This window comes from Drosophila rhopaloa, unplaced genomic scaffold (genome assembly GCF_018152115.1).
Source record: "Drosophila rhopaloa isolate 14029-0021.01 unplaced genomic scaffold, ASM1815211v1 contig_2, whole genome shotgun sequence".
NCBI lineage: Eukaryota > Metazoa > Arthropoda > Insecta > Diptera > Drosophilidae > Drosophila > Drosophila rhopaloa.
The window spans coordinates 4552307-4693015 of record NW_025335083.1 but is presented as its reverse complement, the minus strand read 5'-3'; the positions used below and the strand labels follow the sequence as shown (position 1 = coordinate 4693015).

The 140709-nt window shown below is 39.0% G+C and overlaps 16 protein-coding genes across 33 annotated transcripts; 7 read left to right on the top strand and 9 right to left on the bottom strand.

Annotated features, from left to right (window-relative positions):
* Positions 1-25360: 25360 nt before the first annotated feature.
* LOC108050616 (POU domain protein 2) lies at positions 25361-59913 on the top strand. 2 transcript variants are annotated; one of them, XM_017132382.2, is made up of 5 exons: positions 25361-25587; positions 28099-28761; positions 45035-45874; positions 53973-54029; positions 58172-59913. In XM_017132382.2, exons 2-5 carry the CDS (start codon positions 28311-28313, stop codon positions 59479-59481), a joined length of 2658 nt encoding a protein of 885 aa, XP_016987871.1. In that variant the 5' UTR covers positions 25361-25587; positions 28099-28310; the 3' UTR covers positions 59482-59913. The 2 variants fall into 2 exon arrangements, with proteins under 2 accessions (XP_016987871.1, XP_016987873.1); XM_017132384.2 differs by lacking the exons at positions 25361-25587; positions 28099-28761; positions 45035-45874 and adding an exon at positions 51583-51926 and having other exon boundaries at positions 58172-59906.
* LOC108050617 (neprilysin) lies at positions 38123-40306 on the bottom strand. Its single transcript, XM_017132385.1, has one exon. The coding sequence runs from the start codon at positions 40130-40132 to the stop codon at positions 38123-38125; it is 2010 nt and encodes a 669-aa protein (XP_016987874.1). The 5' UTR covers positions 40133-40306.
* Positions 59914-66529: 6616 nt separating the features above from the next.
* Positions 66530-69697, bottom strand: LOC108050599 (T-complex protein 1 subunit delta). The gene is made up of 5 exons (XM_017132361.2): positions 69457-69697; positions 67798-68450; positions 67588-67727; positions 66845-67529; positions 66530-66777 (listed from the first exon to the last, which is right to left on the bottom strand). Exons 1-5 carry the CDS (start codon positions 69560-69562, stop codon positions 66760-66762), a joined length of 1602 nt encoding a protein of 533 aa, XP_016987850.1. The 5' UTR covers positions 69563-69697; the 3' UTR covers positions 66530-66759.
* Positions 69698-69749: 52 nt separating this feature from the next.
* On the top strand, positions 69750-71200 carry LOC108050603 (PITH domain-containing protein CG6153). Its single transcript, XM_017132365.2, has 3 exons — positions 69750-70157; positions 70713-70903; positions 70963-71200. The coding sequence occupies exons 1-3, from the start codon at positions 69838-69840 to the stop codon at positions 71085-71087; spliced, it is 636 nt and encodes a 211-aa protein (XP_016987854.1). The 5' UTR covers positions 69750-69837; the 3' UTR covers positions 71088-71200.
* On the bottom strand, positions 71104-72523 carry LOC108050601 (intraflagellar transport protein 43 homolog). The gene is made up of 5 exons (XM_017132363.1): positions 72393-72523; positions 72092-72333; positions 72013-72036; positions 71563-71685; positions 71104-71506 (listed from the first exon to the last, which is right to left on the bottom strand). The coding sequence occupies exons 1-5, from the start codon at positions 72480-72482 to the stop codon at positions 71245-71247; spliced, it is 741 nt and encodes a 246-aa protein (XP_016987852.1). The 5' UTR covers positions 72483-72523; the 3' UTR covers positions 71104-71244.
* Positions 72524-72545: 22 nt separating this feature from the next.
* Positions 72546-77196, top strand: LOC108050598 (PRKCA-binding protein). Of its 2 annotated transcripts, XM_017132359.1 has the most exons (4): positions 72546-72680; positions 72818-73006; positions 73947-74058; positions 75775-77196. In XM_017132359.1, exons 1-4 carry the CDS (start codon positions 72634-72636, stop codon positions 77125-77127), a joined length of 1701 nt encoding a protein of 566 aa, XP_016987848.1. In that variant the 5' UTR covers positions 72546-72633; the 3' UTR covers positions 77128-77196. The 2 variants fall into 2 exon arrangements, with proteins under 2 accessions (XP_016987848.1, XP_016987849.1); XM_017132360.1 differs by lacking the exon at positions 72818-73006.
* Positions 74498-75747, bottom strand: LOC108050600. The gene has a single exon (XM_017132362.1). It carries the CDS (start codon positions 75457-75459, stop codon positions 74674-74676), a length of 786 nt encoding a protein of 261 aa, XP_016987851.1. The 5' UTR covers positions 75460-75747; the 3' UTR covers positions 74498-74673.
* An 80-nt stretch (positions 77197-77276) lies between the features above and the next one.
* LOC108050602 (thiamine transporter 1) lies at positions 77277-79306 on the bottom strand. Its single transcript, XM_017132364.2, has 2 exons — positions 78551-79306; positions 77277-78148 (listed from the first exon to the last, which is right to left on the bottom strand). The coding sequence occupies exons 1-2, from the start codon at positions 79289-79291 to the stop codon at positions 77594-77596; spliced, it is 1296 nt and encodes a 431-aa protein (XP_016987853.1). The 5' UTR covers positions 79292-79306; the 3' UTR covers positions 77277-77593.
* A 1211-nt stretch (positions 79307-80517) lies between these two features.
* Positions 80518-83287, bottom strand: LOC108050618 (ATPase family protein 2 homolog). The gene is made up of 3 exons (XM_017132386.1): positions 82852-83287; positions 82293-82784; positions 80518-82242 (listed from the first exon to the last, which is right to left on the bottom strand). Exons 1-3 carry the CDS (start codon positions 83255-83257, stop codon positions 80741-80743), a joined length of 2400 nt encoding a protein of 799 aa, XP_016987875.1. The 5' UTR covers positions 83258-83287; the 3' UTR covers positions 80518-80740.
* Positions 83288-83916: 629 nt separating this feature from the next.
* LOC108050595 (magnesium transporter NIPA2) lies at positions 83917-86098 on the top strand. The gene is made up of 2 exons (XM_017132355.2): positions 83917-84294; positions 85019-86098. Exons 1-2 carry the CDS (start codon positions 84000-84002, stop codon positions 85873-85875), a joined length of 1152 nt encoding a protein of 383 aa, XP_016987844.1. The 5' UTR covers positions 83917-83999; the 3' UTR covers positions 85876-86098.
* A 9-nt stretch (positions 86099-86107) lies between these two features.
* On the bottom strand, positions 86108-87460 carry LOC108050597. Its single transcript, XM_017132358.1, has one exon. It carries the CDS (start codon positions 87392-87394, stop codon positions 86621-86623), a length of 774 nt encoding a protein of 257 aa, XP_016987847.1. The 5' UTR covers positions 87395-87460; the 3' UTR covers positions 86108-86620.
* Positions 87461-87533: 73 nt separating this feature from the next.
* Positions 87534-88585, top strand: LOC108050596 (protein D3). Its single transcript, XM_017132357.1, has one exon. It carries the CDS (start codon positions 87637-87639, stop codon positions 88414-88416), a length of 780 nt encoding a protein of 259 aa, XP_016987846.1. The 5' UTR covers positions 87534-87636; the 3' UTR covers positions 88417-88585.
* A 451-nt stretch (positions 88586-89036) lies between these two features.
* LOC108050594 (homeobox protein 5) lies at positions 89037-92585 on the bottom strand. Its single transcript, XM_017132354.1, has 3 exons — positions 90774-92585; positions 89597-90447; positions 89037-89510 (listed from the first exon to the last, which is right to left on the bottom strand). The coding sequence occupies exons 1-3, from the start codon at positions 92431-92433 to the stop codon at positions 89454-89456; spliced, it is 2568 nt and encodes an 855-aa protein (XP_016987843.1). The 5' UTR covers positions 92434-92585; the 3' UTR covers positions 89037-89453.
* Positions 92586-93649: 1064 nt separating this feature from the next.
* LOC108050591 (PIH1 domain-containing protein 1) lies at positions 93650-102797 on the bottom strand. Of its 3 annotated transcripts, XM_017132345.2 has the most exons (6): positions 102589-102797; positions 102414-102522; positions 98362-99048; positions 96523-98325; positions 95204-96078; positions 94728-94976 (listed from the first exon to the last, which is right to left on the bottom strand). In XM_017132345.2, the coding sequence occupies exons 1-6, from the start codon at positions 102655-102657 to the stop codon at positions 94917-94919; spliced, it is 3603 nt and encodes a 1200-aa protein (XP_016987834.1). In that variant the 5' UTR covers positions 102658-102797; the 3' UTR covers positions 94728-94916. The 3 variants fall into 3 exon arrangements, with proteins under 3 accessions (XP_016987837.1, XP_016987834.1, XP_016987833.1); XM_017132348.2 differs by lacking the exons at positions 94728-94976; positions 95204-96078; positions 96523-98325; positions 98362-99048 and adding exons at positions 93650-93780; positions 93849-93992; positions 94071-94711 and having other exon boundaries at positions 102589-102787; XM_017132344.1 differs by having other exon boundaries at positions 94729-94976; positions 96523-99048; positions 102589-102796.
* On the top strand, positions 99116-116522 carry LOC108050589 (multidrug resistance-associated protein 1). Of its 14 annotated transcripts, none has more exons than XM_017132331.2 (13): positions 99120-100239; positions 103380-103508; positions 103575-105092; positions 105305-105442; positions 105571-105717; positions 106921-107005; positions 107065-107884; positions 107950-108320; positions 112107-112330; positions 114413-114630; positions 114691-115197; positions 115255-115636; positions 115710-116522. In XM_017132331.2, exons 2-13 carry the CDS (start codon positions 103455-103457, stop codon positions 115899-115901), a joined length of 4656 nt encoding a protein of 1551 aa, XP_016987820.1. In that variant the 5' UTR covers positions 99120-100239; positions 103380-103454; the 3' UTR covers positions 115902-116522. The 14 variants fall into 14 exon arrangements, with proteins under 14 accessions (XP_016987830.1, XP_016987831.1, XP_016987820.1 ...); XM_017132339.2 differs by lacking the exon at positions 112107-112330 and adding an exon at positions 113862-114082 and having other exon boundaries at positions 99121-100239; XM_017132340.2 differs by lacking the exon at positions 112107-112330 and adding an exon at positions 110425-110645 and having other exon boundaries at positions 99121-100239.
* Positions 116523-136930: 20408 nt separating this feature from the next.
* On the top strand, positions 136931-137586 carry LOC108050575. The gene is made up of 3 exons (XM_017132299.1): positions 136931-136996; positions 137055-137372; positions 137422-137586. The coding sequence occupies exons 1-3, from the start codon at positions 136931-136933 to the stop codon at positions 137584-137586; spliced, it is 549 nt and encodes a 182-aa protein (XP_016987788.1).
* The last annotated feature ends 3123 nt before the right edge of the window (positions 137587-140709 follow it).

Genomic DNA, 140709 nt, shown 5'->3' with positions numbered 1-140709 from the left:
TGAAATGTCTGAAACTAAAGTTAATAATCAAGTTTTTCTGATTTTCTTAATATGAGTTTTTTCTTAACAGCCTTTGGTAGTAACTTGCTTAAAATGTCTCCTATATTTTTTAAATTCAAAATATATATATCTTAATAGCCATTTGTTGAAAAATTTTTTTAAAGAACAAATTACAATTTCTTTACTTTTTTATATATAATATATACATGTTGTTATGAAATCTTGATTTTAGATTTTCATATTTTATTTTAAAAATACAAATTCCAAATTACATAAAAATCATAAATAATTTTGTTAATTTAAAATGATTGTTTTTAAATAGTTTTTATATCGTTATTTCTGGGCATCTTAAAAACACTTCACATTTTATAAAAAGTTTTGTAGCTTGGCAACTCTGCCAACTACCGCTAGCTGGGAGCCGTTGTCGGTCCAAAGAAGATCCAAAGATACATCAAAGGCAGATCGATGCTAATGCTGGCTGTATTCTATTGCTACTGTATTCCGCACCGGATTTCGACCCCACCTTCCCCCTCGCCGGCGAAAGGACTTTCGGAACCGCTTTGAAGGCCGATCGTTGTTGGTGTTCACAATGCCATCAAAATTTAAATAGTGAACAATGAAGGAGGGGCGGAAAAAACACTGCATTCCCCTATGTCTGCGACATTTTTTTGACGCTGCCCGAAAGTTGTTCTCCTTTTTTCGAGGCCTTGCTTTCTTGTGGAATTTTTGGCGAATGCTTTTGTTTTGCAATTAGTTTTTGTGGCATACAGCGCCTAACGGTACACCAAATGCTTAGCTTGCGATTTAATTATAATAAACTGCAAACGGCTCCGAATGTCAAGGTCAGGCGGTGAGGAGGAGGAGGAGGCTGCGAGGAACCAAAGACTGTTGACTCCCCATTTTGATTTATGCGACTGTGAAAACATCGGAGACCCACAATTACAGAGCCCCAGAATGACAAAGATGAAAAACGAGCTCGATCCGCGGCTATGGAAATGTGATAAGCTATAATTAAGCGGCCGAAAAGGATGCGGAACGCTGCGAGCCTCACGGGGGGCGTGGCATATGCTAAACAACATGCAAGGGGCGTGGACAGTGTAAGCAAATTTAATTTATACAATATCATGCCAATATGCAAAGAATTAATTTCGTATTGCGGATAAGACGAGCCTGGGGGCGAAAAGGGGGTTGGGGGGTTGGAGTCCCTGCTGGATGCTGGGGGCGTGGCACTCGTTTGGCATTTCAATTGGATAAAGTGGCGCCCCGAACTGGTTTTCGAATTACCAATTGGCATTTGGTTAATCCTCGGCGGAGAACAGGAAAAATGGTTATGATTAACCCGTTGTGGTAGGGAAAGCTCAGGATCAGCATTTACTTTAAGACTTATAAAATTATAATATTAAGGAAACCAATTTAACCTTTTGGTAGGATTATAATAATTTGGTACCTTAATTTAATCCTTGACAATTCTTATGATGTGTAAATGATAAATAAAATCCTAATATGATAAGCTAAGAGCTTACAATTGCTAAAAAAATAAATTTTCCGTGTCTGTGAAATGTAATACTTTTTTTATGGGTTTCGACATTAAATATTTACGTAAGGTTTCCCAAAACTTACCATTGATTTATCAGATAGGCTTAGCTTAATGTTAAGAAATCCTTATCACTTTCAGTGATATAAAAAAAAAGCCCCAAAGGATCTCTTAGTAGATATGGGTTAATCATGCAATGGTTGTCTTTCGGGTTCGCCCCTTGGTGACCACAGAAATTATGTGCAAACATGCAATATGTCATAATATTTATTGTTTTTTGATCGGAACTCCCCCTCGCCTTAGAGTAAGACCCCTAACCGACGACAACAGACGTAATCGATCAGGTGTAGAACCCCCGGCAATTGAGTAATAATTCATAAACATATTTCCACTCGAAAGAAATTAATTTGCCGGCCAAGTTCCGTCTGGTGGTCGGTTCAATGGGGTTCGCTGGTCATTACTGGACGTGTTGACGTTTGAAATGACAACAGCTAGCACACACAACTGTCAATCAATTTCGGGTGTTCCAGTAACTACTCTTATTGGCTATGCCCAATTATTCATATTGTTCCAATGAATCGAAACAAAAAGCCGTCAGCTGTCGCGGTCGGAGGGTGGTCGTAATGGGAAACTTTTTCCTTCTCGATTTCCCTCTAATCGTCAGCGGAAATATCCGTTACTTAGAGTCACGCAAAGTGCTGTGAAAATTTGTTGAAAATTGTTTTAGTAGAATTGTGAATAATTTACAAATGTGAGAGGATTTTCAAGAATAGTATACGATTAAAGAACCATTGATTGATTCCCAATAATACTCAAAAAAAAAGAATAAATAGCATTTTCGTTTCTGACACGTTTGGAGCGAAATTTGGTTTACTTATTTAAGTCCATGAAATGATTTCCACATTTCGTTTCACAGCCGTATCCTATTTTTGGTATATTCCCCCAAGGAACTTGTTCCTCCTTTATTTACGTCCAAAACTGCAACTCATTTCCCATACTCCCCAACGTTTCCGTATTATCTACTATTAAATGGCCAATTGAATTCCCAATTTCAGCATTTAAATGTCCGCTTTCGAATACACAAATTTCTATTTGATTAATTGCATGTATGATGGAAGAGAAGTGAAAATATTTGAGAGTCATGCTGAAGTGTTTATTTTTTGGTGGGTTGGGAGACGACGAATTCAACTGTCTGTGTCTAACGAGATTCACAATTGGGTGACTTTCTTTAGGGCCTTTTGTCATTTGAATATGAACCACTCTAACGTTGATTATATTAAATGTAAGTAGGGCTCATAACAAGCATTTTTTCAGTTTTGCTAATTTGAATACACATGCTTGGAGAGGTTTGTAATGAGGGTTTCGTTAGTAAAAGTGGAAATAGTAAATAGTAACTAAAATAATACTTATTCACAATAAGTATTTTTGTAGTTGGTAAAAATTAAATAACTTGTAATCCAAGAAAATCAGGGCATTGAAATACAGTCTATATCTGATATAGAAATTTTAAAATTGTTTAGAAACTTATTCCATAAGTAACCTAAATTTTATTGAAAAATACTTAAAATCAAGTTTTAACCTTATGTCCTACGTACTTATTCTAGTGTCTAGTAGATTACTGAACCATTATTTTTGTTTTCAGCTTTGCGTCTCTACAACGATACCTTTTGTTAATATTTGTCCTTTCATTGGTCAATAAACTCTATAAACTGCCAGTTCTTTAGCTGCCCGTGTCATTCAATCATCAATATCGAACACACCCAGATGACACATATCACCTACGAGTTATACAACCTATGCATTCGTACCCACATATTTACTTAGCAAATTAACTAAAAAGCAAATGGAATAAACGAGTTCTGGGCCCTGGAGTGGGAGAGCTGAAATTGAAATTCAATATGATGAGCGAAGCAAATACAGTTCGAATACAAATAAATTGGAATGCGATAAACGTTGCAATCAAAGGTGGAACAGAAAGGAAATCCACACCCCTGGAGAGCCTTGGCCAGTATTTTGACCAGCAGGTCCTGGCCATGCGATACTTTGTGACAATTAATACGCTAAACGATGGATGAAACGCCGGCCAGGACGGCAGTTCTCACCGGACTGGTTGGGATATAGTTAAAAAATAATGGCCGGGGAAGGAGCACGCCTAGCAGGCTGAAAATTGCCACATGACACGCGCCGTGCTCGTTTGCGCAACTAAACTGAAATTAGTTGGTAAATGATGCGACTCCACCCTCTGATAAAAAACAGATAAAACTGAAACTTAACGCGGGCCAACCAAAAAGAAAGGAAAGGGGGTGGTCGAAAGCAACCGCACGACGACCACAAGAACGCATCGATAATGACTGTAATAAGGATTCAATGATTGTCGTGGATTTTGTTTTATTCTATTTTTTATCGACTTGCGCCACCCTTTTTTTGATAGGGCGCCCAGCCAGGGTTGTTTCAGTCCGAAACCGAATCGAGTTGGCTTGGTGGCAGGGTCAACCCTGATCGGCTGGAATAAATATGCATTTTGCATGAAAGTTTCACAACGATGACGAAATTTGTCAAGGAATGGTTCCCCCACTTGGGAATATTTTTTTTTCGGCTACGCATGTTCAAAATGCAAATCATATTTTGCTTTATTTTTATGGCCAGTCATAGTTATTATTATGCGAAATTAATTCTATGGGAAAACTACAAAAAAATCGGAAAAAAACAAATAAAAGAGAGTTTTCTGTTATTGCAAGGGAATCACGCTTAGTAATAAATAATACAAAAAATAAATAGAAAAAGACAAATGCTTTAAGAGACATAAAAATCAAAATGGTTTTAAATCTTACAATCTTTATATGTAAGTGGCTCCAGCATTATCTTATAAATCTATATTAATTAATTATTAATTTTCATGTTCCCATGTCGAAGGCTCTTATCAATCTGCACACAATATTATAATTATGGCATTTTAAATGCAATTTATGTAATTATTTGTCTTTCATTAAGTTCGACAAACATTACAAGATAACCAGAGACAAGCGAGCGGCAAACAAGCGACCAAGGACCAAACAGGAATATAACAAGGGGAATGGGAAAAGGCCCATCGACAAACCACAAGACGCGTCATTAGAAGCCATCGCAGGCAGCAGAGGCAAAATTGCATATCGAACGCTCGAAACGCATAAATTAAGATCCGACCAGTCCCCAGTCGAGCAAAAAGTGGCAAGCCCAGCAGAATGCAGATACCAGATACAGGAGCTGGAGTCGACGACGTCCATCGTCATTCGCGGCGGATGGGTCTCCACTTCTGGTCGCGGGATGGGACCCAAGGATGGACTGCTGGATGACTGCGCCCAGAGAGCAGTTTGTCATTGTGACTTCGACTACACGACGTCCATTTACCAGTAACAAAAGTATATTAGCTACTCGGAAAAGTCTATTAAAATGCATTAGAAATCAGAGTTTAATCGTTTGGATGTCCTAAACATACCATATAGTATTAGGTGTTTCATGTTTTAATCTAATCAAATATCTGAAAATTATATAAATTTAGTATCGGTTAATTAAGAATCAAAAATCAATATTGCAAAACTAATAAGCCAAATATCTCATAAAACAAGTTATTAAAATTAGTGCTTGACAAATATTTAAAATGATAATTTATAAATAATATACTTTTATAATAAATACTTTTATAGGTCATTTAATACATTTTTTAAAGTCTTAACGGTATAGTTTTCAAGCTCGTGTTTGTTGTTATATATATTTTTATTGATTTATATTATAATTTTAAAAAAATAAAAACTTTTATAGGCCATCTAATAAATTTTTTAATTTTCAAATGCAAAAGTATGGTTTTATACTCCTGTTCGTTGTTATATACCCTTTTACGGATTTAGACCCATATTAACCTTCTATAAAAATAGATAAAGAACGCTTTTTAGGTTTGGCGACATGTATTTTAAAAAATTATAAAGTTTATTTGCTTGCTAATTCCTATAACGGTTTTAAAGAGTATTCAAACACAGCTTATTTAGTTCCTATTGGCTACCACCTGCAATGTAAATTTGCCCTCGGGTGTATGTGTGCACCTCTGGAAGTTAAGTTCTTTTTTCTGGCACCACGAGGGCCTTGCATATTTATGTGTTCTCCGATGGAGCGGTTGCATCCGATGGATGGAGGAGGCCTTAACCCGACTCCATCTTGGATCTTGGCGGTGCATGCAAAAGGCGACGAGACAAAAAACTTGATTGATTGGCCTGCCAACGGCACAAGATTGGGGTTGGGGTTAAAGGGAGACAAAAAAGAGAATGCAAAAATCTTGGGAAACCATTTAAAATGGCTGACGCAAGTCTGAAGTGCAAACTCGAACTGGGACTTTCCGAAGGCATTTCCGCCTGCAACCAGTATCAATATGCACTTCGACTTTGACTTGCCTTGCTCTAGCACATGTAATGTGTATTCCTATTGATTCTCAATTTTCTACGGGAAATCGTAGCTGCATTTCCAGGAATTTCAATATTTGTTATTTATATCAGTCGCAAAGAACGAGATAAGCGGTCGCCGCATCGTCACCTGTGGAAAGGTGCTCAGCGTAAATATCATAAACAAATAAGAAAGAATGAATTTAACAGCAACAACAACACCGAAATTTGTTTATACATCGATAGCAATTACAATCGCTCCGTTCCACTCGGTTCCGGATATTTATTAATTGCTTGTTCCCTCACCTCCCCCCTCCGATACGATTTGAATTGAATTACGCGCCCGATTATTGTGTGCATTATCAGTTCGCCTGATATTCAATGTATTTATTTAGGCCATGACAGGTTTGTCCACCTCTTTTCCGACGTTCTTTAATGAAATCATGTCCCGCGTCCAAAGATATTCCCTGCCATATCAATCTTTCACACGTCGTTCACAAATAATCGGTCATTCCTTATTGTCTACCCCATATATCTCCCTGAGCTCGAAATTTAAATTCTTAAAATTTTAATTTCCTTCCAGATAAGCAATATCATACATCGCACAACCCATTTGCGTTTATTGACTTTTAAAAATGGTTAATATCTATTGCTTATCGTATTGGGTTTTCCATATTTTCCGAATATTTATCATTGATTACCATTGATAGGAAAAAACCATAAAACGATCACTTGTTCATAAACTTTTACGAACACTGTTTTTAATAATTTTATCAGGTTATAATAGTAGTATTATTTATATATTATTTATATAATTTTATTCTGAAGCTAGTTTTTCTTCTGATAATTTTTGCCAAGCCTGTAACTAATAATAAGACAAATGAAATATATATTGAAAAAAACAAATTTTAATACGAAATTGCATTGTTTTACCTAAGTGTGTTTTGACTAAGTCTTGCTTTAATCATATATTACTTTAATAAAGCTCCTACCCTAAAAGCTTATAGTTTAAAGCCAATACAAAATACAACCTTTATTATAATTTTTTTTCAACATTATGTTATTCTTTTGTATTTTCACCCTCAAAGACTTTGATGGTATACAATTTTATTTAAATGACCCTCATAACAATTATGCATTCAATTGCGGGCCGAGGCAAGTATCCGAAGCCAATTAATTAATTAAACCGTTGATCAGCCCACGCAGCTCAGATCTGCCCCTCGCAACATTGAGTGGTTAGTTTTTTTACATAAAACAAAGTGCAATGAGAATTTATGGCCCCTGAGAAGTCGGTGATGTCAACGAAATTTGTCAAAGCAAATCAATAGGCACAAGGCGACCCCGCTTCAAATACTTATGTATAGTTCTCAGGCAGACCGAAATGGTTAATTGTAACTGACGCCCAAAGGAGGTCCACGATTGTTATTCCAGGGGAAAGGGAGCCAGCTCACTCGAAATCGATACGGAACTACGCGGCTGTTGTTTTGCTAATTATTCAATTGAAGAACGTTTAATTTATTTCAATATAATCGAATTGAAAGATCGCTGCGAACAAGTCGAGCCAGTTGGACAAAAGGAGGAGCAGTGACGATGAGGGAAGGAGTTAAGCTAGAGAACAGAAGGCCAGATGAGGCTCCCACGAAAGTCAAGCAAATTAATTTAAGGTTTAATTGGTGGAATAGAGAGCGAAAGGGGAGTACAAAAGTGCATAAAAGGGGACCAAACAAAACGTTTTCTTCCGAACTTTGATATCTGAAAAAATATGTTTAAACACAATTAATATTAAAATTAAAAAAAATCTTGAACATTTATTTATAAAAAATTTAACTACAAAAGCTTTGCTATTTTAGGATAAAAATCGTTTTGTAGGACTAAGAATAACAGATTTAGGGGATTTTAATTACATTTTTAAAATCAAATTTTTGTTTAATAATTTATTTTTGAATAAAATAAAATAGTTTAACCCCTTATCCTACACCACTGCCCGGCGCCTCGAAAATTGTCGCCCTTACATTGACAGAAAGAAGCCGCCCACTTGAAGCGCAATAATTAAAGACAGTGAATTTAAATTTGATTAAAACCAAGCGGAAAATTTAATTGCGAAAACTGGAGTTTAATTAAATTGTCTTCGATTTGATGGGAAAAGTTTTGAAACTTTACGACTCTGCAATGGTTGGGGTCAAGAATGAATAGAGCAGATGATTTCTTGTTGTATATGTGTTGAATTTACTAGTGCAAATTCTTGTTATAGCTTCCACATCCTTTTTACTTATTCTCCAATATGGCTTTTATTCTAGAAATTACTAGTTCTAAAAATGAATTTCATTAAGATGGAAATATTAAATAGACGTCGATAAAACATGTTTTACATCTCATGTCAAGGCAAATGACCGTAAGGTTAGGCACTCGATTGCTATGGCTAATGGCAATTAACGAATCATTTTAATGAGCGTCAACATTACGCATAAATTAATTAAATGCCCGCTCCCATTCGCAGTGACAATGAAAGCCGGAGTCAAATCGTAAATGTTTTCGTTATTAATACGTTATTGGTCGGTCAGTCAGTCCACGACAATTAAGCATATATGCACTTGTCGCTATGTGTTACTACTATGTATTACTAATGTATTTACGATCAGCACAAATGTGTCAGCAATGACAACCGCCATCCAGTCGATTGGCAATGGGGCAAAACCGTAACACGGCCACACAACATGACACAAAATTTAATAACAGAAACGATTTCATTGTATCTTAAGTGTCTCGTATAGACCCCCCTACACCGCCATCCACATGTGTCGGTTTGAGGTGAAGTCATTAAATTTACAATAATGCGTACAATAACTAAAAGCGTATTAAAAGCCAACGAAAATAGACTAAAGCTGGCCAAAGAGATATCGTCGTCACCCGCCGAAAACGGAACGATATGAGCAAATGAAAAAGATGTCAGCACTGAATGATAACACGAGAATAGAATTTTGGGAGTGAATTTGGTTGTTAGAGGTGGCAATGTTATAATTAATAGATATTTTTAACGTTGGTAAAAATACCTTAAAACATCTTTCTTAACTAAGAAGCTGCAGGTCTTTTAATCTAAATTTATTAATATAATTAAAGATAAGCTCAATCTGCTAATCAGATCTTAAGATACAAAAGAGTTACAAAATTGAAATTCATTCATCATTACATTATACCTTTTAATAACCTATTACGAATAATTTTCATTTAAACGGCGGTTTAGTAACTTCTGGAATGACATACATTTTTGTTTCAAATCTTTTCCAATATGTATATATTTTATTAAATAAATCTATTTTTTAAGCAATACCGTCACTTACTCATCTCTAACTCAATACAACGACTGATAAGCATTGTGAAAAGGAGCCATAATTATTTCCTTTTAATTCAATTACGTGGTACAACATTTTTGGTAAATGATTTGATTTTGTGAAAATTAGAATTGTTAAAATTGTAGGCAAACAATGATTGGTAAATACAGTCAACGATCAAAGAACATAAATTCATTAATAACCAGCAAGTCAGAAAGTTCTTTCTGCGGCTGGCTGAAGGTTATCAGTAAATTAAACGGTGATAAAGCGAAATGGAATGCGGTTAATTTGTTAAAGGCTTCTTACGCATGTTAATTCTGGCTAATCAGAAAAGAGTAAAACAGAAGAGACCACTCCGCAAGTGCAAAAAGTGAGTAGAAAAAATCATTTCCGATACGTGATCGTCGCATATTTATCGCCAGCATCTTTTTGCACTGGTCTAGGCCATTAACAGGCCCAACTTGGCCGTAATGAGGCCAGAGATAGCAGAGATACAAGATCTGATCGGAGTGGGAGTGCGACTGGAGGCGGAGATGGAGGAGGAGGTGGAGGTGAAGGTGGAAGTGGGACCAGGAGCCATTCGAGATGGGCCCCTCGATATGGTAAGCACTCAAAACTGAGCTGCACTTGCGCGTCTATGCAGAGCAGGATCCGATGGCTCCGCTTCCTCTGGAGCTCATCTCGGGCTCCTCCATCGCATCGGAGATCGCTATCTGGAGGAGTACGCGAAACGCGTGCACGAGCTGTCAAATGGTTAGCTCGATCCCAAACTTTTTCACCATCGTGCACTCATTATGATTATGACTCGCTCATTGTGTTTTCGCTGCCCGGGTGTAAAAAGTTGTGCAAGGAATGCGGCTGTTCGGATGGAGGCGAAATTTGTATACCGAAGTTAAGACTTTAGGAAGTTCCAGGGTAGCTGTTGATTATTCGTCGTGGTTATACAAGGCAATTTCATAAAAGCAAATTCAAAGCTTTGCTTTAAAGCAAAACAATCGTTAAGATATACAAATATTTTTCTTTTACAGGTCTGTTTAATTAAATTCAAACCAAAACTTTAAGAGTAATTAAATTTAAGAGTGGTGGGCAATGTATTTAATTTTAGGCAAATAAATTAGAGTTCTAAAAAAACAATTAAAATACATTTTTCTTTTCACATCGTGTCATTTAAGGTTAAAAACCTAGTCGTTTTGAATTAGATTCTAGGATACAAACATTTTCTACTATTTAATCTTCAATTTAAGAGAAAAGTCACAATAAATAGTAACCATTTTTTGTCTATTTCAAATAACACATTTTAGTATTTTAAAATGAATTCAATATAATTGGGCTGTCTATTGCATTTATTTTAAAGCAACAAAACTTTTATACAATTTTATCTTAAGCCACAATAAATAGCAATCACTAATTACATTTACTTGTACTCCTTTAGCTTAGCTTATTAGGCTTAAACTCTTAAACGTTCCACAAGGAATCCCTTAAAGCAAAGCTATGAACATAACTTTTAGTTAATTATCCCAAATAATTCACTGCATATCTCTGATAATTTTCATAAATTCTATGGCAATCGTCTAGCATTTTGAGTTGACAACTAATTGGCCCAGTTCCCCCTCTCGCCGCCCAAATAATGCAATCCAGGCACTAAGGATTCTTTCCTGGACCAGAATTTCAACCGAAAAGAGAAGGCGCAGACAAAGTACGAGTATAAAAATGCTTTACAAGTACACAAAAGTGTCATTCCATCACTCACTTAAAGTATTCATCCATTAATTGCCCGAAAGCCATTGCCCAGGAACTCAGGGGAGGGATGGGGGCTGTGGCGGAGGGGCGGAGGATCCGAGGACATGTCGATGTCGCCACCAACTGACGCCAGACGAGGACGGCCAAGTCGGTGCGACTTTCAAGTCACAGGCGGCATCGCTGGCAGCCATAATGCAAAGAGGAGCTCTAGAGGCAATTACCATGAGTCGGAGTTGCAGTTGCCGGGATGGAGATGGAGATGGACCTGAAGATGGAGTCTGGGTTGGGGCAGAGCTGGAGATTTAAATCAGACTTACGACTGCTTTTTGCAGACCCATCAGATGGTGATGGGTGCGTGATTGAGGGTGTTGAAAAAATCAAGGAATGGCACTTTGTATAAGGCAACATTTCAAAGACGTTTTTAAAATTTTAAAAACTTAGGTTAAAGCTGAATACAAATATTATTAAATACATTATTGAAAAGCTTTTTATCTATTAAAATAAAATGAAAAATTACAAATAGCTTTGTTTATTGAAATACTTTCCTTAATAAATTTATTTAAGAAAAAAATTTATTTAAGAAACAAGGTTAAGCTTAATAACCTCTTTAATCAAAAACGAAATGATAACTTAACTCTTAATAATTTAAGAAATAATTTATTTTAAACGAGCATAAAATGTATATCATTTTCTAAGTTCAAGGGCGACAAGCTCAAAGCATGTGACATATTTTTTAAGCCCTGATATGCGTATAACACATCTAAAACTTTGTATTACCATTAAATTGGACAAAAATATCGGCTTTCCCGAACCGATAGCCGTGGTCACGATGTCCTCCCTAAATTGAACACCGACAGCCAGCGACGTTGACATCCCGACTGGACTTGGATCGTCTCCCTCTATCCTCCGACTGACTGGTGATATTCAAAGTAATTGCTTGAAAAATGCAATAAAAATGTACAAGCAACAACAAGCTGGCAAAAAAGAGGAGCAAAGGACGTCGGATAGAAGCGCAAAAGGCCGAAAGAAGAAGATGGTGGAATCTGGCTGGGAACGCCTGAGTATGTGAAAAAGTACAATTGTTATGGTGGCATAAAACTCTATATAAGTGGACGCCAGACCACTGGACACTGGAGAGCCTCGGCAGCAAGATGCCGACGATCCCCATACGATGACGACCAGACAGCTGAAGACTTTGACAGGCCCAACTCTGGATCTCTGGACCTCGGGACACTGGGACATCAGGACATCGGGGCAAATGGCGCGCAGTGATTGGATGCATATCAAAGTAGACAGCGCGGAACAATGAAAGGCGGCAATCGTCGATGGAGTCAGGCGAAACAGCGAAACTCCACTCCTCAACTCCTTTTGGATCCCCTACGCCCCTTCCTTGTCTATCCCCATCATCATCCTTTGTACATCCCGAGCTCTGTTTTCGGTTTATTTGGGTAACGCCTCTGACTGACGGTGATGAATGCTGCAGCTCTGATTCGTCCAGGGAATGAGAGGCATTCGGCTCGGAATAGCCAAAGAAAAGTGTTTCTGTCACCAATGGAGGATATAAGCCCTTTCAGTAAAATTTGAGACTAGAATTAACTGACTTAAAAATAAAACAGTCCGAAATAAAACAGATTTTAAGGAATAAGCCAGAAAAAATATAAGGAAAGCACATAATCTTTCGGTTCTCGATTTAGTTATCTTATTGTTATAAAACTCAAGTTGTTCTTTAAAGATTAAACAACTTTATACTAATGTATTTCTGAACGTTTATTCTAGAACCTTAATTTTTTTTTTTTTAAGTATGTTTTATAATTTGGTAATACTTTCTCATATTTCAGTTACAATTAAATAGCATGTTATTAGATTTAATTGCATTTAACCGTAATATTTAACGTAATCCTCCGATTATTTCACTATGGAAACTTTGCAGCATAAGTCGTTTTTATTTCATCAGGATGTAACCCATTATGAAACGATCTAAGCGTTAAACTCCTCTTCTCCGAAACAATTACCAACTTGGTGCCATAAGAGTTGCATTGCTGGAAATTGACATATAACCAGACGGTTTACATAATTTAATGTATTACAGTCGATTAACACTAAGGTAGAGCAAACAACCGTAAAACATAATTCTGTATTTTAATAAATTGTCATTCAATTGGGCAACAATTGACTCAAACCTTTTCGCATATAGAAGAACACATTATTAGCCTTACCAATTAACCTTAGACTTAACCTTTTACCTTATCCTCCCACAAGTTCACTGTGGAAATCTGATACAGCTAGGTATATTAATCACATCTGTATACAGATATTATAGAAAGTCCTAATCGTTTGGCACCTCTTCTCCAAAAAGAGACTTGAGCTTGACCCAGGCTGACCCACCGAAAAAACCGGGGCGTTTTAACCAGACGGTTTACATAACCCAGGACATTTGCCAAATCGAGTGCAGTCGATGAACCCCAAGGAATGGATGCCCAGATACAAAGATACAGATACAGAGATACAAGTTACAGCTGCGGAGAGAGTGGGAAAGTGCCCACTGCTAAATACTCGTACTTGCAGTTTTATGAGCCAGCGGAAAAAGTGAAAACTGGCTGCGAAGAAGGAAACACAATACAATTGGACACAGTCGGTGGCCAAGACGCAGGAGTCAAGGACATGCCACAAATCCGGGCAAACAGCGGGGTGGGGAGGGGCAGGCAGAGCCAGAGGGCCGGCGAAGGTCAATGGAAGAAGCCAGAGTGCAAGTGAAAAATTCGCGCGAAAAAATAATCAAGTTTTGCAGCGAAAGTGAGATAAATAAGAGGTGGATGAGAGGTCGGGGGTAAAAGGGGTGGGAAAGGTCACTGAAAGGGGGCGGCACGTTATCGAAGTCAACAGCTCGCACTTGTTTTGGCAAATATCTTTAGCTTTTTGGTAGATTTTCTTCAGGCCTAAAGCAAGTTGCCGACGGCGTTTCCCGAAATTCTTGAAAGAGTTTCTTTTTAAATCGGAAACTACTGATAAATGGTAAAAATAAATTAAACTTTACAACTTGGAGATCAAATACTTCAAAAAACGGAAATAATAAAACATAAAAAAAAGTGCATAAAATAAAACCAGGGCCCTTGACGAATTACAATTACATTATTAAGCTAAGATACAAACAATAATTTATGCTGTGTCAGAATCTTTTTATATTTCCGCTACTGTTTTTATCAGCTTTTTTAAACTAAACAAATGGTAAGGCACAATTAAATACAATACTCTGGACTTAAAAATGACTTTAATAATATTTAATTACTTGTTTGTTCTGCTTTTATGATCAATAAACATGATTTTGTTTTGCCCTGGCTTTTTACTAAGTTCAGTTTTAATTAATCCACCCCGACCAAACTCAATCCGAGACGCATTCTAATCAAAAACTATTGGGTGCGTGTCCAGAGAAAGACCATGAATGAATGAGTATGAGTGAAAAAGGCAGAAACACAGATACTGCACACACGCAAAGGAGTTGGGGAGATTCGATGTGGAGTCGGGGGAGGCGAACCGTTTTCGCGTCTTGAAGGCGACGGTCGCGCGCATGACTCGTAAATAAAATTGTAGCCACTAGAAAACTCAGTACTTATCTTCTGGGACACACGGTAAATATTTTTTTATTTTTTGTAAAAATATATTAGGTAGCATTTTAGTTCAGTCACAGTTTATTTTAAAAATTATCACATAAAATATTGACGATTTATTTGGCACTTCGATTAAAAAATTCACAGAAATGTGAGGATAATTTAAAATATTTAAAGGAAAAAATATTTTTGTTCCTTATAATTTTAAAATGAAAACATCGGACACCGGTCGTACAAATAAGTCAGTAGTCAAAGTAATTTTAATAACGAATTCACTATTAGACTTTTTATTGTCCTTTAAACCGTATTTATTTACAGCTCAAATCAAATGTCACAGGAATGTCTTATACAAAAAATTGCAATTCACATTCCATTTAAAGTGTAGAAAAAGTAAGCTATAGAAAGCAGAAAGCTTGATTCGTAATAAAATGAATAAAAATAGCATTGAGAAGCTTTAGTAACATTAATTAATTTAATTATTAATTAATTAATTAATGCATTTTATGACTATATCGTTATTTTCGGAAAATGTGAGTAAAGTTTGATTTTTTAGTCTCAAGTATTAATTTTTTGTTTCAGTGCATGCTCTGGAACAGAGGAGACTGAACTCTGCAAGCGGAAGCCAGCCAAGATCGGACCGCACAGCACCCAGCGGATTGGGCAAGGTTAGGATCAGCTCCATCTCTTCGGCCGGTAAATTGCTGGACTCGGTTCGGTTTTGGGGTCTTATCAGATCGCTGTGAGGCTGCCCGAATCGAGCCCAGATGTGCTGGCAAGTGCTCCCGATCCGAGGGGCGGCGGGGTCCTGGATCTCGATGTGTGGGAGCTGCTTCGAGCCATTTACACGTGTGCATCCTCAACCTCATCCTCCGATTTCTTCGCTGGTGCGTGTTCCGTAATATTTAAAAATCGCAAAAAGTTAATTGCGAAAAACTCTTTCATTTGGTTCGGTTTCCCTTTCTTGTTGCGTGTGCAAAGGATAAATGATAGTGATAAGAATGGCAGCCGGAGAAAAGGCTATGCGGATAGCAGCCTTAAACTGTTTATACTTGTTGGATATAATTTTAAAAACAAATTCGATAAAGGCAAATTATATTCATGCTAAAAATTATTTCACAATAGCCGAATATAACTGTAATTAATAACACGTTGGATGCCATTTAAATGGTTTTTAATGCAACCCATGCATGATTAAATAAACATTTATATAAACATTTATATAAAGGTCTGAAATTAATTTTTATTTTCTGATAAATTAAAATGTCTAGCCTTTTTAATAAAAAACTGTAATTTATATCGAATTAAAAAAACAAGTTCAAAGCTAAAATTAGTTATATAATTAACTGTTTTAATATTGCAGAATTGCTTTTAATCTTTATATTGGCCTATACAAAAATATATTTTAATTTAACAAGCACTTTTTTTATAATCCGGGTTCATCATCATCTTTTAATGGTGTTATAAAAAATATTAAATATATAATTATTAAAAATAAAATATCAAATACAGTTTTGAATTTCAAGGAGCCAGTTTTATAAGTTCTATCTTCAAAGTTAATAAGGAAAATAAAGTTTTGAGCTCAATTCAAATCGTTACCTTCTGATTACCATCAAAACATATCTTAAACTATTGATACCGCTGGTCCCAATGCATTATGTCTAGTTAAACTAAAGCGACCTACAGCACTTGGCCCTAAGCAGCGCAAAAAAAAAACGATAACAACCCAACAAAAACGAAGCAAATATAAAAATAAATAAAGTAAAGTGAAGTGAACTTAAAGGAGGGACTTGGCGGCGGAGGAGGACTAGGAGGAAGACCTCCCTCCGGCGGAGGTTACTGCCACACCACGGATAGTGGTAAGTGCCGGGCTAAATGGCTCCCCCATTAAGGCTCATTTGAAATCAGACACGTCCGATTAAAATCTCATTTCTCACCTTGTGGTCCGTTTCGACTGCAGCTCAAATTGGAGTTGGGCTCAAGCTCAAGCTGGAGCTAAAGCTGAAACTGCGACTTCCATTTCGAGGTGGTGCACTCAAAAAAATATTGGTCTAACATATAAAGAAGAACAATCTTCTGTTTTCCTTTTTTCTTTTTCTTTGAAATAGCTAAAGAACATAATTATCTTAAATTTATTTACAGTTATAAATTAATCGTTGTTAAATTTGTACACTGTGCTACTTCAGTAAAATAATTTATAATTTTTTAACTTTTAAATCGCACAACAAGTATACCTAAAGTATTTATATACACTTAAATTATATTTAAGCGAAAACATTATATTTTATAATGTAACAAAAACCATGTAAAGTGTTTTAAATATCATATTCATAAAGCTCTGAAAAAAGGAAATCTTATTTTGTATTCTTAATAAATAGTTAGTAAGTAAATTATTTTTCGATGACTGTACTATTGGTAGTCTGGCAGTCAGGAATGGGGAAAGGTAGAGACAAAAAACAGCTGCAGAAAAAAATAATATTTAGCAGGCGAGCAAGGCAACAACTTTAACTTCCAGTTCAGCCACCAAGGTGGCCAATGCAGCAGCTCTTGCCATTGATAGGCTGCGATAGAGCCCGCCGAAGGTATTTCCCAAACATCCCGAAGGCAGTCACTATTTCACGCCTTTTTGCCACTTATTAAAATAGGCAAAATGTCTATTAGTCCTCCAGTGAGCATCCAACGAGCAAAACAAACCAGACTCAGCTCCATGTGGGTGGGTAAAAAGACCTGGATGCGGGGATGGGGCAAGTACTCCAGCTACCTTGGATTCTCGTAATCATTTGGCTGGCCAAACTCTGGGTGTCTTTCTTCCAGATGGCGATCACTGTGAGCTTGATTTTATATATCATTGATTAAATATCATGGGCAAGTGAAGAGTCTGATGGGGAATTTATATTTCGGATTAGAAAAGTTTTAAAAAGGCCTAAGGATTATTTTAACAAGAAAATTAAAAAGAGTTTAAAGACTTTAGGGTAACCAACTACTGATTCAAACTACCACATCCAAAAATTAAAATAGTAATTAAAATGTAATTTCAAAGCTAATCAAAATTAAAATCTTACTATATTAAATATTACATTTTTAAATTTCGATAGCATTATCATCGCAAACTTATAAGTCTTGGTTAGTTTCGAGTTGTTGCTAAAACCACAAGCAGTATTCTTTTTAAATTAAAATTATTTTTATGAGCCTGGCAAAACACTTCAAATCTTAATTTAAAAGATAATATAACCTTTTAAAATCACCCCAACATCCCCGTCATCCGCCATTCCCCCCACTCCTTTGAACCATTAAAACCTTAATAATTTTCTTTGGTTTGTGCATCGCGATAAACACGCAAAATCCACTCCACACACTCGACACCTTTTTGTTCTTGTTTCTGGTCCTTTTCCGAATGGCCGAAGGAGATTTGCGCCAAGCCACCCATATTCCGCAATGAATCGGATCGGCCGTTGTCCCCTTTGGGCTATTTAAGCAAATGATCAGCGGCCACAGAGCACAAGCTGCCGACACGCAACGCGGCGGTCCTCTTTCCCCCCTCGCCCCGCGAGTCCTCGGCCAAGTGTGAATTGTTTCGTGCCCAGAGCAGAGTTGGCCAGATAAGTTGCAGGTAAGGCCAAAGAAAAACCTCTCTGGATAGGCACAATTTTGAATACCCTTACAAATATCCCTTTTCTGATTGAGCTAAGCCTTTAAACAATTAAAAATCGTCCTTAAATTAAACAGCCTTGCATTTACACTTAAATCAATTAAAATTTAGAAGGTATTTAGTTTGATTGCGTTAAAGGGGAAGCAAGGGAAGAACTTATGGGTAGGACTTTAATGTATAACATTTTTTACTTTCTGATTTTTGGTTGACATAAAGAATTTGTAGTACTTCATAATCTAACAACAATTTTTTCCAACAATTTTCAAGAGCACATCTTAACCTAGCAATGAAAATAAATAAAATTAAATGTTATCTACCAATAAAAGTAAGACTGACTTGCAAAACCTTTCAACATGTTATAAAAAACTAAAATGATGGATTCCTCAGTATGATATTATAAAGTAAACGTATTCAAAAATATATCAAAACCGCTTGGAAGGGTATAAAGATTTGGTTTAAGTTGCAGCTGCCTCACTGCAGGCTTTTTGCATATGCAGAAACTGGGGCAGAAGAGATGAGGAACCGAGGGAAGTTGGCGAATTCTGTTGTGGTTCCTGGGCTGCCGTGCAAATTCTTGACGTTTTTTCCCACATTAAGTGCATTGTTTCGGGGCTACCGGGCTTGAATGTTGTGGTTCAGTGGTTCGGTGGTTCGTAGGGCACCTGAGATCTGGCTCCATGCAAAACAGCTTGTTAAGCACTTGTGCCTCCAACAACAGCAAAGGCACCAACAAGGTCTCACATTGTGTGCCCGACTTTTGGCTTGTGGATCTCTTTAGGGGCCGGGGCCTTAGACCTCAGCTCCTCGGCCTTATTAAGCGAACCATACAAACAGAGCCAAGAGAATGGCTTATAAAAAGGTAGCAATTTCCGCGCTTAACTCGATCACGCATTATTATCATAATCAGTTTATACAAGGCGGAGTTGCACTCGGGGCATCATTATCGCTATCAAACTATCACACGAAAAAGATTTTCATGCTAAGATTAGGGGAATGAACTCTAAAACGAAAGAAATATAAGTATAAGAACAATTATACTTGTTAACAGCTTAAATTTAATATAATGAATAAATGAAATACAAAATAATTAATAAATGAATTACATCAAATTTTAGTTCGTACCTATCTTATATTAGTTCTAAAGTTTATCATTTTATTTTTAAGTGCTATTCATTTACTAGTTACAGACTAAGAAAATAACTTATGAATAATAATAAAAAGTAAGGACATTTTTAGTGTTATTATTGTTTGAGCTAAATTGTTTCTTAAAGATATATTTATAGTATAAAATGATTTTTAATTGTGAGTATTGAGAGAAGAGTGTTCTAACTTGTTAAACACAAATTACATTTGAATTTCTTATACATATGCCTTGAGGTATTTTTCCTAGGAAGTAAAGATTATTTTCTTGTTAAATTCAAGTCCACTTATCCCCTGCAATAGCCCACTTATATTTTCAGTAGCTTGCCAACCTAAAACACGAAAAGCACATTACTCATACGCCCTGTGGCGGCCTTCTGTTTAGCGAAATGAAATTTCTCTCTCATATTTCATGGAATGAAACGAGAAGCAACTACAAAATGAACTCGAGCACACACTTCATTTGAAAATTCAATAAAAAACCAAGAAATTTATCAAAATTGAAAATGGGCAATTGCCCAACCTCCTCCAAAATTCCCTCCTCCAAATTCAGCCTGTCTGTTAGCCCCTCTCTTACCAACGTAAACAAATATAGAAAAGTTTTTGCTGTTGGAGCTGCCTTTGGTACAGTTGGGCTTGGGCTCATAAATATTTAAAAATTAATTCCACAATATGTTGAGGGGTGAGTGTGTACCGGTCTGTGAGCGATTTTTCAATTTCATACTTAATTTTATGGCATAAATGCCAAAGTTTCAGTGGCGTAGCAAAAGAAAGAGAGAACATATTTGGCTTATATAAGCTGGCTCATATTTTATAGTTCCATATGAGTTCGTATGTGTGTGGCATGCTGCTCTAAGGTGCAACACTGAGTGCCAACGTAATTATATACGACCTCCCACTTCAGGACAAGGAAACGCCTTTTATATTCTAAAAACTTGCACACAGGCATGGCCGATAGATTGTGTATGTAGAGTGACTTTATGGGGGTGAAAGGGGGCGGAGAAGGGAAAGTTGCGATGGGGGACTCCCAAGAAATACCTTTCATATGTAGCACTTTGCTCCACAGTTATCGTATTTTATGTGCTAGTGCTTCGTTGTCCTGGAGCCAGGACCTCTTTTTTCGGGTTGCCATGCACACGTCTTCCCTTCTTACAACCTCCTTCCTTGCCACCCCCTCAGGTCATGTAGTTTTGCAACATTTTCTGCACATTTGTGCAGTTTTTCATGTTCCATACTCTCATGTGCACCAGCACCAGCCAGGATATGAAAATTTTCCAAGCGCAATGAACGAGTCCTGCACACTGGCTGTGTGTGTGTGTGTGTGGGACCGTGTGCGAAAGAGAGGCACTGGGAACGGGAAAGAGACAGACTGAGTGCATCTGTGTGCGCATTCAAGTTGGGAAAATTGTGCACTTATATTATCATAATGGAAATGCTTTTGACTTGAGTGACCAGGGTTGTCAAAGTTAAATTTAATAAAATACATTTAAGATATATTTTTTAAACAGAATTAAGAAAGTGACAGCTTAAATTTTTAAATTCGTAAGCGGCATTAAACTCGAAAGAATAAAAAATTGGGAAGTTAGAAAAGATGATTTTTAAATCAAAATCAAAAAATGATTTTTTAAGTCACAATCAAAAAATTAATTTTTAAAAGATATTTTAATATAACATACAAAACCTTATTTCAGATAAGGCAACAAAAAGTGGGTATTAGTAATAAAGAAGTCTACAAAAACTATATTGAAATGTCTTTAATCTCAAAGATTTGAAATTGTTATAAGTTTTTAAATTGGTATTGATGTCTGTAATACAATATGAATTATTAATTATTTTGTATGGTCCCACGGTAATTCAACCACCAAAATGGTGGCCACCCTGTTTTAAGCACCTCTATTCTGCAACTCTGTACGTAAATGCAAGCGGAGCCAACTGTGCCACACTGCCCCTCGCCACTCCCTACACGTACATTTACACAACGCCGCCCACCACCCACCACCCCCTTTGGAAGCCCTAGGCAGCCATTGTATTCTGATTGTGCGCCTTACGGCCCAGGACTCCTTCAGGGCTTCTATATATTTGGGTGTGTGTGTGTGTGCGAGCATAGAGAGATGGAAAAATATTATTTTTCATAAATTTTAAAATATACCAGGGGCAGAACTGTGCGAGTGAGAGAGGGAGGACCGAGCGAAACTTGTGTGAGCTTCTTTTGTCCTGCTCCCTCTGCGTATAACGGTAAATGGTAGCTATACATGGACATATATGTATATATACATCGAAGGCAAAGTAGAGGAAAATGTATGCAACATTTTACAATGCAAAAGCCATTTACTTGGGTAACGAAGAAAAGCAAGGGAGATGGAAAATGAAGAACCTAAGAAAGAAAGAGAAAATGGACCTTTTCCGTGTGAGAGTGTGTGTGTGAGGCAGTCAGCATATGAAAAATGAAAAGTCAGAACTGCGAAACGGAAAATAAGAAACGAATACCGTTGAAATACAGCCTTAGGAAAGAAAAAAATTATTTCTCCTCTTTGTTCCCCTATATACTACGTATTCCACCCGCAAACACTTATATACACATAAACATTATGGGAAACTTTCAACTTTTATGTCGCCTCGTCCACGGTGGGTAATGTAAATAAAAAGAGACAGGAAATGTTTGCGATATGTATGAGCACACAAAAAAAGGAAAAGTGCAAAATTCTAAAAAGTTTCCTCAGAATGTGGGTAGAGTGGATGATCTGGCAAGAACCATAACTTAAGGAGCCGTCAGCTTAGCTTTGTTGGTTGGTCCTTAGGTGCTCGCCCTTCAATATGAAAAATGAGTCAAGGGAGGTTGGTGCAGTAGGAATGGGCGACATTTTCAAGTTTTATGGGGCGTATACGGAATGTTAGCAGTGGAAAATTTGTCGGCAGAATTCAAGGGGGAGGCGCTATTTGCAAGGCTTGGGCGGTACGCTCTGCATATGGAAAAAAAAAGAATAGCAAAACATTTAATTTATTTTGCAGTAAAATACCGCTCTTTTAACAGGGTTTCTTACCACATTTGAAATGTAGGCAGTTGTTCCCTTTTTGGCATTTATCGATAAGAAAATTTCAATAGTTTTTAATTAACAAAAGTGAACAATCAAATCAACCCATGTCCAATTATGAGAATAATACTTTGTGAATACTTTTTTATACACTTCAGTTGAAGCAAGCAATCTTTTTAATTGTCATTAAAATTATTTTCCTTTATAAATAAAATGAACAATAATGTTTATGATTTCTTTTAGAATAGTTTCATTTTTTCTAAATGCAAATTGCATTAAAGGTAGAAATTATAAAAACGCCCAAATTTAACTGCTTTAATGTTAATGTTTATTGTTCCTCCCAACTCCTTTATCTCACAACTATCTTAAGATTACTAAATGGCTATTCCATGAATAGTTGCGCACACTTCCCAGAACCTACCCCCACAAACTATTTTATTTTCAGGCCAAAAACCCATCGTTTAGTTGGTCTTAACCATCGCAAAACAGCGACATCTTAAATGCTTACAAAACAGAAAATACAAAAAAGATAGTGGAGAAGGGGGAGAGGAAGGGAGCCGTTAAGGAAACCAAAACACAAGCAGACAGGCAGACAAGTGAATAGAAGTGACAAACCAAAAATAAAAGGGCCAAGGAGGGAATTTCCTCGGCGCTAATCAATGAAATTAAAGTTGCGGCCGAGGCGAAATAACTTTAAGGACTACGGAGGGGGCGGGACACAAGGGGGTGTGGCACATATAGAATAGTGAGCGAGACGCTGCCAACTTTAATGAACGGAAATTAGCAGCCGCTGCTTCCAAAGGCAAAGTCAAAAGGTAAAGGGCCTCGCTCGTTCTCTCTTTTTCACAGCATCTGTACGCTGCGGCGAATTCGCACACAAACTCAAGAAAGCGGCGAAAGAGAGAGCGAGCATGCGCCGCGGAGAGCGCCAAAGCTCCAAGACGATTGGCTGCCGGCTGCCCACTTTGCGTGTGTGTGGGTGAATGGGAGAGAGCGGGCTTGTGGATATGGATATTTCCCCAGCCAAGATATTTACCTCTTCCTCCTCTCACTCTCTCTGTTCAGGCATAAACAAACCATTTTGAATAAAATCAACAGCAGCGCAACAACAACATTGTTGCAACAATGTGGATCCCAAGTTGCCGAATGAGAAAAATCTGCTGATGCTGGTTCTACACTCAGAGATTATTTGATACTAGGGAAAAATTAGCTTAAAATAATGGTAAAAAGGTATTTGTTTAAGATAGGGCATTATATGTTTGACAAACTTAAAAAAATATTAAATTATAAACAAAATTTATTTGACCAACATTTATTTAATAAAAACCAATTACTACATAAATGTATATAGAAACAGATTTCAAAGTTTTTCTTGCAGTCCATAGTTACAAGCTGCTGCTGCTTCTTCTTTCTTTTATTCAGCTAGTACTGCTCTTCTTCTAGCTGCTGTGGCCTGGTCAAGTTGCATTCAATTGCAGTTTTTCAGTTGCCACTCCGTTGGTCGATTGTCGCTGGTCGTTCTCGCAACTTTTCTTGTTTTTTTCTCGTCTTTTTAACTAGCCGTGTGTGCGTGACAGCAACAACAACCATCTAAGGACGCCTCTTGTAATTATTTTAATTTATGCGTTTATCGCTTTTTGCCTTTTGCCGCCGTTTTGTGGTCGCTTCATCGGTTTCTGTTGGATTTCTTACTTCATTTGCTTTTTTTTGCCTTGACATACGCATTTTGACAGCGCAGCGAATAATTCTCGGTTCTGCCATCATTGCAATGCCAACTTTTTTTTTACTTTGCAGATTTTTCGAGTCGCTTAACGGGGCGTATGCGTAACGCAAGCTATGCTGTGGCGACATTTCTGACAAGTGCAATGCCGTCGGAAGGTTTTTTTTTAAAAGGAATATATCGAACTTTGAGTCGTCTCTACAACGAGTTTTAAGGTTAATATAACACAAATAGAAAAGTGATTTCGAGTTTTAAGAAGACAGTTTTTTAGTTGCGAATAAAAAGTAATTTAATTAAAATATGCAGGAAACTAAACAAGGAAATAATTTAAAGCAAATGTTCTACATACGTTGCTTTTATATAAATTACAAATATTTATAATCAATAATTCTTAGCACTTTTATTATAATTGTAATAATATTAACTCATTATATTTTTTTAACTCTTACAAAATTAAGTAGGTCATTTGTCTTTTTTACTTTCTTTACTTGACACTTGAAAGCCTTAAAAATTTGAGTTTGCTTAATTTATAAAAATATATTCACATACTTACATACATTATTTAAATTTATATATGATTTTAAGACCCTATATACATACAAAGATTTTTATGCTTTTGAATTCTCAGTCACTCGTAATTCCCTCTTCTTTTCCCATTTTCCATCCCATTCAAAGGAATTTTTCAAATCAACTTAGGAGCCCCCATATTATTTCTCCCCTGAGCGCACAGAAGCAGCGGCAGTCAATACATACATAATTCGAAATCCGATAAGAGCCACCCACCCGTATATACGTATATAAAACCCGCACACACAGACAGCCATATCCCACCCACACAATACACGCTTTTGATTTTAAAACCTCCTGCAAAAAAAGCAGCGAGAGAAAGAAGAAAGAAAAACGAAGTCAAACGCCCCAAAACACCCACGCACCACCCCCTCCACCTGTTTTATAGTCCCCCTTCCACCCCCTCACACACACAATCGCAGGCAACCCAACACACTCACTCACTCTCTCCAACATCTTCTATAAAAAAAAAGTATTTTTTTGTACTCGCTTGACATTTTGTGGATACGTCGGACGTCGTCGGAAGTCGTCGCGAACTTGGCTTCTTTTTGCTCTTTCTCTTTTTTTACTCTTTTTTTTTTTTTACTTTTTGCCCATATCTCCTTGCGCGTTTTTTTAAGTCAGTCGTTTGTCGGAAGTCAATCAAAAAGCGTGTCTCGGAGAATTGTCCCAAAAGGCAGAGATCACCTCACCTCACCTGGCCACAGAAAATCAAGAAAGGGCGTGAAGCTGTCGCGATTCTCGTTGGCAATTACAATTTATAAAAGTGTGGCAAAATAAACAATTAAATTATAATTCGAGACAGAAAGAACTAAACATAAAAAAGTGAAAAACCACGAAGGAGGTGCGCCATCATCCAGCCCAAGTAAGTTTACCTCTTTTTGAGACCGTATGAGTGTGTCAAGGAGCTTGTCTTGTAACGCCCACACTCAATTGGATCGATGGATCAGCTAAATCCAGCTGCAGGAGAATCGAGGGGCATAGTTTCTTCTGGCTTGTCAGATTCTTAATGAGGTCGTCCCCAGTGTGTGCCTGTATTTCTGCGTCCTTAATTGGCCATATGTGTTTGAGGGCCAACAAGTGTCCCGATATGGCTGACAGTCGCAGCTAGACAGCCGAACTAAATCCATCAGAGATCTTAGCCAGACTTTCGCTAGCCCTAACCCGATTTTGACAACTTTAAGGCAAACCTTAAAAGGAAAAGTTCGAGTCCCTCTACTTAAGATTAATAATAATTTTAATCATATTTAATCCTTAATTTCTTAATACCAGAAAAAGTAGTTGTCTTGAAGTTATTTCCGATGAAATGATTTCAAATTCGAGTTTTTCAATTTTCTAATATAAATTATAAAAATATTTGTCTGCTCTTTTGGTAGCTTACAAAACATTTGTCATATAGAAATCTAAAAAATTATATTTTATTTTAGTAATCAATTCATCATTTCATGAGTATTAATTCTAAAATATTCCTAAGCATTTTAATATTTATTTTGTAAACCGCCTCAATTAAAACCGAATTTTCATTACATTAATGAATACTATCTAAAGTTTGTCAATAACGAATAATAAACTAGTAATGACTAAATTATTATTAAACAATTTGAACAATACCTTTTACTAAATTACATTGTTGTCTATTTCTAAATACATATAACTATTTTTAAATTGATTGTGTGTTATGGTAACACTATCTCGTATTTTTATGAGCTGTTAAACTGTTCCACTCCTGGCAATGATTCGATAATCACGACAAACAATTTCTCAACCAAAAGTCGACAAATCACATCATCAACTTAGTTGCCCCGTATCTTTACAACCAAACTGTGTACACCCAATGGGAAATTATAAAAACACACATTTCAAATTGGAGACAAACAATCGCAATGTTCGGTATTATACGATAGGCGATACGATCCCAACTGGAGTAAGCAATTGTGTTTAATTTTAAAACAAGATAAAGTTAAACAAAAATAGCGAAAACCCCGATATCGGGCCAATAAGAAATTACCGGCTCGATTGGGAATTATTGAAAGTAGCAGTGGGGAAAAAGCGACTGCATTTAGTCGGCGGCCACTTTGATGTGGCCGGTATATCGACTCCTGGCAATTGGTTGCTGACATGCAAAGAACATAATTTACCGACTGGCAAAATTGATAAACAATCTTCGTGTGGCACTTTGGCTGTGGCCAATTTGCCGTCGATACTGACAACTCAATTGATTTGTTTACAAGTGCCATTAATGTTAGTTGCCCCGTCCCGCCTCTATAAATGGTTAAGGTTATGTATGTAAATGCCCCCTCCTCACCATTTCCATAAACTCGATGCACTTTTCAGCGCCATATCTTATCTGCGAGGTGACTTGTTGTTCGGGGCATTTGATCGTCATCGCAGTTCGTTCTCCTCCTCGATGTAGTTTAATTTTCCATTTATATTTCCTTTGATTTCATCGCCTTTAGCTGTGATTTTTCGACTCCCACCCAGTTCTTCCTCGGGCCCTTATCACATTTGACTTCAATTTGTTTTCAATTTACAACAATTTCGTTTCAAGCCACAATTGGTAAATATGCCCGTCAGTTTGCCCATTTTCTTTCCATTTTTGTTTGCATAATAATACAAAGTTGAGGTTTTAGTGCCTTATATGATATTTACTGCTGTAAAATTTTATACAACCACTTTAGAGCTGTGGGAGCTGATTTGATAGGCCATGGGAAATTTTAAAGAAATTGTTTGGACTGGTCATAAGCAATTTGGAGAAGGAAAGTATGTTATCTTTTTACATTTTGATAGCGATTTTAATATCCTGTATTCTACATTATCTTAATTTATATAGTTCCAAAATCAGCACACTCTTAATAAAAGAAAATTTGTAGATAATTTCGATTGCTTCTACAAGAATTAGTGGCTGACCGTTGAGTCATATCAGTTTTTAAGAAATCTTTGTAGTAGGATATAGATATTAATAAACCTTTTTGAAGAATTTGATAGTTTTGGCCTACGTTTGTAAGAACAATTCCAACCTTTTCAGACCTACCCTCTCACAAAGTCCTATCGAAATACAAACTTGTTAATCGCGAAAGGCGTAGACAGACCGACTTACTCATGAACCATCTATTAAATGAAACTGAGTAATCTAGGCAATAAATTCGTATGCAAACATCAGTTCAAAATCAAACCATGTCACTGTTTTCAGCTGCAACGTGATCCACAGTCCTAAGTCAGGTGGAAATGGGGAATGTTAAGGGAAAATCAATTACTTCCGCTATCGAGTAACAAAGATCACTGCGTTATATGTTTAATAACAGCTTTTTAAAATGCACTTAACAGCAAATTAAGCTTTCAGCAGAAGAAGACATTTTTAATTATCGACCGTTTGCAGGCAGGAGGCAGGAATATATATCGCCAGCGGTCCATGGGTCAATATCATAATCTGAGACAGCAACCGGAGCGGCAAACAAGTCGCCACAGGCAGCAAGGAGCAGCAGAGGTTCCCATAAATCAAAGCGACGCAATTTGCTGCTGACGAACTGCAACGCAACGGCAGCAACAGCAGCAACAAGAGCAACTGCAACATCGGCGGCAGCAACAACTATGCCATTACTGCTGGCAACAACACTCGCCGACAATTCCCATCATCAACGCTTGAGCTCGACAGCAGCAACAGCAGCAACAGCAACAGCAGCAACTGCAACAGCCATGTTGCTGACGTCGCCGACAGCAGCAACTCATTGCCTGGCAGCAGCAACATCGGCGGCAGGTGTTAATGTTCAAATTACTGGCCAAGGCGTTTCAGCAACTCTAGTCGACGATCAACTGCAACTGCCGGCAATGGCAGCATCAGCGGCTAATTATGCCGCTAACGTTGGCCATTTGAATGGCTTTAACCCTAAAGACAACTGCCCACCAGTTCCACCCACCAAGGAGTCTTTTGAGGGATCGCTGCGCCTCCCGCAGATTCAAGTCAAGCAGGAATTCATGGAGTCGCCGCCAGAGAGAGTCACCTGCAATCCCATGAACCACCAGCAGACAGCATCAGCACCAGGTGAGTTGCCCCTCTCATGGGAATGGGAATATGTTGCAAGCTTAATAAGCCATACATGGGCAGGGGGCTCAAACGCTGGGAATATGTTATTAAATATGTTTAATTAAATATTATGAGTTGCAAACTGGGTTTTGGAAAGTGATAGTGGGTAGAATATTTTATTTAAATAATAAATTAATACAAAAATCAATAAAATACTACATGTTTCAAGAAATTTAATTGTAAACATTTTTACTTTGTCAGAAACTCCCAATTGTGTTAGCTCATTATCGAAACTTCGAATATCAAGGTTCTATTTTTGGGTTAAACAACCAATTTTCGGCAAGCCGTAGAATTTATACCCTTGCAGTTGCTACAAATATGTAATATTTCGATTTATATACTCAAAAACAATTAAGTTAGGTTGACTTTCTGATATAATATAGTCCTCCGATTTTTTAAATGTTAAACCGAAATTCTGAAATCGATAAATAAGATAATTTTCATCCAAATCGGCTTAAGCTTTTTAAATTAAATTTGTTTAATGTAAATACATAGAATCCAAAAATGTTCGCTTATTCTTAACTTATTGATCCCTTTTTGTTTTCCTTTTTTAATAATATATATTAGGGTTTCATGACAACAACATTAACAAGAAAGGAAAGCTAACTTCGGGCGGAGCCGAAGTTGATATACCCTTGCAGAATACTCTGTAAATTATATTCTCCAAAATTATTCATATGATGCGTTCTTAATACTCATAAAAAATCCCAACTTCCTAACTTTAAAAACACCAAAGTTATAGCATTTCCAATCGTTCAGTTATATGGCAGCTATAGGATATAGTCGGCCGATCCTTATGAAATTTAGGTAGGTCGGATTGATTGGCCAAATATAAAACCCATAGAAAATTCCCACCTCCCAACTTTACAAACACCAAAGTTATGGCATTTCCGATCAATCAGTTATATGGAAGCTATAGGATATAGTCGGCCGATCCCGGCCGTTCCGACATATATACTGCGTGCAAAGGAAAGAAGGGTGTGTGCAAAGTTTGAACTCGATAGCTTTAAAACTGCGAAGAAACAGACAGACGGACAGACGGACAGACGGACAGACGGACATGGCTATATCAACTCAGGAGGTGATCGTGATCAAGAATATATATACTTTATAGGGTCGGAGATGTCTCCTTCACTGCGTTGCACACTTTTGACCAAAATTATAATACCCTCTGCAAGGGTATAAAAATCAACATATATAATCTAATACAAAATACATAATTAAGAAACCAACAGATATTAAAAGTTTAATTAAATAATGTTTGGTAATCAAGTTATGAAGTGTAACTAAAGTTAAAAGTTAAAGATTTATTAAAAACTGAATATTCCCTTAAACGTAATAGCTTACGTTTATATAACATATTTAAACATTTATATTTTAATGGTCATTTTAAAAACAATAACATAGCCACCTTGCAAACTATAGTTTGCTGTATACAGCCTGATATACGTCCCCTTTTTTTCATTTTACCTCCCAATTCCCCTGCCCAAAAGCCTCCACTCAAATGCATATGTGTATTTAAAAACCCGTTAAGTGAAAAATGAGGTATTTACAACGTGTTAACAAGAACCCGGCCATTTTTCATAGCCTTCAGCCCAAGAAACAAGCCTCAAGAAAAGGGGGAACCCCTTTTGCCAAAGAAAAACTCGTGCCAAACGCATGCTTATGGGATTTTCAATTTTTTATGCATCGAAACAGATTTCATTTTTTATTGGCAAAAGGTCGCCGTCATCTTGATAGTCGAAAAAAAGGATGCGACACAAGGGACCCGGCAGCCAAGCTAATATTGCAACAGAGACGCCCTGTGCCACGAGTGCGAACATTTATGAAGATTGAAAGGGTTGTCAAACACTTCATCCGTCTTAAGGGACAAGGACGAGAAGAACCACAAGGGGTTGAAGAGGGTGCCGCACATCCTGTTGCTCCTGCTCAACCCAAAAAGGGGTTGCAACATCTTGTTTTCTTTCGATTATTGAAATTGCCATTTTGCCGTTTGATGATCTCACTCGGGGGACACGAAAACACTTCTTGTGACCTCAATTGTATTCAAAGGCAAGCGAACCGAAACCCCAATTTAAGCATATTTAAATTTGACTCATTACCATTCATCTTCATATGTAAATCCATTTCCTCTGCTCCAGCTCGGAAATGCTCGTCAGACATGCAAAACCCACAAAAAATCAAACCTCTTTAAGTGCGCAATTATCAAAAATTTAAAGTAAAACAAAGGGAGGGGAGTTTAATCCCAAAAAAATCCCAACACGCGACCGGAAATTAAAGTCGATTTAACCAAATGTAACTCACCGAGGTTGGTTTCTTTGATTAGATTTTCTGTTAGATGTTCGTGATATTCATCTAGGCCCAAGATCGTTAGCATTTGAGGCGATCCATCACCCAAGTCTAAAGCAAGCTTCCCATTACGATTTGAACAATAATTTGCCATAAATGAGCCAGTGCCACACAATGGCACATCAACGGCAAATACATCAGGGGAAATGGTAAAGCAAGCTGGTAGATGCAATTCAAAGATTGTATGAGTAAATATATATGTCTAATATATAAATGTAATACAAATTATTCGTTTTGTCAAAGTTATTTATCACAAATATTATGATTAAGTTTTCCATGTATGATTTTAAGAAAAGTTAACTTAACTAAAAGGCACAATTCTTTGATTAGAGTTTTGAAAGTTCGACTCCACTCGTCCAAATGATGTAACACTCTTTACACTTTTTTTATTGAAATAAATATATAATTTATATTTTATTATTGAGAAAACAAATTAAATCAATAACAATCTGACTAAATAAATATCAAAGAGCTCTGGAGTCTTTTCAGCTTATTTTAGTCAACTTCCATCAAGATCTCAGGAAGTATCACAGGCATAAACCCATTCCCCACAAAAGGGTATTCAAAATAAGTGCAGTTCCAGCCAGCAAGTGCCGGAAATGCAAAGAAAAAGAAAACATCCTCTTCCCAACTTCTGCAACTGGGATCTGTGAGAACATAAGGCCGGGATAACAAAAGGGAAACGGCGTTAGGAACTCAGACATTTCATTCAGGGCAGACTCGGATTTATCTCGCCAATCTCCACCAGGGAGAGATGAACTGTCAGTCGGAGATGCTCAATGCGTCGCCGCATGAATGAAAATAATTATGATAATTGCAACTGCCACAAGATCGGAGGGAATGGTCTAGGATAGGGTCTTCTTGAGTTCCCAACTAATTGTAGGCTCGCTGGCATCGTGGACCGCAGAAGCAATTCGATGGTTGTGGATGAGGAAAACTCAATAAATCCATTGTTGCGCTTAATTATTGTCGAAATTCAAATTGAAATGGTTGGGCTACCTGCCAGCTCCTCTACCTGTCTTACCTGCTCAATCATTTGTCTTCCCGAGATGCGCGAAATTTGAATGCTCAACGACTGCACCTGATCTCTCTATAAACGCATCTCCATATGATCTTTTGTCGATCTCCTCATGTAAAAAATGGGTTTTTCTTGTGTGGAAATTAGATCCTATTTGGCCCAGCGTGTGATTAGCGCGTCCCTTTGATCCACGCTGATGTGCGGCTGTCGGTTGCATTTGATTTATATTCAATCGAGGTTCTCTGACGGAACTCAGACGGGTTCTGCCTGCCGCAGCAATTAAATTCAAATCAAACATTTATTTAAATTTTATGCATCGGTTGGTGGTTGATTGAATCGCATTGAACTGGGGATTTCTCAGCTTCTGAAGATGAGTACGATTCGAGATGGTAGGGAAATGATTTCTTTAATATTTAATGAATAGCTTTTATTTTCAGAGGAGTAGAACGGTTTGTCACTGACAATGCATTTCACATTTGCTTATCAAATTCTTAGGAAATATTAAATGCTGCAAGCTCATTTGTTGTTACATTTGTAACTAACTATTCTTCCTTAAATTAACTAAAATAAATTTGTAAAATATTCTTATTTTATCATCCGTCTTCCTGTCAAGAAAATTTTGTGAAAGCATTTTAAATATTGTACAAAACCCTGATTCTGAAATGACCTTCTGAAAATCTATATAACATTCTATAGTTCCAATCAACATACTAAAATGGATTATATTTACTTTTTCTTAACAAACAATTCAGAGCACTTTCTGAAACATTTTAATAAGGAGGGAATTCAAAAATGTTTATCAAATCATTTTTAATATGTATAGGGTGACCATAAATGACAAAACAAAAAAATGGTTTTAAATAAAAATATTTAAAATGCAGCAACATTCCTCTTCAAAGCAATAGTTTTATGTGCTTCTGACTTCTTCAACCCTTACTGATCTTATTTAAAAGAAACCATACCGGAAAGGCGTCAATTAACCAAGACCCGACTAATATTCCCCACCAAATTATGCATCATTAATCAATAAACGGTCACGTTTGGTAAGATGAAGCCCCAGCTGACGCCGTCACATCTTCACACCTTCTACAGGGAAGGTTTAAGAAATTGCCGAAGGAAAACCTTTGCAACAGATGTGACGTCCACCACTAATATCATTTTAATCGCGTCAAATTAAAGGTTCATTGAACAAACAAGTCAACGGCACCGAAAATTTCCAGCGTTTTCAGATCAATATATGGTAATCGAAAATTTCCTTGAGAGGAAGGAGTTCCATTTGATCCAAAAAGCGAACGAAAAAAGAGGTTGCCTTGCACCGTGTAAGGCGGCTAAGAAAATTAGATTTTTAATTAAAATAATTTCGTATGCAATTTAGATAATCGTTGGCGAAAATACAGAAAATCCAGCAGAAGCCATGGGCCGCCAGCGATCCATGCGATCCACATGCGATTTGTTTGGCTGCATTTTCGGCTGGCCTGCGTTTTCGGAGTTGGGGGACTCGCAGTTTGAGGGCTTGAAAGTTGGGGCGTTTACCCATGGAGGCGGACGCCGGTCGCGGCCAAATAAAATGAAGCACATTTTTTATACAAATCGAGAGGAGGCGGCAGCATCGGCAGCAGCAGCAGCAGGTTGCATCAAGATCCGCAAGCATTTGCCCCACTCCAATGATGTTGCTCCTGCTCCAGCTGCGGTGGCTTCTTGTGGCGGACACCGCCAAAACTGAGGGTCAGGGTGCTCACGCATCACCGGCAACCACAATTGCAAAATATTTAAATTGATCATCTCCATTTAATAAAGCCAAAGGTCCAATGGTTGCAGGAGCTCAGCGGTGGCAGCGTGACCACCAGTTTTAAGGGTTTTACAGGAAAATACAAGTAACTCAAAATAGTTACAGTATTAAAGAATATTAATACTTTTGAGCGAGTTAAATATTGCCTTCATATTCGCGATCTATAATCGCCAAATCTTTTATTGTGTTTTATTACCTTTTTATTGATTTTCTGAGCTGTCAGTTTTGATACTCCTTTGTATTGTAATTGATGGATGAATCGATCTTATAAGATACTACATAATACTTAAGGCTTAATGCTGACAAAAAATGTATATTATTTTAAATTAATATAAATTTAAAAAATATAAATAATTATTAAATTTTTTTTTTTTCTTATCTTATAAAAACAACAAAATTAAAAATGCAGCTACTCACGTTCTCCTCACGCTGCCATATCCATTTGCAACTTCCACTGCTGCTGCCTTTTTGCTTCCTGCTAAGCTGAAAAAAGTTCTTAACTTAATTTCGCAACGATTTTCATAATTCACCATGAACACCCGACTTGGCAGCTAGTGCACCGATGGATTCCTGCCGCTTCCCGCCACAAATCCCCTCCCGAAAATCCCCGGCAAGTGCAACTGTTTTGGTAGTTCCTACCTGACTGTTGGCCTGGCTAAGCTTAACTCTTAGCCTGGCCTGCGACGACGCCCCTTTTGTTCAATTTCTGCTGCGATGGTGGAGATGATGACGAGGACGATGATGAGGATGAGGATGAGCATGGTGGGTCAGCCAGTTGGCTAACTGTGGATGTGGATGGGGATGTGGAAAGGGGTGATGGGTGAAGGTTGAGGCTGGGCTGAGGTGGATGAGGCATTATGGGCTAAGCGGCGGAAGCAGGTTGCCGTGGCATAAAAGGCATTCTGCATGTAATTATGGAAACATGGTTTTGGCAAGTTGTTTACACAGTACGCGAAGTCATAGGGTTGTCAGGTCAACCACTAAAAATTAATAACGAATAAAAAAATCATTTTAATTGGGGCTCAGAAAACGTTAATAGGTCTGCAATGAAATTTGAGTTAATAAACAGAAAAGGATAAACATTTTTTTAGTACAAATTTAAATATCCGTAGATTTATATATAGGATAAAAGATAAACATTTTTTAGATACATTTTTTTTAGTTAAAATTCAAATATCCGTAGATTTATCTTTATACCCTTGCAGAGGGTATTATAATTTTGGTCAAAAGTGTGCAACGCAGTGAAGGAGACATCTCCGACCCTATAAAGTATATATATTCTTGATCAGGATCACCTCCTGAGTTGATATAGCCATGTCCGTCTGTCCGTCTGTCTGTCCGTCTGTCTGTTTCTACGCGAACTAGTCTCTCAGTTTTAAAGATATCGAATTGAAACTTTGCACACACCCTTCTTTCCTTTGCACGCAGTATATAAGTCGGAACGGCCGGGATCGGCCGACTATATCCTATAGCTGCCATATAACTGATTGATCGGAAATGCCATAACTCTGCTGTTTGTTAAGTTAGGAAGTTGGGACTCTCTATGGGTATTATATTTGGCCAATTAATCCGACCTACCAAATTTCATAAGGATCGGCCGACTATATCCTATAGCCGCTATATAACTGATTGATCGGAAATGCCATAACTTTGGTGTTTGTAAAGTTAGAAGGTTGGGATTTTCTATGGCTTTTATATTTGGCCAATCAATCCGACCTACCAAATTTCATAAGGATCGGCCGACTATATCCTATAGCTGCCATATAACTGAACGATTGGAAATGCCATAACTTTGGTGTTTTTAAAGTTAGAAAGTTGGGATTTTTTATGAGTATAAAGAATGCATCATATGAATAATTTTGGAGAATATAATTTACAAAATATTCTGCAAGGGTATATCAACTTCGGCTCCGCCCGAAGTTAGCTTTCCTTTCTTGTTTTACATTGCATTTTAAAATCTACTTTTACTTTCACAAAATACAAAATACAAAATACAAAAGCAACATTAAGTAAAATATAAATATGTACAAGATTATATTGCCATAAAAATAAAAGTTGTTATAATTAAATATAAAGAAACAAACTATTGAAGCTGATTTTTATTCAAGAAACACAACTCTTTGGCCTAGAATTCTTCTTTATTAATAAGATAATATTATCAGAACTTTTTTAAAGTCTTATTATAAACAATTTTACAATAATACATACTTACCTAATTTTTCCCTGTGTAAAACCTTTTTAAACTTACCATTGAGACGATCAAAAGGGCCTAATTTTTGTACTCTATTAACTTTTAGTAAAACCATTTGCAATTCATAGAATTATTTGGAAAAATTGAAGTAAATTAAGTTTCCAATGGCCACCCGACAACCCTTCATCCTGGCCATATTTCCCGCCATGGCCCCAATCCCGTACATCACCGTACATCACCCACCCAGCCTGGACCCACCCCCTCCGCTCCCCAGGAACTTCTCGAGCAAGTTGATTTTTTATTACACCGTCTACGCCTTTCGAATTACTTGCGACAAGCCCTCTCTGCAATGGTTTACATAAATGGAATTAATGCGATCAAGTGGGGGGAGGGGTTGAGGTGGACGAGGAGGGGGCAGAGACCGAGGAACCTGTGCTAGAAGATTACAAATGATGGCTAATTTGACTGGTCCATTGTGCAGGGTAAATGCAATTATGAGATAGAGCACTGCAGTCTCGAATTTCCCAGCCTGGGAGATTTCGCAATTTGATTTGCCCGAAGACCACCTCCACGATCAGTTGTGTGACGTGGGTATCCGTATACACGGCAGTGCACTTTGCATTTCACAGTGCACAAAGGCCATTAAATTAATGATCTATCTGCAATGCATGAGCAGGATTTTTACGACCTGCCAGGAGTCAGCAGGAATCCCGCTGCGAGGATGCAAAAGGCAGCGGGATCAGTTACCTGCCTGTTGGCCAGCTAATAAGAGACCTGGCGCCGAAAATCCATAACAAATGCTCGAAAATCCGTTAGGCCGCCGCTCGGACGCCCGAGATAAGCCCGAATATCCTTAAGCAAATACATATCCTTATTTCGTATGCAGGCCGCTGCCTCGATCCAACGGTTTGGCTTCCTTTTGACTCCTTTGCCAGAGCGCATTGGTTTTTGTTCCCCGTATCTGACTCTCAAGTGACGACTAATGATAGTAAAAACTGTTTTTCTTTTTGAGAAAAACAGAACATGCCAACGGTTTTCGGCCGAAGCCTCACTTTCTGCACCTTTTCTTGTACCCGGTGACTTTCTTCTTGCTCTTTTGTTGCACCTTTTGTTTTCGGGCCGAAAATGCCATTAATTCGTAATGAGAAAGGTGTCATCGCTGCAAAGTCAAAAGACAAATATTGCCGGGACCCGCCCACAGTTCGAGAACCCATTGCCGGTGGGAGGACGTTCCTGCAGCAGGTTCTGCATCAAATCAATTAGTGTTTCTGTTCTATTCGATGGCCATCAGCTGTTCCAAGTGGGGGGCGTCAGTTTAGTCCGAGAAAAATCGATTTTCTGCCGGCAGAAGAACCAAGAAATCGCTGATTGCACTGGGGCAGCTATAAACTCTGGATGAGTAAATTAAGTCTTCATTGGGGCAGACTAACACAAAATTATTTGATTTTTAATTTCTCAAACGATACCAAAGACAAACTATTTATATTGATCTTATTTGCATCGAATTTTGAGGCAGAATGATTATAAGAAATCATTGCAACTATTTGGCTTGTGGCCTACAGTCTCTTTGAATTCTCACTCAACAAAAACAAAAGTTTGTTTCGGAAGAGAACCAACAGTTTCACTTGGCCAAGTTATTAACATATTATATTTCGGAGACAAAATTCGGTTTGCCTTTTATTAAAGTTTAAAAATTAAAAACTTTGAGCTCCATTTTCTGAAAACACTGCCGTGGTGAAACATTCTTGTAAACAAACTAAAAACTATTAGCAAAGTAAACTTTATTAATGTTAATTTTTGGTTTAACATATTATTATTGTATGATCAAAATGAAATCTACTATATTTGAAAATATTTGATCTAAATATTTACCATTTATTTCTGGTACTTTTATTTTCTAATATTTTGCCACCTATAAACTCTATAAATAAAAGCAATAGCCCCCTGTTCTCTTTTCCCATTCAACTTTATTTCACCATACCACGCACTTCTTGAGCGGATTCATTTCCGTGCCCAGTTTGCAGTTGAAAGCCTCGCTAAACTCGGGCATATTGCTCAGGGTGCCCTGAACCCGAAACTCGTCGTAGGCGTGGACATCGGTCCTCAGTCTCCTGATCTTCTCGCCATTATCCTTCCCATTGCACCAGGTTTGGGCGAACTTCACGAAGAACAGCTGTTTGTTGTTGAAGTTCACTCCCCGCAGTGGTTTTTCCGACCAAGCCTTGTCGCCAGTTTTCCGCTTGAACGCATAGTAAGCCATTCGGGTGCCAACATTATCGGCAATATTATCGCCAGAGGTGAGAGTGCCATTCGTTTGGATGCCCATCAGAATGAACTTATTATACTGCGATTCCAGACAGCGATAGCGCTCTTTGAAGTTCCTCAGAGAAGCTGTGGACCACCAGTTGGTCTTCTTGCCATCATAGTTGTACTGATAGCAGTAGGAGTCGAAGCCGTGGGCCATCTCATGACCAATAATATTACCCACTCCGGCGTATTTCAGCACATCCGGGAAGTCCAAATGGTAAAAGGGCCACTGGGCCATTCCAATGGTGATGAAGGCTAGATTTAGGAAATCTGCATAATATGCATTCACTGATCTCGTGGGCATGAGAAGGGGAATCAATGCCTTATCCACCGATCGCAGACGTATCCGGGCTCGACTGCCTTCCATGATGCACAGGTTCTCAAACCAGTTCCCTGTCATGTTGATATCAGTGTACACCCCATCAATCACCTCGCGATGCTGCAGATCATCCGTATAACCCACTAAAATATCCATTGAAGCCAGCTTGGTTTTGGCCTGCGATCGGGTTTCATCATCCAACCAGGTATGGTGGTCCAAGAGATCGTAAAACGTGTCCTTGATGTCCTTGGCCACACCCAGGATATCAGCACGTCTCTCCTTATCGAACACCTTACCAATGAACCAGGGCAGCAGAGCGAAATTGTAGTACGTTTCCGACAAAGAGCGGCATTCATTTTGAACTCCGCCTATTTTCGTTTGAGTTTTCCACAAGCCATAAAACTTGAGCAGTTCTCGCATTTTAATATAACCTTTAAGCGTTTCCAGATTGGCTTGCTCCAGAAAGAAAACCAAGTCGTTGACATTATCCAGTTGATTGAGCACTGGCCAGTGGCCTTCCTGACTGCCATTGAAGGCCAGCTCAAAGAAGCGAGTCCAGTTCAAGCGATCGTGTTTGTGTTTTGCCAGGAAGTCCTTGTAATTTAACTGCTCCGTTTCATTTCGCGATTTGATTACTGAAATCAAATTCCTTTCGAATTGTGTGAGGTTGTTAAAGTTCTCCACAAATTGTTTAACCTTGTCTGCACTGGTATCCAAACCAAACTCTCTTGTCATGTTTTTCAGCTGCTCTTCACTTATACCGGCCAGAACTTTACTGGGAAGCGTTAGCAGTAGATCAAACTTCCTGGAGGAGGTACTATAATGCACTTTTAGAGGCAGCAGGGGATATATATCGTATTTGGACATGAAGTTTATGTACATCCAATCGTAAGTCGCGTTGCTCTTCCTCAAACGATCCTCATCGAGATCCAGAAAATACTGATAGCCCAATGACAAGTTGGCCTTCATTTCCACACAACTGGCGTAGAATTGTTTGGCTTTCACCTCCGCCGACCTTGTGCCATTGACACCCAAGTCATCCAGCTCCCTTTTGGTGGCATTTTGCAGGAATCCCAGGACCTGCTCGTCGATCTTGTGCTGGATGGCGTGGAGAAAACTGGTATTCCTGGCCTGTTCCGGTACCAGTTCCGCCTTTTTCCAACCGCCACAGCTGAATTCGTAGAAGTTCTCGCAGGGATCGACGCTCCTGTTCATGGTGGACAGCAGGAATTTGCCATAGTCCTCAAGCAGTTCCTCTTTCTGGATGGTGGTGGGTGGCAGGAAAAATAGATCGTTGGCGAAAACACGATGGGCTAAAATGAGCGATATTAACGTGGCCCACAAAGCGTTGACCATGGTCCAAACTCCACTCAAATACACACGATTCGAGAGCAATAATTAAACTGGAGTTGCGCGCCCGGCCGCAGACGGAAAAGTTCTAAACTTTTTTGGCAACGCGCTTTGGCAATTTATACAATCATGATCTGGCAAAAGCAAAAAGGGGGGCATTCGGGTCGGAGGGGAGGGAGCACACGCTTCAGTGGCTGAGGTAATACAACTCACACTCGGATTCACCACAGAAACCGCATTAGTGGCACAATTTATGCTTCTACCTTAGAACGGCTGAATCTTCCGCACAAATCTTGGCATTCTTCAATTAACCGCGATTCTCCAAAAAAACCCCTTATCAGTCTAGAAAGCTCTCGCTGCCCTAAATGCTGATTTAACTATTTTATCGCTCTCCAGAGATCTCATCCCAGAGTGATTCTCTTCGGACTCTTTTCGGATTTGTTTGCTTTATTTTTGTTTGAATGTCACATGTTAATGACCCCGTTCCGAAATAATCACCGCAATTATAATGCAAACATTTCTAAATGGTTTTTAACTCTCTCATCTGCTGGTTTTATTTTGTATATATTTTATATCGTTTTTTATGTGTTACGTATTTGTCTGGCAATAGACTCGTTACATCAGTCAGTAGGCCGAGAGAAATTGGTGGAGAGGGGGCCTTGGAATAGTACCAGTTATAATTGCAGAAACCGAACCACCAAATTGTGGAGTTAAAAATAGTGATATATTTCAATTTAATATCGGCGAAACAATTTACGAATTTTTGTACTTTTTGCTTGCCGAATTTTATTTCAAGCAATGCACTCAACAAAAAAGTGGCAACAAGCATTGCAAAATAAAAAGCATCAATGTAAATGGAATTTAATGAATTTATTTATTTTTTTATTTATTTTTATTTTTTTTCTAGACAGCTATAAATAATTGTATGCTAACTGGTCCCAAATTTGAAAACATTATAAACACACCACAATTTGGTTTTACAGAGTAAAATTGAAAACACAAAAGAAATCAATAAAAATGTTCTCTTTATTACCACTTCTAACCATATGAGCTGCTGATTTTGTAATAACCTTTAAGACTGCACACAAATAGCCAACTCAATTCCATTTGCTGCTGTGTGGTCCAATTTCTCAATTAAAAATATTTCCAAAGAAAAATCATAAAAAAAACTCATTTCAATCAACCGAAAAAAGAGATATTCAGCGAATTTCCTTAGCAGGCATTGCGTAATTGAAAATTCTTAAAGGATCGAAGGGAAGAAGCCAACTGGCAATGCATTGCGCTCCTGTCACTTCTGCGGGGCTGCCCCTTTGCTTCCCCCCGCTTTTCACTTTTTCTAATGTGCTTGCCAGCCGGTGCATGCAACAAAGGAGCACAAAGGATAAAGGATGTTGCCGCAATGGGAAATCAAAGCGCATAGGATAGCAATAAAGAGGGCCCAGGTAGAGCAGGATGCGCGTTAATCGCCATGTTGCAGGTAAATATAATCGCACAAAGTAACAATGCCAAAAAATCGGGGAAATGGTGATGGCAGGCGGCTCCCTTGGAGCGCCTTCGATTTGGTTGAAACAGCTTGCGAGGCTTAGGAGACGGGGCCAAAGGATGCACGGCACCAGTGGCAAATTGAGCCTGAAAAAAGGATTTAATGTTCAGTTTTTTAACAATTGCGGCTTGTGCGGCTAAAGCAGCTGCTCCGATGGCAACTGTGCAAGCAAGGACTCCTTTTGGTCCCTTCATTTGATTGAAACTTTCACCTTTGGATCTTCATCTTTCAGCGAGAGTCTCCCCTCGACAGATTGCACTCTCAAAAGGACCTTGACTGGCACGCGCATTCAGGCATATTGACAGGAGCTAAAAAAAATCATTTACAGAAAACAGGAAGCCTTTCCAATTATGGAAAGTCAGCTTTCTAACCCGACCCGCCCTCATTTCATTTTCATAATCCCAAACACGCTTCGCATTCAGTGGTGACATTATTGTTTGCAAAAATAAGCAAGCATTAAAAATACTAGAAAAAATACATATTTTTCTATTTTTAATTTAAGAAACTAAAAAAAATATTGTTTTTATTAAAATTATACATTTAACAAATACAAAGTAAGCCCTAGTCCATCAATTAACATTAAAAATTTTAATTTTTATGTTCTTTATCAGGGGTAAACAAAAAAATTAACATTATTTCGTTTATTTTTGGTTTATAAATATTTTGTAATTAATTTGTTCAGGAATAAAAATGGTCTGATTTTTAGGTATATTCCTGTTCTCTAAATTATTTATTAAAAATTATTTTTGCTAAATAGATGCAAAATATTAAAAAAAAAATTAAAAACAGATTAAAAACAAGAAAGGAAAGCTAACTTCGGGCGGAGCCGAAGTTGATATACCCTTGCAGAATATTTTATAAATTATATTGTCCAAAATTATTCATATGATGTATTCTTAATACTCATAAAATGTCCCAACTTCCTAACTTTAAAAACACCAAAGTTATGTCATTTCCAATCGTTCAGTTATATGGCAGCTATAAGATATAGTCGGCCGATCCTTATGAAATTTGGTAGGTCGGATTGATTGGCCAAAAATAAAACCCATAGAAAATCCCAACTTCCTAACTTTACAAACACCAAAGCTATGGCATTTCCGATCAATCAGTTATATGGCGGCTATAGGATATAGTCGTCCGATCCTTATGAAATTTGGTAGGTCGGATTGATTAGCCAAAAATAAAACCCATAGAAAATCCCAACTTCCTAACTTTAAAAACACCAAAGTTATGGCTTTTCCGATCGTTCAGTTATATGGCAGCTATATGATATAGTGGCCCGATCCGGCTCGTTCCGACTTATATACTACCTGCAATAGAAAGACAACTTTTGGGAAAGTTTCAAGCAGATAGCTTTAAAACTGAGGGACTAGTTTGCGTAGAAACGGACGGACAGACGGACAGACGGACAGACGGACAGACGGACAGACGGACAGACGGACGGACAGACGGACATGGCTAGATCGACTCTTCTGGTGATGCTGATCAAGAATATATATACTTTATAGGGTCGGAAATGTCTCCTTCACTGCGTTGCAAACTTTTGACTGAAATTATAATACCCTCTGCAAGGGTATAATAAATAGAATTATCTATCAGTTTTTTAGCTAGTCAATTGAAATTGCTCTAAAAAAGCTAAATTGACAGCTCAGCTCGAATCAGATGTTTCTGCTCCATTTCCGGTGTGTCAACCCTTTTTGCATCTTTAAGATGTCGCGTGGCCGGCACAAGCCGAAGGGGTGACAGAGGGTTAAACGTTAACTAATATTTTCCTTATTGTTATGCTAAAGAATCCGGTTCAATCTGTGCCGGCGAAAAGAAGGGGAAATGACTTTCCTGCGGCTTTGCCGGCTTTGTTCTACCTGAACCCCGGCCATAAATCAAATTAATACGCATAACATCGGCTCTGATCCGATCTGACTACTGGCTTCAATCACAATTATCCCGGACCCGTGATTCGTGAACTTCTCTCATTATTCAGACGGTGTTGGGCGCTCTAATGAACATTTTGTGGTCGCCTCGGCTGGACTTGAAGCGATGGCAATTGTATTTGATGCTTTTTTATTTTTGTGCATCATTAGCCATAGGTCAAAGTTTCATTCATAAAGTGTTCTGTATTTTTCTGTTGAGTGCCGGCTCATAAATGATCAACAATGAAGTGATCATGTGCCATACGGTAGCAGTGGTTGGCGAGAAAATAAATAGGAGGTCGAAAAATGTTGAGGGGGAAATTTTCTAAATTTATTTTGGGTTTATATGGCGCCTATATTTGTAAATAGGAATCAACAACCAAATTCTTTGAAAATTCTTAACCATTCCGAGACTTTTTTTTAAATAAAAATAGGTCTAATTGATTAAAAAAGCTAATATAATTTTTAAAACATAGATCCTTTTAACTTTTTATGCTTTTGGTGAACATGTATAGACATATATTGTCAGAATACCTTAGGAAATATAATAGTATGTAGGAAATTTTCGTAGATCCCTATCATTTGTGTATTCTCTCTGTCATTTATTATACCTATTCTTTGAAAATTCTTAACCTTTCTGAGACTTTTTGTAATAAAAATAGGTCCAGTTGGTTAAAATAATGTTTTAGCTTCTATAATTTTTAAAACACACATTATTTTTAAACTTTTTATGGTTTTGGTGAACAATATAATAATAAGTAAGAAACTTTGTAGATCCCAGTAAGATCCCTGAATTCACTCCTGACTATTCTCTCTGTCATCTATTATCCTACCACTCGTTTCTCTCCATTTGTAGTCCTAAAATGCAGCTAATAGAGTTACTCCATCGCTGAGCGAAGGGCGTGTCACTCAGCCTGATGACGTACAACGCCCACACTTCGATGAACAAATGTTCGGATTTCACTCCCTCCTGTCCTTATCTAAAAACTATAAAATGAAAATTATGTACAGATTTCATAATCAATCAAAGTCGTAAATGAAAAGATCGACGAAGAACAAAGAACTGATTGAAAACTGGATATAGCGAGTATGGCGTACAACCCCCACTAAAAAGCAGCGTAACCAAATGGGCAAAGGGTGCAGTGCAGAGGGGGTTACAAGGTAAAAAGGCGTATCAAAGTTCCATAATGATGAGTAATTGGTAGTGACATAAACGGTTTCCATTGGCAATATTAAAAGGGGTTGGGAGGAGCAGGAACAGGGCTGTTTACCATCGAAGGGGTGAAAAGCCAGCAAGTGTTGATAATGATATCGAAACCCCTTTTTTTTTACCCTTTTTAGCCCATTTTATCAGCACTTTTTTTTGGGAAATTCTCACTTCATTTCGGTTAGTTCATAAAAATACAATTGTTTAACCCTTTTCTCTGCTTTCACTTATTTCTCTGTGATTTATAGCGCTGGCTACAAGCTGTCGTGGCAAAACAATATTAAATCCCTGGTATCTAAGGCCCGCCGACGGCATTGGATATCATAATTATAATAGCAACAACGGCGGGGACATCAACAAGGATGTTGGCCAGCAGATGACTTCCGCAAGTGGCGATGGCCAGACATGTCTGCCAGTCTCGTATTTTGGCATGGAGACGCTGGCATCTGTCAAACAGCGACAAAAATCCCTGCCAGACTTTCTAATACCGCTGCACGAAATCATGTTCCAACAACATCATTACCAGCAAAGGACAATGGGCACATTAATTAATAGTCTGCCGCCCGGCTTGGTCGGGTATCCCCCCAAAACAGAGACGTTCAAGTCGTTAACCCCGCCGAAAGCAGCGCAGCACCACCAGAATAACCCGAATCACCAGAATCACACCGGCGACCACTCCTTCGTCCGTCATTTCCACGAACGAGATCGCCTCATTCGGGAGCACCAGCTCAAGCAGCAGCAGTTGCGTGACGAGGAGGAAGTCCTTCAGGAGCAGGAGCAGGAGCAGGAGCTGGAGCAGGACTGCCTGGTGGTGGAGCCGGGGAAGGGCCAGGATGTCCCATCTGAGCTGGGGCATAACCATCATTGGCATGGCGTCGTTTGCGCTGCCAATGGCCATGCCACGAAGCTGCTCCACGTTGCCCCACCAAAGGCAGTGCCACCCCCATTGCCACCACAGCAACCGCCAGTCAGGGAGGTGCAGGTCCCGAACTCCACGTCCTCCTCGACGATGGTGGAACCACCCAGGCAGCCCAGCATTTACGAGCAGCCAGTACCAAATGGTCGACATTGTCGTCCTGCTAACAAAGGTAAGTTTTATGCTCAAATTAATTGTTTGGCGGCGAAAAAAACGAGCGGGAATGGGTTAGTTAGTTAAGAAATGACCAAATTATATTCAATATAAATATTTATGTGTTAAATGGATACTTTTGAGTAAGCTAAGCGTAGATTATGCTTTGCAACTACGCACAATTTCATACAAATTTCCTTAAAGATGGTTCTAAGTTTTCTTAAAAAAGTTAATTTGTATATATTTTCCAAAATATTTTAAATATTGTTAGTTAATTGCTAAACTCTTAAGCTTCACATTCTGATACTTTGAATATCTAGCGTAAAAGATTTCCTAAAAACTTCTAAAGCGTCCATCATGTATTTCCCTCAAAAGCATTACCCAGCCAAATCTAATCCAAGGTAACTCTACACCAAGCACTCAAAAAAGTGAAAAAATAAAACGAAATTCAACTCAATTACAAGCTTTCAACTTAATACAATACCTTTTATACCACCACCTACCCCAAACTAAGAGTCCAGCAAAAAAGAGAAAGAGGGGGAAGTCCCCCTCAGAATTGCCAACATACAAACTCCATTTAAAATCACTAAAATATTAATAAATTTACAAAAGTGCGAACAAAATATGCGTGAAAATTCTCAAGTACACCAGCGCAACCTTTACAACTTTATTTAATGGAATTTAAAACCACTTTGTGCGCCCAGTGGGTGGGTGGGTCAGGCCCGGGTCATTGGTGGGTGGATGTTGTCGGGTTGTTGGAAAAGGTGGCTTGCGGCGCTCAAAAAAACCGAACCACAATTGCATGAGGTAACCTTTGACAGGACACAACAAAAAGCGAAAGAACCCACCCCGCGCCGTAAAAAGCAAGGGAAAATCCGAAGAGGAAAGCTCTGGCGCAAACTGGTGTCACTACCAACTGTGACCTGGTATTCTGAGCAGCTTATGGCCAATTGAGCTCCGCCTCGGGGAACAAACTCCGCTGAGGGTGGCCGTAAATCCAATAAAAACGCTTTACAAGCTGTAAAGCAAAGATCATAAATCCATTTTTGTTTTTACCCACCACCTCCATTTAAATGCGATTTACATTTTTCACCGACTCTAAAATGGTTGCGCAACAGCATAAGGGTTAGATTTGCATAGATTGATCTTTAGCTGGGAAACAATAGGAAAAGGCTGAAAATGGCGATGTAAAGAGAACAAGTTAACCTATTTTTTTTATTTTTTTATTGTTGTTTTATATTTTAAATCTTAAATTTTATAATCTTTTTATTGTAAACCTTATTTTTATAAGTACTACAGTTTAAGTTCTCGCATAAGTAAGAATATAAATTTAAGTATGAGAATATAAATTTAAATAGTTAAACAAAATTAGATATTTCACTTTTTAATTCTTTTTTTAGACTACCAACTATACAATAAATTTGTTTTGAAAATACAAACAAATATACAGATATAACTAAACCTACGTACTAAAGCAAATCAAAATTTTCTATAGTTTCAATGTAAAACGGAAAATAATTGTATAATTGATCAAAATCACTCGACTTTGTTATATCCTTAAGTGCTTAAAAGTTTTTTTCAAATGTCAACCGCTATAAAAGAAGGACCCTTTCGAAATGGTTTTCCCTCCAAAACTTTTCAACTCTTTCCATCTGCTGACCCAAAAAATCTTATACAAAAACGCACAAAAAATAGCGCGCCAAAATAGTAGAAAGGAACCCGATTAAAGCGAGTGCAAATCGATGAGGAAACCTCAGCAACGGAAATCAATAGAGGAAGAGGACAAAGCAGCCTCTAAATGTCCTTTTACTTCCGCATTTGTAGCGCCGCATCTTCCCTTCTTGGATTATTTATTAACGTTTATTGATTTCGACTTGCCCAGCGGCAATCTGCCACAGAAAATCGCTGTCAATCGGCAGTGCAACCCTTCGCAGAAGACCAAACTCAGATATTTCGACAAAAAATAATGAATTTTCTACACATTTTTTCCCCGCACAATGCCGAAGAAAATTGCGCGCCGTTTTTTGGGCCAGAAAAACGAAGAAAACGACAAGACTCAAGGGTAAAAATTGAGGATCACTGTCAAGGATTACCCGAGATCTTCCACAGCTTAGCTCTAAGGTAAACTCACGAGGGGTAGCAACCCCTTGGCTTCGACTACCTAAGGGTGAATGTACCCCAATAATGCGTAATTTTTTAAGGTAAAAATAGCTCGAAATTGAAAGAAATTCAAATTGAACAAAGGCCAATTTTTTGGGTGATTTTTTGTGCGATTTTTGTCTTTTGGGGAGGGTGAGAAAAAGGCAAAAAATTGCGGTTCCCTTTTATATTTTTTTTGGGTGCCAGGACTCTGATTAAGTACGGGATATCTAACGGAATTTTCGCAAAATTTTCTCACAATTTTGTTGGGTAAAGAATTATTGATTTATGTGCCTGTTTTTAACCCATTTTGGGTGTAGAAAATGGAATGTTATGCAAAAAAACCGTTACTTTTGTGTGTTGCAGAAAAAGTATATTTTAAAAGAAATTATCGTTTACATTTATTGCAACAAAAAAGTAGTTCTTATATTTAAAAAAATATTTTAAAGGCATTAAAATTGGGTTAATAAAGCCACAATATTCTTTTTAATGTCATTAAAATTTGAGTAAGGTGAAGGTTGCGGCAAGAAATATTGATCTAAACTTTAAATACCACAAAAATTAATTTTCTATGTGTTAGCCATTGGTCTTGGGAACAAGTTTTATAGATTATTTATTCCACAGATTTTAAAAAATATTTAAATTTTATTTTAGCAAACGGAGCTTTAATTCTTCTATAAAGACGTAAAACCCGTGCAAAAACCACCCAGCTGCCGAAAGATATGAACCCCAGCCGCAACTACTGCCCCCAGCCACTTAACCTCCCATTTTATCTGACCAAAATGTACGACTAACTTGAGGACCGAATGCTAGTCTCGTCTTATTTGCTTAACGCAAATTGGTATGTCATTTTAATGCGTTGCAAGAGCAGCACTGGCCGAACGAGAAGCGACAGGGAAATGTCGGAGTTTTCACAACCACCCGACATTGTTTGGTTCCGGGTTAGTGCTCCCACCGCCGGTCCTGCCGATGTCCTTGTCCTTGTCCCGTCTGTTTTCGTCATGCAAAGTGTGTGTGGTTTCCACACAGCACCCGCTTTTCCTCTCGATTTTCCGGCGATGCTGCCAAGCGTTTATTTTCTTGATTAATTTCAATGCCCAAAAACTTCCATGTTGCCATGCACATGTGTGTATTCGAGTGTGCCTCCCCCTTTTGGTCCTGTCTGGTGTGTCCAGTGATGTCCTGGCTGTCTGTGCCGTCTGCTCCTGGCAAATAATCAAATTGCCTAGACACCGCCCAGGAACAACGCAAAATAAGGCACAGGGAAACTATCCGAAGTGAGGAACTGTTTATCTTTTGTCTCCCAGTGACAAGTTTAATCAGCAGCAGCGCCAGTAACGCCAGGACCAAAAAGGATAACTATTGAAATTAGTTTGGGGGAGAATCGAACGATTGCTATTGATTTTCCCGTTTTTCCTTTGGCTCTTAAATCATGTTGGCACTTTAATGTGAAGTAATGTGTAAATAATGATAGTGAAAACCTTTTATATACTAGTAAATCAAGTTATTGTTCTATATAAATTCTGTTATTCAATTAAAGTTTAAAGTATGACAGTTAAAGATACATTTATATTAGTTTGTTAAATGTGTTTTTACTCCCAAAATTGTTATACTAAATTTATTATTAGAAAGTTTTTTGTGAATCTCTTGACCTCTAGAGCAACCAGTTCACCTATAGATTATATTATAAAAATAAAAGCAGCGGTATCAAACACAATTGCAAACTACATATTTAATTTAAGAGGAAAAGTCAAATTTGCATGTTACTTGAACTTGAATGGATAATTAATGCAGTTGCGTATTTTACCGTAAAGTCAAAAAACAAATTAAAAATTTGATTATTTATGAAATCTATATTATTTTTGCAATTTTGTGTCTTAATTTTTTTAAGAAAATAATATTTTATTCATAAAGACATTCTCGTTCATAGTTCGTTTGATTTTATTGGTTCTTTCTAAATTCTTTAATTGTTTTGGTCCTTGAAGCGAAGAGGAAATCGAGTCCTGAAGGCAAAACATTAATTTTGCAGTTTTAATTAAAATGCTTCAGACGAAACGGAAAATGGGCGCAAGTCAGCCAAGGGAAAACAGGAGAATTTCCTCCATTATTTTCCCCAGCAGGACCCACAAACTTGGGCGAATGGAGAAAGAAAGCAATGGGAAGTGCAGTCACAGTCATAATCATAAAATGTATGCGCTGTCACCAGGGCTGCAAAGGGCCTTTTCCTCCGCTTTTCCTCCTCAAAAAAAGCAAAAACGAAAATCGCAGCTCACATGTTTGTGTGGGTGGAAAATGGCAAAAAAGGAAAAGGGAAAAGGGGGCAGTATGAACGCGGGAGAGCGCAACAACACTTGTTGTAATTACTCGAGAAAGTCTCGGTTCAATGGCTGCGCTGATGTTTATATGAATGAGTTTTGTGTTTATATAAACACAACGAAATGCTCAATTTGATGGGTGGATTGAATGGCAGGATTGCAGGATTCGGAAAACGCTGCCATATGATTCTCAGATTTACAGTAGAATACTGTGAAAGTTCAAAGAAAAATATGGTTGGGAAAATATTTCAGAGACTTTAAGCGGTTTCTTTATAAAGATCTTGATCTATCTTATCAATGTATTAATGATTAGTTTATACAGAAAGAAAAATATAAGTTAATACTAAAAATATTCAATAGTAATATTCTAAAATAAGAAAAAACTGATAAAATCTTTAAAAAATATTTGAAAATGATTCACCTTATTCACTACCTTATTAGAAAAGAACTAGATATTTCTAATCTGTGTTTCTTTACTGATTCACAAGTATTTGACCAAGGGAATCTTTCATAAGATAACTGAGTTGACCGTTTGGGGTTACAAAAGTATTACAAAAAAAGCATATAAGACCTATATATATACAAATTCCCTGAATATTAACCAATATTAAAGTGAGATCCCCCAAGACTATCCTTATATCAATATATATAAATGTATATATATAAATGTACATATATATAAATGTACATATATATAAATGTATAAACCAGACGACACCTTTTAGGAGCACATAAAACCCCCATTTAATTATGATTTACTTGCAACGAGGGTAAAATCGAGGTATGCAAAGAAATGTTGCATAGTGCGCAGAAAGTCGAAAGGCAAAGGCAAGGAAAACGGAAAATGCATTATACATAGGCCACACCCATTTCACAGGAGAAGTCAACTTGTGGCCTATGCTAATGCAGGAAAATGTAGAAACGCAGGGGAAGGCAACAATGGAGTGCAAGGAAATTCTGATCAGAATGCAGGCGACAAAGAATACGTTCCACACGCACACACGGACTAACGGTGGTGCAGGGTTGATTTTGAGTGCAAATGAGCGACTGAGTGAGAAGTTTGAATGGAAGGAGGAGAGCGGAGAGGAAATGAGGAAAACTACCGCTGCAAATCATAAAGTATATCACACACACTCACAGCCAGGAGAGAGAGCGAAAGAGAGGCAGCGAGTGCGAGGGAGAGATAGCATGCACATAACGGGTCCCACAGAGAATGCAGCCAAATACGATTCCTCGAATTTCTGAGTCTCAGTTTCTCAGTTTCTCGGTTTCTCAGTTCCTCAATTGCATTCAACCAACGAAGTTGAAGCTAGACGGTCGGGTTCTCTCAACTAGCAAACAAAAAAAATCCGAGAAGAACAAATCGGAAGAATAGAAAATCGAACGAAGACTTTCTTTCTTGTGAATGTTTCAAGTGCAGATTTAAATATCTTTAATTATAAACATTTAAAAATAATAAAACTCACAAAATGATGGTGCTACAGCAACAACAACAGCGTCTGTGGGATGCAACAACAGGAAATAACACAAATACAACAACACAACAATCGGCGGATGCAGAAAGCACTCCAACAAAAGTTTGCCATCAGGAACATGCAACAACAGGAGCACACACATGTGAGTTATTTAGGGCTGCCACCGCACAACAAGCTAGGGAAGCTTTCGATATGTTTGGCTAGGGCTGTCAAGTGCACTAGGATTTTGTCACTAATAATGGAATTATAAATGGTATTTTAATTAATATATTAAATCCTTTTTTTTAATATTTATATTTATTTAACTGGTTAATTTTGGAAATAAAGAGGTGTTCTGTTGACAAGGTAGACCAAACATAATAGCTTTTAAAAAAATGTTAAAATAAAACATATGGGGCTTTAACGTTGTTACCCTACATGGTAATTCAAATTAATACTTTTAAAATGTCTTAAATTTTGTATTTGTTTTATGAATTTCTAAGAAGCTGTTAGATAATAACAAACAAGTCGAGGCGGCTTACCGAATAATACACCAAATCTTAACCTGATTTATAGGACCTGGTACCTGTTACCAAAACTTTTCACTTTCTCGAGCAATAAATTTTGTCAAAAAAGGACTAAGGGCTAAACCAGTCCGGCGCAAACAAAGGTCATCGATGATGATTACACGCCCACACATTATCCCGGGCAGAGGGTCCAGATCAGATGGAATAGAGTATAGGAGAGTGCACACAATTTCCCTATCAGATGAACGATTTCATGGCGTTTTGCAATAGATTTGATGCGATGTCCTGCTGCTGACGGTGTCGTTTTTGGGCAGCAGCTGTCCTGGAGCGTCCCACTGTGCGAGCGTGTGATCGTAGTTTTTAGATTTGTTGTGTTTGCATTTGCATCCTGGCAGTGTCCTTTTTACCTGTGTCCGAGACGTTGTCTTTTTTTCAGAGGGTATTTTGCATGGACACAAAGGAGAAAGAAAACGATGTTTTTTCTTATTCTTGGCATTTCCTTCGTATTTCGTTTTTTAGGGGGAAAACTATTCTGCAGCCTAAAGCGTAGGTAATTTTTAGGGCGGAACAAAGAAAAAGAAACCAAATTAGCCACAAAAGGCAAATTTTGTGTAATTACATTTAAGCCGAAGGTGTGGGTATAAAAAGGGAAAGAAATTCTAACATGCAGATCATGTGCGCAACTGAAATCCCAAAGATCCTTTGACTAATGCCACTTGTTATCCTGCCAACAGGAGAGGTGTGAGGTCAACCACCGCCCCTCCTAAGCCGGCCCCAATCCCATCGCACACAACCATTACCCGACCACAAGGACAACGCCATCCCAATGGCCAATGCGTAATCTGTATATTTATATTGTCCTGCACTGGACATTATGCACAAGGATTCCCCAAGTCAGAGCGTCCTCACAACAATATATTGTCGTAAAAATATGTTACTTTTTCCGTGCTGCCCGATGTCCTTCTCGGGGAAGGATACTACTTTGCTTACGCCCCGGGGGAGCTATAAATTTAATATCTACTTTGCAAAACAAAAAACCAAATGGCACAAAAAAAGGCTGAGGGAGGATGGAAGTGGACGGTGGGAAATGAATGAAAGATGTTGAGGATTTTAGTCTGAGTCCTGTGGACAGTTGGGATTTTGCAGCTTAAATGGGGGAAATTTATTTAAATCAAAAGCGTATTTTAAAAGAATTTAACATACATTCAACAGAAAATCTAAACCAATTTCTACGGATATAGCTATAGAAGTTGACTTTTTCGAAACGTACTAACTCAATTTTCTTGATAATAAATTAACTAAGAAACATTACAATTATTTACAGTGCTTTTTTCATCGCATGTAAAAATTGCGTGAAAACTACTTTAAGCATTCTTCCAACCATTTGTTCGCGGAAATGGGTCCTTAAAAACTTTACACCAGCGAGCACTCAGCTCAAAGCTGAAAACATTTTTGCATGTTATATACGCCATAAGAAATGTGTTATGTCCGAATTCCTAATGGACATTTTACGAGCCAGACATGAAATGAAAACACCCTGACGCTGGGACATCCCCACTCCTTAAAAAATTATTTGTCTTGTCCATTTCTGTCCTGAAGCTGAAGTACGTGTCATTTGCATTTGAGTTTGCTTGTGCCAAGCATTATTAAAAATATAAAAATATTTTTTCTTATTTTTGCAGTTATGCGGCACATGTCCAACTCACCCACACCGCCCTCGCCGCTGCGCTCCCTATCAGGTAAATACATAAATACATATATCTACAATACGGCTAATCCTTGGCCAGCATTCAGCCGACATGTCCTTTTTATCCTGCTCCCGACTCGTGTCGGAACGTGGCTACTTTGTGGCTAAATTGATTACTCACACGACAGACAATTTTTATAGTTTTCAGTTTTCCTCTTTTTGCAATATGCAATCAGCCACGCACCCCTCTCCTCTCCTCTCCACCACTGCATCCCCAGTCCACATCCCCTATCCACATCGCGTTTATTTGAAGGTTTGGCTTAGGTAGTAACTCAGAAGTGCGGCCGAGGACTGGAGTTCCTGGCTCTGTTATTGGTAATGAGGCATTAGGTTCGGGAACCTATAATATTTATGGGTGCTGTTGAGGAACCAGCACGTGACTGAAGTGTGACTGAAGGCCAGAAGCCTTTGCAGGTCGCAATAAGAAATTCGATGACTCTTAAAGGTCTTATATGAGATATTGAAAGATGGAAGCTTCTTTATTTGAAGATGTAATGCGGCATTGAACATAACCTTTTTGTTTATGTTAAAATAATAAAGTAGATGTGTTTGTTGATGGATGAAAATTAAGCCCTGTATAGAAAAACTATTACTAGCAAAATGTCAATATACGTAAATCTAGTACGTTTTTATTATAAACAATTATAAACATTAAACACATAATAGACATTGAAACATTTTAGATATACAAATTTAAATAATATTGAGTCCCAACACTAAAGTAATTGGTATAAACAGGCATTTATTATGTTCTATTGTCAAACTTCATTCAAACTTTAAATCTCTTTCATCCATTACTATCACAATGCCACCCAAAATCTTTTTTTCCACACCCACCAACAACCTCCCCCGAAAACAACCCCCGCAAGGGAACAAGCTTAAACTGGAGATCATCCTTCTGAGACCCCTATATGCTCTTTTGACCTCCGCCCCCCACCCAGATGACCCTAACACGACCCTCTTCTGTTCGCAAACAAACAAAAATAACAATTTGTCAAAATGTAAATTTCTGCTTTGGCGCATTTAAATGATGGCTCGAGCAATTATGTAAGGACCCCGAACCAAAGCCAACCCCTAACAAAGTGCAACTAATCTATGCAAAAACATGCATGGAATTCCACCCCATTTGAATAAATGCGGCGCATTAACAGGGTTGCCAATGCCATCCGATATTAGTTGACAATTATACTAGCATTTTTATTGGTTTACACAAATTAGGCGAGTCAAGCGAGCCAAGGGTGCCTAACCCCTCTCACACTCCTCTTCAGGCCATTATGCATATTCAAATGTTGTCAAAATACAGAGGGGGGAACTCTTTTCTAAAAAAGGGTTGCTTCAACAGCTAAAAAACTCGAGTGCCGCAACATTAGCATCACACACAAAAAAAGGCAAACTGTTGATCCTGCTCAACCCTGTTTAACATATCATTTGAATAGCGCCGAGGTGTGAAGTCGATTGAGGGGGTAACCCTAAGCAAAGGGTTACCCTTGCCACCTCATTTTTTAAAGTACCACTTGTTGAACGACATCCCCTCGTCTCTTTATTCAAATTGAAAGGATTTGGTTGCGTGAAGTTAATTGAGGCTCTCTCAATGCTTGAGGGGTAATTCCGAAGAGGAAGCGAGTAAAGGATATTATAATCAGCGGTTCTGATTGGGTGCTCCTTGTTTTTTGTACTTTTCAAAACTTTGTTCTGGGGGCGTTTCAAGGGCGTTTTGTGTGGCATGCAAACAAGTTGAGGAGAATCGATAGGCGTGACGAGTTTTTAATGAAGAGTTAAGAGTAGGGACTGAAAGTGCGAAGGGTTAAGCTTGAAAACATAAAGGAGTTAACGAGCCTCAATTTGAATAATGAGCAATATTAGCGTACTAAATAATACCAATTTAAATATAAGTATCGAAGCAAAAGTTATAAACACAGATATAAGTTGATGCTTGGCTTTTGACTTATTAAATACTTTTGTTAATAATAATTAGTTTTGCTGTGATAAGCAAGGACTATATTAGATTCGTTAACAATGTATATTTTATTTTTGGTATTACCCAAATAATTTCGAAACTTTCAAATGTAAAAGTGCTTAAAACGCAATAGAATTAGGTTGATTGATAACAATTTCCATTTTTTTTTTGGTATTAACCAAATATTTTGGAAACTCTAGTTTCAAATTTAAATGTGTTTTTTGGCTTAGTTTTTATGTAGATAAACTACATAAGATATACAGAGATAATTGGATTGCCAGACTCTGGCTCTCTACCGCAAATCTCTCTCAGTGCAGTCTCTATATTTCTAGTTTTATCTTTCCCATAAATCGAAACGCACTTTACACTCCCTCTTGCGATTGGGAAAATCAACCCCTAAAAACTGCATGGAAAAGGAGTACACAGAATTCCGAGTTTGCAAGGAAAGGCAACACTTCATTTGTCAGTGGAAACATTCACACATTGCCATTGTGGCAGGACGAGGAACTTGCATTCACCATGAAGTCCTCATCAGCAGGATAACACATCTGCCCCGAGACAGACAAAGCGGCATCACCTGGTTTTGGGTTTCGGAAAATCGAGGCTCGAGGATCGTGGATCGCTCGCTGCAGGCGCATTCCACTCACAAAGGATCACAACAGTGTTTCTTGCCTTGGTTTGAACTTGCTCCTGAGGCTTCTTGACTTTCCCCATATTTTCTAGAAGCCAAACAATGCAACTTGGAACCCTTTCTTTGGCTGGTCCTTTTTTCCACCCAATGGCAAGTTGCATTCTGCTCTAATCCGCGACTCGTGCATTCGAATTGTAACGAATTTTAAATTCGAAACTCCTCTATCGAGAGAGGGTTGAAAAATCCTTTCAAAAAGGGTGACATGTTTTTGAATGTGTCTAACCCTTGGATGAATTTCATTTCTAACTGGTTCCCAATGCGTTTCCAATGGCTAATTTTATTACGGCGTATTCAACTTTCGCCGTTCTACATAAAGGGAGTCATAAAAACAGCTGCCCACATGCAATTTATTTGCAAAGTTCAAACGCCCGCATTAGAAATATTTTTTTGAAACAGTTCCTAATCCCGTGAATCCAGTTTAACATGGGGTTGAATCCGCTTACAGCTATCATTTCTCTTTATTTCTAAATCGGTTTAAAGCGCTACATTTTTTACATTTTTGAAAGATGTTAGGAAGTTGATTTTAGATAGGAAGTCAAAAGGAAGGAGGTCTTGAAAAGTTAAAAAAAAATGTTAGATTTTACATATTGATCACTAAAGAAACAACCAACTTAGAATACCTTATAGTTCTTGATTTTTTAATAATTCTGTTTTATTGCTTTTACCTTATGATCAAGGTTCATATTTCTCCTGTCGGATGTTACTCACTCATTACTTTTCTTCACATCAAAATCAATAATTTTCCTTTAGAAAATTATGAAACCTGAGCTCCTTTCGTTGCCTTACTGCGCATTTATCGGAGACAAAGGAGCAAGCTTCCTGTTTGACTCCGCCGTAGCCTCTGATGTATGGCTATTTTTCAATTATTATGCATGATTGGGTTTTCAACAACGATGTTGGGGGAGGCTGCTGGATGACGGGGAGAGGGGCCACAAAGGCAAACCCTTCCGCTTGAGCGTCTATCGTAGCTAACCGCAGGACGCAGACATTCGACAGGATAGCGAAAAAAGGATGAGCATTCAATTGGAAGATTGAATAAAATTTGCCTTAAAAAGACTGAAAAGAAAACGTTTAGAGAAAGTCGGTGAATGAATGCACTTATAAAAGGCATGGAAAATACATTAAGGAATTATTTTTTTAAATCATCTTTTGGAAAACCCAATTTTATTATAAATAAAGAACAATATAAAACAATTTATTATATTTAAACAGCTATAATTATGAACTCTTATTTCATAATTTGAAAGATTTCTTCATTTAATATAATTGAAATTGGTTGGCTTTAAGACATATCCATCAAATCCCCGCTATACCCTCAAAATAGCTGCAGAAATATTGAAAAACTTGCACAGTCTTTTGGTTAAAATCAAATTATGCGGCGCGTGCGTTGACCAGTCCGGCTACTTGAACTTCATTGAGTTGGAAAATTGAAAAGCAAACTACCCACAATCGTCTACTATAAAATATCTTTTTCCTTTTCTTACAGACTGTGGAAAGAGCTTTGAAGAGGAGGAACTGGAGCTGGGCGAGAACTGCGAGATGCCACAGAACCTGAGCAGCAAGCGCCAGGCCAGGGAACTGGATTCAGAGCTGGAAAACGAGGTGCTCGACCTAGCACCGCCACCCAAAAGATTGGCGGAAGCCCAGCTGAAGGAGGAGAGAGTGGAGGAGGCGGTGGCAAGTGCCATTCCACCGCAGCCCATGGGGTTTGCTCCGGAGGAAATGCATCAGGCGCTGCAGCTGCAGTTGCATAGTTACATAGAAATGGTTCGCCAATTGGCTCCGGAGGCTTTTCCCAATCCGAACATAGCCACGCAGTTCCTGCTTCAGAACTCCCTGCAAGCCTTGGCTCAGTTTCAGGCCTTGCAGCAGATCAAACAGCAGCAAAGGGAGGATCCTTTGCCCAGTTACTCCACTCCCTTGGCAAAGTCTCCCCTAAGAAGTCCTTCCCTGAGTCCGGTACCCCGGCACAGCAAATCGCAGCAGCAGCGAACTCCTCCAAACTCCATGACTGCTAATTCTCTGGGATTGAGCAGTGCCGTGATGACGCCAAATACACCCAGCATGCAGCAGCAGCAACTGCAGCAGAGCACTCCGAAGCCCACGAGTGGACTCACCGTGGCATCTGCGATGGCCAAACTGGAGCAGTCGCCGGAGGAGACCACCGACCTGGAGGAACTCGAGCAGTTTGCCAAGACCTTCAAGCAGCGCAGGATCAAGCTGGGCTTCACCCAAGGCGATGTGGGTCTGGCCATGGGCAAACTCTACGGCAACGACTTCTCGCAGACCACAATTTCCCGCTTCGAGGCCCTCAATCTGAGCTTCAAGAACATGTGCAAGCTGAAGCCGCTGCTCCAGAAGTGGCTGGAGGATGCGGACAGCAGTGTGGCCAAGTCAGGCGGCGGAGTGTTCAACATCAACACGATGACCAGTAGCTTGAGCAGCACCCCAGAGAGTATTTTGGGACGCAGGCGCAAGAAGCGCACCTCCATCGAAACCACCGTGCGAACCACGCTGGAGAAGGCCTTCCTGATGAACTGCAAGCCCACGTCGGAGGAGATCAGTCAGCTGTCGGAGCGCTTGAACATGGACAAGGAGGTGATTCGGGTGTGGTTCTGCAATCGGCGCCAGAAGGAGAAGCGCATCAATCCCTCGCTGGATCTGGATAGTCCCACGGGCACTCCCTTGAGCAGTCATGCCTTTGGCTATCCACCGCAGGCTCTGAACATGTCCCACATGCAACTGGAAGCCGGGTCGGGTTCTTTCTGCGGCAGCTCCATCAGTTCCGGGGAATAAGAAGAGTGCGGAACCTGGAAAATCCGATTTGTACATAGTCAGCTTATACTCCAAACTCTTCCACGACATTCCACAAGCCACTCTCTCCATATCAAATGCAACAATGCCATGGATGTATTTAGTAAACTAGGTGATAGCCAGTCGTATCAGAAAATCATTACGAATTTATGAGTACATATAGTTCACTACACTACCTATTCGTATCTGTATGCAAATAGAGTTCCTAGATCTAACTATCCCACAAAATGCCATATATCTGTTGTGTCCTATACCCACTACGCCACAAGCCAATTCCCCTAGTTGTATTTAATATGTATTGACTTAGATGTGTATGTGTACCGATGTTGTTGTACGATGTCCAATTGTAAATTGATCTTAAACACACTTAGATCCTAACATCCAAAAATTTCAATAAAATTATTCCGATAAAATAATTTATAAAAAATATAAAATGTTTATTTATACTTGGGGGAATTCAAAGAGGGAATATTAAATTAAAGGGCAAGAAATCTGTTTTCTTATGGTTATGTTCGCATCATCTAAACGAGTTTTCTCAAAAAATAAGTTCTGTTTAGACTGTGTCTTTTATAAATTTTCAACTGTTTTGCAAATTTTTGGGTTTTTGAGTAACTTTTTTTTAACGCATAAGATATCTTAAAAAACGCCTATGGACGCACAATTTTAAAAAATATCTTTTTATATATAATATATTTTAATATATTTTAATATATTTTAACATATTATTTTCAAATATATTTTATATTTAACAATTTTAAGTGGGTCAAACAACAGCAATTTAATTTTATGAAAAAAAATGTGTTTAATTTAATTTACAACTATTGCGATTCTTAATAAATATACATATAAGTCCGTAGGCATCCCGTTGGTATTGTTTTAAAGCATAAATACAGCAGTGTAAAGTTCACTTGATCAGATATTACATCTTTTATCAAAACGAGGTACTTCAGGCGTATTATTTTGTTAAAAGAAAATGGATATAACAATTTGAAAGCACTTTAGTCTGTAAAGTTTAGAATTAAGGTTTTTAAAACCAAAATATTACTCGCGAAATCTCAATCATCATATGCAACTTTATATGTCTTACAAGGATAGCAGCTCATCATAAAATACCATTGCAGTTCAGACACACGTTTTGCTATATTTTAGGTACCCTGGAATAATAAAATTAAATAGCTGTTGAGTAGTTCGTACAAATTTTAACTGCTTAACTATTAACTGCTAATATTGTCGAGACAAAGTAATACATTTCAAAACGTCTTAGCTTATTATTCAATTAGCCAACGCTTTAGGTTTATAGTCTGTCGTGTGCCGTCCACAAATACACTCGAATCTCATTAGGCACTGCCTAAATAAATATTGAACGAGATATTTAGTTAACTGATTTCCTTGGCCCGCTCCGAAAGCGTTTGCCAGCCACGCGACAAAGGCAAACACGACCATTTTTTAATAAACTTCCTGGCAAACGCGGGCCAAGGCAGAAAGGATGCGAGTGACCCACACCAGCAACCCCTTTTTTTGGTTGTCGAGTGTGGATTTGTTGGATAAGAAATCACTTCATCTTTTTGGGCCCGGCGACAGTCAATATGGCAACCCAGACAGAACCCCTATTTGTATATCGAGGCAAGCGTGTAAATCCTTTCCGAGCAACCCCAACTCCGATTCCTCATCCCGAATCCTCTTCCCTGCCAAAGTTTGCCCTGCTCTGATTCGTTCAGGACACGAATCTCTAAAAAATGATAAGAGTTGGGGAAGGGAAAGGGTTTACGCCATCAATTCACACATAGTTATGTCATATGGTGCTCGCTCCGGTGGTTGATTTTGGTCTTGTCCTGGTTCTAGTTCCTGTTGTTTGCTGTTTTCTGTCCCTGATGTGGGCTGTGGAAGTATTTTATGTTGTCCCAGTTGTATCCTTTTTAAATCGCTTAAGCAAGTCAAGTCCTTGATGGAGATATCTTAATGGAAGTGTGCCAATGAATTAGGTAAATTATGGTGTAAGGGAATGGGAAATAGGCATATGTGCAACACTTATTCCTAAAATTGTTCAAAGGGGTAAAGTTCATTAAAATAATTATTTTTATGCTTAATAGAATTTATTTGTGGTGAGCAGTTTGAAGTTCAAACTTTGAACAGTATTATTAGATATTTCACAGTGCTACATTCAGGAGGAAGTTTAATAGTCAAAAACTTTATTATATTTATTTATATATTTTATAATAAACACAGAAAGTTTTAATTTAATGTAATTTGGCCACAAATAAGTTAATTAATATTTAAATTAAAAAAAAGAAAGGAATTAGGTAAATGATGGTGTACGGGAACTGCAAATAGACTCATGTGCAACACTTATTCCTAAAATTTCATTAAAATAATTATTTTTATGGCTAATATATGTAATTCCTTTGTGGCGAGGAGAGTTTGAACAATATTATTTGATATTTCACAATGCCACATTCAGGACGAAGTTAAATAGGAAGGAATCACATATTTTAGCATAAAATTAGAACGTGTTAATCTAATGTTACTTGACCACAAATAAGATAATTAAGATTTAAATTACAAGAAGAACGGGAGCTCTTACCTAAGGTTTTGTTACTTTTTTTTAAATGTAAGCTTACCTATTTCTTATGGAATACTTTTTTTTAATTTTCTATGGCTTACTTGACCCTTTGAGTATTTTTGGTACTTCTATTGAAAACCGAATCCCAATCTTTGGTAACGTATTATTTGACCATATTCGTTTAAAACTTGACGGTTTACTTGCCCGCAGCTGTCCAGAGTTGCGAATAAATTTTTAATCTGACCAGAAGTGAAATCTCGACCGAATGGTTACCCTATTTAATTTGCAGGCCATTCGCCCACTCGAGCACACATCAAACGGAGGCCAAAGGAAAGCCCATCGATGCCAGCACTCACACTTAATTGGCGAGCACTCGAATCTCGGCTCGGGGGTTTGGGACTCTTTGAATGTTATCAGTCCTGTGCAGACGTCGTCTGGCCATTCCAAATAACCAAAAAACGAATGGAAACGGACGCAAAATGGCTTTGAGCCATTTCGGTTTTCAATAGGGGAAACTTCAATTGCATTGGTCATATTCAAAGTGCCCTAACCCTGAGCTGGTCAAAATGGGTTGATAAGCCCCGTAGGCTTTTTCAAGGGGTTTCCCGGTGGTTGGAGATCGCCAGCCCGAGATTTCATTCAGGTTTCGTTTGATAGATTTAGTTTGGCCGACAGGCAAACAAACACTTGCTGCATTTGCAAATTGAATTTTCTATCCCAGAAATGTTTCGCTTTCGCCCGCTTCATTTATAACAATTTAATGAAATTTTCGAATGCGTTTTCATAATATTGTCGTGGCCCCGCCATCATTAATCACTCGCCACTTGGCAGGACTAACGAAAATTAAGTTTCCTTTATGCCTTTGCTCCAATATTTATTTTCTTGATGACGTTTTTCTTCCTTGAGTGGCATGAACTAGATGGGATTCTTTTGCTAAGCAGATTCGTTAAATATTAAAGATATTTTTGAAAAAGTTCACCTACATTTGGTTAATTTTTTTTAAAAACAGCCTGACAAAAATACAAAAAAAAGGTTGATTCTAGGGCTTGATTGCCATTTTAAGGAGATAACTGCAAAAACTTCATGTAATTGTATGGCAAATATGTGTGAAATTTTTGCATTACCTTCGTAAAACACTTTTTTAATCGTTTAAAAGTAAGTAACAAATAAAAAAATGGGTTTGAGACCCTGTACTGCCGTGTCAATCTAATCAAAATCGTCTGTCCGATTCTACGCAAAAAAGTCTGTCAGATTTAAAGCAAAAAAATTTAAAAAATTCTACAACTCATTAAGCAAAAAAATTTAAAAAATTCTACAACTCATATAATTTTTTAGATCTAGATTTCTTAGATCTTATATGTAATCAATATTAAAGTTTCCTCGATAACCCAAAGTATGTATTGTACAATTTTACAATTCATATCATTTTTTATACAATGCTAATTTTAATTGCTCTTATGTTAATGAAACTTTACTTTAAAGCCCTCCAAAATAAATCTACAATTTTTTTTATAAGTCTCCTTTGTTCCTCTTCAATCTTTTAGACAAACTAGATGTGAGATAGCAGACGTTGGTAATTTCAGATGAGTTTTGCGAAATAAAAAGTGCTCGCAAATTATATGGCGAACATATGTTAAATTTCTGCGTGACTGGCTGACAATTCGGTGCTTTGAATTTCAATTCGACTAGCGCAAAAAAAGGAACACGGACAACTGGGACACACCCCTTTTCGCCCGACTGGAGAACATAAGACTTGTGCAAACATTTGGCCAAAAACAACAGCAGCGGGGGAAACACAATTGAATTACAATGAAAATATGAAATGAGCAAAAAGTAGATGAAGAAAATAGCATACAAAAATTAAGCAAACAGGCGAAACAAAGGGAAAACCCCCAAAATGAAAAGTTTCAAAAGTGTGGGCCACTGGCTCCGGCAAATAGCTTGAGAAAAAAGCGCAAATTCAATATTTGCTCAAGAAACAAATGGGAACGAGGACGTGAACGACAATGCCCCAAGACAGTCGAGCAAATAGCTAAAAAAAAGTAACGAAAAATAGAGTAAATAACTGGGATGAAAGCCGCATAAATCGAATTTTTCAATACCCTTCAAGTTACACATTTTGATTCTTTGGCAATTTTATTTATTAATTTTGCCAAGGTTTTGCAGTACTATAATAAGCAGTTTCTTAAAGAAGAAGGGCTTTTATTGTATTTCTTAAATTAATGCACCCTTTTTTTATATGTTGTCTTTATTTATTAATAGGTAATATTGAAACTAAGTTGCCAGTTCCAATATATAAAAATAAAACAACCTTTGCCATAAACATGAGATAAATAAAGAAAAATGGTCAAATATGAAAGGAAACTTCTGAGAGCAGAGTTTTCCACCCTCTAAAGACCAAAATGAAAAACGCAAATCAATGGCCGCTGAAGGAAAAACTTTAAAATGAAAAAAAAATTAGCATACGACCCCCGAAAGCGAATGGAAAACCTACCCCAGATATTTGCACGAGCCAATTAGCGAAATAGCTTTTTTGAGGCTCGAAAATCAAAGCCAATCAAGGGCGTGATCCGAAATCAACACCATCTCGGCAGATGGGTGGTTGGAGATAGTGGGCTAGAAAACTTGATCCCTTTGACATGTTTACACATTTAATTAACTTACACGCGCCGAAAGTTTCCGGACACGAGAGATAGTCCCCATCTAATCACACCCAAGCGAAAACCCAACCCACACGAAATTCCAAAATGGGGCTAAGAAAACAAAGGATAAAGACCCTTGCCCGACCCACCCCGCCGCCTTCTTTTTTGACAATTTGAAACCAGTTCAAGTGGTTTAATCATTTAACGCACATCATAAAAATCGCATCAAGTGATTTTTATTTACACGCCCAGAACAAAAAGGATCCCCAAAACGAATGGGGTGAATTTGAGGCGGGGGTGTGAAATGGGTGGGGCTCAGCGAACCCCTTTGAAACCCAAGGTGGTGGCTGAAAGCGAGGAAAATGAGTTCGCACATTAGATAAGGGTACGGTTGGTAATAATTCAGGTTTAAATGAAATCAAAGGAGTTGCTTTATGCTTTTTAGCTAGATTTGAAAGTCTTACAAAATTTTCAGCATTACTATAATAAAATTATGAATTTCCAAAACCAGTTCAATAGCCCACAAGCGATAAAAAGTAAAAGAAAGACATTTTGGAGGTGATCAATGTGAATTTGATCACTAAATTATACAGACAAACCAGACAAACAAAAAATACATGTATTAAATCCCTAAGACTGAATAAGGTAAAAAAAAAGTTAAGCTCTAGTTAGGGACTTTACGTAATGTGTGCTCGGGTGCCATAATTAGGGCAATTAAAATTTTTTTAAATAAATAAAATTATTTAAGACAAATTTAGTATTGAAGCCTTTACATTGGCGTTATTTACCATAAAGTCAAGAAGAGTTAAATATTTATTTTCACTCTGCATTGAAAACTAATTTTATACTTTATAAATAAGTTTTGTATATAAAGCCTCTCTCACCAATTAATTTCGTTATTTTTAATTGTATTTTGAAGACTTTTTATTTCTTTTCTTACTGAAAGTAAAACGATAATATTCAAGGATGGCACTTAAATCCCATCTGAGCAAATATAACAAAGATACTTTTTGGCGATTTTATTGAGAAGGTAATTTTTGAACACCGTGAATTAAATCAAAAAATCAACAGGAAACATTAACAATCGAGGTAAAAGCCTTTTTCCCAAAAAATTAAGATTCAAGGTTCATCAATGATTTTGTTACCACTGACAGTTTAAAGCGAACTTTAGCTCAACTCATATTGGGCCTTAATAGGTACGAAACAATTGCCGGTTGTGGACTGCCTCTTGTTTTTCACATACATTACAATAGGTCTTAGCTAACTGCCAGTAAAGGAAATGTATTTAATTCTTTAATAGAAAAATGTTTTTTTTTGGGAATATATTAAAGTTACCATATTTTGTAAAACACAAATGTTGTCAAAAAGTAAAACCTTTTGAATATTTTTGAAAAAAGTTGAAGGAAACTATAAAAAAAGATAGATATGGATTTTTTTAAATATATAATCTTACAGCGACAAGAAAAATGAATGATTTTCATATTTGCGAATTTATAAGTTAATTCCCCAAACTGGTCGGTGCTTGGTCCAGAAGAAAAGTTCACGTTCTGTAAAATTAATTGAACAAACTTTTTTTAAAAAGGAAATATACATCCGGTACCATGGTACCGGACCACACACATTTTTGACGTTAACATTTAGTTGAAACCAATATAAATCACGAAACTCGATAATCATTAAACGAATCTTTTGCCCATAATGTATTTCAATTGAAGACCAACAACAACCGTTAGGTTATGTGTATCTGTTGGGTACCCTTAGTTATTTAGCCATCTCCGAATTAAAGAGTGATTATAAGATCCTAACAATAATTATGTGACAAAAATCCTTCATAACTCAAAAAAGGTTTTTATTTGGGTTGTGTTAGCGAAGTATTTAATCTTTTAGTTTTCGTTTTTTAAATACATATTAAGCTGGTAAGGCGTAGTGTATATGTGAATTTTATTCAAATTTAATGCGAAATCGCATAATGGGTAATAGATGTGAGGGATTAGATGAAAATGCTTTAAGATTGATCTTGATCGGAGACAGACAACCGAAGGAGGTGGGTCACAATGCTTAACTGAAGGTATTGACCTGAAATGAAAGTGGGGCAATAATTAACAACCAATAAAATTATTTAATAAGTTTATACAACACTTACAATATCATCAATCTTCAAGATCGAGCGAATCGTCTCCGTGGCCAGGGTGATTGATGAAATACTGACCAGCAGCGGTTGCACTACATTCTCAGCGTAAATGTCTGTGATGGCGCCCTTGCGCACATTAATACCAGCTGTTTTCTCGCCCTGGGCGTGGCGGTTGCGCAATTCCGTGACCGTGGCAATGGGGTTCAAGCCGGCGTTCTCAGCCAGAGTCGAAGGAATGACCTCCAGGGCATCGGCAAATGCCCGGAAGCAGTACGCATCCACACCCTCAACCGTTTGAGCCAAGGCTGCCAACTGCAGCGCCATCTCGATCTCCGGTGCACCACCGCCCACAATCTGGGCGCGCAACTTCACCAGGCAACGCACCACACACAGGGCGTCGTGCAGAGAGCGAGCAGCCTCCTCAAGCACCAGCTTGTTGGATCCACGGCAGATGATCGAGACTGTACGTCCCATGTTCTGGATGCCGGTGATCTTCACAAACTTGTTGGTGCCACTGGCCACCTCCTCGACCAGCTCAGCGCTGGAAAGGTTCTCGGCTGTGAAATGATCCAGCGAGGCGATTGGACGGCAGTGCAGAGTCTTGCACACGAACTCAATGTCCTCGCGCTCCACATCCTTGACCACCAGGCACTTGATCTTGTCCAAAAAGTGCTGAGCGAGGTCAGAAACAGCATCGCTAAGGAAGAAACAGGAAATTATCAGCAAAAATAAGGCGAAGAAATTTCTGAACCTACCGCAGGATGGATTTCTGAACCAGCAGGACATTGCATCCGGACTTCTTGATCTGCTTGACAATGTTGAGGATGTATGAACGCTCCTCCTTCAGCACACGATCCATGGCAGCGTAGTCCGACACAATAACATTGTGGTCCATCTGGAAATGTGCATAAATATGGATAAATACGAGTAATAATAAAAGTTTATTCGGTATTATTGGTACTTACATCGGTCTTGGGTGCCGAGATGCAGAACTGGATAAGACCGATCTTGGCCTTCTCGATGCGCTTGGGAGCATTGGAGCCGGCCGAGCGGCAAGTAAAGACCAATCCATCGACCAGCTCGGTGTCCTCAACGGTGCCGCCCAGGCTGGAGATGACCTTGATGTTCTTGAGATCCACAGAGCCCTCCTTGCTGGGGTCCGTGACCTTCAGCACGGCATCCACGGCAATGGGGGCCAGGAGGCTGCTCTGCTGGGACACCACCTTGGAGTTCAGCGAGGTGGAGGCACTCTTAATCAGCGTCTCGCGGTCGTTCAGCTCGATAGGGGTGGACATCTGTTTGAGGATCTCCACTGCCTTGTTGGAGCAGCGCTGGAACGAGTCCGAGATGGCCGTGGGATGCAGGCCCTTCTGCAGCAGCTTCTCGCAGGCTTCCAGCAGAGCGCCGGCAATAACCACAACAGAGGTGGTGCCATCGCCAGCGGCCACGTCCTGGGCACGAGACAGCTCCACCAGCATCTTGGCGGCCGGGTGCAGCACGTTCATCTGCTTCAGGATGGTGGCTCCATCGTTAGTGATGGACACTTCGCCATTGCCCGCCTGGATCATCTTGTCCATGCCGCGGGGGCCCAAACTGGTACGAATAGCATCGGAAACAGCTGCAATAAAGGATTATTTATTAATTTAAGTTCCTGATTGAAACAATAATATATGTACATGGAACCAAGATGTAATAAAAGGTCGAAAAACAGTTTAAAGAAAGTTTGTTAAAAATTAAATCAATTGAGCCCTCTTGCTTAAAATTTCAATTTGTCTAATTTAAATCTCTAAAATTAAAAAACGAAGTTATCCGCATTATAAAATACTCTGCTATTCTAACACTCGAAGCTATAAAAAAAACATATCATAGTTTAAGTTGAAATTATTCCCCATTCATGATTCGGGTCTATAGTTCTTTATACCGTTACGTTATTATCTTTAATTTTATAAAATGTATATAAAGAAATAGTCTATGTATAATAAAAATAGTTTAGTGTTCAAAAGTTACCATACATTAATGTTATAATTATAATTATAGTTTCATTATTCATAAAATTGGATTTGAACTGAATTTTTACTAGACATGCACTCATAAGCTGGAGAACCTTTATTATATGAAGTTTAATTTATGTGAAATAAAAACAATTGAAAATTGTATTGGATTGTGCGTTTAAGCATTATAACCAAACGTATGCAGCTTGAAAGAATGGCATGTGCTTAGTTTCATACAGACTGTTTAACATCGGATGACTAATTTCCAAAACAGACAGATGGTCTTTGCTTTTTAATATCTTATCGACTTAAATTAATTTTATTTTCCGAAACAGGAGGCAGAGTAAACATCCTATCGGGAGTTTAGTTCCCCCAAGAAGGGTATTATAAACCTTAAATTTTCACAGCTCTGTTCATCACATGAGTAATGCTCGCTCTTCTTCTTACGCCCAAGAAGTTTCCAGACACAGCCGGCATCCAACTGCGATTTTCATTAGCCATTTGGCCAGCAATTCCGGCATAACACTCCCCGGAAACCCATTGCCCAGGCTTCTAGGACCACAAATATTCCCTCGGCATAGGTTTCTCATCACGCATGGCTTTATTTCAGTTTAATTTTTCACATTTTCTCACCTTTGGCCGCCTGGATATTTGACAAGCGCACATCAGTGGGCTTCGACTTGTCTTTAAAGGCCTTGGCCGTGGGCTTGATGCCAACCGATTTTGCCTTGGGCGCCATTGGAACGTTGAGACTTAGTTTTTAGCAAAACACAATTATTCCACACTAAATTCACAGCGATTAACACAGATTAAAATTGGGTAAATTTAATTTTTTTGTGCTGAAATTAGTGTGACCGCCCTCAACGAGCTGGAATTTACCGCTGTCTTGACAATCGGCAGTACTGAGGGCTATCGATGTCATCGTTCCGTGTGAATGCTGGGGTTACCGTTTTCTTAAAGGTGACTCGGCTGGTTTATTTACATTTGGATTTGGTTTAATTTTAAATTAAAATCATGCCGCACGGACACTCGCACGATCACGGTGGATGCAGCCATGAGGCCACGGACGTGGACCACGCCCTGGAAATGGGCATAGAGTACAGTTTGTACACCAAAATCGACCTGGACAACACGGAGTGTCTGAACGAGGAGACGGACGGCCAGGGAAAAAGCGTTTTCAAGCCCTACGAAAGGCGCCAGGATCTCTCAAAATTCGTCCAGAGCGACGCGGACGAAGAGCTCTTGTTCAATATCCCCTTCACCGGAAACGTTAAGCTCAAGGGAATCATCATAAGCGGTGCCAATGATGATTCGCATCCCAACATGGTCAAAATGTAAGGACGATTATTCTATAAGGTTTAAAATCCCCTCTAAAATATTTATACAAAGAAACAGTAGTCGGATCTTTGATGCGGTATTAGCTAAAAGGTCTACATAGATCTATCCGCATATAAATCCTAATCGAATTCCTGTATACGTAATAGAATAAGGATCGTATTTAAACATACATATATACATAGGTCGTTCAACTGGTGTTCAAGTAGAATTACAATTTTCATAACATACCAGTATTAAACAAAAACTTTATTTATATCTTTTATGTATATAGACTATGCAATCTATAAGGATAGGTGTTTTAAAAAATTTCAATATTATTCTAAAGCTATTGTAATGATTTTGTGTCCCTTTAGCTAGGATAGATTCAATTTGAATTGATTAATTTTGAAAATACCAATTAGGATTAGAGCCTAGAATATTAATTTTGAATTTTATAAATCAAACTAAAGCACTTTTTGAGTAAGATTCCACATAAAAATTTACCTGTAAGGTAATGCAATCTTTGGTTTCTGAGAATACATCCGTACACTATAAAATAAATACTTTTTCAGCTTTAAGAACCGCCCCAGAATGACCTTCGACGATGCAAAAGCTAAGCCCGATCAGGAATTCCACCTAACCCGCGATGTCCGTGGAGAAATCGAGTACTCACCCAAAGTAGTCACCTTCTCATCCGTGCACCACCTCTCGCTTTACTTCCCTAGTAATTTTGGTGATGACAATACTCGCATTTATTATATAGGTAGGTGACGCAGAATCCCTTAGCATTTAATATTACCCATTACAATCATATATTTAAAGGACTCCGAGGGGAGTTTACTGAAGCTCATTATCATGGTGTAACCATTTGCAATTACGAAGCTCGTGCCAATGCCGCAGATCACAAGGATAAAGCTTTCGATGGAGTAGGAAGAGCCATCCAATAAATTAGAACTGGACTGCTTTTATGTTATTTAAAATTCGCAATTTAATTGAGTATCTGTGTGAAGTATATTTTGTGATCATTTAAGGCATAAAATGTATTTCCTTATCATTTAAATAATTGAGTATTTGTATTGCACTGGAATTGAAGGGTAAAATCTCTCAAGAATACTGTGTGGGAGGCACCACATCGGGTCCAATTTTCATGGCTATATTGGGTACCTTATCCGAATGGATTTCAGCCGTGACCTCGGTAAAGAGTTTGTCCCACTGCCAGAGATCGTCCTTCTCATTGAGACTCTCCTGGGGGACCAAGCATTCAGCTAAGATTGAGAGATCAAATCCATCCACCGCCGAAAAGGCATACTGGGAAAGCAAATCAGAATTTGCCTCCTTTAAAACAGTAGACCGAGTAGTGCCGATACTGAATTTTAAGCATTTAGTTACTATAGTGCACAAATTGCATAAACTCAGGCTTACGTAGGTGGTTCCACTATCTCATTCAGCATAATTTCATCTTTGAGATCATCCATATCTGGGATGACTGGAATGTCATCTGTTGGTATTGAATTTGTAGTCGATTTTGTTTGCCTAAAACGTTCGCTGCAAAAATAGATTTATATTGTTAGTTAAGCTACTGAAAAATTTAATCATGTGTACGGAAACCAAAGACCAGTTTTACATTTTTAAAGAAAGTAAATGGTATTAATTCACTGGCTTTTGCGGGTATAAGTTCATGATTTTTGGATTCTAAAGGAAAGAAAGCCATTTTCAATAGGTATCTCAAAAATAGCCAATCCTTTTTAAATAGTTTTAGCTAATCAGCCAATATATTGTAAGCGATTGATAGAAAAATGGAAAAATACCCAGCATTCTGGGATAACATATACAAAATCCTATAAATATTTGACAACCTTTAGATACACTTACTCATCAAAGGAGTTCTTCTTGGACCTGTAAAGAAAGAGTAATCAGTAATATTACCTATACACGGCGTTACTTTACCCACTTTAATCCCTTTAGTCCAGAATCAGCCCAGCCCCCCGAAATTCGACGGATAGGTGGACGGTGAGACTCGAATTCATTGTTGTAGGTCGACGAAGTGGTCGTATCCGAAGTTGTGGGAGGAGTTCCTGCCTGGACATTCAGGGTGATGTCGATGGATATATCCTTGGAGCCTGTGGCCGCCTGTGAAGGATCTTCCTTCAAGACATCGCGACTCTTGGAGCGCCGACCTTTCCTGGCCGTCGTCTGGGGGTGAAAATATGTTCAAACCTTAGTATCCATCTATTTAAATGTAATTTTTTAACCTTTCTTATGGTCATCTTTAGTTCTTCGGCCCAGTCCATCATTTTCTGTTTACGTTTTTCTTCACCGTTTCCAAGGCAACAAGTGGTCATGGTTACTCCGTGAGAATGGCTGAGTTTCTCCTGGAGTTTGCCATTCGCGTTGCGATACGATAGCTTTCAAATCAGTTATTAATCGCCGATGACAGTTCGAGGAATTTCAAGTTGCCAAAATAAACAAAAAAATAATTTTTAATCACGGAAAATGCTGACGGACACGGATGATGACTTCTTTTTCGAGGAGGATAAGATGTAAGTACCCGATTGGGCCCATCAATTAACAAAAACTCTCTGCCCAGCTTTATTTGAGCACAACAATCTGTTGCGATGTGCCAAGTATCTGTTAAAAATCAATAACCGTCCCAACCGAAACATATTGTTGGAATCAGGCCAGAACCGCTGCTCATCCAGTTGGATGAGGACAAGGATCTTCCCGTGGAGGTGGAGAAACCCTCCGCAGCTCCCCTCGAGACCACCGTTATGCTCTGCTCTCCGGCGGGCTTTTCCTCCGATTCCGGATCCGGGGACAGATTCGGCATCGAGTCGGCCAATAGGCAGAAATATGAGTTAGATCGTCTGTAAGTCAACCCCGTTGACCCGGAATCGTTAGAATATTGTTTTTACTGTGGCCGCTCGTTATTTAGAAAAGTGTAATTCAAGGTCCTTTTATCTAAGCAATTTAATATTTATTAAACATTATTTAATTACGAACTTTTTTGTATTATTTATATTTAGAATTTTTTAACAGTACAAATTTTGTGTGTGTTATATTATTATTCAATTCGGAAAATATTTCAAACGAACTTTGTTTTTATCAATAAATAAAGTCAGTAAAGTTAAATTCGAAATAATTTAAGTTTTAAATTAAAACCACTTACAAGGGCCAAGATAATTGTCAACCTATTATTTGAAGTTTAAATTCAAAATAAAAAAATATTTTTATTTATTTTTGTGGCTATTGTCATTTATAATTAATATTATTGTATAGTTTTCGATCTTATTTAACCAAGCGAGCACTGTATCCTTATTGTATTTTGAACTATAAAATAACCAGAACTAGAGCGGTATTTTATTTTATTTCAATTACTGATAAATAGGACAAATTTAATTTTTATTTCTGTGTAGACATCTAGATGCTTATACTAAACAATAACGTATTTATAGCTAGGCTAGCTAGTGAATTAAATAAATTACATTAATTTGAAGCGTCTATTGGCATTTGGATTACTAACAATCGAAGTCGATATTATCACGACGCCTTAGCCTAAACTGCCTCGATCAACAGTTTTCCCAAACAGCAGTAGGTAAATTAATTAGAGTCCAATGGCCTTGCTAGAACTGGTAACATGGCTAATTAGAAAATTTCACCGATCGATGTGAGTACGTATGGCAAATTGATATAAAATCACCCACACATAATCGTATATTTTAAATCAAATAGCACGCGTAGTCTACGCTCGAATCTTTCTTCCAATTTGACAAAACTAATAGATATCCACTTTATAAATCTAAAATTAGGGGTATGACAGTCACCACAAATGCCGTTGTTATTACCAAGGATCAAAGCAACCTTATTGGAATTAGCATCGGTGGTGGAGCACCCATGTGCCCCTGCTTATATATTGTACAGGTGAGTTTTAACTTTAAGCTTTGCATAAAAAATATACTGAACAATCAAACAAGTAGAAATAAAATAATAAAATGTTACCTAAATATTAATATTAACTATATTTGTTTACCCTTGCTGAAGGTTTTATTATTCTTTCCATTCTAGTATATAAGTAGAAACGAGATGGATCGGTAGTCTATATCAAAAAGCTCATACAGGAGCAAACGCAAATATAAATTAAAACAATTTTAACTTTTTTGTTTTTAAATATATACGGATGTACTTAGAAAATAAATCGGATGACTATCGCTCAAATAAGTAACACAGAAACGATAAAAAAAATGTTAATCTACAAAGCCTTATTGATTTTAAACTAGCTACAAGGATAAATAAACTTCGGCTCGCCGAAAATAGCTTGTTTTCTTGAATAAATAGATGTGTATATTAAAATAATATTAATCAAAGCGAATTTCATGAAAATGCAATTTTATTCAAAGTCTTCTTCCCACAACCGAAATTCAACTGATATAAGTGCAAGACTATCTGTACAATTTTCGGTGAATTTGTGGGAGGAAGTTTTTTCAGTGATTTTGAAGTGTTTTTACATTAGTTTTTATGAAAGTGAAAGTTCTGGAATCATCCTGCAGTGCTGACCGTTGTACGCCTCCAGGGATTTGGATTAGCCTTAAAGTTAGTCATTTTACGGAGCTTGAGGAACTCGGCTCTTTCCCGCTTGAACCAGTCGCTGGCCTTTTGCTCCAGGCGCTGATCCATCCGCATCCTTTTCCGCTCATCATACAGCCGCCGACTCAGAGCACGGTCGGAGGTATGGAGATGAAAAGGCTTGGGACGGGTATAAGTAGACTCGATTTGCGGGATGAACGGCTGGCGGTGCAGGTAGTCCATTGAAGAGCCAGGATTGATCCTGGGAATGAAGTCAGTCGACTTTGTGCGCTGCTTCTCCTCCTTCTTGCGTTTGTGCAGCGCCTCCATGGACGCGGCCAGGGTGCCAGGACATCGGGGCCTCGTCACCTTCTGCAGAGAGTTGAGGTAGAGCTTGCGCCTCTCCAAACGCTGATGGAATCGCTCGAAATTGGGCACAGGTCTACTCCGGAACTGGTACTCCATCCCTTGGATTTTAGCCAAAAGCTTGAGCTCCTTGCGCTTCTCGCTGTATAACCTTTGGAACTCACAGGCCCGAGGCGTCTGCTTCTTGGTCGTCTTGAGCTTCTTGGACTTTCTCTGATTCTGGCCACCACCAGCCGGTTTTCGCTTAAGCAAATCATTCTGCAAGTCCTGCTCGCGGAGCACTGCCCTCAGCCTGTCATCCAGCCGATCGACGCCAGGGATCAGCTTGGGTCTGATATGGGGATCACATTTGAAATGCTGCACGGACCACTTATACCAGTCGGTGATGGTCATAATTTGGCTAGCCAAATGTAATTGGGATGTTGATTTATTTTTAAATAATTTTAAAGCTTGAACGAAAGTCTACTACTAACTTGGTGAGATAGAAACAATGTTTGGCGTTGAAATAAAATGAATTTAATCAATACCCTGATAAATGAATTCTTCACGGCAGAACAAAATTTGAAACTGTTCAATTTACACACCAATTGGTGGTAATTTAATTTATAAGTAGTTGTGACCCCAAGCGCCTACCAAAATAGACTTCAGACTGGCAGATAGTTATCGCTCCTTAAGAAATAAATTATAATAATCCCTCTTTAACTCCAGATCTTCGATGGAACGCCTGCCGCAAGGGAGGGATCCCTGCAATCCGGGGACGAACTGCTGGCGGTGAACTCGGTGAGCGTAAAGGGCAAGACAAAGGTAGAGGTGGCCAAAATGATCCAGACGGCCACCGACGAGGTGGTCGTCCACTACAATAAGCTGCACGCTGATCCCGAACAGGGCAAGACACTGGACATTATCCTGAAGAAGCTGAAACACAGGATAGTGGACAATTTGTCGAGCAATACGGCTGATACTTTGGGACTCTCCAGGGCGATACTCTGCAATGATTCGCTGGTGAAGCGACTGGAGGAGCTGGAAGGCACTGAATTGATGTACAAGGGTCTGGTCGAGCATGCCCGCCGCATGCTCAAAGCCTACTATGATCTCCTGCAGACCTACAAGTCCTTCGGGGATTGCTTCACCCAAATTTCGGTCCATGAACCCCAGCAGCGAGCCTCAGAGGCTTTTCGAACCTTCGGGGAGTTCCATCGCACCTTGGAAAAGGATGGATTGGGGATTATCAAGCAGATAAAGCCAGTGCTGGCCGATCTGGGAACATATCTGAACAAAGCCATCCCGGACACAAAGCTCACTGTACGTCGTTATGCGGATGCCAAGTTCACATATCTCTCGTATTGCCTGAAAGTCAAGGAAATGGATGATGAGGAGCATGGCTTTGCGGCCCTCCAGGAGCCACTTTATCGGGTGGAGACGGGAAATTATGAGTACAGGTTAATCCTAAGATGCCGCCAGGATGCGCGCAGCAAATTCGCCAAACTACGCACGGATGTTCTCGAAAAGATGGAGCTGCTGGAGTGCAAACATGCCATGGATCTGAACAATCAGTTGAGAAGCCTGCTGGAGAGCTTGGCGGAGCTTCACAGGAGTTTGGTGGAACGACTGGACTCGCTGCCGCCGCTCTTTCCCATTGAAGTGGACTTCAAGGAGACGGACTTCCAGTACAAGTCGAGCACTCTGAAGCCGCAGGAGCTGGATGATGATGAAATCGAGGCCAATAATCATGCCAGCTCCACTCCCTCTCAAGTCGATTGCGGATTTGAGGCTGTGGAGCAGCCGGCGGCCATTATCAATGTGGAGGTCAAGGCATCTGTGGAGTCGCCTGCTTCGCAATCCACCAGTGAGAACGAAACGCTTCTCAAAGAACTGGGTCTCTACGATGTTGACCTGCTATCCAATCCGCAGACCATCAGCAATCAAAAGGACTCTATTGCGGCCCAAAACGATGGTTACGACTTTGATCTGTTCCTCAACCAGGCGACTGCAGCCACCACCAGTTTGGAGAGGGACCTGATGTCCTCGAATGCGGAGGAGATGGATCTACTCCTGCAATAAGTTTTTTAGTACAAATAATATTAAATATATTAGAAAAATATTAAATTATTAAATGTTCGGTGAAAATAATACCACAAGACTATGAAAAATCGTTTTCCTTTTGAAATTTCGCTAAATTTATTATTATAATATTTATCTTTTTGCGGCGGTGGCAGCAAATGAAAAGTATTTACATTCTATGAATGGTACAAAGAATAATAATTAATGAAATATTCGTTATGTTAATTTGTCTGTTTATACAATCTTAAAACATGTTATTTTAAAGTATGGAATTTAGTATGGATTCTATAAATTATGTTGTTCTAGGAGGCACCCGTATAAGAAAATTCCACGTTTCCAAAAAATACCTGTGCAAATACTACTTACTACTAAGTACTAGACACTTGTTAGTCGATTTCTTTTCTTTCACTTTGAGAAATTATTTTAGTTTTTAAATAATTAAAACTTGTGTTAAATTCATTCTAGTCTACGATAAGGGAACCTCGTTACTATCATTTGCGTTGCTACTTCTGCAGAAGAATTTCGCCAAGACAGACCCTATTAGGTAGATCCCAGCCAAAACTATGAAGTAGCTGCCGTACACCACGTACTGATCACGTGGTTTCAGGGCTAGCCCAACTTTCTCCACCACTACAATAGTCAGAATGGTCTGAAGGAGCAGCCCCACCAGGGTGTTAATACCGAAGATCAACCCGAAGCTGTCCTCCACCAAGTTCTCGGCCACCACTGCACCCGCCACTGTGATGATGAAGAAGAAGACGGCGCAGAAGAGTACATAGTTTATATAGGCCACCCAGATCTCCTGCGTCTGGGAAGCATAGATGAGCAGGGCTCCCAGGACAGCAGCACATATGGATATGCCCATCATGTAGGATCCACGTCGCTTATTGGAGTTGAGCAGGCCGGCCAAAATAGCTCCGATAGCTCCAAGCAGAGTGGCCACGGCCTCGACTCCGCCGTTATATACGCTCAGGTGACCCGGGGCCACCTCTTTCCACAGGAATTGGATGTAGGAGATTACCTGCGGATTGAAAATTCTTGTTTTATGAAAACTTTTTTGATAGATTTTAATATACTGAGTCCACTCTGGTGAAGAACATGACAATTATCAACGCATAAGTGCGACTATTTGGAATTCGAATAATTCTTACCATTTAAAGATTTTTTAACGGACTTGTTAACGAAAGAATGTGATTATTTGTATAAAAATAAAGGTATACACAAATATATATATTTAAATTCTGTTTAAAGCATTTGATTTACAACAAACACAACCTATTACAAAAGTACTTCAATACTTGGGTAACATCCATTAAATAAATACGACATTAAAATCTCAACCCGGAAAATAACTGAATACCTCTAAGAAATTGCTTAACTTGCAGAAACGCGAAAACTTAAAGTCGAAAAACACCAGACTCACCTGAATTTGCCCGCACGTGGCCAGTGCCCACCACAGACTCCACTGCAGCACCACGGGATTGGAGTAGGAAGAGACGAGGTGGTACCACAAAAGCCGACACGCGTTGGAAAAGGAGAATGTTGGGGCCGTTTCCTCGCCACCGGAGGGACTTTTATCGGAGGCTGCATAGAAGTAGAGGCTTCTGGGAACTCCAGGGAGGAGTAGGGATACCGCCAGGGAGATGACCTGCGTGGTCAGCGATATGTAGTGGAGCTGCCGGTAGCTCATGCTATCGGTGGACACCAGAATTTGGGCCAATAGGCCGCCCAGGAATTTTCCACTCAAAATGGCAGCCCTGGTGTGACCCGTGACGATCTGGTACTGCTCCTTGTCCACCTTGGCGTACATGTAAGTGTAGTAGGCCACCTCCGCGGCAGTGAAGATCCCGAAGAATATCTGAGCAACCTGCAACATCCTCACGGTTTCCGTCCAGATAAGCAGGGAAAAGAGCACGATCCCGGCCAGCGCAGACAGCACGATAACTAGCTTGTATCTGACCAGATCCGTAATGAGAAACACAATGACCAACTGGGCCAGCACCATGTAGGTGCCCAGGGGGTACACATCCTGGTAGATCTCTTCCGAGGTCAGATTTCCGTAGTCCGAGGACAAATACTCCGTGACGTAGGGCTCCGAGGGTCGAAGTTCCCGGAAAAACCCGAACGTGCACAACAGCAGCGAGATCTTCAGCCAGTTTTTCATGTCGTAAATTGCGATACCAGGCTATTGGAATTCAATCTTTTCCGACCACCGATGTTGCGCGAATTGAAACGTGTCGTAACCAACGCGACGAACGCCAGCCGGCAACTGATCGCGCAATTGGGGAGCGGAGTGTCCCAAACGCTCTCCGGCACACCGAATACAGTAGTGTCAAGAAGTATCCATACACAACAACCCAAAAACGAAAACCGTTTAAGCTTTCAGTGCATCGATACCAATTATTATATTTTTCCTGAGATAAACTCTATAAGTCTTACTGAATGGTAAATAATTTTTAAAGTCAATATTTGCTTTAAAAAAAATAATGATAATTTTGCAGGGTAACGAATTAAATTCCATCACAATTATTTAAAGAAACTAATAATATATTTATATATTTTTCCTATCATCATAGTTGAAGCTAAGTTCTGGTGGAGAATATAACAATCGAAGCTATTTATTTTATACAAATCGGATAACTATTTCTGGAATAGAAACAACATTATCTTTTTAAAAAAATTAGTTAAGGATATAAACAAAAAAATGTTTGTTGGGTATAATTAATTTTTTATAAGAACATAAAACAAACGACTATTTCTGCAAAGATTATAAATTTTCAACTCCAATTTAATTGGGGTAGGTACATAGGTTACTCATATATTTTTTGCAAGAACTGTTTGACCTTAAAAGACCGTGAAACAAAATTTCTATTCTGTATTTAATTAAATTGCAGGTTTTTCAGCCTGAGTTTGTCAAATTTATGGATTTAGTCATAATAATGAACCAAAAACGCCAGTTCTCAGAAAAATATACATTAAAAAGTTATCTAAACGGTCAATTGGTCTCACCAAAATAAAATCAATTTCCCAATTTCAAAGATATTTGAGAAATTTCATTGGTTTTCCCGTATCAATTTATTTTCAATTGAGTAAGGCAATAATTAGAAATTCTTTTTATGCTCAACGTTTAAACATTCTTAACAATAGAATCAACTCTCGAATTCAAAATTAGCTGATAACTTTGAATTTGCCATCTTATCTTTTTAGCCTAATCTTTGCACACTAAATTAGGTTTTCAGTAATGTCTAAATGCGAGTATATATCAAGTCGTTCTCATTTTACAACCACAATTTCGAGTTAAAGGCTGATCTAATAAACACCTTTTGAGAGCAATGCTTTGATTTAAAGTTTTTTGGGTTTCCTCCTTGACTACATTAATTAGAATTTTAGGTACTCAAGGTATTTTACTTTAATACAACTATGAAGATGTTTATACCAATATAATTGAAATAGATTAAATGTCATAATAGCCATTAGGTCTTGACATCCGTTATACATTTTTTTTATACAATTTTACGGTATATATACAATTTAAGCTTGCCAAAATGGTGATAATGATGATTTTTAAGACCTGGTTTCTCCGAAACAAAATCAAGAATTTCTCTTTTATTTATTACTTCCGTTTGAGATAATCTTCATAGAGGTTAAGGAGTTCCGGACTTGTCCGTGGTGGTACGGCCTGCAAGGCGTGCTCGAAGTCCACCCACTTGACCTCCTCCGCTTCAAAGCTTTGCTCTAGGGCCCGCAGGGCAGCCTCATGGCAAACGGCTTGGATTTCTGCTCCAGAATACCCCTCTGTCAGGTGCACCAACCGCTCCATATCCACTTCCTTCGAAACCGGCATCGGGCGCAGTTTGATCTTCAGAATTTCCCGACGTGCTTCATTCTGAGGTAATCCCACATAGAGAATGCGATCAATTCTTCCTGGACGGAGTAACGCCTTATCAATCATATCCGGGCGATTGGTGGCAGCTACAATGGTGACATTTTGCAGGGCCTCTACGCCATCCAGTTCGGTGAGCAGTTGGGTGAGAACGCGTTCCTTGACGGAGGAACCTGAACTGGAACCCTCGCCCTCCCCTCGCTCCCCGCCGATGGCGTCAATTTCATCAAAGAAGACTATGGCGGGTGCTACCTGGCGAGCCTTTCGGAATACCTCACGCACTGCGCGTTCCGATTCGCCCACCCACATGGAGAACAGCTCTGGTCCCTTGATAGACAGGAAGTTTAGTTTGCTTTCAGTGGCCAGGGCCTTGGCAATCATTGTTTTTGAGCAGCCCGGCGGTCCGAACATGAGAATTCCCCTTGGTGGATTTATGCCCAGGCGTTGGAACTTCTCCGCATGAAGCAAGGGCCACTCGATGGCCTGCTGCATCGCTAAACGGAGCTCGGATTGACCGCCAATATCCGACCACTGTACGTTGGGGCACTCGATGAGCACTTCGCGCATCGCCGATGGTTTAATGCGAGTCAAAGCATTCTGTAGGTGCAGAAGCTGCAAAGGATTGGGCTGCGCCTGTAGTACCGCAGCATACACTAGGTTTGCAAGATCCGCTCCGACATAGCCATGGGTAATAGATGCTACATTATCGACTTCGTCTTCACTCATCTGGTGCTCTAAAGTCTGGATTAAGCAACGAATAATATCCCTTCTTGCCTGCGGACTTGGGGCACCCAACTCTAGTTCACTGTCCAATCGACCAGCTCTCCGAATGCTCGGGTGCAGAGCCTCAATCTGTGAACTGGTTGCCAGCAGGAAGGTCCTTTTCCCCTTAAGTTGCCTGGGAGTACTCAGCTGATCCAGCAAAGAAAGAAAGGCCAATGAGACGCGCTTGACTAGATCGCTACTCTCCTGCTTGGGACACAAGTTGTGGACATCCTCAATCAGCAGCAGTGTTGGATGCGGATAGTGATTGTAGGCTCGCTCAAAAATGGCAGCCAGTTTCTGTTCCGTTTCGCCTAGAAATTTGCTGTACACTTCGCCACTGTTGATACGGATCAGTTGCACATTTCCCTGGCTGTGGTCCTCTGCCACTGCGCACATGGCTTCCAGGATCATGGACTTGCCACAGCCAGTGGCGCCGAAAAGAAGCATGCCGCGAGATACCCGTAAGCCTAAAAGATGAAAACAATGAAGATGATGGAGAATCTTAAGATACACTCACCTGCAGGCAATGCCCGGAAGCCCAATGCGTACTCCATGCTCTCCTGAACTAGTTGCAGTTGCCTATCCAGTCCTCCTATTTGGGATTTGGTTATACGGTGACTTATAGTTTCATCCACCGACTGCTGGTTTGAATTTTCCGATATCAGTTGGACTTTGGTAACATTGGTAACCTGGACAAACTGCATAGGCTTGGAGTCGAGACTGAGACCAGCTAAAGCCTCTTCCACGGTGCCTTGCCATCGCACCAGACGAAATATCAGTGATTTGTTAAAGAAATTCATGTGAATTTGACTGTCCTTGCAAAAGATTCTATTGACCATCTCTCTTTTAAGAAGGGCTATCGCTTCTTCGAGTTGTCCTGATTTTAGAAAGGTTTCTGTATTGTTCAGATGCTTAAGGGATACGCTGGCAGCCGCTGTGAGGCAACTGGGATCTAAGGCAAAGATCTTTAAGAGATTTCCCCGCAGCTGCGTGCAATGAAGTTTAAAGTCTAAGAAATAACATAATTATTTATTTTTTCTTCAGAGATTCCTCTCGTTAAACTTGGCCTCACTCACCACCTTCGCTCACAAACACTGCGGTCAGGAATTGCTCCGAAATGGGCCACACAATCCTCACCTGCGGCTGGACCGCCGTCGAAGAAGCTTCAATCACCACATGTTGTCCAATGTGGAGCTGGGCCAACTGCATCGCTCCCTCAGAGACGAAGACCAACATGTTGGCATACTTGGCAGGGAGATCTTTTAGAGAGTCCAACTCGAAGTTCCGCTGCTGAAGGCTCCTTGTGAAGATCGCCCCACTTCGCACGTACTCCGCTTCAGATTCGGGACCCACATCACCCTGGGCAATGGCGGAACAGGAGCCTTCGTGATTGTCCCTCGCCTTGGAGGGAATATGCACCCCGCAGGACTCGCAGTGGAACCAACTGGCCTGGTTTTTCTTGCTGCTCGACTTTGGCGGCATTTCTTTGGCCGGTTGCACGTTTTGTTTTCATTTTCGGTGGAGGCGTCATTGGTGAATGGCAAACCGAATGGCAAAGCGGCTCTGCCCTGATTTGGCCTAAAATCACTAAAAAAAATCTAGCTAGTTGGTTTTTTAAGAAATTATATTAGAAAAATGAACAATCAGTTTTTTTTAATATTGGAAATGGTTTTGAAAAAACTATTTAAGTTATCCAGAAGTATTACTTGTGAACATCTATTTGGGCATTTATATTGTGTTTGAACTAAGTGTACAGTTCCAGGATTTCCTGAATCGACTTTTAAACGAAATTGTTTAGGCTTACAAATAATTCATATTACAAAATTAAAATTAAACTTATATAAGAACACTTTTGTTTTATACAAATAAATATAATCCTAGCGTTAACAAAATTATTACATTTTATTTCTTTCAGAAAAAATGGTAAATTTTATCAAATTATATTGCAATATTTATGTATGACAAAGCTTCTTGATTTTATGAACAGTTAAAAGTAAATTTTATGTAATAATTTAATTTTATTTATTTATACTGCACCTTTAAGTGTGTAAATTAATCTTTATAAAATAGCTAGATTCGGCCAAGATGCCAAGACTATCAGTTTTGTGAATTCGGTATTTTCTGGCTGCCCGCATGCAGCCACTCCTGAGATTCATTGTTTGTGAGTCAGACTTCTAAGAGCGAAAAGGCGGAAAGCAGGACCGGATTACAGTGCGGATTAGCTATGAACAGCGAAGCCTCATCACTGCAGATGCCCCATATGACGGACGGGGGCATCCTCCCAGGGGAAGCCAACCAATCGCCCGGCCCCGCCCCCCTTTCGATAGCGGAGGCGGTGTCCAACACGGACTTCTACATCGGAGTGGGCCTGGCCATCTCCTCCTGCTTCTTCATCGGTTCCAGCTTCATCATCAAGAAGAAGGCCCTTATCCGGCTGAGCAAATATGGCGAGGTTCGTGCTTCAGCGGGAGGATTTGGATACCTAAGGGAGTGGATCTGGTGGGCGGGTCTTCTAACAAGTGAGTGGAAAACAAAAAAAGTACCTTTGTTTGGGAATGCCCTTGAAGTGTGCTTATTCTAATGGTAGTAAGAGAAATAGAGTGTCGGTTTTAGCATATAATGGTAGAAGTACTCGGAATTCCATTTTTAAAATAAATGAAAAAAAATTAAAAGGCAGAATATTATGCCTAATAATTATGGCCCATCAAATATTTCAAATTTCATTTATATATTCAAATGATTTTCAACTCGACCTTAGAACTCCTTTAGCGGATTATATTCTTCAATCAACTAATGGCAATTAACATATATGTATTTCCCTTAAACATTGCTTGCTTAATCATTAATGTATCTATTAATTTAAAAGTAAATTGTGAAATTTAACACTTTTTAGATATCGGAATCTTTTTTCCCTGCTATGTATGTCTCATTCAATTATCAACAAAATACCAACAAATAATCTCATTAAGACGGATCGTTCTTTGCATAGATAAACATATTGATGTTTAAGTGCAGTAGTTCCCATTTATTTACAACGCGCACTAAATGATGGGAATACTTTTAATCGATTAGCAGATAATATTTGAAACATTAAATGTATGTAATTGAAAATAATCTATAGAATCTTAAATGTTAAGCAAACCCACTCAAAAAATTTGAATACCGCCTGCAAGGGTATATAGACAGACAAACAAACCCCTTATCTCACTGACTCATTCACTCACCGCCTCTTTTTCTTTACAGTGGGTGTGGGAGAAGCGGCCAACTTTGCGGCCTATGCCTTTGCGCCGGCCTCTTTGGTTACCCCATTGGGTGCCCTGAGTGTGATTATCTCCGCCGTGATGGCCTCCAGATTCCTTAACGAGCAGCTCAATCTGCTGGGAAAGATAGGCTGTTTTCTTTGCATACTGGGATCCACGATCATTGTGATCCACTCCCCGAAAGAAAAGGAAATCGAGGACCTGCAGCTGCTGTTTGACATGCTCTTGGATCCGGTTTTCATCCTGTATGTGATCTGCATCATTGGCTCCACGGTGTTTGTGGCCTGCTTTATCGCCCCGCGTCATGGACACACCAATGTGGTCGTCTATATCTTCTTGTGCTCGGGGATTGGCTCCCTGACGGTGATGTCCTGTAAGGCTTTGGGTCTGGCCATCCGGCAGACGTTGAACAATGGAGGGAACGTATTCCTCACATGGATGCCATGGTTTCTGATCCTAGTCACCGTCACGTTTATAGCCATCCAGATGAACTACCTAAACAAGGCGCTGGATATATTCAATACCAGTATAGTGACGCCAGTTTATTACGTGATGTTCACCACCTTGGTCATTGCTGCATCTGCCATCCTGTTCAAGGAGTTCACCCACATGCGGTTCGACGATATCCTAGGCGATGTGTGTGGCTTCCTTATCGTAATAACCGCTGTCTTCCTGCTCAACGCCTTCAGGGATATTGATATATCGCTGAAGGATGTGAGGGGTCTAATGCGACCGAAAATGCAGCGGGTATCGCAGTTCGACGAGGAGGTGCTGGTCACCAGCAACTCCAAGGAGCGACGCCTGTCCTACGGATCGGGGGACATGTTCCGGAAAGCCTGACACAAGCAGCGCTACCAGGTCTAGTTGCATCCTCCGCAGCGACTGGCCTGAAGAGGAGTTTACTCCGCAGACGAAGCATTGGTCCAAATATCTGTGCATATCACTTGCCCACACACATCTCATCCCCATCTTTGTTCCTTCGATCTTGTTATTCACACATTCGCTAGCTTAAGAACTTAGATTTAGGCTGAAATTATATTACAGACGATTTACTTAACAAAAACGATTTGTCTTTGTATTTGGCTTTGAAATGCCGTTTTTTAAAATTAAATTTCAAAACTTATATTTTGCTTATAAAATGATTCTCAAAATTAGATTCATTTCGGTCAATTACCATATATTCAAAACAGCTTACGACTCTTAATAGCGGGATTAGCGATATTCAACATATTAATGACTATAAGAATTTAAATTCTTTGTTTATCACTATTATTAAAGTATAAGCAAAAAATTAATTGAAACTTATACAAGAAATGTTCAGGTAAATACATTGTTTTTGTATATATACATATATATGCGAATGCTCAATTCAGTTTCAATACATTTTTCAATATTTTCTACCTAAAAAAGTGTAATAGTATTTTAAGTGACTTTAAACATATTTTGATTTTAAAAAGTTAATTGCGTGCTCAAAAAAAGAAAACTCCGTTGCTAACTGACGAAAGAGTGAACAAATATTAAATGTGTTTAACTTTATATAGCCGTTAAAAAGTTTCTTTACTTTTTAAACCAACTTTACTGGAATTCAATCAATGTAGTGCAGACCGATGGGCTTTAAAAGTTGATCTTCCTTTTGCTGGCGAAGTCTTTCCTTTTGGCTTGGCCGCTGGTTCTTCCTTTTTCCCTTGGATTTTTCCGTGTTAAATGGGATCACCCTGGGTTTATTGACGAAGGTCTCCCGCTTCCTTTCTTCGCTCTTCTTTTCTGGGCTACTCCACACTTGGGGCATTCCCGTTCCATAGAGCCAAATGCAGCTGGTCATACTTTCGGCTGTGTGAAAGGAATTATCCGCTGAATCATTGAGACTGCAGTCCGATGATGGAGGATTCTTTGGTCTCCGCAACCCACGCGGAGTGAAGATTTCGGGATTTGTTATGAGGGGAAATCGTTCGCTCCCGTGTTCCTTGATTTGTGGAAAAGTAATCTTCGACGTGGCGGGGAGTGAGTCCTGCCCCAGGGACTGCATGCCGAAGTGCCGCATCATGGCCACCGCCTCCTGCTCCGCCGTTCCAGTGTCATCCCAGTCCTCCATGGTGGCGTGCTCGCCCAGCGGTTTCGTTCCCGCTATTTTTTGGATCTTCTCCATCATTTGGAGACTGTGCCGGATTTCCCGGCCCTTTCCACCAGCTGATTCATGCAGTTGTTCCCGAACAGTCAGATGTTCGTAGGGATTTTTTGGGGATGTCCTGAACTCCAATTTTCTCTTCTCCTCGTAGGCCAACTGACCCTGGATGAGGTTAAAGCCCGGCTCCATATGCACTAGGTCGTGCTCGAAACGCGAATTGGGGACCCAAGCCATAATCGGTGTTTCTTTGACTCACAGTTCTCGGAATTATTGAATGCTATTTGCTTAGTACTTTGAGAACCAAGAAGCAGGCTTTTCATTTTTTCCAAAGACTATCAAAATTTAAAAATATAGCTTTGCTATCGATATCGATAACCAAAACAGTAATTTCCAGGTGAATAGCAGAGTGGCCAACAAAAGAATTGCCTATAAACTGTTATTTAATTAATTGCTAAGGGGTAAATTAACTATTAAAGATGAGCTTGGTGCGGCTAAGAGTGTTGCGTAATCTCAACCGTAATGCCCTAATTGGATTTTGGAAGGATTTACCTCGATCAACCGCTGTGAATGCCAACTCTTCAGCTGTCAACTTTCCGGCCGCCATTAGAACGCTGAAAACATTTAACAGCGGACTGCAACTACGCATCCTAACCAAAGAACCGCTCTCTGCATTTACCCAATCTCAACGGCAGTATTCTTGCGAAAACATAGGTAAAACCATGGAGGAAAACTGCGTGGTCCCGGACGTGATTGCCAAGGCCCCGGCGCAGACGGCTGTGGTGGAATATCCCTGCGACATTGTGGTGAAGCCGGGTCAGGTGCTCACGCCCACCCAGGTGAAGGACGAGCCGTGTGTGAAGTGGGAGGCGGATGCCACCAAACTCTACACCCTCTGCATGACCGATCCGGATGCTCCGAGTCGCCAGGATCCCAAATTTCGAGAGTGGCACCACTGGCTGGTCGGCAACATTCCCGGCTGCGATGTCGCCAAGGGCGAGGTGCTTTCCGCCTACGTGGGATCGGGTCCTCCTCCGGATACCGGACTCCATCGCTACGTGTTCCTGATCTACGAGCAGAAGTGCAAGCTCACATTCGACGAGAAGAGGCTGCCCAATAACAGCGGTGATGGACGTGGCGGCTTCAAGATCGCCGAGTTCGCCAAGAAATACGACCTGGGCGATCCCATTGCCGGAAATCTCTACCAGGCGGAGTATGACGACTATGTGCCGATCCTCTACAAGCAACTGGGTGCCTAATTTCAACGCTATATAGGCAGAGCTATGGCACACAGTATATGCATGCTTATATAAGGGCGGTCGAAATTGGATTTATAATTCGCATATCTATTGTAACATTAAGCCTGAAAAAGACATTTGTGAAACATTGTTGCTGGCAATAAAATTGTTAAAAACATCGACTGCATAAGCGACCTTTATTCATTTTATTTTATCTCACGTATTTAGTTACTTTTTACCAAATATTTTGTTTCACTTTCTTTGCTGTGCTGTGTGTTGTAATCATTTCTTGACTTTTAATGTAGTTTTTTCCTCAATCCTTGGTTTATATCTTATCTAATATATATTTTTTTAATTGGTTGTCTATAAATAGATTAATGACTATCTAGGGCATAGTTTCCAAAAAATACTTCATTATTTATTGGTGTGGTGATTCTTAGGCTAGATAGATATTTAATGACAGTACCAACTAATGTCGAACCGAGAATAAAAATTTCGTTTGAATTTGGTTGAAAGAGCTTGCATATACTTTATAAAACATTTTCTTTAATTTAAGTTTCATACAGAAAATGTTTCATACATAATAAAATCAAATGTTCAATTGTCCGTAATTAACAATCCCCCCTTTAAAAGAAATTTTGTGGGGCGGTTATTTATTTTTTATTCATTTCAATTACTTGCTAGTTTTTTATAAATAGGATTCTTCTAGCGTCATATAAAATGTTATGCTTACCAAAAATCAAACCACTCTTGTGTTTTGGAGATACATGATACAATTGCTATTGACTTCCTAGTGGGAAGAACATTTCTGATCATATTTATTGTGGGAAAGTTCTTTATTTGTTTAAGCATTCTGATCTAATTACAGACTTCATATAGTCAGGATGATTCTTCATAATGTGTTTAGTAAAGGTCTTTAATACATTCTAGATACGTTATCATATAATTCATAAAAGAGTCCTGAAAAAGAACCTACTTTTCGTTCGCTAAAAGACTTGTGTAGGTCTGGATGTTAAGAAGAGATAAGGTCTGTGCCTTTAAAATTATCTGAGTGTTTTTTACTCTAAAGCCGGAAAGATGCTGCGGTGGTCCTTATATTCTGTTTCACTGATTGCCTGTAAGAAAAACATTCGGGATAAGTAAATGATGCCAATAAGTATAACGAGACTATCGAATATTACAAAATATTATATTAACTTACCACAAGTTCGTCAAAAGCCTGCTTGGACAACCAGTGAAAGCAGGGACTCTTCCACTCGCGGGCAATGGCCTGCTGGTCCTTGACGTCCTCCTCGGCGGTGGATTTGGAATCGGAGATGGACTTATACTTGGCCCACAGATAGACCATGCTGCGCATCTTATATACCCAGAGCTCGTTGGGTATGCCGCGAATGATGTCCTGGATCTCCACCATGTTGAGGTCTGTGAGGTTATCCAGAAAGGTGCGGTTCATCAACGTAAATATAGTCTTTAGGGTGTCGTACGGCACATCCGCGTTCTTCTCGAGTCCAAAGTGAGCGGACTTGATGATTGCATAGACCACCTGCTCCGTGGTGAGCTTGGGCAGATTGGGCAAAAAGCAGTGCTCGAGATTGAGGTTGCCACATTCCAACAGCTGCTTGTCGATCTCCTCGCCTACATTTTTGTAGTCCTTCCACCAGTTGGCCCAGTCCTTGTATTTCTTCGATTCGTGCAGCGGTGCCCACTCGGCCCTCAGGCGCTTCCTATTGCGCTTTGCGATCTTGCGTGCCGACTTGGCATCATCGGCCACCGACTCGTCCTCCGAATCCTCATTGAGCACTACGGCAGCTTCCAAGAAGTCCTCCTCGGTGGCGTTCTGGTTTGTACTGTAATTGAAAATCTGCTCGAAGAAGGACAAGGCATACGAGTCGGCCTCTGGTTGCGGAATCTTCTTCGGCTGGTCGTTTAGATAAGGAATCTTGAATCCACCCATTAGGAAGCCGCGTTTGCGTGCCACACGGCGCCACTTCTTGACCGACTTGGAAGCAGCCTCAGTTTCCAGCGGGGGAGCGGGAGCGACGCGCTTCTGGCCTAAAAAATATTGAAGGGGTATGTTTAGAGTCTTGCTGAATAGATTTGCAGATAAATTTCGTTTTTATTTTACTATTATTATGGGTAATTAAAATTAATATGGTAATGGTAATTATCATTAGCTTACCTTTTAGCTTTCAAATGATAGTTAAATAATCGTTTTACTTTGATTTTTACTTTTTAAAGTGATTTCTAATTGAATATGTGAATTAAAAAAAAAACTTTATAAAAAACTATCAAACTGTTGAGAAATTGTTCTTAAAGTGAAAGTCTATTAAATTCGATTTCCTAGGAGACAGCTAAGTTTAAATTATTTAAGTACTTACCGACTTGTACAGGAAATCCAGTGGCGTTTGGTGGCCTATATGCCACTCCGGCAGGTTTGCCTGTCTGTGGGCCACCTTTTACGGGGGGCTGGCCAGTCCTTACAGCCTGTGGTCCCGTCTTCTGTGGTTGTGTTCCTTTCTTCTGAGCCTGCGGTCCAGTTTTTACAGCCTGAGGTCCAGTTTTGGCTGTCTGGGCTTGTCCTGCCACCAGTGGCTTTTTGTTGTTTACCACAGCTGTTTTCGGCTTAGGAGCTAAGTTGTTGACCTTATACTGATTGGGTGGTGCATTGGGCGGTTTCTTCTGGACTACAACTGCATTGCCCGGGCGTATATTGCCGGGCTTGTTTGGCTGGTTGTTCCTGTTGTTAAGCACATTGTTCCTGCCCGTGGCAGTGACGATTGCAGCAGCCGTCCGTGGGTTGTTCCGCAAGTTCTGCACTGCCTTGGCGGCGGGCTGGGGTCCCGGCTTGCGAACAGCCCCACCGTTGTTCAGGTTCATCTTTTGAAGCTGGTTGCGCTTGGAGTTGAAGGCGCGCTGGCTGGCCTCCCAGCCGGAGCTACTGGCTCCTCCTCCACCTCCTCCGCCGCCTCCGCCACCTCCTGCCCCTCCTCCACCACTGTTCGACCGATAGCCAGAGCTCTGGAACGAAGAGGATTGCGATTGCGATTGCGCCTGCGAGCTGTTCCAGTTGTTGCGAGAGTCGTTGAACGTGCGACTGATGTTGTTGCTGAAGCCGCCTCCAGAATTGCTGCTACTGAAGCCCGGTACTCCTGGTCCTCCGACTCCTGGTCCTCGATTGTTGAAGTTGCCTATGTCGCGACTGTTGTCCCCAAAATTGCCCGAGTTGTTACCGAAGTTGCCCGAGTTCTGTCCAAAATTGCCTTGTTGTCCACCTCGTCCGTAGGAATCACTGAAACCAGAACGCTGGTCATCAAAGTTTGGTCCTCTTCCTGGGAAATTGTCATTGTTAAAGTTGCCCGAGTTGCGTGGATTATTTCCTCCAAAGGAAGGGCCATCGTTTCCTCCAAAAGAAGGGCCATTGTTTCCTCCAAAAGAAGGGCCATTGTTTCCTCCAAAAGAAGGACCATTATTGCCGCCAAAAGAAGGCCCATTGTTTGGATCAAAAGAAGGTCCATTATTTCCGCCAAATGAGGGTCCGTCGTTGGGACCAAAGTTGCCGAATGAACCCTGATTCCTGGGCTCGTCGTTGAAGAATCTATCGCTGTTGTTTTGCGACTGCGGACCGCGATAATTGATCTCCGAAATGCGCATATCCGAGTTGAAATTTCCGGAGTTTCCGGCATTGCGGTTTACGAAATTCTGTGGGGACTCCAGTTCCAGCAAACGCGCTAGGTTGCCCAAATTGGATTGTCCTCTGTTGGATGTTCCAAAGTTAGATGGTTGACCCCGGAAATTGTCTTGGAAATCATCGCCTGAATTGCCGCCGAAACGCTGATTGTTTGGATTAAAGCCGGAGCGATCGTCTGCGGAACGCGGGTAGTTGTTGTTGGCGTTGTAGTTGCTGTTGTAGCTACCACCGAAGTTTGAGGAATACATTCCCCCTCCACCGCCACCGCCTCCACCTCCGGAGTTTCCCATTCCACTTCCACGCCGCTGGCCAATGCCGTAAGCGTCGTTTTTCAGTTGGCGATAGTCCATTCCGACTTCTGTTTACCCGGAGTCACCTAATCGTTGGGCCCTCGGCTCTTTGATTCACACGCTTCTCGACGCTTTTCAACACAATTATTGCGGCCTAGAAAATGCTCCCCGAATTTTTCGCAGTCTGTCAACCAGGGTTGCAAGGCAATGGAAGCCGGCTACACAAAAAGGAAAAAAATCCGATATACGGCGTTGGTATTTTTAAGAAAAAATACTAACTTCCCCGAAAGAATATCACCATTAAATTTTTTATAATTCCCGTTACAGCTTATATTAAATGTAAAACGAATATGGAAATAAAGAAGAATTAACACTTTGTTTATATAATCGATACTGTGACCCGTAACAATGAATTTAAAAATTATTTTTGTAAAAAATATAAAATAAAAGGCGCTTGGAATTTGCAATGTAAAAGTATTATTTATTTAACGGACATAACCCCTTTTTGCAACTTAAACTAATTTAAAATTAGGAAATGCTTTTCTAATAAAGGAACCTCGTAACTTCGAAATTTTTCACAAGTTTTTAAATTGATGGAAAATAGAGACTTTCTATGTTGCGACTATTAGGTAATTTTCCCTGTGCTTGGCAAACCGGTTATAAGCCGCATTTATCCAAACTATTGTTTTATTTAATATCGTATTGATTGATTGAAGGTTTGACCGATTTTAATTTTAAACCAGGGATAGCAAATAATGATTTTTGATTTATAATAAAATAATCATTATTTTGGAGCAAAATTAATATTGATTATTATTTAAAATATACCTGTAAAACGATTCAAGGTGTACTACATCTCAAGCGAGACCTTGGCCTAAAACAACTTTGTAAACTTAAAAATACATAACACAAGATTAAATTAAAATTCCTCTGTGAGGAAATCTTAATCAAAAAGTCACAATTTAACTTTTAACGGCGATCGCGAGTTGCGATATTAAATAAATTTCGACAACATTTTCCAAGTCTAATTTGATTGATACATGCATTTTATTGGCAGCCCCAACCAAGGCAAATAGGCACTAAAAAAATTAAGTTTAAAAATAAACTATCGGTTTTAGTATTTCTTTATCCGTGTATTCTCAGTACTCTTAGAATAGTCCGATTCTCTATTCAGTTAAGTATCCAAAGTTAGTAGGATTAGGTAGTATAAACCCATACAATCTTGGACAAGAATTACGGTGAATATAAGTTGCTAGAAAAATTAATAAATACAGTGTAATTGGTAACGTGGACATTTTATTTTATTTATTAACAATCACGCTGGAAATGATTTGTTACATTAAGAATAAGAACTATGATATATTTATGTTTTCAGTTACAAAAAACCGGGATGCGGATCTGGAGCATCTGAAAGAACAAAGAAATACATCTAAATTATAAAGATTTGATTTCCATTGTGAATCCCAGTCGGTTACCTTGCTGGTCTTATCGAATAAAGCTTGGGCACGATCTTGCTGCAGGCGGTAATTCACAAATTTGTCAAAAACATAGCCATGCTTTTGGGATTCTACTAGGATACGATCCTCGCCAACATCTAGACTAACCTCCTGCGAAGAAACCTACGGTGTGAAAAAAGGTTCGATTAGGTTCCTTTTCTAACAAGTTTATAGTAATGTAATTTGCGCCTGTAAGCTTACACAATTTGGTAGGTAAATCTCAGCGTGGATTTCATCAACAGAATCGTTTCGAACTCGAGCGCGAAGTTTGTACTGCAACTCAGGATTTGTGGGTGCCAGTTGGAAGCTTTTCCTTATGGCCGCTGCATCCTTTTCGTTAATCTCCTGGACTAATTTTCCAGACTTGTCTGGTGTCGCAGCCTGATCCTGGCTGGTAATAGCTGCTGGGCCTCCAGACACAGGCTGAGCCCTTTGAACATCATCATTGCGTACGCGATGGGACACCAAAGAGCCGATAAACTTGCGATTGTTCAAGATAATGGTCTTATCCATGTTGAGCTGCACATTGTACTTTTCGCTCAAAGCCTCGGCCACAATTTGCAGAAAGAAGTTGTTGAACAACTGTGATTTCTGCATCTTGACCAGGAACCTTGGATTGATGGCAATGTCGCAGACATCGACGGTTTTGTCGGAACGATCCTTTGTGTGCCTTGGCTCTGAGATACTCATGGGCACCCGATACGAGCCAGGCGTAGTGGATTCCAGAATGGCAATTAGTTCCTCCTCGGTGACATCTTGAGGTGCTGGAACTTCCTGAGCCTGGCACACGTTAATAAAGAACTTCTCATCACTATTCAACTTAAAGCTCTTCACGCAGAAACCTGTAGGGAAGGCAGAAAAGGGAAACGGATAAGGATATTAGATTTTGTTCTCAGCAAAGTTCCATGTAACTAATCAATCTTATGGTGATTCAAGCGTAGTTTTCCATTGCAGAAACTAAATCCATGATTTATTTGGCTGTAATTCCGTATACAATCTAATATACATAATGTTTAAAGTTATATGTTTAATAAGCTCCGCGTTAAATTATCCTTTTAAGCCAGGATAGATTTTATTATGATCCGGCCAGGCGATCTCGCTGATTGCCTATAAATAAAGACAATGTAAGTTTTTAGTTGAATCTCAGAAAGATAAATAGATAAAGGCACCTGACAACAATACTAGTGATTTAATGTTATCTTTTCTGTATTGTATTATATTTAATTAATATTCAAACCATTTTAATGTTTTGTAATAGGATTTGTAATTCAAATTAATTTTCTTTTTCTGATTGTTTCCAGGTGCTTTTCGGTATTTAAAACATTCACTCCCACCTTTAGCTCATCAAAAGCCTGCTTGGCCAGCCAGTGAAAGACGGGATTCTTCCATTCGCGCGCAATGGATTGAATTTCCTTGGCCCTATGCACATTTTTTGAGGCTGGACTCTTTAGAGTGCCATGGTACCTCTCCCAAAGGTAGACCATGCTGCGTATTTTGTACAGCCATAAGTGATTTGGAATGCCACGGATTAGGTCCTGCAAATCCTCCATTTGCTTCTCGGACAAATTATCGAGAAACGTCTCGTTCATTAAAAGGAAAATGGAACGCATGTTGCGGTAGTGGCTGAAGGTATTCTTCTCCAGACCCACGTGGCCCATTTTGAATACCTGATTGACCACTTGTTCGGTGGTGGCTTTTGGTGAAGAGGGAATGAAGCGGTGACGCAAGGAGCGGTCGCCGTACTTCTCTAGCTTTTTGTTGATTTCGCTTCCGCACCACTTGTAATCCCTCCACCAGGCACTCCAGTCCTTGTAGTTATTCTTCCTATAGACTTTCGTCCACTCTTTACGCAACTGGGAGCGTACCTTCTTCTTGGAGTTACGATTGTTAAAAGTCGACTGAACATCAGATCGATTCGAGTCAAGAGATTCATTTTCAGATACGTCCTCTTCATCCTCCTCTTTACAAATCGCGCCATCGTCCGTAGCATAAATGTTTGTGTTGTAGATGGGCTTCTGCTCGAAGAAAGTCACCGCGTAGGACTCCTCCTCTGGTTGTGGCAGTTCCTTGCTATTGTTGTTGATATAGGGCAGGCGAATACCGCCTATAATGAAGCTCCGATTGGTGTTCACCCTCTGGCGCTTTGGGTTAGATTTTTTAGCCTGATTTGGAGCCCCCAACCCTGCGGCCTCCGCTTCCCTTTTTTGGCCTGTAAAATTTAATATGGCTGTATATATTTTGTAGATGCTTTTAACAAATAGGAATGCAAACTAGTGTGACAGTTCCAAGGGTTCCAAATTGGAAAACAAATTAAATTTTTTATTCGGTTCAGCTTTGTACCGTTTGGTACTTAAACTTGCTCTTGATTATTTTTAATTGGCTTTTTTCAGAAAAGCCCTTCCTCAAATAATAAAAAAAATTAAGAACAAAATTAATTTGGGACTGTAAACGCTTTTTTATAAATATACCCATTGAGGGACAGGTTTTAAAATTAAATATATTTTCAGTCTGTTTGCATTCCAAACTACGTCTACGTGTAGTTTTAAAATTAAATTGAAGAACCAGTCTGTTTAACTCGAGAGTTAGCTATTAACTTTCGATTGGTTCGTTCTAAGTTATGTTTTTATGATGAATTTAAGAGCTTAACCCTTACCAGCGCGTGGGTTTGCCATGGCCGCATTGTTCTTAGGTGCTTGTGGTTTGACATTATTCGTCTGCTGGCCAGGTCTGGATGCACTAGGATGGAAGTTCTTAGTTTGGATGGCCGGCTGATTGGGCTTGTTCTGAGTCGGTCCCCGATTGTTTGGTCTGGATGCACTAAGATTGAGGTTCTTAGTTTGGATGGCCGGCTGATTGGGCTTGTTCTGATTCGGTCCCCGATTGTTTGGTGCAGCACCTGGCTTCTTGTTTATTTGGATTGGAATACAAGGTTTTGCATCTTGTGATTGGTTTGCAATTGGTCTGCTTTGATTGGCATCGATCCTGGTTGCCTTGCGATCTTGACTTGCTGATGTATTTGGGCGGTTTTGATTGGGCCCGCTTGAATTCCTATATGTGGTACGATTTTGAGTTGTTAATGAGGTGGATCTATTGTTTTTATCTTGACATAATCTTGGTTGGTTTGGCCCGCCAGGAATAAAGTTTGGTTTTGAGTTTCGATCCCGACTCATATTACGCTGTTGTGGACCACCTGGATAAATATTCCTTGCCAAATTTCTATCGAGACTTGTTCTGGGTTGATTTGCATTTTGATTTGAACTATTTAAATTGGTGTTTCTTGGAGCAAATCTATCAGCAATTGGTCCGATTTGGTTAGGACCCACAGGTCTGTTAGGATTGAGACCTCGCGACTGTTGGTTATCGCGGTATCGATCTCCAGAACCCGATCCGCGATCCATAGTTTGCTGATACTGGTTCGGCGGAAAGTGGGGTTTATTTGAGCCTCGGAATGTGTCAGCTTCCCTTGAGGGAAGGCGTTGCATGTCAGCGCCACGCGAAGAGTTGTTCCGCTGATTGAAATCGTCGTTTAAATAATGACGATCGGGTTCGCGATCAAACTGGCACCTATTGTCGACAAAGTTGCGACCGCGTTCATATGAATTACGATCATCAGTGCCATGTTCTCTGAGGCTATGTTGGTTGCCCTTAAAGTTTCGTTCTTCTCGGTTGCGCATGCCTGGTCTTCTGAAGTTATCCTGTGGATCATCAATAAAGGTGCGTTCGTCGGACACAAAGTTGTCGCCGTCTAAATTTCGTTGACCGACTTCAATCAAATCAGTGCGACAAAGTGTAATTTGATTGTTATTGACAATACGTTGGTAATTGCGAACGGTTTGTTGTTCACGATTTTCAAAGTTTTCGTTCATTTCACGAATATCCTGGTCAGTATATCGCAGCTGTTGTGGGTTGTTATCAGGTGAGTCGAATCGATCTCTCGGCAACTGAAAATTGTCAACGTTTTTGCCATGTTGATTAATTTTTGAATTTCGACCCCAGTTGGTTTGTTGATTGGGAACAAAGTCCTGAGTACCAGACCCACGATTGTAGTTTGTACGGGTATTTCTTGAGTTAGAGGGATTATCTCCAACATTTGTTACCTGACCACGAATGTTGTTATTGCGATTTAATCCTTGAACATGTTGGTAATTGTCACTGGGTTCCTGATTGCTGTTAAATTGCTGTGGATTTCCATAATGATGGTTACGATATGGCTCTTCCGGACAAAAATCGCGACTATTTTGATTGAGTTCATCCGAATTGCGATTACTTCGATTAAGCTCCTGCGGACTCGCAATATGATTGTTTTGATTAAATTCATCATTTCGATTATTTCGATGAAATTCATCATTAAGATTATTACGATTTAAGTTCTGGGAATTTACATTTCTATTAGATCGATTGAATTCCTGCGGATTCGCATTTCTATTAGATCGATTGAATTCCTGCGGATTCGCATTTCTATTAGATCGATTGAATTCCTGCGGATTCGCATTTCTGTTAGATCGATTGAATTCCTGCGGATTTGCATTTCTGTTAGATCGATTAAATTCCTGCGGATTCGGATGAGAATACTCATTTCTAGTCAACTCATCTGCATTTCGATTACAGCGAGTAAGTTCTTGAGGATTAGCATTACGATTTGGATTTGCATTTCGATTGCCATACAATTCCTGTGGATTCGCATTACGATTATTGCGATTTACGTCCTGCTGAGTTGCACTGCGGTTATTCTGATTGAATGAATCACTTCTTTTATTGTGGTTAAACTCTTGAGGATTTGCATTTCGATGCACTGGAAATCCCCGACTGTTGTCCCTCCGTCCTTGAAAGTTGTCCTCCCTTTGCCGATTCCTCGGACGCGATCGATCAATCCTCTCCTGCGAATTTTCCCTGCTGATGTTGTGCCAATCAATGTTCCTCGGCGGCGATGGGGTTCGGGGACGTAACTCTGCGTCGACCTGGTTCTCCACCGCCTCCCCGATGGCACGCAGCACCTCCTTGTCCACCACGTCCTGACGACTGTCGCCCAGCTCGACGCTGAGGCGGAACCTCTGGCGCTGAAAGTGGCGCAGGTTGAAGTTGGGCACCTTAAAGGTGCGCTGTGCCAGGGCGTTGGCCAACATCCGACTGGCGCCCAGCTCCCGTAGAAACTGCCGGCGGTTGTCCATCTCGTTCTTTCCTAATTTCATACCACATGAAATTAGAAATTTAAAAAAGCAGACACGTTTGGGGTTAGAGCTATTATACACGTCAATCTATTCATGACAATATTGACACTTTATGCAGTGCTCGCTGGAAAGTTTTTATAAGTTTAAGAATAGGAAACAAAAATAAAACAGCTGATATTATTTAAATAATTAAAACAAAATAATAATAAACTACAAATAATAAAAAAAACAAATTAATCAATTGTTATTGCGAATAGTCATTGTCAAATTGCTGACTAATGTTGATGTTTGGTGTTTTTCGCTAATCTATTAACGAATTAATGCCATTATCTAGTATTTTAATTTAAACATTTACTCGTACCGATAAGATTGGCAATACTATCAATTTTATTTATAGAGTTTTGAAAATTCAGACTAATTTCTCTTGACTTCTAGAAACTTCTTAGTATATTTTTCCATATACGGAGCGAGCACTGCATTGACATACTTATGTATAAAATATAAATATTAAATCAAAACAAAAAAATTGATAAAACGCAAAGAAACCTTTGCGCGCACGAAAATCTACACTAATAGTAATTCATCCTTATAACCAAAACACGGGGAGTACGCCAGTTGCTTAGACGCTTTTTGATATCGTTATCAGCTAGGTGTTCTGTTGCTCTTGTGACAACAAAAAGCTTAAGAGTGCGCCACTCTTGGGGTTTTCGTAAGTTTCTGTGCTTTACACGCGTTGAAATAATTTCACCAGAGCCGGAAAGCCCATAGTGTTCGTATACCACTTAAAAACGTGGAAGAGAGCGGCGTTATCTACCTGTATCTGATAGAGCGATTTTTTCTGGCCAAACATAGCCCTATTGGGTGAGAGTCGGGCCTTGAAGGCCTGGGTTTTAATTGATCGGTGGCAAAAAAAAAGAGCAAAGTCAAACGTTTTCTATTGTGTATACATTTGCTCTTGATTTTTGTGTTCTCCCTCTCAGCGGGTATTATCTCATTGTTGTTTTGTGCGCGCAAACGTAAAACAAATAAGTTTGTTCACCGCGCTTGGCTCGCATTCAGTTGCCCATTTAGCTCGTAACGAGCCGGTTGTCCGTCGATATTCTGTGCTCTGCTGCTGCCCTCCATCCAAAACCGATCCCAACCGCTCCGAGTCGAGTCGATTCAAATCTATTCGCTCCGATCCGACTTTTTTCAACGCAGAGGTAATTATAAGTGACATTTTAGTCGCATCGATACCGTCCAGTGTGGTTTTTGTTGCCGCAGTCCGCTAAAGCGGAACAAGTGTGAGTGTTTGTATCTATGTGAAATTTATCTGCTTTTCGTTGTGGGTGCGTAAATTTCTTTGCCTGAAATTGTGAAATTTTTAAACAGATCCAGAGAATCCCGCGAAAACATTCCTCAAAGTAGGTGATTCACTATCAGAACTGTTTGATAATAAGCATTAGTGTTTTGTCATGCTTGTAGAGCGATTATTTAATTGATAAAAAAATTTATAATTGAAGTGCGCAAGGCTGTTTCATTCAAATGAAATTACACGGCGATAGAAACTAATTGCCTCGTGGGCTCCACTGTAACCACTATGCTGACGTCACGGGCCTTGAAAGAAGGTGTTCTATAGTTTCGACATAGCGACAATAGTGAGTTAAAAAAAAAAGAGCCCCGAGATTTCAAGGAGATGAAGCAGCAACTAGAGCAACCGAGTGTGCGATAAGCAACAATATAAGGATTATAAACTGCAATTCATAACTAGAGTAACGACAAACACAATGGAAGAGTCTAGTATATGGGACCGATAAGGTTCAGCCGGGGGGCCTGATAAGGAACTGCTATTAAAAAGCATTTTCGCTACAAGGAAGTTCCTTTTTCGGAGTTTGCACTCAGCAAAAGGCAGTCGGCCTTATCTTTCTGTATTAATAAAGACAGCCCCTGTCAAGTGTCGTTAATATTCTGTAAATAAATCACGTTTGTTTGTCGGTGCAAGGAAAGGCGCATAAACAATTTATGCCGGCTGGTAAAATCCAAAGCAAATAAGCAGAGCAAAAGCCCTCTCTTTTATAGAGTACAGTAGAGAGATTTCGTTTCCATTTCGCTTAGCATCTCATCGTGACTTCGCGCTTTTCGTATTTAAAGAGAAATTTTGCCAAAGACAAAACAACTCACATTTTGTGCAATTGAAAATTACTTTGCAGGGGGTTTTCGTCCATCAATTGTTGTGCTTATATAATCGCTGCGGGAACAGGTTTCGCCATTAATTATATTGAACTTAAAATACCCGTTTCTAGTGTGCTAGAATTTTATCTAAAGCCGAATGCTTAAAACACATGCGTAAGCGGGCAAACAAGTTTATGGCGCCCATAAAATGTGACTAGCCCAACGCCTTAAACGAATTTCGCGGCTCCGGTCAAGATTAGCTCCGAGCTTGTCTTTCTTCTCTTTTTGTTAGTTAGATCTTCGAGGAGGGAAAACTAGTTTTCCTTGAATATTTGTCATTGACAATGATTGTTGGACAATAAACTATCGTTTCAAGTGGGTGCGATGAGACCTTCCACGGAGTGCCCTGGGCATGTAAACACTTATCTGGACATAGCACACTATTACAGGGGGTTAGATTACAAACTAAACTGCACAACCTTCCAAACTCTCAAAAGCCACATTCCCTAGTTGGAACTTATCTATTAATTAATTCGGTTGGATCACACATTCGCTGAAATGATTTTTTTCTCCTGATAATACGAATGGACGTTTGTTATTTACCAAAGAATAGATTTTTATAAATATTAATAATGTAAATTTTGACTTAACAAAATTATAAAAAAATCTAACAGCTGAATATATTTGTTTAAATACGAAATAAAATTGTATTCTCATTAGAAATTTGGACTAAGAAAAATATTTTCACTGTATATTGTTTGGCAAAGCAACAAATAAGTTATGCTCTAGAAAACTAAATGAGTTAAAATTATTTTACCAATTTGCATACTAAATTTAATACTTTTTTGGAAACGATTAGCATTTGAGGGCATTGGCAGGGACAATTTTTGTGTTATCGCACTCCCCGTCGCTTTTTGATAAGATCTACTATATTATCAGAATACATGTCAATATATGTGATATCGCGTGTGCAAGCTCGCCTGTTTCACGTTCGCCTTATCGCGGGTTCACTGTACCGGCCTCATGCGGAATCGATAGCGACGTGAGATGATTATCTAGCTGACATGGCTCAGCACTCGTAAGAGATTATAGCGACAACCATAAGTGTTATAGACCATAAAGTTGTCGTCATGCCTAGCCGGCTAGAATTTGCGGTTTTTCCGTTTTACCGCTCGCAATTTCAGTGCCCTGCGAAATTCCGGTTACAGCAATGGACGCCACTCACCTGCAGTCGGCTGCACAATTAGCGAGTCCCGCGGTGGAGGCTTCTGCTGGCCACTTCCGCCTGGATTCGAACCTCCGAAGAACTGGTTGATGTTGTCCTCAAACTCGTTCTGCGTTAATAAATACAAATTAATGTGCTTCTCCACACCGCACAACGTTCATCGCGTTTTTCTTACCCGCACAAATCGCAAGTTCTGCTCGCGAAAATTGTCGTTGCCCTCAATGAAATTGGAGCGACGTGCCATTTTGTATCGCGCTTTAAACAGCCAGACACGAGTAAAACGAATGAAAAACTATTTTTAAGCTTTGCGACTCGTAGAAAACAAAATTTTTTTATTTTGCTTAACAGAGCTGTCAACTCGTTTGAAATAATAAGATGTGATAGAGTGACCATCAGAGGAAAATACTGTTATGCCACTAAATACCAAAAACTATCGCGTGTACAAGAATAAAGAGAACTTCACGGAAAAGTTTCCATCAAACCAGCTTTTAATTAACATAGCGGTTTTCTTGTATTTAAGGACTAACCCAAAAAGTAATATAGTTGGAACTATCAATGTTTTAAAAAGAAAATTGGAAGAATCATTTTATTTAAAAAAAAGTAATATCTCCATGTATCTCAGCCAAAGATTTTCGGATTTCAAAAATCTTCAATAACGAAACTGTTTTGATTTTAGTTGATAGTCATATAAACTAATTGATATAATTAATATGTCAAAATATTAATTTATAAAAAATTAAATTACTACTAAAATATATCGAACATTTTTGAGCACATTCTCCGCTTCTAAACTCACTGTACAAAATACAGTGGGACACTGTATATACCAAGAAAAATACCACTGTAAAGACACACCACTTTCCACTGCGGTGATTAGCGGTTGTTGTAGTTATGCGGCTTGGGAAGAAACAGCTGTTTGTCAGAAAATATAGAAAACTATAAAACTGCTTCCCTTCGGCATTACAGTTACCACATCGCCCGTTATAGCATTACACATAACCCAATTGCACGTGGAAGAGGTGGCCGAAAAAACCAGCGACCATGGCGGAGGACACAAGTTCGCCGATGGACGAATTCTGCGGTTCCACATTCTGGGTAAGTGCGTCCATGGTTTGGCCTGAGCTCGGGGAACTATAGATTTTCCGTTTATCCGCCGAACAGAACGCAACGGAGACATGGTGGACCAACAATCCCGACTTCACGCCGTGCTTTGAGCAGACGGTGCTGGTCTGGACGCCCTGCGCCTTCTATTGGCTGTTCGTGATATTCGATTTTTACTACCTGAAGGCGAGTCTGGACAGGAACATACCCTGGAACAAGCTGAGCGTGAGTAAGGCCCTGGTGAACCTAGGTCTGCTGGTCATCACTGCCCTGGATCTGATAATGGCCCTGATCAAAAAGGGCGGCGACTCCGAGTTGCCCCTCTACGATTTGGATGTGTGGGGTCCCATTATCAAGTTCGCCACCTTCCTGCTGATCTTCATATTCATCCCGCTGAATCGCAAGTATGGCGTGCAGACCACGGGATGTCAATTCCTGTTCTGGTTTCTGCTGACCGTGCTGTCGATTCCACGCTGCCGCACGGAAGTTCGGCTAGATTCGAATCGCCAGAAGATCATTGACTCTCAAGAAACGGAGCAGCACGACTTTTCCTGGGAGGAGTACCAGTTTGCCAGTTTCTTTGTCTTTTTCACCTTCTCCTGCATCATGCTGATCCTTAACTGCTTTGCGGACGGTCTGCCCAAGCAAACCAAGTACCAGAGGGGAGAGAACGAGATACCCGAGCTCTCGGCCAGCTTCCTCAATAGGATCACCTACCAGTGGTTCGACAGTATGGCCCTCAAGGGCTACCGCAATCCGCTAGAGGAGAAGGATCTGTGGGACCTGAGACCGCAGGACAGCTGTTCCGAGGTGATGCCAATCTTTGCCCACCATTGGAACCAGAACGTGCGCAAGAACTACAGGAGTAAAGCCCGCGTGGAACCGAAGGCGCAATTCAGCAATGGCAACGTGACCTTTGAGAATCCTCATGGCGATAAGAATGGACGCAAGAAGGGCATGGCCAGTATTATGCCGCCCATCTACAAGTCCTTCGGTGGCGTTTTCCTGTTCGGCTCCCTGATGAAATTGTTCACCGATGTCCTAACATTTGCCCAGCCGCAGGTCTTAAGTTTGATCATTAGCTTCGTTGAAGCCCAAGAAAAAGATCCGCAGCCCGAGTGGAAGGGCATTATGTATGCCGTCCTGCTTTTCATTTTGGCCGCTTTCCAGACCTTTATTCTGGGTCAGTACTTCCACCGAATGTTCATCGTGGGCCTGCGTATCAGGACAGCTTTGATCAACGCCATATACCGCAAGGCTTTGCGCATTTCAAACTCCACCAAAAAGGAGTCCACCGTGGGAGAGATCGTTAACCTGATGGCCGTGGATGCCCAGCGTTTCATGGAGCTGACCACCTACCTGAACATGATCTGGTCGGCGCCTCTGCAGATCGCCCTGGCACTGTATTTCCTGTGGCAGCAGTTGGGACCGTCTGTCTTGGCCGGTCTGGCTGTGATGATTATCCTTATCCCCGTGAACGGAGTAATTGCCAGCCGCATCAAGACCTATCAGATCAGACAGATGAAGTACAAGGATGAGCGTGTTAAGCTGATGAACGAAGTCCTAAGTGGCATCAAGGTGAGTGATCCTGGAATTAAGAGTACATTAAAAAAGCTGTTTCGTAATGTCTATAAAAGATAATTACCTTTTTACCTGATATTTCGGTTAAAGACTAATCCCATTGACCCACTGACTTAAGTCGGGATTAGTATTTGCCGTGTTTCTCTTTCCGCTTGCCCGCTTATCTTCTTTGCCAATCCAAACATTAACAAAGTCTACAACATCAACAGGTCCTCAAGTTGTACGCCTGGGAGCCGAGTTTCGAGAAGCAAGTGTTGGACATCCGTGACAAGGAGATCGCTACTCTGCGATCCACCGCTTATCTGAACGCGGGCACCTCGTTCCTGTGGTCCTGCGCCCCCTTCCTGGTAAGATATGCCAGCCCCGCAGGGCTCTGAGTCCTCCGAGATTTCTTTACAGCTGACCGAGATGAGTTGGACGTGTTTCATTGGACTAATCTGGCAAATATATGTACTTCGTGTCCAAACAATCAAAGGTTTCCTTGGTCACGTTCGCCACTTACGTGCTGACCAGCGAGGCGAATCAGCTGACGGTCGAGAAGGTGTTAGTCTCAATCGCCCTTTTCGACCTCATGAAACTCCCGCTGACCATCCTGCCCATGCTGAGTGTTGACATAGCCGAGGTACTGCGCCCACGATGATGATGGACTATCAACCTCTTCGGCTATGGTGCATCCCCGCCTCCTCTTAATCCATCCACTTCAAAACAAGGATCAAGAACATCCATTTTAGCAACGCCTTAAACGATATTGTGTATTATCTTTTAGGTTTCATTAGTCACATTCGCCACTTACGTTTTAATCGATGAAAATAACGTGCTTGATGCCACAAAAACCTTTGTCTCATTATCATTATTCAACATTCTGCGTTTTCCGCTAACAATGTTGCCCATGCTGATCACCAACCTGGTGCAAGTAAGTTACGCTCGATTGCAATACCAAATACTACCACTTTAGTCGATCACAGTGGGGCTGAGGGATTATGTTTTCTATCTATTTCGTGCTGATCCCCGGCCCCACTGTGATCGGCCGTTTTGTGCCGTTTTGTGATTGTGATTTATGTTTGTTTACTCAATTTGAAATCTTTTTTAGCCAACCAAATGTATCCCGAAAAATATCCCTCTAACCAAAGTTACCTCTTCCTTCATTGATTCCCTGCATTCATTTTTTTTACAACTTAAATTTACATATTCACCTGGGATTTAAAGTTGTCCGAACCAAACCAGTTCCAATTTGTAATTTATCTGGTGGTGGGGGCCTTTCCATCAGTTTCAATAGAAACCATTTGTTTGGGTTTTTAAAATATGCCCTTGCAGAGGGCAATAACAGGGGATTTAATTATAGTTGAAATGAAGACATGATTATTCGTCCGTGTGCTCAAAAAGAAAAGAAGGGTTTCATGTCAGGTAGTTATAGGTATAAATAAATTATTCTCAGTTATATAGGGCTAATCAAAAATAACCTTTTATCTTTATGTCTTCTACGTTTTTGTAAAAAATTGTAAGTAATATATAATCAATCGCCAATTTTGTTCTTTAAAACCCATTATATCACTTATTAAAATTGCTTTATTATTTTATTAATTTGACTTACATATCCCAAGACATTAGCCCTTTCATTTTGTTTGTTCTGCAGGGGTATATTAAAACCTCGGCAGACCGAGGATATTCCTCATTCATCCAATTTCGGATTAGAATATCTTTTCCCATCTGCCCATCATACTTTTCCTTTCCCAAACCTTTTACTAACATATTCTGTGTATTAAAATAACTCCTACTGCTCAAACCATTCTAATCGATTTCCCATTTTTTATGTGCGAACGAATAGACGCAAGTTTCTGTGAAGCGTATAAATAAGTTCCTGAACAGTGAGGAACTCGATCCCAACAGCGTTCTCCACGATCCCTCCAAACGTAAGCATATTCAATAATTTGGTATAGCATATTTGTTAACATATTTATTATACATACAGCCCACCCCATGAGCATTGAAAATGGCGAGTTTTCCTGGGGCGATGAGATCACCCTGCGCAACATCAACATCGAGGTGCCCAAGAACAGTCTGGTGGCTCTAGTGGGCACCGTGGGCTCCGGCAAATCCTCGGTTGTGCAGGCCTTCCTCGGCGAAATGGAGAAACTTGCGGGCGTTGTCAACACCGTGGGCAAGTTGGCCTATGTACCGCAGCAGGCGTGGATTCAGAATGCGACGGTGAGGGACAACATCCTCTTCGGCAAACCCTACGACCGAAAGCACTACAACAAGGTGATCGACGCCTGTGCCCTGCGTGCCGATATCGACATCCTTTCGGCGGGAGATCTCACGGAAATCGGTGAGAAAGGCATTAATTTATCAGGTGGTCAGAAGCAGCGTATTTCGCTGGCCCGTGCCGTGTACAGTGATGCCGACCTCTATCTGCTGGACGATCCTCTGAGTGCCGTGGACTCCCATGTGGGCAAGCACATTTTCGAGGAGGTGATCGGACCCAAGGGCTTGTTGGCTCGCAAGTCACGCGTGCTGGTTACCCATGGCGTCACATTCTTGCCCCAGGTCAGCAGTATCTACGTGATAAAAATGGGCGAGATTAGCGAGAGCGGCACATTTGATCAGTTGGTGAAGAATAAGGGCGCTTTCGCCGACTTCATCATCCAGCATCTCCAGGATGGCAATGAGGAGGAGGAAGAGCTCAACCAGATCAAGCGCCAAATCTCCAGCACCGGAGATGTCCCTGAGTTGCTAGGCAGTGTCGAGAAGGCCATTAAGTTGGCGCGCACGGAAAGTCTGTCGGATTCCATGTAAGTAATTTAGGTTTATTTGCACATGTATTTATTGTAGTAATTACTTAATTTCTTATTGTTAGCTCGGTTACCTCCGCTGATAGTTTAATGGGCGGAGGAGGAAGTCTTCGCCGGCGAACAAAACGCCAGAATTCCCACGATTCCGTCGCTTCCGCCGCTTCTTTGAAAAAGAAGCAGGAGGTAGAGGGAAAGCTTATTGAAACTGAGAAATCGCAGACTGGTGGCGTGGATTTCGCCGTATACAAACACTATATCAAGAGCGTTGGTATCTTCTTGTCAGTGGCCACGCTGGTGCTGAACTTCGTTTTCCAAGCATTCCAAATCGGGTCGAACCTGTGGCTCACTAAGTGGGCTAACGACGAAAACGTGAGCAACGACACTGGCCTCAGGGACATGTATCTGGGTGTTTATGGTGCCTTCGGATTCGGTCAAGGTAAGTTCATTTTAATTCGATTTAGTCTTGATATTCTTTCTTGGAAGTTATCCTTGTTTCATGTTCGTTTTGTCCATTTTGTTGTGTTAGATTACGTTTATTTTAATGGTTTTGCTTTCTTTAATTGCGTATTCTTGCTTATTTTGTATGCCTATTATGTTTTTCTTTATGTATTTCTGTTAATTTATTTATATACATATGAACAAAGATGGTCTTAGAAAATGAAAAATTCATTTTATTAACTTTGAGAAAAATCATTAATTTAAAAAATATTGCATATTATTGAGCCACGTCAACAACAGGTTCAAATAACATCTTGATGATCTGCATTTAATATTCACCAAACGTTTAAAACGTTTCAATTCATAAAAGTAATGCTTTTTTATATTATAAAATGTTTTGTGCATTTATTACCATCTTTCTTTATATTCTTCAGTTTGATTTATGTTTGGTTTGGGGTTTTCATATATGTATTGCTTATCTAATTGTTTCTAACTTTGGCACCAAGAGAACACATGCTGCTCAGCTACCTTTAGGGGGCTTTAATTAGTTTTAGCCTCAATCTTTAGACCACCACAGAAATTGCAAGCAAAGCTCACAAAGCTAAAAGCACTAACACCTCAAACTAATAGCTTCTATCTTGCTTCTCGCTTTCCAAACTAAACACAAAAAGCTTTATATATTAATAAAAATCTATTAATATTAAACTTATACACGTACACAAATTCGTTCTGATATCGATAAAGCTGATTTGGTTATCGATGTTATTGTATATCAGAACATTACACTTAACCAAATTAACTAACGGTTCCCCTCTTGTGTATGTATGTTTGTGTGCGTAAATGTGTTGCATAGTAAATTTGATTAATGTATTCAAAAATAATATACTTTGTCAATACTTTCGGATCTCACCTAATCCAAAAAAATTAAAATAATCGACCAATAATCGCCAAATTCGAAACAAATCGATCGCAAATTCTAGTCGTGGCGAACTTTTTCTCATCCCTCGCCATCTCATTGGGTTGCCTCGAATGCTCGCGGGTATTACACCAGACACTACTCTACTTCAACCTCCGCTGGCCGATGGAACTCTTCGACACGACGCCGCTGGGACGGGTTGTCAATAGGATCTCCAAAGACATCGATACAATCGATAATGTGCTGCCATTCAACATTCGCGTCGTCCTTGGTCAGGCATTTATGGTAATTCATTGGAGTCGGAGCAGATGCATTCAACGACTGCCACTAAGAACATTAAACAATGCACGACACTTAATTAAGCAGGAGAATCACCCTATATCTCATGGTTCGGCTGGTTCATCTTGCATTACCACACTCTAACAATAATAATATATACCATAATAATATTCCTCCGTGCTGTTAATTTTGCTTGTGCAATATTCCAATATTACTTACTTCAATTAAAAACCTTACAAAATGATATTTCCTATACTAAACTTTTCTATTCAAATTTTTTGAGATTTCTAAATCTAAAGTGCAACAAAATGAATTCTAATTGTAAATACCTTCTTTTGTAAATTATACTTTTTTATCTTACGAGCACTTAAAAGACATCCAAAATAACTTAAATAAAAATGATATGCAAAAATGGGAGCACGGTTGGAAATCTATCATCGTTGGGCAAGATGTTTTGTTGCGGTATCTGGTCACTAATTGATTTACCCGTGTCTTCGCTCTCTTCGAAGTAATGGCAGGATTTCTATCCACCCTGATTCTTTCGCTGGGCTGCGTTTACAGTGCCCGATATATGCACAACGTCCTGCTGCATGGCACTATGCGTTGGCCAATGGAAATGTACGATATCACGCCCCAGGGTCGAGTTGTGAATCGGTTTTCCAAGGACATAGACACAATTGACAATACCCTGCCACAAAACTTGCGATTCGGCATCTTGCAGTTGTTTGTGGTAATTACCAAAGAAACAAAGAACATTTGAAAATCCCATTCCCATCCTCAGCTGAGTAGGTCAGTTCTTCTCTGTAGGTTGTCAAAGCTTTATAGAATGTTTTGTCCCCGCTTCAGCCACGTAACTCAGTTAAATTGTATGTGAACAAGATCTTAAAGAAATAATTTAATATTCCAGTTACCTCGTACTTATTTTGCTCGCTCTCGCTGGCCCTTGGGTGCATTTACTGCTCCAAGGCGCTGCACGAGAGGCTTCTGACATTCGTCTTCCGCTGGCCGATGGAGCTGTTCGATACCACGCCCCTCGGGCGCATTGTCAATCGGTTCTCGAAGGACGTTGACACGATCGACAATGCCCTGCCGATGCTTTGGCGAATGGTCATAAGTCAAGCGTTTGCGGTAAATGTCTATCCTCCTTGAAAGGGCGTTTCAAAGCCATAAGGCAGTATTTAACCCTTCTTAAATTTATGTAATCAATTGATTTCCGAATCTGCTAAGCAGTTAAATCAATTGCATCTCTTGTCTTATTACTATGAAACGCTCTTTATCTTAAACATATATTTTTCCATTAATGTCCCTGAACGAATTTAATTGCTGCTATATAGGAGCTTAAGGTCCAGGTAAAATTAAGTCGTCTTTTAAATTAAACCATGTTGCTTAATTAATTTTCTTCAGTCGGTACCGATTATACTCACTAACTTTATCCAATTGGCACAACCCCTTTAAGTTCCCCGATGCTGCACTTTGCAAAAGTACAGAACAAAGTAATGTTGTTTGGCACTAACTCCAATGTTCTATGTTGTATATATGTAGATATAATCACTAACCTTCTGGGGGCTTACAACAATAAAAATAGAAGCATGATCAGTTGAAACTTAATTATTTTCTTTAGAAAGATTTTTTTTGTAACCCAAAAATGCCAAACACCCTAACATATTTACGTTACATGCAGTACTGGCCAAATATTTATCGGGACTGGCTTTAGCTATCGGAGGACTTCATTGCTCGATGAATGTATTCAACAGTCTGCTAAACACTGGCCTCAAATGGCCGATGGAAGTGTTCGATACGACGCCAATAGGTCGCATTCTGAGTCGTTACTCCAAGGATATCGACACGGTTGACAGCGTGCTCCCAAGTATTGCCGTACAGTTGTTGAACACGTGTTTCGGGGTAAAGATTGACCCTTAACCTTCCACCCTTTGCCCGAGCTTAGATCCGTAGCCCAACACCTAATTAACCCTGCAATTTACTAACGGAAAATACACTCTTACCTAACCGAAATTTCATATTAACAAAAACCACTTCTTAACTTTTTATTCCTTCCCAATCTACTTTACTCTCACTTTAATCCTTTTTCATTTAAAACGTTTCCCTACACAGCTTGCAACAACACATAAACCAATCATCTAAACAATTTTATTTTACATTTATTGCCTTTTATTTTGGATCGAATAACGCCTTTACCTGATATTAGATTCATTAGTACTTTGCTCATTATAATGAATGTATCCACAATCCACAATTGAATTAGAAACCATCTTTTCTGGATGTGAGAGTTGTGTGTGCGAAAGCCCAAAAGGGGACCTGAAACCATCTTAGTTTAAGCCCAGACTTAATAAGGGGATATGGTAAAAACCACTCTGCAGATGTACTGGTCTCAGAGCCTTTAATGCTAAATTTTCTTTCTAAGTGGGAGCTGCTAGTACGCTTCGGTTGAACGACATACGATAAAAGAAAAAAGATAAAGTAGGAAATCGCCTCATTTGGTCAACCATTCAATTAAAACAGTTTCTCAGACATTCACCAAGTGCTCGTTGGCGCACCTGTTCCGCTCTTTCCCCTTTCCGATTGCCCCAGGTGTGCTAGCCTACTTTGCGGTGGTAATCGTCTACCTGGGCGGCTTCCATGCGGCCCAGACCATCCACAATGAACTGCTGGCCGTCGTGATCCGAGCCTCCGTGTGCCGCTTCTTCGATATCACTCCGATCGGGCGACTCTTAAACAGTTTCAGCGGCGACATGGATGTTGTCGACGAAGAGTTGCCCGCCACCATGGATTCCTTTATGACCTTTATCTTTATGGTATTTGCATATTTGATTTCCCCAATTTTTTCAGTATTTTTTCTCTTCCCCTTACTGTTATTACTTTGATAACTTTTGATTTGTAGCCTTAAAAGAGTTACGGTTTGTACATGCAAAACTTTCGTTTTGGAAAGGTTTTGCACAAATATTCGTTCATATCTCTAACATCTCTCTTTATCTCATTTATCTCTCCCTCGTTTTCTAATGTCCATTAAATCAAGTTAGGTCTTTGCAATTACGGCGCCGCTATATCCCTTTTCACAGCCACCTTACATGCCTCATCTAGAGTATTCCATCGCCTCTTTAACCACATCATGCATTGTCCCTCTGAGTTTTTTGACATCACGCCCAAGGGTCGGATATTGGATCGCTGTTCGAACGATATCAACTGTTTGGACTTGATAATGCCAATTAATATAAGAATGGTCTTGAGTACGGCATTTCAGGTAATCTATCATATCAAAAGATCAAACGGGAAAGTTTTAAAGAAAGATCTTAAACCTATTTTTCTTTGATCCAAATAGAAATTGAATATTTTGACTGTTATATAACTTATTTTGAAATCCATTCATATTCCGTTGACTTTCATTTACTCGTTTGGTATGTCCCTTGATGAGAGATCTTATTTCTTATGTTTTGTCCTAAAAATAAACTATAAACTAACACGAAAATAGTTTGTCTCCTAACCCTTGTCCTAAGCCCTGTTCTAGTCAATCAACTATAGATTACAAAATTTGAAAAAAAAATTTCGTCCAGAATTTATAAGAATATATTCACTTCGAATTCCCAAGTCTTCAGCTATATAGGCAGCGTGGTTATCGTTTACTTGGGTGCTCTGATTGGGGCTCGGAAAGTATTTGTCCACCTATTTGGCCACATTATGCATGTTCCGCAAGCCTTTTTCGACACAATGCCTCGGGCACGAATTCTCGACCGTCTGTCAAACGATATTTACAAGTTGGATATTGTATTGCCAGATCTAATACGCGTCTTTAACTCGCAAGTGTTTCGGGTACGTTCCCTGTAACTAACCACCTATCAAAGAAATATTTTACAACTAATTCCGACTAACATAGTGATATTAATTTCATTTCTCAGCCCGTAGCAATTTGAGGCTTTTTCCGGCTCTCCGCATTCTTAGAGCTTAGTCTGTAAATATATAGTTCGATTAACGGGGCGGGCGCATGTTGTAACCTAAGATTATTTTTCCTGTGGTTGTCTTCCCTTTCTTGAAAGCCTAAGCACTCAAAAAATACAAATATTTACAATATTCTTTTGAAATCCAAAAATTATTTAAAATAGTTTAAATAAAAATAAAAATACATTTTAAAATCAAATTAAAGTAAATAAAACTCAGTAAATATTTTGTTTGGAGAGTAAGCCAACGCATCCATTTCGATTTGGCTGGGCAACTCTATTAATTTTACCTACTCGAAGAGTCTTTTTCGAGCGTCAAATTCAGCTGGACTCGGACTTTTGCCAATCGATGTGAAATTTAATTCTCCATCCATACGTAATTGCCTAATCGCAGGTTTCACGTCATTCTTTTCGGATTTGGCTCCGGCGCTGGGCAGCTTGCATGCCGCGACAGTACTGCACCAGATGCTTCTCGAAAATGTGCTGAAAGCACCAATGACCATGTTCGATACGACGCCGGTGGGTCGCATCCTGTCCCGATTCTCGAAAGACGTTGAATCGGTTGACCAGAAAATGCCGCAGGTCATTAATGATTGCATTTGGTGTGCTTACGAGGTAATTTCACACAGGCATACGCACAAGGCACTAGGAACCGTCTTCAAATTGCTACAAAAGACATCGGAAGTAACCCCAGTGCCATTAACCTTGTACATATCAAAGAACTAACTAGTCCAGATAAATTGGCGGCGCCTCATGACTCCTCCCTTTCCCTTATTTTTCTGCCATCAAGTTAAAGCGTTCGATCCAAAAAAACAGACAAATTCATTACAAAAATATCCTTTCATCATATTTTCCTATTAACCCCCTCGCACCTCCACGCACTTTTGATTCGTTTTTTTTACCCTGAATTGCGTTTACTTACATTGCTATATTGATATTGGCTAGGTTCTGGCTACCATTGTGGTTATTAGTCTGTCCACGCCGATTTTCCTGGTCGTGATCGTGCCCATTGCCCTGCTGTATTACTTCGCCCAGCGCTTCTACGTGGCCACTTCTCGGCAGCTGATGCGTCTGGAGTCCGTCTCCCGATCCCCAATCTACTCGCACTTCAGCGAAACTGTGACCGGTGCTTCGACTATTCGCGCCTACAACGTTGGAGATCGGTATGTTAACCTTATCCGTTTCCTTAAACAAGTATCTACTTCCATATCTCCAAACTTTAGCTTTATTGAGGAGTCCGATGCCAAGGTAGACAAGAATCAGGTGTGCAAGTACCCCTCTGTGATTGCCAACCGTTGGCTGGCCATTCGTCTGGAGATGGTGGGCAATCTGATCATCCTGTTCGCTTCGCTCTTCGCCGTCCTGGGAGGACAAACTAATCCCGGCCTGGTGGGTCTGTCGGTGAGCTACGCCCTGCAGGTGACCCAAACCCTCAACTGGCTGGTGCGGATGACATCCGACATCGAGACGAACATCGTGTCCGTGGAGCGCATCAAGGAGTACGGAGAGACAAAGCAGGAAGCTGCCTGGGAGCTGGAGCAGGACAAGAGCAAGCCCAAGAACTGGCCGCAGGAGGGACGCGTCGAGTTCCAGAACTTCCAGGTGCGCTATCGCGAAGGTCTGGATCTGGTGCTGCGCGGTGTTAGCTTCGACATCAGGGGTGGCGAGAAGGTCGGCATCGTGGGACGCACGGGAGCCGGTAAATCCAGTCTCACACTGGCTTTGTTCAGGTAAGTTTATAGCTAAAGCCATGCTATTCAGCTCTAATATTGCCAATTTCATTTTAGAATCATTGAAGCTGCCGGTGGTCGGATCTCGATCGATGGCGTGGACATAGCCTCTATGGGTCTGCACATGTTGCGCTCCCGCCTGACAATCATCCCACAGGATCCAGTGCTGTTCTCTGGATCCCTGCGCGTTAACCTGGATCCCTTCGAAATCAAAACCGACGACGAGATTTGGAAGGCCCTGGAGCTGTCCCATCTGAAGTCGTTTGTAAAGAGTTTGGCTGCAGGCCTGAACCATGAGATTTCCGAGGGCGGTGAGAATCTTTCTGTGGGTCAGCGCCAGTTAGTTTGTTTGGCTCGTGCTCTGCTGCGAAAAACCAAGGTCCTGGTGCTGGACGAGGCCACCGCAGCTGTGGATCTGGAAACAGATGATTTGATTCAGGTGGGTTGCTTGCTATTCCACATTTCCAATAAAACAATTTGCAATAATTAACTTGAAAACATTTCCCTTGTAGAAAACAATCCGTACGGAGTTCAAGGAGTGCACCGTTCTGACAATTGCCCATCGTTTGAATACTATTTTGGACTCGGACAAGGTGATCGTCCTGGACAAGGGCCAGATCACTGAGTTCGCCTCGCCCACGGAACTGCTTGACAATCCGAAGTCGGCCTTCTACAGCATGGCCAAGGACGCCAACCTAGTTTAAGATCCACGAATGTCAGCTTGAAACTTCAAGAAACTCAAACGGAAGAGTGTGTGCCCCAACAAGAAACCCTAGGAATATAGATGTACGAAGAGAAAACTATTGATCAGTAGCTTTAAGCCATTTGGCGCTGACAACTGGCAGTCGGAAAGTGCTCTACCTCATGGATAGAACAAGCAACTAAATAAAACAAAGAAACAAAGCAAAAGAAACAAAAGAAACAAAACCCAGAAGAAATTAGCAAATACCGACGGAATGTTCATTAGCATAAGCAATTTTATTCGACCCAGTTGCGCCTTCGACGGTCACTCTATGTTCGTTTAAAATATGTATTGTATTTACATAGTCAAGTGTATTTTTCTATTGTCTATTGTACTTAGTTTTCTACGCAAAAACAAACCGATGTAAGAGAGGAAGACCACATATTTATGTACTTAAATTAACAAAAGAGAAAGATTAGAATGATACTTAAACTCACTCAAGAATTTTCTGCCTTCAACTGATAAGATCAGTGATAAAAATGGTCAGCGTATTTAAATCAATATATTGAAAATTTTGTAAAATGTTTACTTAAATAATGTAATAAACATAGGGAATGAATAAACCCTAACAAATCTTATTGAATCTATGAAGTGTTTTTATGACGATTAAAAAACAAAAAATACTTTAAACATTTGGATGCAATCAACATTAAGTTTTTTTCCAGTGTTACAATAATCTTGTTTTTTATCTAGAAAGAATTTTTATGATAAAAGATAAAGAGCTTTTAGTGAAGTTGCTTTCCCCTACGGAAAGTCCTTTTTGGATTGCGCCCGGACTTAAAAGTTCTCCGAAAAGCTTTTTAATTTTCTTATTAGAGGATGTCGTAGTTGACCACGAATATTTAAAAAAATAAATATATAAAACACATATATTTTAAATTGAGTCGGATTGATTCTGATATTAACATTTTTTAAAAATACAGGTAAAATAGTATAATAATTTGGTGGCAATAAGATTTTATACTCAGATTTGTGCAAACTTTAAAATCGTTTATTTTTAATATTCGACTCACTTGGGAAGTTTGGATGATTTGGATGCCGATCATTACTGTTTAATGGGGTCGGAGGTATTATTAAAGTCTTTATAATAAATAAAGCTGAAAGTTTCTTTAAAACTGCAAAATTTCAAACTTCTCTGTTTAAAGCATGAATTTTTACCATAAATAGAGACTTACATTTTTTAAGTAGCTTAATGTTTATTGGTTCGGTGATGATAATGCAAAAAAATTTTTATTAATATGGGCAATGCCTATATTAAGTTCCCAATTAAAATATTGAAATTTGTTTATTTTCCAGATAAATTTCAAGCAAAATATAAACGTGTTGAAATAAAGTTTGCGGAAATTAATCTGCTAATCAATGAATCACTAACAGTTTGTAGATTGTAATTCCCAAAAGTAGGCAAAAAACTTGACTTCGTTTCACTACTGTGTTGTATTTTAAATTATTAACATAAATGTATTTTTAAATGGCTCTAGTTTTCCTAGAATGGTGAAAATTATTATTAATTACATAATAAATACAAGCCTGTTAAACTGGGCCCCCTTTACTTTGTAATTAGCCATAAGCTGCATAAATTGAAGAGTGCTATTGATGGTCTTTTACTTCTGATGCCAATGATTGAGAATTCGACAGAGGCTATAGTGTGGTTATCTCTAAAATCCTTCCAACTTTTCAGTTTTGCATTTGACAGCTTTAAGCTTTAGCCTCAAATTTTGTATGACTAATGTGGCAGTGGACGGGCCATAAATTATATTTATAAGCCCCGAAAGCAGTCCAAACTGTTAGGAGACAATTTTCAGCCACTTATTACCCATCCACCTTGAGATATATGTATTTACTTTAGATATTTGCTGGGAGCCACCCACTGAAAATAAGCATTCCATTTGTCTTTATTTAGCCACACACAAAATGGTTGCTTGGAGGCTGCATTTATTGACAATAAACAGGTCATAAATTACGAATTGAATGGTCTGAGAAAAATACGGGAATGTTTCCCAAATTTCTAAAAAAAATATATATAAGTCCTTGACTAAGCTTTAGTTTGTTTTAAGCAGGGCGAAACGAACTTCAAAGTGGAAGTTGCAAGGCCTTTGTTTTTTTCTTTTTTGGTGGGCGGCATGGGGCGTGCCTGCGGAGTGCACTTGAAAACAAAAAGCGTAAAGTTATTAAAGGTTTTGTGTGCGCTTTGTGTGCCCGCTTTCATGTCACTTACACTTTTGCCCATGTTTCAAAGCCCCTTTTAGCCAGCCCCTTTGCTGGCTTTTATGTGTGCCGTCTGGTCTTTCACTTGGTAATCTTGGCAACGCCTTTTGCATACACTCCGCTGCGGGTTGGGGTACCCAAAACTTCAAGCGTGCGGCAAATTCAATTTGAAATTTTCAAATGTTTTTCTTATTTTCCAGCCCCGACCCTCCCACATCAATGCATATATTTTTTGTTTTTCTGCTGTTTGGAAATTACATTTTTTATGAGGGGTGTTCGGCTCCTGGCTGGAGTGTCAATCCCCGATCCCAGGACGTGAATGGGAGGGCGTGGCCCAGGACCGCCTTCCTCGAACTCCTTTGAAAGTTGCATCGCCACCCAGAAAAGGAGCCAAATGAATATTTTATTGCCCGCGCATCAGCGGCAGCCGAAAGTGAGTGAAAGATTTTTGATGTATGGCAAGTTGCTACCCAGAAATTGGCCACCCGCCGTGCACCAGCAGGCATAGAAGGTCCTTGAGGCCAGTAGCACAGTGGAAGGATTTGTCAATCTATATTGTAATTTTCGACTTTATTGGGTGAAACCACCAATAGCTCTTATATTTTAAATGTTTAGCTTGATTTCTCATTTGCTTCTATTTTTTTTTAAGTTTTACCCTACTTTGATAATTTTCGCGGACATAAAATAGAGAGCCGAAATGCCAGCAATTGTGGGAAAATATAAAGCTTACAAAAATCTAGGGGCCTCTATGCTATATATCAAGAATTTTAGAATTTCTGATATAATTTTATAAAAATCTGACGATCTCAAAATATATCGAAAAACGAAGCATATACATACAAATCGAAATATTCTATATTTTTTAAGTTGCAAGGGTATATAAACTTTGACCCTCCGAAGTTTGTTTCCTTTCTTATTTTACACAAAATGTATTTTTCTGGGGAGCAAAAGAAATTCAAGCGAATAAATGTGCGTGCCGTTCACTAAGGAAGCTTATTAAAATTTGTTGTATGTTTTGCGAGCCGTAATAATTAAAGCACATTTTACTAAAAAACTTGCTGACACGCGCAATAAAAGGGCCTTAAATTCTTAAAACCGAATTGCAGTTACGTTTATTAATATAAATTAAACGGAACATCAGCTTAAGTCAGACTTTACAAATAAGTTTTAATTTATATTTACAAATTTAGTTTTTAAGGCTCATGTGCCTAAAAGGACTCATTTAAAGAAGTTTCGAGTACAAATTTCTTTAAAAAAAAAAGGTTTTAAATTAATGCTCTAGGGAATCAAATTGAAACTTTAGTTTTTTGGGTATTTTAAATAATGATAGCAAAAAAACAACACGGGGGTTATTAACAGTGCACCGTAAAAATATATAGCATTGTCTATTTGTATTTATTATTTACGCAATGATTACAGAAGGTGGATCTTTAGCATTAACTTTAGACCCCATCGTGCGGAGGAGAAGAAAGAAGCTGTTCCTGGGGCAGAAGCATCTTCTATGGCCGCTGTGGGATTGTGCGTGCCACGCAACTAAACACAAATATATTTCGAGGACTCTGCTCTGCTTCCTGGGGGCAGTTCCTCCGGTAGATCGCTATGCTCACGCATCAAAGGACCCATTTCGGATGTGCCAAGAGCTCCATGGTGGATGTCATGCTGCGCTCCATTTTCTATTGCTCTCGAGATGCTTACTGCATCAAAATGTTGAACGAAAATAAATCGTATATGAATATTTTAAAATTTTATTTTTTTTGTAATTGAAAGTGTGAGTGAGTGGACTTTTTCTGTGAAGCGAGAGAAAGTCAAGCGAGTGAAAGTGCGTGCCCTTTACTCAGGAAGCTTGGGACAATTTTGTGTAAGTTTTGGGAGTCATAATATTAAAGCACTCCAATAAAGAGTTTAACAATAAATAAAACTGAATTTAAGTTACGTATATAAATATGAACCAAGTTAAACCTTAAAATAAATCAGACTTGGAATTTAAAAGAGCATGCAGGAACTTAATAAAAATCATTTTAAATTTTGAAATATTTTATAAATTATTTTTTTTTAAATACAAAATAAAGACATTAAGTTAAGTCTAAGTTACTTACCAAACAAGATTAAAAGTGTTTCCCAATAATCCAACCTGGCTGGAACGGAAGAACCACAAATTGTTCAGATTCAAAATCACTGTTGGACACCAACTCTCAAATGATTTCATTCGGTTTTCATGTCCTGTCTATCATGCAAGTCATATGGAAATGGGACCGCATACTTCCGCGCAGGTGACAGTGAGCATAAGGATTTTATAGCATACTTTTTCGCGCCCCCTTCCCTTTCGGCGGCTGTCATTTCTCCTTCTATTCATGTGACAGCTAGAGCTATGCGGGTGTGCGTGAGATTGCGTGTGTGTTTACACTTAAAAAATAGTGTAAGTTCTAGATTTTAGATGTTAGGTGTATACAATTTTTATGGCCTTGCATAATGTTAAAATAAAAATTTAAGCCAGATGTTTGCAACGCGTTGCAACGGAGTAAATGTACATTTCCGAACATCAAAAATATATACATTCTTGATCGGAAGCATCAGTCGGGTTTAGTGCACTATTTAAAAGATTTTAGAAATACGGTGCCAATTTAATTAAATTCGAACTAAAATAGCTGCTATAAAAACAATAGGAAAGTAATAGGAAAATCGTAAAACGTCGTTGTTTTTTACATATTCGAATAGAGCTCAAACTATAAATAATTAAAGCTTACGTTTTTATTAAATTTTAAAAGATACATTCTTTATTTTTTTTCTCTGTATTTCAGTATTTGAGGCAAGGGCGTAGCATTGTAAAAAATTCAAAATTAAGTATAAAAAAATGATAAACCTATTGCGACATTTTTTTTCACGCTTTCAGTACGCACGGTCAAGTAGACTAAAAAATTTTACGCTGCCCCCTGAATATATTCCTGACTACGCCGTTGGCAAGGGGACGTGCTAAAATTCATTTGTCAAAAGGCTTACCATGGTAATAGGGTTTTAACCATATCCGGCAAACATTCACAGCTTTTTTGCGTTAGACATTTTTTTGCGACTCGCTTGGCTTTGTTTGGTTTTGGTTTCGGTTTGTTTTGCTTTGTTTGTTTTTGGTTTTGGCGGCCACAGGTGGCAGCTAATTAAAAAAGCGGGATTAAGCAATTATGACTGACATTTGTACAACACACATAATCGCACCATACCCCAGGACACACGTTTAGCTCACCTTTGGCAAACAGATTTCTTTTGGCGGCAAGCTGCTAATAAATTGACTGCAATCAAAGCTGTCATAAGTTGAGCAGGACAACGCCCACGCAGCCTTGGTCAAAGGACAGATAACAGAGGTCACGTATACGTGGTCAGAGGCAGGTGTTCAAAGGGATTCGCAATGGTCAACCCAAAAAATAAAAATAGAAAAAATAAGTCAATATTATAAGGCCCTACAGGCATTTATTTTAATAATTATTATAAATACCAAGATATGCCAATGACAAAGGTTAGATGTTTTTTATTAGAGACAAACAATTATTTATTGTAATTAATATTTAAGATTTTTAAAATATAAAATTCACATTTATTAAAAAAATTGTATAAATATAAATTCAAAACTTATTTATTAATAGAGTGTTTAAATAATCCCATAAAATATCAATAATTATTATGCAATTTTTATATGGTATTACATTTTTAAAACTTATTTTTTGATAGATGAAATTTATAAATAATATTAAATAAATGTTTAATCAATAAGTCAATTTTGATTTTAATTAAAATTGTTAGATGATTTAATAAAATTAATAGCTTTTGATCAAAGATACTACCTCTAAAAGTTCGATTTAGTTTTTAAAATGATTTTTGCTCATGCAAACTTTTCTTTTCTAATTTTGAAAATGACGTATTAAATCCTTAAGTAAAATTTTTGCAGAACCTTTTTTTTTTGTAAGTCCAGACACTCTTTATTTTAAATATTTTAGATTACGCGTAAAATCTTAAAATAATATTTTAAGTAAACCCATTTTATGTAAGTTTCGCCACCTTATATTCGGCATTGTCTACCCCCCTTAAGGACGCCCCGGGCTTAGCGGCAACACCCACCCGCAGCCAAATGACAGCTTAATCGCCCAAAAAATCAAGCCAAGCGAAGACATTGTCCTCTCCGGACTCAAGGATTCCTGCTGGCTGCCATGTGTCGCCTTTGCCATCATCTTCGCCGCTGTGGAAAACTAACTCCCCGGAACCCCCGGAAAAACGCCTTGTGTGAGACTCCAACGAGGCGAAAATGTACAAATTGTTGTGATTTATTTTAACAGATTTTTTGTTAACCCAAAAGGAGCGAGTGGGAGCCGAAGGAGGAACCGGGTGAACGGATAGAAGCATTTGCTACTCTATTGATGAATATGCTGGTGGGTCACTCACATGTGACAGGGGCGTCGCTGGGAGGGGTGAAAAAGGGGGGAGGGGGGCTGGAGAGCCCGGCGCGTGACAATGCGCCAATGTGTGGTCAAGTGCGCACGACTGAGCCGAGGGAGAAGCAAAGGAGGCTCCATCAATTTGTCCCAGCTGGAGGACTGGAGGTGTGGAGACCCCAAGGGGGATGAAGCAAAAGTTAACGTTAACAGGTTTAACCAGGCTAAGGACAAATGTGGAGACAGTGGCCAGAATGGCTGATGCCGGGATGGGAACTGTGGTGTGGATGATGATGGGGCACCCTCATCATTAGTGAGAAATGCTTGAGTTTTAACTGAAAGATTTAGATGAACACGTGTCCCTCAGCGAGTGTGTGTGTTCATGGTGGCCATCAAGGGCGTTCTTAAGGGGGAGATATATAATTAAGAACATATAAATTGGAAAAAATGTGGAAAACCAATTGACTTTGGACCTCAGAAGTTTTTAGAAATGTTAATAAATAATTTTGTTGCTTAAAAGGTATTTTTGAAAAAATAATAAGAATTATAGCATTGCAATAGCTTACATTGCAAATATTTATGTGTATCGGGAGGTGTTCCTAATCGATTTGAATGATGTGGATATTATAAAAAGTTACATGTGCTCCTTGTTTGTCATATTTTGACCCCCTGGTTTTTTATCGACTCCCCTTAACCCCTGGAGTACGCCCATGGTTGCGATGAAGATTCCTTTGGTAAGATTTCCCCGCCGAGGACTAAACAGCTTCACTTTAATGTGAACAGCATTGTAACAAAATGTTTAGCACATCTGATAACCCTTCGCTTTTGTCTTATAGAATGGTGCTTAGGTGAAGTTTTACCGGCTAGGAGTTGGTTTTCCTTGTCTAAAAGGCTTTATCGTGTGGCTATTTGTGCTGGTTAAATTACTTTCCAGCTGACTTGTGTAAGTCACCTCTACAACTCATTATTTATAAATTTACATTTAATTAATTTCCTGTTATGAAATTGATTTTCAAACAATTTTGTTTTAAGAGTTTGTTTTTACAACAAAAGGACTTCAATACGTTATATAACCCATAAGAGAAAAAGGTTAACGTTTAAAAATGAAAAAACATCTGGCAATGATTTTTATTTACAAAAATTGGTTATTAATAATGTGTACGCAAAATGTTAATAGTAGCTAATCCAATTTAATGGGATAAGAGCACGAATCAGAGTACCTAAATATTTTGTTTTATCAGAATTAAGCGTGAAATTATCTAATATAATCTAATTATTGTTAATTCCTTACTGATTTTTTGTCCCTAAAAATCGTTAAATCCCGTTAGCTTTTTCTCTGTGACTTTCCATCAAAAGCAATTATGACGTGAAAATAATAAAATTAGTGTTTTTTGTGCTGGGCAGAAATGCCAATTAGCGTGGACTTGGGAGCCTCTTATCCTGCAGCTTATTCCCCAGCACCGCCCCTTTGCCAGTTACAATTGGCGTGGTTTTCCCTTATTTAGGCTAAACAAACGATGCCCCGGGATCAGGTTCCTTTCTTGGGTGTCTATGTCAGCATTAGCTAATTCTATAAGGCTGCTCCAGCCCCTCCACTTTATGAAATATTGCGGAACACTTTTTTCGCCTTCTCTGTGACGGAGATGCTGCACATCGATGGAGGCACGTACTTTGGTTGGCATTTCAGCTCAGCTGCGGCGACAGGGAGACAATTTAATTTATTTGGCCGCTTTACAGGGGCGGGGGCGGTGGATTGGGCCTGAGTGGTGGGCGTGACAGGAAGTCAGCGAATTTACGATTGACATTTGCGTTTAACCTACTTATGCTGATTTGATGGCAGCTCATAAATAAAATTTAAACCAATTGCTGGACTCGGGACCTAGACCTCCTAGATCATTTTTGCCCCTCCCCCAGTCATCAATCGCAGCTGCTATCAATGTGGGCCATCATCTGGCCCATCATCCTAATCGTCATCCCACTCTATTATTATCCTCCACGAGCTGCTCGTAATTGAACTCTTAGTAAGCCAAGCAATTTGAATTTTTAGTGCGAGTACCAGCAACGACAAATATTTAAAGTCCCCTCCATACACGCAGAAAATAACAATATCAGATTCATAATTGTATTGCATTTATAACTTTAATCCCAAATCAAATCAATTAGGTGAGACTAACAGACAAACATTGTTATTATTCTTTGGGCTTTTTAATATATTAAGTATATTATTATAAATTTATTAATATTAACTATAGTTACGATTTTTTTTCTGATCAGTGATAAATTATTATACTGGACAATACATTCAATACAATTATACATTACATATTTATTTGATCATTATTAATAAATAAATTTCATATTACGTCAAACGAAAACAATGTTATTTTGATCAAGATCAACGAACAAATACATAGCTCCCAAATGTGATAAATATATATTTATAAAAAAATATCAACAATTTAAAAAACCTTTTTTTTAAATATATCTTTTATTGACGATTTGCAGTTAAAAGATATGATATTTTTGTCCGTGCACTCATTCACTTCACCCTGTCCAACTGCTCGACAAATTTTTGTCGTCGGTGTCAAATGACGCAGAAAGTCGGCGCAACGCCTAGAAATTAAAACGTGAAATGAGTCGTAAGAAAAACAATGAAAAACTCCTAGAAATGAGAACGAGAAGCGGAAAAGTTTTTCGATTGTCTTGGGAGTGTCTCAGTGGTGGAGGGGGGTGGCAAGAGGCTGGGCCTGTCGAGCAAGTGAAAGGTTAGAAGTTTGGCTAAATGTGTCACTGGGGTGCAATTTGAAAATGAAATTTTACGTATTTTTTAGCAGTTTTTGATTTTTTTTATTCCCTTCCATTGCGTTCTCGTAACGCTCTGCCGCCAGATGACCTTGAGGAGGTGGGGGCTGGGTCGCGAGGGATTTTGTAGGGTGTGCGTGTCCTTGCTGGAGATAGTTTCCCAACTTTTGTAACTTTTCATGTATATGCAGAGTAAGTTAATTTGATTTTTTCCAATAGTACGCTTATTGGAAAGGGGACTTTTTTATATTTTCAACAAACTGTTCTCCGGAGAACAACAGTGCGTTTCATCTCCTTAAACCAGGATCATCTGTAGGTAGCACACTGAATTTATAGGAGTCTCTCAATATATAAACATTAATGTATTCTATTTACTTGTATAGTTTCATAAAGTGGAGTAAGTGACGTTATATATGTACAGGCAGGCCTTTATTAAAAAATGCCATTGTTGGCCACCAGATTTTCTTTTTAAATAACGTTAAAAAACTCTCACTCCTCGAAATTAAAATACCCTTAATGCGATTATTAAATATGTAATTTTAATTACACTTAACGACTGCACAGACGCTCATATGTGAAATGTGATGACCGACCCTTTGAATATTTAAATACACCCATTTTATTACAATATCTCACTCCACAACATAATCTCTTCATAAATATAATATTTATTAAATTTCGCAACTGACCTTGGCCCAACGAAGCCCCCAAAGACGCTTTAAAAGCATCAGCTTCACAATACTTTTTGCAGTTTTTTTTCCGTTTTATGCACTGGCCGGAGCCAGTAAATGGTTTGAAATTTGACATACTTATGCCCAAACAATTCAAATAAAGACCGGGGCCGAACAAAAGAGCAGTGTGAAAGGTTGCGGAGAGATTTTCCCCCCGATTCTTTGGGTGTCAGCAGCATCCCCGGGGGGGAAGGGCTGCAGTGGGTGGGAATTGGGAGGCACGGGATTGCTCACGGGGGCCAAAAGGTCGGCAACCCGCTTTCAACTAAAGCCCAATTCAATAACTCAGGCAGAACAAGGAGTCTGAGATGGCTTCAGTTTGGTTTGGTTTGGTTTCGTTCGGTTCGGTTCGGTTTGGCTTGGCTCCTTTGGTTTAATGTGCAGTCGAAAACTGAGGCAAGCAAATATTTATAAATGCTCAAATAGAAGAGATAACTGTATTTTTATATGCACACACTCAAGATCTCATCACACACATCTTTCCGCAGAATATTTATATGTATATGTATTGGCGCTCACTTTGCCGGGGCCAAAAGTTTTTCGAGATTCGATTCCGCATCTCGTAGAAGTTGAGTCGTCGATGGGTCGACGCTTTCATTCATTCATTCAATGGCATCGCATCGGCAGAAACAACATCAGTAGCAACAGCCACATGAGCAACAACAACAGGAGTTACATTTTTATTGCTTGGCATGGAGCATATGAAAGCCGCTCGAACAAACCCATTCCCCCATCAGAAAAGCACACCCACAACCCTTTAATGCCTTTTTTTTGCCGAATACTCTATATGAGGCCTGGGCAAATTCATATATTGAAGGAAAATGGTAGATCAGCGGTACAGTGCATACGATTTGGATTTATTCACATATAATTATAATATTTTTTTGGCCTAAACTACCGACTTAAACTATTACATTCACAAAAACCTTTCGAAGTTAGCACCCATCTTTATCATGATTGTCGTAAGAAAGTAATCAACAATTTTAGACTTACGAATCAATCGAATTTACTAAAATTAAAAATACAGGCCTCAAAATTACAGTGTTGCTTCTATATGCCGACATAAAAACGCCATAAGATGAACTCGTTGGCAATCGAAGAAAATTTACTTCCGTAATTCAAGTTTAAAAAACTCATGTTTACCATTCAGGAGTTTTGTTATCTTTTAAAGAAAGTACCATAAAGTGAAATTGTTCGAAACACATTTTCGCTTTATTGATTCGATTTCAAACAATAAATCTTTACAGGGTCTGTTTTTAAACAAGTCGGTAAAAAATGTGGACTGTCAAAACTGAAAAAAAAAGTAGCCAAACTTTTCTTCGTCATTTTCGTTTTCTTCACAAATATCCTGGTTAAGAGTCAGAAAAACTGTACAATAATATTGAAAAAATAACTGTTTCCAAAAGAGTAATTTAACTCAGCGTCAAAACCTAACAAGACTTTCAGAAATTTATTAAAGGATACAAAAAGTAAAGTTTCCCTTTTATCTATAATTTTTTACAAGTTTCCAAAGTTGCATAATTTATATTCCATTGAATATGCCATAAAAGCTTCAAAATATTTATAAATAATCCGAAAATTTCAATGAAAAATATACAAGGATATTTACTATTCGATTTGGGCATATTGTCCTTGCTCCCGTTTCCTGGTTATTTCGTTTTTTTGTGCTGTTTTATTTCTGCTGCCAACCCAAACGAAAAGAGCGCAAAGGCGGCAGAAAAAAGGTGGGTGCGGGAGGAGGAGGGGGTGGCGAATCGAAAAAGGGATTCCTTGCTTGCGCAGGAAAGAAATATATATTTTTCCGATATTTTAACATGAATTTTGCATATTGTTAATTTTGCCTTTCAACTGAAAACGTAGCGCAAACAGTGGGGTGTGGGAAAGCTGCGGGGGGAGGTGGTGAGGAAACGGAAGTGGGTGTGCGCTTTTATAGCATTTAGCTTCCGCTTCTGAATATGTGTGTGTGTGTGTGTCGGGTCTGCTTGTGTGTGACTAAGCAAATGTGGGCCTTTGTGTGTGTGTAATATTTATTTGACAAGCGCATTGAGTTTGATTTTTGCTCTTAAGTATGCGAAAAGGAGGAAATGGAATGGAAAACTAGAAAGTCATTTTCCACCTGTTGCTTTCCCCAACTCATCATTTTCCAGGTAGCGAATAACATGCCCCCAATCGATATGCATCGCATAAAAAACATGCCTTTCGCTCTGCAGCACGGTGCGTTTTATTTAAAAATTAATTTAAACACGAACATCATTGAAAAAATGTCGATTTTTAGTGCAAATACTTGAAATGACCAGCAGCAGGCTTCAAACACGCTTCGAGCCATGGTTATTAATGTGCTTTTCCATCACTTGTAGAGCTGCAAGAGTGTTAATAAACATATGCATTAAAATCAACATATGCACTGTTAAATCTGAGTGTGCTTGCGGCCATCGAATAACTTAAACTGGTAGTCACGAGTTAAGTGGACAAGATTAAATCGAAATGATTCAGAAGTGCTGCAATTTGAGGCGCAGCAGTAACGTCATTTCATGTAGTGTTCAAAGGCACTTTTAAAGGGAACACACAATTTAATTGATCCAATTAAAATGGATTAATGAGTGAATTGTTGAATTCAATTTATAATGCGTTTTTATTATTTATTAAAACCGTGTTGAAATGGACTGCAAATCTTTAGTTAATTGTTTCTAACGACATGGAAAATTAATGACCTGAAGCAAAATGTAATATCATCCATTTATCTAACTGCAGTTGCACTTATCTTACAGTGATGGCAGGTATTCTTTTATATAGATTATATCGAATTTTATCATTTTACTATCCTTAACTTAAGTTATCATTTTGTTTAACAATAATAATCTTATTTTAATCTTATTAATGTTGCATACCAAATAAATAAATCCTAATGGTTGCAACATAATTGGTAGCATATTTAATTGCAAAATAGCATGCTTAGCAGGCCAATTAAAATGATAAAGGGAGCCAGAAGTAAGGAAACATACTAATAATTTAATAACTGAATCCGGCTTGTTGGTGCAGCTTGTTTGCGAGATCGCCGTCATAAGTTAACCCATGTTTGTGTACGAAGTATAGTACATGTATTTGTGTGTCTGCATTCTATTAGTTGTTTGCATATGAAATTTGTCCGCTTGCCGTTTGGCCTTTTGCACATTTGGCAAAACACTTAGCTTTAACCTTAACCTTACCCGTTTCTTCGTCTAGTTATGCATATTTCATGTGCTGGTGTTGCTTTGGCTTATGTTGCAGCTGCAACGACTACCTAATGCAGTGCAACAGCAACAGCAACAGCAACAAGCACTATCGAATTGACTAATGGCCTTGACTGGAGGTGGGTCTTAGTGGGTTAAGAGGGGGCCGGTGGATGGAGGCAGCAGCTGCATGCCCTGATAAACATTTGTTTAACATGACCATTAAGACAAGTCAAACTGCAAACGCACACGGGGCACTCACACACACACGAGAAGGCTCCTCCGATAGAGACACTCATCCATGCAAATGGCGCAATATGGCATAGGACATGCAATATGCCACACACACACACACACACACACATACAACAGGACACATACTAATAAGTAACAAACAACAGACACGATTACAACCAAATGACACAGAAAATCACTACTGGGCGTTATGTAGATGCTCATTGCATTCAGCCCGCTTCGCTTCGTTTCGGTTCCGTTAAGTTCCGTTCAGTTCAGTTCGGTTCGGCTCAGTCCGTTCCCGCCACGCCCCCTGACCCACCGCCCCTCCCTGCCCAGGATTCCGTTCGGTTCATATGAAAGTAAATTAGCTTAGTGCCCCTCGGTGCACGGAACAAAACTCATAACTGTACGACTTAAAGTTAGAAACCGAACCCTTTTCTAATTTTATTTGTATTAAGTTTTGCTTAGTCAGTAAAAACCTTCAAGCCTCAGAGCCCACAATTTGAATAATTATGATTTCCAAAGCCCCATAATAGATAAATTAATTAAATTTAGAGCAATAGATACCTTAAAAGGTTTATTCATTAGGTATTGTTAGGTAAACATGTGAGCTTTAGTTTTGTAAACTAATCTATCATGTATTATAAATGAATAAATATTAATTTATGAATAATGAAAATAAATAATTATTTTTTATAGAAAACTTAGATGTAGCCCACTTAAACACAATTTTGTTATGAATAACTTCATTTTGTAATTTAACTTCATACTGTGTTTTTGTTATACCCATTAATATTATATAATCAGATTTTCATTATCTTCAACCATTTTAAATATGGAAACTTGCATATTATATTTGAGAGATACAATGTATAAATATGTTCTCTTTTCTCAGTGTAGCTCGACTGACTTGTGGCAGGCATTTATGTGCAATCTGCGCCCCTTCCATCAGACCTCATGCATGTTCCATAGGCCGGTGCGTGTCTGCAGTCCACAAAATACGCCGTGCCACAATTCCAATGGCGGACAGAGGACGAAGGACGAGGGACGGAATAAGCACAGCCGACTGACTTAGTGACTCTTCATATCCTCCCGAACCTCCTGGCTTTCTTTATGGGCTCGGTCCAGCCGATATGGTTTAAATCGACATAAATGCGGTCATTGGGGGGCCATGGCGAGCATTTCGCTTTCGATTTGTTTATGGCTGCGTTTAATAAATTGCAAATGAACTTGGAACTCCGCTTCATCTTAGCACCCTCCCCCTGAAGTGGCTTTCTCTACGATAAGCCATCGAACTAGGGGCATTTGCATTGTTTTCTGGGTTTTATGTTTGATGTGTGGGGGGATTGCAGAGTCTCTGAACAATCAAGAGAAACTGGTAAAAGAAAAATTATGGGGAAATGCTGGTTGAGTACTGAAACTACTTGAGCAACTGCACCTGTTATATAATAGCTTCATTCAGATAGTGAGGAAAAAATGGAAGATAATTAAATATATAATAAAAGTGCTCATCGAATAGTTTATATACTTAATTTCTAGGACATATATTAATTTCTTTAGGAATCTTATCCATTTTTAATGGGTATTGGGTCATCATATTGGTTAAAAAATATATAAAAAGTAAGTAATGAACAATATCACTCAATTTGTTAAGCAACTATTTTAAGTACCTTTATAAAGGCAAATAATAATATAATATAATAATAATATTTGTTCTCTTTAATTTCTTTAAGAATCGTATCCATTTGTTATGGCTTTTGGGTCATCATATTGGTAAAGAATAATTTAAAAAGTAAGTAATGACCAACATTACTCAATTTGTTAACCAACTATTTTAGTACCTTAAAAAGTTTAACTTGTGGGAAACGATTGAATTCTGATGAATCTAATTGTTAAAAAGTGTTGGAACTATTTTTTATGAATGAACAATTTAAAAATTAAAAATGTACTGCTTACACCATATATTGATCGGAAGTTTTTGTATTTGTTCTCTGGCTTGCCAGTGTTTATTTTGCTCGGCGCTCGATTGCTTTCTCTATTAGTTTCTGTGAGTGCTTATATGAGTTCCAAGAAATATGAGTGCCTCGTGGCTGGTCCAGCGGCTGCTCCAAGTTGCAGCCTCCCGATTCCTTTCGCCTTAACCCTCGCGTGCCTCTTGTGCCACTGCTTCCCCTGTAGTGAGTCATAAAAATAGTGCAAAATAGCAAATGCTGCAAACGCCAACGAACCAAAAATGAAATGGCTTAAGCTTTCCAAAGCGTCGCCGATGGTAAGTTCACCCTTCCACCCCTTTTTCCCGCCCGATTCCCTACTTTCTCTTTCCCTTTCTCCCTGTTCAGTTGTTGTTGCTGCTGCTGCTCAAATATAAATGCATTTGCGCCCGACCACAAAATGTGTTCAGCCGGAAATTGTACGTGGAGAGGCTGCACTGCTCAAAATTTACTAATAGCTTTTCATTTACCTAAAGGATTTAATTTCAATTATGAATTTAAATTTATTTAGATTTGCTCTAAACTATTTAATTTAATTTTAATATAACTTACTTTTAAAGGCTAGGGCGTTTTTATCCCTTTGTTTTTGTACAGATATAAAACAATTAAATACAAATTGTTTACATTTTTTTGTTCAAAAATAATACAATTAAATAAAATTTTTTTTAATCTGCTCTAAGCTATTCGATTAGCAAAATTAATTTATGCTTATAATACCAAAAGATTAATAAGTGTTTTACATTTTGTCAATCAATCAATCAATTTATCACTTAAATGTGACTAGTGTGGGTATATCATAAAATTAAGTTGTGTGCATTCTAGTTTCATTTCTATTATGTTTTGCTAACTTAATAAAAATCTTCAGAGTTTTTACAGTTCTAATTAATTCAAATTAGAACAAAATGGTAGATCAAAAACCACCAAGTCTACCTGGAGGTAATAGCATATCCCTATCACTATGAGGATAATTATTGTGCTATTTTTCTTTAATACATATTTGACAAGACCAACGTGTCGTATGAGTAATTTTATTCTAAAATATAATATATGTAACAATTTATAACAAATTATCAGGTTCCAAAATATTTTATTTCCACAGATCCAATCCATACTGGGTGAATTTGTTTAAGTGAACAGCACATGTGGGAAGGTCGATGGGCAAACGAAACCCCTTCGGTTTTGTGGGGATATGTGGTGGCCTGAGAGGTTGGGCGTGGTTTGAGTGGGCTAAGATCCGCTTGGCCCTGCTCCGGCAGCAATATGTTCCATTAGCTTTTTTAAGCGCCTATTGCCACTGCTGAAATTTTAACAGATTTTCTCCTCCTGTTCCGCTGCTGCTTTGAACATTGCGGTTGAAATTTTCGCTAACCGACAACACGAGTCAAAAATAAACGAAATAGCAACTTGCAACCGGCAAACATAGATATCTGTGTAAAAGACTGGCTTATGGAACTCCAAATACTCTGACAGACAGATCGTTTAAATGGCAGCTAAAACTGAGTAAAGAAAATTTGCCACTTTGGTCTTTTCAATAATGATTTGCCAACAAGTATTAAGCAACAAAATGTATCAATCAAATTTGAAACACTTTTTCTTGTTTAGGCTTTAAAACGTTTTACAATTTAATCTGTATAGTTCAATAAATTTTAGTTTGTACTAACTGCAAAGTATGCAAATTAATACATTATTTGTTTTAATTTTGCGAAAAAATATAATATAGAAATCATAATAAACAGTAAAAACCATTTACTTCATTTTGTATTAATTATGTCTAAATTTTGACAAAAAACATGTGACCGTTATTTAGTTATTTGAACACAAATTAATTTTGTCAATCTCAATTTGGTGTAGGCAATTAAAGGCTTGATTGTTATTATTATTATTATTATTATTCAATTTGAGAGCTGTGCTCTGGCCAACCTTCTGTTTACAATCAACATACTATCTGAAAGAGCAGCAAAGCGTGTTGGGCTTTTGGGGACTCAACTCCTAAACTGGGCAATAGCGTCGCCTTTGCTTATTTGCATCGATTTGCGGGGGCAAACGATGGGGCCAAATGGTTTTTGGAATGCCAGGGAGGGTCCAAAGGGGGTGCCAAGTTCCTCGAAACTGTTTTGTGGACTCGTTAACATCGTCATCGCCGTCAGCTGCACCTGCACCTTTGCCTGCACCTGTCTGACGCTGCAGTTTCGTCCTGTTTTGTCCTGCCACACGATGCCGTGTCATGGAATTCAGAGCTGAGGACGCGTCAAAGTGCAAATGAGCTCAGCGATGTCTGCTTTGACTCCCACACCCCCTCCTCCCCCTCTGACACTCCTCTTAAAGGATATACCATCAGGACGAAGGAGCCAGGAGACGCTGGGCAAACACAATAAATGCATTCATGCAATATGCATCAGGTAATCTCGTTGCTTTTAATCGTTGTTTGACATCAAAATTACAATTTTCTTAAGACGCTTAGCCCATCTATATGGCATTTGTATGGAAAACATATTCACTCAATGGCAGGTGTTTGCTTAAGCTCTGCTTTTGAGGGGGTTAAAAAACTGGCAACATCTTAAGAAAGTTTCTGGCCATTCTCGAATAGCAATTTCTATGGCACAAAAGCATCTGTATTCTAACGCATTTTTGCAATCTTTTATTCAAAGGGAAAATTGATGCCGCAATGGTTTAGCTTTGAGGAAAATTCCCCATTTTGCCTATCTTTCCAACTGGACTTCCTGATAAAAACCGGAACATTTAATGTGCAAAGTGAACTCCGATAAATTGCTCATATATTACTTTAGAATAAGATGGGCTGCACACTAATGGAAACATTAAAAGAACATATACTTATTTTAGGTGGAGGTAATTTATTTTAAGTTAGCTTCATACTTGCATAGAAATGACTTATACATTATAATTGACTATCGGTTTAGACAATCTTTATTTCGTAACTGAAATGACTTTGCTTAGAAGTTGTTTTTTAACCAGCCTAACAAACTGATCACTCCAAGTGAAAAGTCAAGCATTCAGGGAATTAGTTTCATGGTTTAGTGTACACTTGGACCTTCTGTTGATGTCCCGACACGTTCAAACAATCGCTCACTTTGACGGCTGCCAATTGTTTGGAGTTTTCCCACCGCTGTTGTTCACTTTTTAGTTTTTCCTTGCTACTTTTGTATTTTTCTTGTTTTGTTTCGTTGGTCGCTTTTCCCTAGTTTTTCATACTCCACAACAATAGATGTAGCTGGAAAACTGGGGGTTTCTGTTGGGGCCAAAGGACTTATTGAATGGTGCTCTGCCACTGTGCTTCATTGTGGTCAATGCTAAAGGCTGTCAATGGGCCATCTTGGGTCGAGTAGCCTTTTCGAGTTTTCCCTGAACTAAAAAGTGTTTCAGCCTAAACGATAAGGGGACTAAGGTACATTTAAGCTTGTTTGCATAGAATTTAACCGTATTTTTTCGACAAAGACCGCAGCTAATAAGCAAAATGAAACATTTCCAAGCATAAGTAAGAAAAAACCAATGCCGAATGCAGCATGAATTACGACATATAACTTTAATAAATAATAAAAAAGTCAATTTGGTACACAAGGTAGGGAAAAAGGTTTTTTTTAAATAATTGATCTAAATTATATTAAACAAGAAAGGAAGCAAACTTCGGCAAGCCGAAGTTTTTATACCCTTGCAGTTATTACGAATCACCCACATTTGATTTCTATATTATTAAACACAATGAAGCTTTCTATGACAGCTATATGATATTGTTGTCCGATTTTGACAAAACTAAAAGCGTAATTCTGTGATTGTAAATAAATACTAAATCTCAAAGGAATATTTTTTAAATAGAAAAAACACCAAAATAACAATTTTTTCATTTTTATTCTATTTAATTTTTCGATTTTTCTATGCAGCTATATGTCCGGTTTTAATTTAATTACAATAGTAAATCGTAAAAAAAAAAAATTAAATCAACGAAGTTATAATATTTTTGAATTTTATTTCCGATTGTTCCTATAAAAGCCATATGATATAGTCGATACTATATATACTACCTGCAATAGAAAGACAACTTTTTGGAAAGTTTCAAGCAGATAGCTTTAAACTGAGAGACTAGTTTGCGTAGAAACGGACGGACGGAAAGACGGACAGCGAACATGGCTAGAAGAAATAGAAAGATTCCAATATTTAAGTGGAACGACATGAAATACCAACTAAATACTGCATACTGGAATATATTATATTCTTTTAATCTAATAATAATGGTATAATTAGCTCAATACTTATGACTTCATTTTGACCGGCAATAAAACCGATATAACAGAAGTATACTGTTGCTGAGTTAGTTTGATCAAAATCAGCATTTAATAATTACACTTGACACCATGGGAACCGGATAAATAATTATATTTTAAATTCCGGCCTTTCATGTTGCTTTCGAACAGAGTACCAGTGAAACTAACTCTTTCAAATTTATTCCTATCAATTTAATTATTTGTTTCGTTAAGAATGCTTCGAGATTCAAGTTTAACAACTTTGTTTTTGATTCAGTGGATGAATCTTGGATTTTAGCGCACAAATGTCGTTTAAAAGCCATTCGAAGGGACAAAGCTATACTGAGTTCCAATGGAACTCTTCGAAAAACTGTCAGAAATATACGAATACACGGTCAAAGTTTCAAGCGGACCAGTCGATTTTTTCAGAGGCCCTATAATGCGCTGGTAATACTTGTTTATAATCTTTTTAAACAATTTTCCAATTTCACATGTCACTATGAGGTAAAGGTCCTATTATTCCAAGACCATATAATTTACCCAAAATATTTATTTTACAGGATCCAGTTTACGCAATGGGTTTCCATCTCACAGGGAAAATGAGTTCCAGTCCCGTTTCCCTTTGGGGAATACCTAATATCAATAAAGTGGTACATCGATAAGGGTCTTATACTTTATACGGGCATAGCGTTAAAACTGAGGGACTAGTTTGTGTAGAAACGGAGGGATAGACGGACGGACATGGCTAAATCGACTCTCCTGGTATTGCTGATCAAGAATATATATACTTTATAGGGTCGAATATGTCTCCTTTACTGCGTTGCAAACTTTTGACTGAAATTATAATACCCTCTGCAAGTATAATGAACTGAATTTGTCGGGCAGTGTTGATTATTTTGACTGATAACCTTAATTAAAAATATAAAGCGTAAATTAGTGTAAAGTCACAATGTTTAAGTCAAACGCATCATTCTGGAAACAACAATTAGAGAGAAAGATGGACAAATACTCATTTTATAAATAAGAAATAAATACATGATAATTATAAAGTAATTGCAAGCGATGGAAGTAATTAAGGGGCAATTAAACAATGAAACAGTTTAGAAAAACTTTTCTGATGTTATTCGAGATCAATTTTAAGCGCGATGCGGGCCTTACTGATCATTCCGGCTCTCTGCGGAGTATTATTAACTTATAACACAGGATTGAACGTAAGTCCTTCCGTTAAACTAACTCATATATGGAGTGAATACTAATTCATATTGTCAGAACGCGGTCGTATTTAAGTTTACGAACGTTATTTGTGAGAGCTACAACACATCTTGGTTTGTGTTTCACAACTGTCGCTTAAAGGCTGTGAGTCGAAACAAAGTGCTTCTTAATATCAACGGAACGGTCTTACACCCAGCTTATGATATAACCCTTCATGCACAAATGTTTAAGAGGGCCAATGGCTACAAACCGTGGCTATTTGACCTAAAATTCGATGGGTGTCAATACATGCGACACCGTTCCATTCCATTTGCAAACCTTGTCTTCGGTCTTTTTAAGGAATTTTCAAATTTTAACCACACATGCCCCTATATGGTAAGTGTTTCAATACATTTGTTCTACATCTCACTAACTATTATTTTAGGGTTCACAGATCGTAAAGGACTTTTATCTGAGGTACAAACTACTACGGCTTCCGTTTCCAACTGGCGATTACATGTTGACTGTGCGGTGGTTTTTTGATCAAAAAATGCAATTTGATACAAATGTCAGTTTTATGTTTGTCGAAGATATTCTCCGAAACAATTAAGAAAAGGTATAAATTCTTTAGATTTTTGTTATTTCCAAACATTATATATTTTAACAAAAAACGCCAACGATTTTATTTCATTTATTCGACTTGATGTACAATGTCTGTAGTTCTTGTTACCCACCTTTAACCAGCCCAATTCGTTTTAGACGGACGGCCGGACAGATCAAGAATATATATACTTTATAGGGTCGGAAATGTCTCCTTCACTGTGTTGCAAACTTTTGACTGAAATTATAATACCCTCTGCAAGGGTATAAAAATGTTCAAGATAAGGCTCCTATAAAATAATAAAAAAAAAAGAAAGGAAAGCTAACTTCGGGCGGAGCCGAAGTTGATATACCCTTGCAGAATTCTCTATAATAATATTCTCCAAAATTATTCCTATGATGCATTCTTAATACTCATAAAAAATCCAAACTTCCTAACTTTAAAACACCAAAGTTATGGCATTTCGATTCGTTCAGTTATATGGCAGCTATAGGATATAGTCGGCCGATCCTTATGAAATTTGGTAGGTCGGATTGATTGGCCAAATATAAAACCCATAGAAAATCCCAACTTTCTAACTTTACAAACACCAAAGTTATGGCATTTCCGATCAATCAGTTATATGGCAGCTATAGGATATAGTCGGCCGATCCTTATGAAATTTGGTACGTCGGATTGATTGGCCAAATATAATACAAATAGAGAGTCCCAACTTCCTAACTTAACAAACAGTAGAGTTGTGGCATTTCTGATCAATCAGTTATATGGCAGCTATAGGATATAGTCGGCCGATCCCGGCCGTTCCGACTTATATACTGCGTGCAAAGGAAAGAAGGGTGTGTGCAAAGTTTCAATTCGATAGCTTTAAAACTGAGAGACTAGTTTGCGTAGAAACAGACAGACGGACAGACGGACATGGCTATATCAACTCAGGAGGTGATCCTGATCAAGAATATATATACTTTATAGGGTCGGAGATGCCTCCTTCACTGCGTTGCACACTTTTGACCAAAATTATAATACCCTCTGCAAGGGTATAAAAATGTTTTGTTATTTATGTATTATGGCATTAAATATATTAACTGATAACATAATTAATTTGTCATAGAATATCCAACAGAAACCAAATGAAACAAGAAAGGAAAGCTAACTTCGGGCGGAGCCGAAGTTGATATACCCTTGCAGAATACTCTGTAAATTATATTCTCCAAAATTATTCATATGATGCATTCTTAATACTCAAAAAAAAAACCCAACTTCCTAACTTTAAAAACATCAAAGTTATGGCTTTTCCAATCGTTCAGTTATATGGCAGCTATAGGATATAGTCGGCCGATCCTTATGAAATTTTGTAGGTCGGATTAATTAGCCAAATAAAAAACCCATAGAAAGTCCCAACTTCCTAACTTAACAAACAGCAGAGTTATGGCATTTCCGATCAATCAGTTATATGGCAGCTATAGGATATAGTCGGCCGATCCTTATGAAATTTGGTAAGTCGGATTAATTGGCCAAATAAAAAACCCATAGAAAGTCCCAACTTCCTAACTTAACAAACAGCAGAGTTATGGCATTTCCGATCAATCAGTTATATGGCAGCTATAGGATATAGTCGGCCGATCCTTATGAAATTTGGTAAGTCGGATTGATTGGCCAAATATAAAACCCATAGAAAGTCCCAACTTCCTAACTTAACAAACAGCAGAGTTATGGCATTTCCGATCAATCAGTTATATGGCAGCTATAGGATATAGTCGGCCGATCCTTATGAAATTTAGTAAGTCGGATTGATTGGCCAAATATAAAACCCATAGAAAATCCCAACTTCCTAACTTTACAAATACCAAAGTTATGGCATTTCCGATCGTTCAGTTATATGGCAGCTATAGGATATAGTCGGCCGATCCCGGCCATTCCGACTTATATACTGCGTGCAAAGGAAAGAAGGGTGTGTGCAAAGTTTCAATTCGATATCTTTAAAACTGAGAGACTAGTTCGCGTAGAAACAGACAGACGGACAGACAGACGGACAGACAGACGGACAGACGGACAGACGGACAGACGGACAGACGGACATGGCTATATCAACTCAGGAGGTGATCCTGATCAAGAATATATATACTTTATAGGGTCGGAGATGTCTCCTTCACTGCGTTGCAAACTTTTGACCAAAATTATAATACCCTCTGCAAGGGTATAAAAACGGGTACGGCAAAGTTGGAATTGCTTTTATTTTGTAGAAAATTATTGCTTTTGTATGTTATTATTTAATGCCACAAAAAGGGGGGAAAAAATGTATCTATATTTATACCCTTGCAGAGGGTATTATAATTTTGGTCAAAAGTGTGCAACGCAGTGAAGGAGACATCTCCGACCCTATAAAGTATATATATTCTTGATCAGGATCACCTCCTGAGTTGATATAGCCATGTCCGTCTGTCCGTCTGTCCGTCTGTCCGTCTGTCTGTTTCTACGCAAACTAGTCTCTCAGTTTTAAAGCTATCGGATTGAAACTTTGCACACACCCTTCTTTTCTTTGCACGCAGTATATAAGTCGGAACGGCCGGGATCGGCCGACTATATCCTATAGCTGCCATATAACTGATTGATCGGAAATGCCATAACTTTGGTGTTTGTAAAGTTAGAAAGTTGGGATTTTCTATGGATTTTATTTTTGGCCAATCAATCCGACCTACCAAATTTCATGAGGATCGGCCGACTATATCCTATAGCTGCCATATAACTGAACGATTGGAAATGCCATAACTTTGTTGTTGTTAAAGTTAGGAAGTTCGGATTTTTTATGAGTATTAAGAATGCATCATATGAATAATTTTGGAGAATATAATTTACAGAGTATTCTGCAAGGGTATATCAACTTCGGCTCCGCCCGAAGTTAGCTTTCCTTTCTTGTTTACATTATCATTTCCATATTTTGAAATGCAATCATCTACAAATTTGTCGCTCTTGGCAATTTAATAGCTCATCTGGGAAATTTTCCAGCAGGTACATTTCGATTCGACCATTTTGTTGATGCCAACTAGTTTCTTATTTACGTATTTGTCATTGTCTAATCGAGCAGAAGTCTCAGATGTGTTTTGAGAATGGCCAGCTGGTACAGGGAATCAGGCA

Bases quoted from the DNA above. Each gene is read 5' to 3' on its own strand.
- LOC108050575 (XM_017132299.1), top strand. From the start codon at position 136,931: ATGCGGGCCTTACTGATCATTCCGGCTCTCTGCGGAGTATTATTAACT. The intron at 136,997-137,054 runs GTAAGTCCTTCC...TCATATTGTCAG, and splicing joins CTTATAACACAGGATTGAAC to AACGCGGTCGTATTTAAGTT. The intron at 137,373-137,421 runs GTAAGTGTTTCA...CTATTATTTTAG, and splicing joins ACCACACATGCCCCTATATG to GGTTCACAGATCGTAAAGGA.
- LOC108050600 (XM_017132362.1), bottom strand. From the start codon at position 75,459: ATGACCATCACCGACTGGTATAAGTGGTCCGTGCAGCATTTCAAATGT.
- LOC108050602 (XM_017132364.2), bottom strand. From the start codon at position 79,291: ATGAAAAACTGGCTGAAGATCTCGCTGCTGTTGTGCACGTTCGGGTTT. The intron at 78,149-78,550 runs GTGAGTCTGGTG...TTCAATCCGCAG, and splicing joins CCACGTGCGGGCAAATTCAG to GTAATCTCCTACATCCAATT.
- LOC108050616 (XM_017132382.2), top strand. From the start codon at position 28,311: ATGCCATTACTGCTGGCAACAACACTCGCCGACAATTCCCATCATCAA. The intron at 45,875-53,972 runs GTAAGTTTTATG...TTATTTTTGCAG, and splicing joins TTGTCGTCCTGCTAACAAAG to TTATGCGGCACATGTCCAAC. The intron at 54,030-58,171 runs GTAAATACATAA...CTTTTCTTACAG, and splicing joins GCCGCTGCGCTCCCTATCAG to ACTGTGGAAAGAGCTTTGAA.
- LOC108050598 (XM_017132359.1), top strand. From the start codon at position 72,634: ATGCTGACGGACACGGATGATGACTTCTTTTTCGAGGAGGATAAGAT. The intron at 73,007-73,946 runs GTAAGTCAACCC...ATCTAAAATTAG, and splicing joins AAATATGAGTTAGATCGTCT to GGGTATGACAGTCACCACAA. The intron at 74,059-75,774 runs GTGAGTTTTAAC...CTTTAACTCCAG, and splicing joins CCTGCTTATATATTGTACAG to ATCTTCGATGGAACGCCTGC.
- LOC108050601 (XM_017132363.1), bottom strand. From the start codon at position 72,482: ATGACCACTTGTTGCCTTGGAAACGGTGAAGAAAAACGTAAACAGAAA. The intron at 72,037-72,091 runs GTGGGTAAAGTA...CTTTCTTTACAG, and splicing joins TCTGGACTAAAGGGATTAAA to GTCCAAGAAGAACTCCTTTG. The intron at 71,507-71,562 runs GTAAGCCTGAGT...CTTAAAATTCAG, and splicing joins GAGATAGTGGAACCACCTAC to TATCGGCACTACTCGGTCTA.
- LOC108050589 (XM_017132331.2), top strand. From the start codon at position 103,455: ATGGCGGAGGACACAAGTTCGCCGATGGACGAATTCTGCGGTTCCACA. The intron at 108,321-112,106 runs GTAAGTTCATTT...CGATTGCCCCAG, and splicing joins TGCCTTCGGATTCGGTCAAG to GTGTGCTAGCCTACTTTGCG. The intron at 115,637-115,709 runs GTGGGTTGCTTG...TTTCCCTTGTAG, and splicing joins AAACAGATGATTTGATTCAG to AAAACAATCCGTACGGAGTT.
- LOC108050617 (XM_017132385.1), bottom strand. From the start codon at position 40,132: ATGGTCAACGCTTTGTGGGCCACGTTAATATCGCTCATTTTAGCCCAT.
- LOC108050595 (XM_017132355.2), top strand. From the start codon at position 84,000: ATGAACAGCGAAGCCTCATCACTGCAGATGCCCCATATGACGGACGGG. The intron at 84,295-85,018 runs GTGAGTGGAAAA...TTTTCTTTACAG, and splicing joins GTGGGCGGGTCTTCTAACAA to TGGGTGTGGGAGAAGCGGCC.
- LOC108050618 (XM_017132386.1), bottom strand. From the start codon at position 83,257: ATGCCGCCAAAGTCGAGCAGCAAGAAAAACCAGGCCAGTTGGTTCCAC. The intron at 82,785-82,851 runs GTGAGTGAGGCC...GTTATTTCTTAG, and splicing joins AGTGTTTGTGAGCGAAGGTG to ACTTTAAACTTCATTGCACG. The intron at 82,243-82,292 runs GTGAGTGTATCT...TTCATCTTTTAG, and splicing joins CTTCCGGGCATTGCCTGCAG to GCTTACGGGTATCTCGCGGC.
- LOC108050596 (XM_017132357.1), top strand. From the start codon at position 87,637: ATGAGCTTGGTGCGGCTAAGAGTGTTGCGTAATCTCAACCGTAATGCC.
- LOC108050603 (XM_017132365.2), top strand. From the start codon at position 69,838: ATGCCGCACGGACACTCGCACGATCACGGTGGATGCAGCCATGAGGCC. The intron at 70,158-70,712 runs GTAAGGACGATT...ATACTTTTTCAG, and splicing joins CATCCCAACATGGTCAAAAT to CTTTAAGAACCGCCCCAGAA. The intron at 70,904-70,962 runs GTAGGTGACGCA...ATATATTTAAAG, and splicing joins TACTCGCATTTATTATATAG to GACTCCGAGGGGAGTTTACT.
- LOC108050591 (XM_017132344.1), bottom strand. From the start codon at position 102,657: ATGGCACGTCGCTCCAATTTCATTGAGGGCAACGACAATTTTCGCGAG. The intron at 102,523-102,588 runs GTAAGAAAAACG...TTATTAACGCAG, and splicing joins AGAACTTGCGATTTGTGCGG to AACGAGTTTGAGGACAACAT. The intron at 96,079-96,522 runs GTAAGGGTTAAG...TAAATTTTACAG, and splicing joins CATGGCAAACCCACGCGCTG to GCCAAAAAAGGGAAGCGGAG.
- LOC108050597 (XM_017132358.1), bottom strand. From the start codon at position 87,394: ATGGCTTGGGTCCCCAATTCGCGTTTCGAGCACGACCTAGTGCATATG.
- LOC108050594 (XM_017132354.1), bottom strand. From the start codon at position 92,433: ATGGACTATCGCCAACTGAAAAACGACGCTTACGGCATTGGCCAGCGG. The intron at 90,448-90,773 runs GTAAGTACTTAA...AATATTTTTTAG, and splicing joins TGGATTTCCTGTACAAGTCG to GCCAGAAGCGCGTCGCTCCC. The intron at 89,511-89,596 runs GTAAGTTAATAT...TTTTTCTTACAG, and splicing joins AGGCTTTTGACGAACTTGTG to GCAATCAGTGAAACAGAATA.
- LOC108050599 (XM_017132361.2), bottom strand. From the start codon at position 69,562: ATGGCGCCCAAGGCAAAATCGGTTGGCATCAAGCCCACGGCCAAGGCC. The intron at 68,451-69,456 runs GTGAGAAAATGT...CCTTTATTGCAG, and splicing joins AAATATCCAGGCGGCCAAAG to CTGTTTCCGATGCTATTCGT. The intron at 67,530-67,587 runs GTAGGTTCAGAA...TTTCTTCCTTAG, and splicing joins GTTCAGAAATCCATCCTGCG to CGATGCTGTTTCTGACCTCG.